General features: G+C 34.9%; 1 long non-coding RNA gene across 2 annotated transcripts; it reads left to right on the top strand.

The window, feature by feature from the left end:
- The first annotated feature begins 35237 nt into the window (after nucleotides 1-35237).
- Nucleotides 35238-98952, top strand: LOC110596964 (uncharacterized). Of its 2 annotated transcripts, none has more exons than XR_013424073.1 (3): nucleotides 35238-35559; nucleotides 92289-92463; nucleotides 93256-98952. It is a non-coding gene; the product is annotated as an uncharacterized LOC110596964 (long non-coding RNA). The 2 variants fall into 2 exon arrangements; XR_002482818.3 differs by having other exon boundaries at nucleotides 35240-35559; nucleotides 98406-98952.
- The last annotated feature ends 45227 nt before the right edge of the window (nucleotides 98953-144179 follow it).

The raw sequence follows: 144179 nt of genomic DNA, 5'->3' as shown, positions 1-144179 counted from the left end.
TTCCTCTGCATCAATAATGATTCTAAGTGTCCTTAAGAATTCACTAAAACTACCATCTTTTGTTCATCTCTGCTACTTGCTCTATCTTATCCTATTTCTCTTCTCTATGGGATTAATTTCTTTGCTCATCAACTGTGAACCTTGATGTTCCTAAATTCAACAGTCAGGCTTTGCAACCTAGGAGAAATTTTCCACAGTATAACCATGTCTGGTTATTGCCACCTGGGCCTACCAGTAGATGATTCCAACTGTACCCCTACTTTGCATGGTTGCTTTTGTGTTGGCTTCTTTATAAGCCCAGCACTGAGGTTTATACCCAGACTCTGAAGAATGCCTGTAGGGGGATAGTCACCAAAGAACAACTTGAACAAACAGCTTGCTGCAGCTCAAATGGTGAGGCATATAAAATGCATCATACATTAAATTTAATGTTGCCTCATTAGTCTTAATTAGATTCCTACATTACACCAAGATTATGGTTTCTCCCTGTTTATGTTTCTACTAATATCAAGTCTAACCCCAGATAATACTTCAGTGTACTTTTAAAATCCTTGAATAAAAATGTCCAGTAATCTTTTAATATCAATAATATTCTTGATCCTAGAAAAAAACAATAATCCCAAAAGGAAGACAAACTAAATTGTCAGATTTCTGAGGAGTTTCATGTCATTTATAAACCTTCTAAAAGAAGTCCTAGAATTTTACCTTTTTTTAAAATCTGGAATAAACTTTAAAATGCAACCATTTGTTTGCTAAGAAAAAGTAATTTGCCTATTATTTTCTTTATTTCCCTTTCTATTATTATGCATGATGTGTAATTTATTTCAATAAAGTAATGGTTGATTCCTTCTTCTTCCCATTTCATAGTTTATTTTAATCCTTTTATTGGTATCTACCATAAAAACATATCACATTCAGTATCATCTTGCTTAACCACAGAATGCAAATACTTTTGGATAGTAAATAGATGGAGGCCTGGAGGATTTATATACTTGTGAGGATCCTACAGGTAAAATGGGTCTGTGACCAAAAGCCAGGCTTGTTTACCCACAGTTCAGCACAGATCTAATGACTCCACAGTGTGTGTGAGAAAATATTTTGCTGTCATGGTCCAGATGCACCTTGAAATGCCAACTCCCCAACCCCGATCCTGAGTTCACATCGTCGTGCAAATGCCATATTGGAATAGACCCTATTGCTTGGCTGCATTTTTAGGAGGAATCTTACACTCATAAAAAGAGAAACCAATCAATTTCAATAGCAATCATATCTGTTAAGAAGCATTCTCATTCTTAGTCACTTTGTGTTGTGAAAGTCCTGAGAGGCTACACTCATTCCTATCTGTGTACTAGTAATTCATGGATTTTAGTGATTATTGAACAATGGATTGAAAGGAATTCAATCTTGCTGTAGATTTAAAACTAACTGCTTTTTCTTTTTGTTAAAAAAAAAAAAGACAAAATAATTCTTCTCTTGTTTTCCTCCTTGTATTCCCATGTTCTCCACGACTCCCAGGCGATTGCTGAGATGTGGCTAATGGCACTCCATGATGAAGTCTCATCTAGAAGGAAAACATCAAAATTTGTGGCCTAAAGAATGAAGTACTGAGACAGCAAAGAGAGAAGAACTTGTAACCAAACTATATTCTTGTGCAATTTGAAAACATTAATGTAGAATGTAAAAAGTTTAAAATCTGCCAGCTCCTTGAAACTGAGTGTGAGGAGCAGACAGTCATGGTGAAAGCTGGGAGGCTTTGGAAGGGGCAGCATCAGATCACAGCACATCTTAAGCCAAAAAGCTCATAGACAATATATAGTCAGTTCTGTAATCTATGTATTTTGGAGATGAAGATTTCTGCAAAACTAGCAGGGAGACCTTTATGTTCATCCAGGAATTACACCTTATTATCATGAGTCATTTTCCAACATCTTGTGCTAACTAGTTGTTAATTTAATGGTCCCTCATAACAGCCCCCTGGATACATATTCAAACCCTGCAGTTTCTAAAAAAAAAAAAAAATTAAAACTACTTTCAAATCAATTTCAATATTTGCCAGTCAGAGAAACAAATAATATTTTTTTGTGGAGAAAAGTTCTGATTGCACAGTGAATATTTTGGTAAAATAATATCTGAATTTTTTTTTTGAATAGAGACGGAAATGTATAGAAGATGAAGACATATGCGATGTAATTGCTCATGAATTTAAAAAATTCTGTAATTCATGATATAACCATGGAATTTTTATCGTGCATATTCTAGAAGAATACATGCTGTAAAAGGTTGAGCATTAACAATAAAGAGATACCTCTGCACCTATTAAAGTGGCCATAATCCAACACTGACAATACCAAACATTGTGAGGATGTGGAACAACAGGGACTCTCATTCATGCGGTGGAAATGCAAAACCTTTCAGATACTTTGGTACACAACTCAGCAGTTTCTTATAAAAACTAAACATACTCTTACTATATGACCCAGCAATAGCATTGCTTGGTATTTAACCAAAGGAGTTGAAAACCTATGTACCCGTCAAATAAAACAAAAAACAAACAACAAAATTGAACATGATTGTTTATAGCAGTTTTATTCATAGTTGACAAAACTTAGAAGCAACCAAGATGTCCTTCTGTAGGTTAATGAGTAAATAAACTGTCACATCCAGACAATAGAATATTGCTCTGTTCTAAAAAGAAATAAACTATCAAGTCATAAAAAGACATAGCGGAAACAAAAATGCATGCCACTAAGCAAAAGAAGCCAATCTGAAAATGTTGTATGAATTCAATTTTATGATGTTCTGGAACAGGTAAAACTATGAACATAATAAAAATATCAGTGGTTTCCAAGGAGTGGGAAGAGGGAGGAAAGGAATAGGCAAAGGATAGACTTAGAACAGTGGAAAAACTGTGATACTATAATGATGAATATGTATAATTACACATTTGTCCAAACCCAAAGAATGTACAACATTGAGTGAAACCTAATGTAAATTATGAAGTTTGGGTGATAATGATGTGTCAGTGTAGGTTCATAAATCGTAACAAATGTACCGCTGGTGGGGGAATGTTGGTAATTGAGAAGGCTATGCATGTGTAGGGGGAGAGAGTATGCAGGAAATCTGCTCAATTTTGCTGTGATTTTAAACTGATCTAAAAAAAATGAAGGCTTAAGAAAGGTTAAGCATTAAATACAAAAAGAAAAAAAATCCCATGAAGTTTTAACAAATTTATACTGAAAAACCCAATTCTGCAGTCATGCAACAAAATGGACAGTAGCTTCTACTATTAAACTTTTGAGTTAGTAACAAGCTATCAAACCACCCACAAAATGTCAAAATATTCTGTACACCTCAGAGTTAAAGATGTATAACTCTTTGTGATTTATGGAAACATTATTTATAATGTATTTTCAGTTCATTTCTGTCCAGGGCTGCACCTTTTATAAACCTACTGATTAATATCAAACGGTGAACAAATCTGACAAGCAGGATTACCAATCTAACAAAACTGTTTATAGTGTGAATGAAAAAAAGCACACCATTTCCAGGCAGTGTACTTAATAATAAAATCCTGTTGTACTTAAGTGGTGAAGGGATTACTTAACTGTCAAAGTTCCTTTAACCGTTAAGAGGAACCATATTAAAGACACACTATTCATAAGCACCAGCAGAATATTTTATGCTAGCTTATTCATCATTATTATATTTCTATATTTAAGTATAGCATCACTGATGTGCAAAATAGTAAATTAAAGTATTCAAAATTAATTTCCCCAAAGGCATTTTTATAGGGGAAAATAAACAGAAAGACTTAACGTTTTTCATATACAGATTTAAATTCACCTTATGAATATTATATATATATATATTAGAGATATCTGCAGCAGCAGGTTCATTGTAGCATCATTCACTAATAACCAAGCTATGGAAGCATAAGTGCCCATTGATGGATGCATAAAGAAAATGTAGTGTATATATGCAATGGAATATCATTCAGCCTTAAAAAGACGGATACCCTGCCATTTGTGACAACACAGATGAACCTGGAAGACATTAAACTGTATGAAATTAGCCAGACACACAAGAACAAGTACTGCATGATGTCACTTATATGTGGAATTTTAAAAAGTGTATTTTATAAAGCCATAGAGTAGATTGATTATTAGGCTAGAAATAAGGAGATGTTGGCCAAAGAGTCTGAATGTCCAGGTAGGTGGGATAAATAAGTTCTGGAGGTCTAATGACTATAGTCAATGATACTGTGTTAATACACTTGAAATTTTCTATGAGAATTTATCTTAAATATTCTCAGCACACCATCATAGCTATGTGAAGTTAGAAATATGTTAATTAGGTTGATTATGGTAATGATTTCACTAGATATACATATGCCAAAACATCATGTTACATGACTTAAATATATATAAGTTCTGTTAAGTATACTTCAATGAATCTGGAAGAAAAGAAATGCATAAAATATATGTTCCTTACTTTGATTTTGAATATCTTAAATATTTTGTTCTTATCTTTGTTTAAAAATGTTTGTCATCAACTTTTATACACTAAGAATAAAGACAATTTAATTCCACAAAAATTAAGTCTAATAAAACATCAACAATAAATGAAATAATTTATGTTACTGAAATCATTTCTTGCATAAAGACTACTTTGATAGATGAATTAAAAATATAATTAGACAATCCCCAAATTTTAAAACTATAAATTTCCCAAAACAGTAAGCAGAAACAATTCAACCAAAGATCTATCCCTGTGATGATTCTAAATTGTGTTTTTATTAGTGTAAGAAGGAACATCTCTAGCCTTAATATTAGGATGATAATTTCCTTAAAATTATTTCTAACAGAATTGAATATTTCATGTTTAGAAGAAATAACAACTTTACAAAATCCAAATTATTTCCTATTTCAAATCTGCACAGTGATATCAAACCTGTTTATAGAAAGTATAAAAGAGAAAGTTTCTGAAGACTAATATAGTAAGAAACCAAAAAATAGGACTAAAATAAAAATCCCAAGACAAAATTTATTTCCCTCCAAAGTCAATAAAAATAACTATTGGCAATGAGTATAGACCTGTCCTGCTGAAGCAACCATTAAGCAGACATAAATTGTCATTATCAATACTTTGAAACTGGAAACCATTCAAAACACTAGAAGAATATACAAGGAAAAAGGGGTCTGCTAAATTTTGATACTTAGGAAAAAATCTGTCAGGTTGCTGGTTGGCCACTACAAGAACAAAGGAGAGACTTTAAGAATCACACATGACAAGAAATTCAGCCATTGCAAGAGTAGTTCGGAAAAGACCCAAACAAATGGACAAGCATAGTTCACAAAAAAGTGGCAACAGCAAACTCTGGAGGAGGAGGTGTATCTGATTTCCAGAGTTACTACACCATAAAAATCAAAATGTTCACTTTTCAAGAAAAAAAAAATATTCGACATGCAAAGAAACAGGACATTGTGCTTTATTTGTAGAAGAATACTTGACAGAAACCATACCAGAAGAAGCCAAGACATTAGACATACTAGATAAACATTTAAGTCAATTTTATTAAGTACATACAAATAATTAAAGGAATTCATAGGGAAAAAAAACAAGAAAATCTGAAGAAAAATTTCTCAACAAATAGAGGTATCAAGACAGAACTGAAGATGATAAAATAGATTCAAATAAAAATTCTAGAGCTGAAAATTGGGATAAACAAAATGAAAAAAAAATCACTAGGAGAAGTCAACAAAGGTTAATGCAGGAACTGAAATTGAAAATTTTAAAGTTGAAATCATCCAAACTTAGGAAAAGCAAGAAAAAAATAATGAAGAAAAATTATCTGATTCTTGATGATGGGGTATTATCCAGCATACCCAATATGAGATTATGAAAAGGAGAAGAAAGGAAAGGGACAGAAATAAACTTTTTTTTTAAGAAATAAAGATTGATATAGACTAATATAGTAAGAAACCAAAAATTTGAATTTCAGATTTGAAACAGGTTTGATATCACTGTGCAGATTTGAAATAGGAAATAATTTGGATTTTGTAAAGTTGTTATTTCTTCTAAACATGAAATATTCAATTCTGTTAGAAATAATTTTAAGGAAATTATCATCCTAATATTAAGGCTAGAGATGTTCCTTCTTACACTAATAAAAACACAATTTAGAATCATCACAGGGATAGATCTTTATTTCTTAAAAAAATTAATAAAAATTGAAGATTGAAAACATCCTCAAACATTTACCTTACTACAAGTAAGAGAAGCTCAAAGAGATCCACACACTGTGGTATATTATATTCACACTAGTTAAAGACAAAGAGAAATCCTCCAAAGCAGCAACACATCTAGCTGTAACACATCATGTACAAAGGATGTGTTAATAAGATCAACAGCTAATTTTTCCTTTAGAATGATGGATGCCAGAAAGCAGGGAGCTGCCACATTCAAAGTGCTGAAAGAAAAAAATCTGTCAATGCAAAATTTTATGTCTAGCAAAACAAATGAAGGAAAAAGACATTCTTAGATACACAGAAACCAAGAGAGTTCATCATTAGCAGCTATTTCCTACAACAAATGCTTAAGGGAGCTTTTCTTTCTTTTTTTTTTTTTTGTTATATGACAGTAGAATGTATTTTGACATGTTATACATATATGGAGTACAACTTCCCGTTTTTCTGGTAGTACATAATGTGGAATTACATAGGTCATGTATTCATATGTGAACATACATAAACAGAAAAGTAATGCCCAATTTATTCTACTAACTCCACCCTTTCCTTCATTCCTTCTTGTCTAATCCAAAGTATTTCTATTTTTCCCTACCCACCTCAGTTTATTGTGACTTAGCATCCACATATCAGAGAGAACATTTGGCCTTTGGGTTTGGGGGTTTGGCTTATTTAATTTAGCATGATAGTCTTCTCCATCCATTTACCATCAAATGCCATAATTTCATTTCTCTTTATGGCTGAATAATATTCCATTGTGTATATATACCACATTTTCTTTATCCATTTATCTGTTGAAGGGTACCTGGGGTAGCTCTTATGAATTGAGCTGCTATAAACATTGATGTGCCAGTGTCATTATAGTATGTTGATTTTAAGTCCTTTGGGTACATACCAAGGATTGGGTTAACTGGGTCAAATGGTGGTTCCATTCCAAGTTTTAGGAGGAATTTTCATACTGCTTTCCAGAGTAGTTGCAGCAATTTGCAGTCCCACCAGTAATGTATTAGTGAACCTTTTTCCCCACATCCTTTCCAGCATTTATTGTTACTTATATTCTTGATAAATGCCATTCTGATTAGAGTGATATGAAATCTCAGTGTAGTTTAATTTGAATTTCCCTAACCACTAGGGAGCTTTTCAAGCTGAAATTAAAGGACACTATACAGAAAGACAAAGACAAATAAATAAAAATACCAGTAAATGTAACCACATAAGTAAATACACATCCAATATTATATGTTTTTATAGGTAGTGTCTCTTCTTTTCAAATATGACTTTTATATATATATATACATAATATACAAAAGAATAATTCTAGATCCATATTAATGGTCACACCATGTATAAAACTGTGATGACAGTGTAATTTGTGACAACATAGCAGGGTGGGAAATAAAATTGTACAGGGAGATTTTGTATAATATAGAAGCTAAATTGTTACCATGTCAAACAGGTTGTTACCAGCCCCTGATGAGGTTAACTGAGGAAAGTAACAGACAGTAGGTAGGGTGTGGCTGGAGGAGGTAGGTCATGGGGGTGTATCTTTGGAGTATACATTTGGTATCTGGTAAGTGCAGTCTCTCTGTCTCTGCTTTCTAATCATCCTGTGAGCTGTTTCTCTCTGCCACCTCTTCTGCCATGATGTTCTGCTTCATCTTGAGCCCTGAGGAATGGAGCAGGCTGTCGGTGTACTGAGACCTCTGAAACTGTGAGTCCCCTGATAACTTTTCCTTCTCTAAAATTGTTCTCAGGTCTTTCAGTCATAGCAGTGACAAAGCTGACTAAAACAGCTAGTGTGTCTATACTAATAGTAGAAAAAAAAAAAATAGACCCGAAGTCAGATAGTGTTATAAGAGACAAAGAAAGACTACTTCTCCATAGGGATGTCAATATATCAAGAAGATAAAACAATTGTGGGCATTTTTACAATACAAGAGAATTCATGAGACACAAATTTCTTTTTTAAAAAGACTTTAGCTATGACTTTCCTAAGGATGTCTCCTACTCTACCAACCTAAAGAAAAATTTGAAATGTTTTGTTTGCATAGTTCTGCAAAGGGAAGACCATTTGTAATAGCAGAATCCTTGATTTTTTTATTGGCGTATAATTACATACAATAGTGGGATTTACTGTGTCATATTCATTCATGCACATAACATTACTTAATCAATTTCATTCCACAGTACCTCTACTTTCCTTGTCCTCCTCCCTCCCTCTGATATATTTCCTCCACATTGTTGGTCTCCCTTCCAGTTTCATGAGTTTTTTGTTTTGTTTTCGTTTGGTTTGGTTTTTACTCTTTTTCTCTTGTTTCTCCATGAGAGAAAACACATGACCCTTGACTACTTCCTGAGTCTTGCTTATTTCACTCAACTTAATGCTTTCAGTTCCATCCATTTTCCTGAAATTAACATACTTCTGATGTTCTTTGTGGCTAAATAAAATTTGTCTTAATTTCATTTTTGAACAACTAAGTAGTATTGACTATACATGAAATTTTATCTTGTGTATTAGAATTAGAGTGGAGAGAGGAGCATCTTGCATGCATCTTCATTTTGGTAGTTCCCAATTCTAATTAAATTATCAACTGCTTCTTCAGAGCTGAAGGGCCACAGGGCCCAGCATGCCTGTCACTTCTGTGGGTATAAGAGATCAGTGGACTCCAGAGAGAAAAAGTGGCTACTGAAAGCTGTTTTTCCACTAAGAAAACTATAAAATTGTTCCCCCCACCTCTGAGATTCAAACACCAACTTTTTGCTGTAAAGAAGATAAGCAGCGAAAAGGTTTGCATTTGTTGCACTAAAGGAGACCAGCATGCACCAGCAAAACACCACAACTGGCAGATGTGGACCATGTAGCCTTCCACAGGAGAGAGATTTCCACTGTAGAAAGCAGCAAGAAATTAAGCTGGGACCAAAGCATGAGGAACAAAATAAACTGGAAAATACATGCTCCTCAGAAATAAACAGGTAGAAGGAGAAAGTGAGTTGAACACCTTCAATAAGCATCTCCTTGGAAAACAGAATTGCATATGGAGAATGTCAACACAAAACAAAGCGTCAGGGCACATAAAATTATCAAATTCCAACGTTAACTAAAAAATAGTAGAAAACTTTGTTATAGAATTTTTAAATTCAATCCATGATTTGAAATTGAGAATATTATTAATAAACTTGAAGAAATATTGTGAGATATTAAATAGAGGGAATATCTCAAAAGACAGAGCAAAACGTAAAGACTCTGAAATCATAAAGAAAAAGTTGACAACTTTAAAGCACGGCTGCCGAAGGTATAAATGCAAATAAATTTCTATTAAACAAATTTCATGTGAATTAAGGAATTCAGGAAAAAAACATAAAGCAATAAAAATCATGAAAAATTTAGAAAATAAAAATTTATTTTCACCTGCTGTTAGGCTGAAATGCTTAAATAGAAAATATTTGTGAAAAAACATTTTTAATTAGATAGTAATAAATAATATGAAGAAAAACATTATTTACTTCTAGGGTTGGAAAAAATATCTCTACAAAATATAAAAAGATAGTAGATATGTATAATAACCATCATTTGGAAGTCATAAACTGGTAAGAAAAGTCTATGAATTCTATATGTAGTATTTATGTATTGCTGCATAACAAGGCAGTTTTGCTCCCTAAATTTAGAATTTTAAAATAAGTGGCATTTTCCTACAAATTCCGTATCAGGCATCCAGTAGTGCGTTAGTCAAGTTCCTCTTGCTCTAGGTCTCTCCTGAAGTTGCAAGAACACTGTATCCTCTATGGACTCATGAAGTCTCAGTGAGATAGGAAAGATTCATTTTCAAGCCTTCTAAGTTTTGGGTAGGCTTCATTCCCCATGATAGGGGCAACTTACTTTCCATAGGGTAAACAATACAAATGAGCAAGAGAGAACATCCAAGAAAGTCTGCAGACTCTTTGTAACCTAGCTCAGAAGAGATATCCATCACTTATGTATTCTGTTTGTTAAAACATAGTAACTAAATCTAACCTGCATATAAAGACAGAAGTTTATGTGAAGACACACACACACACACACATTTTATATATGTTGTAGGAATGCAAATTAAGATATTTAATGATTAAATACCACTTTGCAAACATTGGAAGGGTCAAATTTTTTAAAGTATAATTCCTACTAGATATCTCTATTTTGTAATTAAAATATTACATATGCCTCAACTAAAATGATTTACATTGTATCATATACAAATAAAACTAACTTATTTAGATTACATACATAAGAAATTATTTGTAATAGCTCAAAACTGAAGTTGATTGGGAACAGAATGAAAAACTACTAAAATAAGTGATAGCTAAATGAATTATGGTTCATTTTCATTTACTGTGGAATATTACATAACCTTTAAAGTGATTAGATCAGTACCAGTTGTCCTAGAGGAACTTTAAACTTATATGAAAAGAAGTAAACATAATGTGATTTCATTATTACAACCACAACAATATCTACCAACCAACGGATTAAATAATCATGTATATATGTGTGTGCTTATATAATCATATGAGAAAGAGTAAATATAGACAGGAAAAGAGAAATATCTGCAATGATAAATACCAGATTGTTCACATTAGTTTCTTATGGCAGGGGAAGGACTGGTTTGTAAAAGAGAATAGAAAAAGAAGCCATCAAAATTTACCTACATATAATATGTATTTGCATTGTATACATTTATATAGTGTATTCATTATATAAATTCTTAAAAGCCAAGAAAAATTTTAAGGTATGCCTGTGGTCACATTTATGTAAAAATATAGAGAAGTCAATATCAATGTTGACATACAGGCACCCATCTATGCATACATATATTTGTGTATGTGCATGCATATATACCTATAGAAATACATGAAAGCAATGACCAAAATAAAACAAGAATGTGTCATTTTTATAAGCCTTCTAGAACCTAAAGTAAAAAAACAAAAATGATACAATCTCTGCCACACTCATGGCTCTTTCTGGTGAGTAACTATCTTAGCAGCAGGGTACAAGCCATAAATCCCATGCGTGGGAGCCATTAGGGGCTAATATTTACTGAGCAAGAGAATCATCTCCAAGCACTATGGGTGAGAGACCTGCAGTGCTGATCTCAGTGTATTACACTTTCACAGAGACTCGTTCCCCACAATTTCATGCATTCATTTATGCTAAATCACTGCAATGTGTTTTGGCTTATGAACTGATAGCCCCTGTCATTTTATGTCTATACAATTTTTAGAGTAAACCACACTTGATATACAGGAAAATTGTTAGAGCTTGAAAATGTACTACTTTGTTAGGCGAGCAAGAAACGATAACACAAAATGAAGGTCTTTCAAATCTGTGATTGTTGCTTTGTCTCTGGAAATGTGAAGTATTTTTAAATCACAGGTGAGAAGAACCAAATTATCTACCCTATAGAGCTTAGTGGTTCACATTCAAGCCATAAGTTAAAAAGCAGTAAAGTACTATGTTTCCATAGAGAGTGTCTGTTAGTAAATAAATTCCAAGGCACTTAAGGTATAATTCCAAAAGTTTATTTACAAAGCTTGTGAAAGATTTAAAAAAATAAAGCTGAAAGGCTATTTCTAAATAGCAATCTAACCTCAGAAAACTTTCCCTAACCACAGTCAAATTCAGATCATCTTAGCTATCTTTAGAGAGAGGCTTTTAAAACCACTAACTCCCACAATGCTGTAAGACTCCAAGAAACAAATGATATTATGGTATCCAACTTGCTATTAAAAAGGAAGATTTCTGTCTTAACATATTTCAAAGTCCCATTGACTCAAATGAAAAGGGCCTTTTTACATGTGCTATTGTGGAAGCAATCCCTCAGCCTCAATTCATTCTTGAGCAGTCTGTTCTTAAATGCTTTTGCATTATGCTATTTTCTTTCAATATGGCCTATTTACTATAGTAACAGAGCATGGTAACCAATTCTTGCATCTTTTAAGTCACAAAACATTCCCTTCACAGAGCTTCCCCTACTCTTGACACTGCATCATACAGCCTTCATTAATGACTGGCACACCTAGCGCTTTCCCATTGCCTGCAATTTCACTGTAATTACGGTTAAACTTTACACCACCACTGAATGGAGCAACTACAATTTATATGCATACTAGACACCTCCTCCTACACATCCATTCATCAGAAAGGTTTTCAGAGTGAGTAAGCAAGAGTAAACTGAATAAGTATTGACCATGTAAAAAACTCCATTATGGAGATTACTAATCAGAAAAAAGTTCTAGGAGATAAATGTAACCAAAGAGAAACATTTCCTCAGTGACCGGAAAGACAAGTAGTTCATAAAGACCTTGTAAGTTCAGAAAAATACCAATCCGTGATTAGGATGTATAGAAACAATGGTTGGGTAACTCATGGAGGTAGAAAAACTGAAACTTCCAAATTAAAAAAAAAAAAAATGTATGGATAAGCATAAAATACTAGGGGGGAATGATTTGTGGCACTTTAAAATGGAAGATGAATTTCTAAACAATACTTTATTTATAAAATTAATGAGGTTTTAAAATATAATAATAGAAAATCAAGATATAAGTTTCTTAAATATACAGAGAAAAAGTTTTCTTGTGTAGAAAAGCATGATGTAATGTTAATTGTAGGTTTGAAGATTTACTGGGAAGTACCAAAAACTGAACCTTGGAAGTGATTAAAATATTGAAAATGGAACATGCCTAGCAAATGACAGAATGACAATTCAAGCCCACCTCTGTATTCTGCACAATCTAACGTGATACTCTGACTCTTGGGTCTGGCCAACAAATATCTTACAACACAGTACCAAGATGTTGCTAACCTATTTAGATATATAAATATAAGAGGAATAATATTTTAAGATGGTTTTAAGGTTTTGAGCCTGGATGACAGGAAGAGTTGTAATTCCATTAAGAAATAAAAGAGAAAGAGGTGACTTGACTAAAATGATAAGCTGCTTTAGAGTGGTGTCTCTGCTCCTCTAAATGCTGAAAGTGACGGCTAGAGCCTCCAGAAAGGAGAACAGAAGTAATCTGTGTGGTATATATTTTATACCAAGCCCAGAAAAGAAGACCTAAAGATTATGACATGAAATATTCTCCAATTAAGTGTCCCAGCCAGATGCCTTACAGAAAGGCCCATCTTCAAAAAACCCTATTCACATGCTCAGTGCCTCAGAGAAACCTTTTAATTAAGAGTACCTGGCTCTTAATTAAAGAACTGGTCATCCCCAGCACTGCAAATAAATAAACAAATGGTCTAACATGAGACATAATGACAGTCACCAAAAAGGAAGTAGGTGAAAACACATGAGATTTTATATAAGAGGGAAAAAGGCTTAAAAGGCTTTAATTTTTAGCTTTTAAAAGATGAAAGTAAATACTACATTCATTAAGCAAAAATAACTGCTACAAAGAAAGATTCAGAGAAAAAAGTTTTCTCAAAAATTAAAGAAGCCTCTCAGAAAATGGAAGAAAAGAATAGAAAATAGAGAAGAAAATCGAGAGAATAAGAGGGTAAGTCCAGGAGGACCAGCATCCAAATAACTAGAGTTTTAAGGAATAAATGAAATATAAGGAAATAAAAAGTCCATAAAATAAGCCAAGAAATTTTTCAGAAATGGAAGACATAAACTTTCAAGCTGACAAAACCTACGAAGCGCCCACCAAAATGACAAAATGAACATCACTAAATGCACAGTAAGGCGGAAGGATGGTATTAAAATATCAAAGAAAAAGGACTTTTCAATGTAGAATTTTATATAAAAATACTACTTAAATAAATATACATTCTCACACATGAGTAGCCTCAAACCCCATTTCTCTTCTGTGCATTTTTTTCTCAAGCTCTTAGTGATGTGCTCAAAACAAACAAACAAACAAAAAATACACACACACACACACACACACACACACACACACACACACACACACTGGCAGAGAAGGCATGAAGACTGGGAATAGAAAATCAGTACAATATTATTAGGAAAGAGAAGCACCTTTGCTCCAGGCACAGAGGGCAACTGGCCCAGACTGGAGGAAATCAAAGCCTCTTGGAGGGAGATGTGATACTAATGACAATGCATGACACTTTCAACATACCAGAGAGAGGTTTTGTCAACTGAAGGTGAGTCTAGATTTGAAAAAATGAAAACATCTGGTAGAAAACTTAGCAGAATAAAAAGGGAGGAAAATACAAATTTGTGCAAGAAAGGAAAATACAAATTTGTGCTCGCGCATGCGCTCACACACACACACACACACACATACACACATGCTGTCCAATGAACAGCATTATTGCAAGACAGCAATTAGAAGAAATGAAAATATTATAAAGGTAAAAAAGAAATGCAATCTCTTAATATTTCTCTTAATACCCTCTTCAACTCTTACTGAGCTTTGAAGTGGTCTTCTGATAGAAGACGCAAGGCTGGCATTCTTCTATACATTTAGTGATGGGTCCCCAGCTTGCAGAGGCTTTGGGCTGGACATGGGAGTCTGAAGAAGAGCTATTCATCTGGATGCAGTCCATATTGATCCAAAGGATCAAAGAGGTGTCTTTTTATAAATCGCCTTTCTTTATTCTCAAAATTGTGCTACAAATTTAGAAAACAGGAATATAATGTGCTTAGGGAGGTACCTATTTATTTTATGAAAAAGTATTCTAATGTTAATAGAATAGTATAAATATTTAATAAAAATCTATATGAAATGGAAATTTATAAATAACTTGTATTGAGTAATTTGATTCTGAGCAATAACATGAAGGTACAAAGAGGAAAAAAGATTAAGTGGGTCCTATATTTAAATTTATTTATTTATTAAAGTTGTAAGTGTTTAAATATGTCCAAACTAGATTTCTCCAATTTTATAAATATTGAGTCACCAAATGATTTATTTATTTTTTGGGTAATAAATCATTTTAGTTAGAACTACATTACTTTAAAGAAAGTTAGAATTGTTTAAAGAAAGAAAACCATAAACAAAAGTGTATAAGTCACTGAATTAAGCGTATTTGTATCTTTCAGGGAAACTCTGATTCATGATAAATTTCTTTAAGTCATAGCAGTTTAATAGTCTTTACCTTAGCACATGCTTTTGAAATAAATAATAAGAAAGCATAAGAAAAATAGATTGATATGATTAAGTATTTCGAAAGTAATAGCATTGATCTTTTCAGCAATTAATATCCTGCTTTACAACTTACACTGTCATATTTTGATTTACAAAACAACTAAGGCTTTAAATATTTAGAATAGGAAAGATATTTAGGGATTAAACTATAATACCAAACAGAAAATGTTTCAAGAATCTATTCAAAGTGCATTTAAAGGAACTGAGAAAAGTAACATGGCTAATTCTCCGTATTTTGAATTGCCCCCTATATACACGCATACACCTATTCATCTTTGAATAGTCTTTCAGCATGATTATTGCACAAGAGAAATTGTAAAAAAAAAATCATAATATCAATGAAATCGAACTTCATGGAAAATTCTGGTTACCTTTGATATAGTTTAAAAACTGGCTTTGAGTTAGTCTCTACTTACAGAAATGCTTGGAGAAAGAATGTCCTTGGGAACAATCATAAACAGAAAACTCTATAGACTGGCTTTACAAAGAAATAAATATATACATAGTCTATAAAGGCAATGTCTTGAGCGCTATGCTGGCAATTTTCCAGGAGCCCTGGGAACATGCCTAATTTCCATCTAAATTTGCACACATCTTTATTGCAATCTCATAGCCTGTGAAGATATACTCACTTTCATGTCCTTTGGCACAGGGGGAAAATGAGATGTTCTTGTCTCTCTCTCTCTCTCTCTCTCTCTCTCTCTCTCTCTCTCTCTCTCTCTCTCTCTCTCTCTGTGAAATCAGTGAAGTCCCTGCAATATCCATCAGGAATCTAAATCACATTCCTTGAGATCAATCTCAGCATCACTAATATTTAAAGAATAGAAAAACTATAGTCACAGCTTTAGTTGTAGAGCTTACTCCCAAATAATTTCCACAACGGGAATTGAGTTGTACAAATGAATCACTGAATGAGACTACACCCCAGTGTAATCCCTGGTACAACTCATCCCACCTGTGCATGAAGAACACATATTCTCAGATAACTTCATTATGATGTTGCTAAAATGAATTCTGCTTCAGAAGACCATTTTCTGCATTTCTATTTGCAAGCATAGTCCTATACCAGTTGTTCTTACCTTCTCCCTTTCTGCTGCCTCCTTTCTCTCAAATTAAAAAAAAAAAACATATTCAATCCCATTAAAATTCTTTCTAGAATAATCTGCATTGAGTTACTGCTTCTACCTTCACATTTAGTATAAATCTCTTTGAAAAATAGTTTAAGATTTCTTTCCCTACTTCTTTGACTCCTTTTACCCTCTTGTGATCTGATTCTGCCCCACAAATGTGCAATACAAATCCATAATGATAAAAAAAAACTTCTGATAACTGACCTGATTGAATATGAACAATATGCCTCTTGCTGAGATAGGTGATTTACATGTGCTAGTTAGATATTCATCTTCACAATAATCTTTCCCTTATCAACAGTTTTTTAACAGCACCTCAAGCAATTGTGCCTTTAAGAAAATGACTTACTTTCTTGAGGCTGCCCATCTAATATGCACTTGGCACCTTGCAATGTTACATTTTCTATTTTCATTGACAGTCTATCATTTCTTTATTTATAGCCTCTAACTCTTGACCTGTCCTATCTGCCTCTCCTCCTAGTTCTAGGAGGTTTTGACTCTTTCTTCTCTTTATTCCCTTTCTACTTGTATCCTTCTCTTGTAATCTCATCCTCTCCATTACATTCTTTACTTCAACCATAGCCATCATCTCCTCCTAAAGATGAACTCCAGGTCTAGGTTTCTGGACAAGATGCTCCTCCTGGTTTAAGAACCATGTGGCAATGGGACTCTACTTTTTTCCTTCTCTTGTCCAGAGACCTCTCTCTTTCTCGCCTTTCTCATCTCATCAATTTTGCAAACCCATAGAAGCTTTTACAGTATTTTAAAAATCTTCCTGCCTAATCTCTACACTTGCAGTTGTGCAAGTGAAGTATTAAATTCTACTTCTGTCTGATGAGCTGCAATTCCCTTGTAGTTAAGAAAAATTAAAAACAAAGTTTACAGTCAGAAAGCCCTAAATACAACACAACTCAGATAATCACTGTGAGTTCTTGAGCAAATTTTTTTATCTTTTTAAGTCTCAGTTTTCTCCCTCAGGAATGTGGACATAAAATGGTGCTGCGAAGATTAAAAGAAATGACAGGTGTAGCTCAATAACATCATAACTCAACAATCATATCCATCATATTATATGTCATATTACATACCATATCCATCATAGTATTAAACAGAATTTTTGACTCTGGGTTCATTGCAATCCACTTGGCACAAACCAGTCCCTGTTTAAAAACTTTTCATACTTCTGCTCATGACCCCATTTCCTTTAGCATCTATGCCACCCAAAACCTTGTTTTTTCAGAGCTATGTTCCAATACACCCTCTCTCATTTCTCCATCCTACCAACTGCACTTCAATGTCTCTACAGTACCCCTAACATGACCCCTTCCCCACTGCCCTGCCTTTTCTCTCTTCAACAGTTCCCTTAATAACTTTCAACCCTAATATTCACAAATAAAAGTTCAATTCACCCTACAGAATGAAGATATGATTTCATACAATCAAAATCATTATTACCAGGAATCACCCAATTAAAATTAATTTTCCCTCTTTTATGTCCACATACTAGCCCCAAGCTCTGTTAATGTATTTAATGAAATCTGACCCTTTGTTAGTGTTATTTAATTATGTGTCTATCTCTCTACAGACAGGACACAGATATGTTGATCCTATTTCTGTCCTCTCACTTCCAGTGCTTTCTCAAATGCTCAGTAAACATTACATAAATTGAAATAAATTAAAAATTTCAGATTTAATATACTGTTTAAGTAATGACATGGAGGAAATTTCAGTTTGTTGATGTCATAATCCCCTCCCAAGAGCCAGGTCTTTGCAGAAGGAGTATTCTGTGTTAACTGGGATAAGGCATCCTCAAGAGAAGTGTGAGACCCTCAAAGGGGTGTCTTTGCAGAAACAACAGATAATCTATAAATTGCTTTCTAAGGGGATAGTAAGTTCAGACATTGTAAGTGATTGGAGCATATGAGCTTGAAGCTGGATCTTCCATGACAAGAAAGTAGATTTGAGAGTGAAGAGGCTCAGTACTGACAAGAGTCAAGGAAACTACCTTTCTGGGAAAAACAGAGATGTCCAATGGGCACTTTTATTTCATATGTTGCTTAGTGTTGTCAGATATAAATAATCTTTTCAACCTCCCAATGAGGTTGTTCTACATTCAGTTCTACATGATTATGGGGGTAGGTTTGGACTGAAGCCTCCATCAAACAGGGCACAGAACAGGAACTGAATGACTCAGACATAAATGAGTAATATTTATATGGAATTCTGTAAATGACCTGTACTTTTAGGACATGGGGTACAAAATGATTTTATGTAATGATGACAATGGTCCATTTCTCATTTCATATCCCAAATGTCATATTTATTCCAATAAGCATCATAAAAAATCATCTAAATATTTATGGAGTGCCAGCAGAAGATAGACTTCTACTAGGTGGGAAAATAATAACTGTTGAGAGCCACAGCCGAAGGGGCCCCAGCAAACTTCCAGCTGCCAGCAAACTTCCAGCTGCCAGCTGATGATTGGCTAACAGCAGCCCCAGCAAACTTCTAGCTGCCAACTGATTGGCTCCTCTAGAGTGATGCTCATTGGGTTGTTTCCCCGCCCTTTCAGACCACGGAGCCGTTCATTGGGGGACTTTTTTTGGCTTCGCCCATGCAACCCAGCCAATCACCTCAAGAGCAGGAAGAGTGGGGGATGTTGAGAGGCTTGTGGGAAGCTGGTGGTGGCAGTTGGGCTCTGAGGGTTTTTCCTGAGGAGCTATGTGGCTCCTGAATTGTGCCCAGCCAGACTTCGGCAAATAACAATAACAACAACATACTCTGACATACTACAACACTTGCTATTTATAAAACTTATAGGCCCTGCTATAAGTTTATTATCTCATTTAATATTATCTTCACATAAATACTACTCATGTTCCCATTTTGCAGACGTAAAGCCTTAGAAAGGTTGAAGAATTTGCCCATAGTTCCACAGTTAATAAGAGAAAGGGCTAGGTCTATTTTAGTTAGGTCTATTTTCATCTATTTCAATACAGATGTTTTTAAGGAAAGTATTTATTTCTATTAAGGATCCAAAAGAGTGTGTCAATCCTACTACCAAAAAATGGTCACAATTTACTTGTTCAGATTAAACAAATTCTTCTTTAAAAATAACTCACAGAACATGTCTAGGATTTGAATTTCTAATTTTGTTTCCCAGAATAAAAATGAAAAAGTCATTTAAAACAAAAATTCTGATGGCCTCATAGTTTCCATGGAGCATATATTTTAACCAGTCACAGTGATACTGGCTGCCTTTAGACAAGAGAAACATCAGATTGACCATTGTGTGGAATGGCACTGATCAAGTCAAATAGATTGGTTACTTTGGTAAACCACATCTATGCAATCAATAAAGGTGTCCTTAAATATTCTAAAGGACACTCTTTGAATCTTAAAAAAAAAAAAAGTCCACTTTAGGTTCTATGGATTCTAATAGGCTTTAACAATCATTTCACTAGATTCAGAATCCCTTTCTCCCCTAATACCCTCAAGTAAACACTATGGGTAGTCTAATATAATTTTAACTACTTCTGCTATTCTGGGATAAGTAGCTATTATATTTTCAGAATTTCATTTTGAGGTATTCCTAACTTGTAAACCAGTAAATTGTTGTTTGTATGTTATGAATTTCCTGAGAAAACATCACAATTGAATTCCTTCACTATTAAGAAGCATCACATATCCTTGTAAACCATTTTGATGAGAAAATAAATCCCTAGGAATTATGCAGAAGTGAATTTAAAATTGATGTTCAAACACGAGGAAACCAGAAATTTTAACTGGGAATTAGAACAAAATTAATCTCTGAACAGAAGCACTTTAAATTATGTAAATAAAATTAATTTAATTAAGACCAGATTCTCATAAGAATATAAAACAAGAAATTTGAAGTTAATATAAACGTTAAATATTACTTCAGTAATAAGATAAAAATAGGATGACCTGATAAAGGAATGCCAGCTGTATGTTGAATTTAAAAATAATGTCCTCTTATTCGATCTTTACCAATGCTAATTTTTCACGGGATTTAAACTTATGTGACAAACATAAGTGAATTTACATTTCCTTGTTTTTGTTTTGTGGTACCAGGGATTGAACCCAGGAGCAATTAAACCACTGAACCACAGTGAATTTACATTTTTATACCTTCTCTTTCCATCCCCAAATTATATATGGCTTTTACCTGACAGAAAAAGAGGTGCTAGCATTTAATATAGGAGGACAAAACCCTGTAAATGAGAAAAATAAGTGGTTTATATATAGTAAGTTCCAAATATGTTGGGTTTGATAGATAATTATATGATTAGGTATTTTTTTAATCCTTTCTTATGTGCCCAATAGACCAGAATACCTTCTTTGGAGTTAGGATGCAAATTATTTAATTAAGTCATACAATTTGTTTAATAAAATCACATATATGAAATCTATGTGGCACACTAATAATTACCCTAAACAACATTCCATTGCTTTATTTTAAAAAGGAACAATAAAGATACACTTGAACAGTAAAATTTATCAAATTTCCTGTCTTAACATTTATCTAACATACTTTAAAAGTCTACTTTTATATGGAAGACATGCAAAAATGTGAGGGGAGTGTATATGGTTGTGTAGGATGAGAATGTATGTATGGGTATGAAGAATTGAGAACAAGTTATTTGCTTCATGTTCACATGAAAACTTTCTTTCCTCACATGTGTGACATTATCACAGAAGTAAATATTTTCTAAAAGTAAATTTTTGTTTGACTCTGCTTTACTGCTTTACTCTATCACCCTACTCTTACCATCATATTGTCTCCCTTTATTTCCTGTTTCAAATCTGAATCAATTAGATTTAAATTGTAACTTTGAGCCAGTCTTATCCACATTATTCTTCTTGATGAGGTACTTCATGACCACAATTCTGCCACTAAATAATCACTTGGACCCCAAATGATCACTATGTGGTTATTAATTTCACAAATAAATATATACCTGCTATACATCAGGTTCTTTTCTGGGTTCTGGAGACACAACAGTGTACCAAAAATCTAAAAAAAAAAAAAAATGCCATTCTGTTTCCATATTTCCAATTGACAATGTTTTCATCTGAATTCATAAAACACACAAACCAAATTTAAATTATTCCCAGTTACCATGTCAGTTGTAAGTGTGTCACCACAAAATGGATTTTAAGTTTTTCAAGGTCATTTGAAGGGCTTCATCTGAAAACAGATGAAAAGGGTATAAGAAAATGTTTCATGTCTTGAGTGTCTTAAATTCGAGGGATTCCTGGTATAGGAGTAGAGTGGATTGACACAGTGGTCCAGGACTCTTCTGACTAGGAGAACTTGACTGATGTTAGTAAAGACTCAAAGCTAAAGAAATTTGGCAGGGAGAATAAGGTGGCCAGAATCAAAGTTTGCAGACAGAAAATAATGCCAGTAAATACAATGGCAACATTACCAGGAGCAAATTAGGGAAGGCTTCCAGGGTTATGAGAAAAACTGATTCTGATGGATCACCAAAAGCTCTTGGTATTCCATCCCTTTATATTATGGAGTTTTGTACTGAAAAACAATGGCTGATATATGCATGTGAAGTAAGGTACTAATCGCATTGAACTTCAGCATGCAGCCTGGCATGCAGGACCCTGGACAAACAGGGGCCTTCCCCCATGGCAGGATGAGAACTTAAAACTTTCAATTCTCTCCACAACAATTTTTGGGAAGCAAGATATCTAAAGTATACCACTTTCATATGAACCAAGCCCCTGGGATTCTTGAGCAATTCAGGAGTAGGAAAAAGTCTCTTTCTACTTTAGACATCCTGCTAATAAGCACGAGGGGGCCAGAGTGATGCACTGAGAAAAGGAAATTATTACCAGACTAGAAGTCTGGGATATTGAAAAAGTACATTCAGGTTGAATTAAACCAACATTAAACCAACATTTAATTAGTATTTTTTTTGACAGTCTTTATATTTTCCATAATATTTGGGATGAGAAAGTTTTTTCTTTCTTTTTTTTTTTTTGAAGATGCTTAAGCATGGGATTTATAAGGACCCAGCTGATTCTTCTGATAAAAACATCCAATTTTAAATGGAAGAAGGTTTGCAACAACTCTTCTCCCTGACCCTATAAATATAAGCCAAGACAGCAAAGAAACCATGAGCTGCTTCCAGGCTGTACTCAACTTTCTGCTGCATTTTAAAACTACTCCCCACTGTGCTATCCTCAGAGGCGATAAAGAAGAGCTGTTTATTACCAGACTTTCTCCAACCTCCATCTTCTTATTCCCTTGGGTCCTTATACTTGAAGACTGTGATTGCATCTTAACTGAAATAAATCTTCTATGGAATGTCTCTGAGTTCTGTAAGAAGCTAAAGCACAACCATACCACATTAGCACAATCCTTGCGTAGAGTAGACAAAATAACTTTTGCCTCTGAGGACCCCTAAATACCAGAGAGCTAAGAGAGTCCAAGACACAAGCTCACTAGCTTGGGCTTTGTAGCCTTACCTGCTGCCCACCACCTCATCCTATTCCCATGCACCTCTTTGACTTTTGACACTTTGATCTTCTTTCAGGTCCTAAATACATCATGGTACTTTATGACCCAAGGACTTTGTTTTCCACTCCATCATAAATATGTGATGAAAATTCTTCTTTCATTTTTCCTCAAATTATTTTTCGGCTTTCAACTTGTCATTTCTAGAAAGACAGATCAAATTTCCTATTACGTGTCCTGATGATAGGAGACCCTCCTGTCACAGTTTCTGTTGTGCATCATGCTTATATGTTAATGTCTACTTGTCCTTCAGGACTGCAGATCACAAGAGAGCTGTTATCTCCCTTGTCTTCTCATTCATCATTGAGGACCATGGGTATTGACTGGTAGATACTCAACTAATCCGCTCAATGACTGAATAAATGGGAAGGTGAGGATCTCAACCACCTGGGGGTAGTTGTCAAAAATAACAAAATCAAATGTGAAATGAATAAATGGAAATTCTAAATTTTATGTCTATAAAACAAACTATATAACAATGACACAAGTATAGAATAGGGAACAGGCAATGTAAGGGTGGCTCATATAGAAGTGTATCTCAGTGTTTCAGTTAATTATAATTTTCATGTGCAGCAAAGGCAAAACTTGACTGCCTTGTCAGAATTACTGAGAGTACAGGGCCTGACATCATTATACTGCTTCTGTCTTCATACTCTAAATTGATCAAGAAAACTGGAATACTAGTTTTGTAGGAATACTAAGAAGTTTGAAATAATTCAGAGAATAGAATTTGGAATGAGGAGAGTTCAAAACTATAACAATCACTGAAAAGAGTTATCTTGTATTATTTTATTAATTTATTCATTATTCACCCATTACATTTATCAATGAGTACTATGGAAAATATTGTACGAGACACAAACCTGGGCACTTGGATATAGCAGCAAATAAAATAGACAGTGGTCTCTGCTTCAGGTACCCTGTATTCTTTAAGGAACAACAGACACTAAATATAATAAGCAAGTAAATCATCCAGTTTATTAGGTGACTATAAGCCCTGTAGGTAAATTTGAATGATTAAAGGGGCTTAAAGTATGGGCTGGAAAGAGAATGGGGTGATAGGATGCAGTGTGAATACCATTAATAAAGGTTGACCTTAAGTAAAAGTAATATTTGATCAAAAATGGAAGGAAATAAGGGAGTCAACTAACTGGATACTTTGAGAAGAATGCACTGGCTAGTGGGACAGAGATTGCCTGGTACACTGGAGGGACAACAAGAGGACTAATGTGCTGAGGCAGTCAGAGAGGAAGGTACAAGAAAGGCTGTCTGAACAGCAAGAATCCAGATTGTGGGAGACCTTGCACACCACTGTCATCTCCCCTTAGATGAGTAAATAAGTAGGACTGAAGGAAAACCGATATGCTACAATTATGCAAGGAATGAAAATTATAAAGTGACAAAATTTGACACTATTTTAATATTAAGAATTAACAGCAGTTAAAAAATAGAATGGACTATTTTATCAGGAATAAATCAGTTTTTAATTTATATCTAGGAAAAAAACTTGAATATTCATTCCTTAAATCATGTCGATTTTCTTTACAAAAAAATGGAGGCAGAAAACAAGAAATACCAATGAGATTTCAAGACCTCATAAATCCTTTTCATCTTTCCCTTTTATTGTATTCAAATGCATATTTTTGTTTTATTTTATTTATTGTTTATTTTTGGTTGAGGGATCAGAGATTGAACTCAGGAATGTTTTACATTCCCAGCCCTTTTACTTTTTTTTAATTTTGAGTCAAGTTCTCAGTAAATTGCTAGGGTCTCATTAAGTTGCTGAGACTGACATTGAACTTGCAATACTCCTGCCTCAGTCTCCCAGTAGCTAGGATTATAGGCATGTGCCACCACGCATGGCCTAATGCAGAATTTTAATGGTGGACCTCATGAGTTATCATAACTTAAGAGGAAAGGCCCCAAATAACAGAATTTAAAGTAATGTTATAAGTACTACATAACAAAGAATAAAAATAAAAATATATCATGTGCAAATATTATGCTAAAATGTACAGTATACTTATAAGTCAAAAGAATAACATGTATAGACTATATAAATATTCAGCACTAAACTTATTAATGAATATAATGTTTAAAACATTAAATGACAAACATTGTGGGAGTATATCATCAAAACTAAGCATGATATGCTTTGTGTCATTTTTAATTATCCAGCAGAATTTCCTGTTAAATATGAAAACTAATATTCTCAGGTTATATATTAATTCCTCTTTCAGTAAATTTGTAAAAATAGTATTTTTTAGGTTCATCTTTTGAAAACATTAAACATTATTTTAAGTGCCATATAGTTTCTATTAGTTTTCTTGTTCAAAATAACTAAGAGAATTTTAGGGGACAAAAATACAACTTGAATACACTCTCTTAATTTTTTTTTTAAGAAATAAAGCAACTTCTTATATTTAAGCAGTGTATCCATTCTTCAAATTCTTTACAAGGGAAAAAAAAACATGCAGAAACACACACACACACACACACACACACACACAATTTTCTTAAAAATGTTTCCATTACCCCACAGAAGTCACCAAACTGCAAACCTAAATGATTAGACTAACTCACCCAGCTCACTAGTCAATTTAGAAAGAGAAGGAGGTCTTCAGAGTGAAGTAAGTGGACAGATTGAAGAACGAGGAGGGGGGTAATGTTTTCTGGAAGTAGCTCGTAGAAATCCTGTTCACAGCCTGGAACTGCATAAATTTTCTCTGCATATGTTATTGCTACCTTGGGGGCCATGATAGCATATGCATTTTGGGTCTTTCAAAAAATAGATATATGTACATGAATATGTGTGTTTAATGCATAAATATTATGATGACTTTCCTTTCATGGGACTCTGTAGTCCCTTCAGACTTTACTATAGTACATATAATAAATAAACAGTATTATTTGAGAATGCATATATTTTTTGAGAAAACACAAAATAGGGTTTAATGGGGCTGAATATTATTGCCCAATTTAGAATATCTCAGAAGTGAAAAATTATTAAGCTAAATAAACTCAGCAAGACAATACAGACATTTGGTGGCAACACTGAATCCAGCACAAAAATGAATATGAATGTATAAACTGGAACACAGAATCTGGAAGAAGAAAGAAAATCACACTTTTGCATTAGTGTAACAGCTAGAAAATTTTAAAAAAGCAAACTAACATATTGTTAGAGTGCATTATGTAATATGATTAGAAGAAAATATACTTCTGATCAGTTCACTTTAATGAAACCAATAAATTCAGTTTCTTGAACACCTATAGGTTACTGTTGTTGAAAGAAATGTTTTTATTTCTGAACTATATATTCAGTCCTTGATGTACTTTGTTTTTTTTTCAAAGATATATGTTCAATGTACTTAGTCTTACTGTGCTTTGTATACATGATAAAACAGTATGATAAAAAGCAAATGATTGTAATATATTTTGTTTCCTAGTAAGTTCTCTCAAACACAGACTGACAAATTTAATATGAACCCCCAGAAATTCAGTTGCTTCTAAGCTTCAGTACTCTGGAATACATAAAATAAATACATGATCAATGAAATGAAATATGACAAAATATTTCATACTGATGTTTTCTTCTTTCAAATGTGTCTTTTTGGTAATGCCCTAAGTCACTTTTTCCATACATTTTCTTATTCACAATGTATAGATTTCCTAGTTCTGATTTCAAGTTCAGGAGAGCCTGGGGAGAAGTGGGAGATTTCTTCAAACCAGGGCTGTTCCTCAGCCTTTCACATGAGAAAATTGTTAGGAGTATTAAAGTATTCCTGACTAGGCTGCATTCCTTTGTTCAGAGTGAGTTTTGGGAACACATCCTTTTCTCATTATATTTCCATAAAATATATTTGATCTATTCTATTCTTAGAATACCTCTGATGTGGTCTGCGAGTGGAGCACAGTATAAAAATATTTCTTTTTTATATGAGACAAAATGTTTCCATTTCTTAGACACATAAAAAAATCACTGTATAGCACTCTAAGAAAGTAAAACTTGTCCAATACACTTTGGTAGGGCTCGAAACAGACCACAAATGCCCCCCTCCTCTTCCATTGTAGTTCAATACCTCACCCAAAGCTGGAGTCTTCTGCAGAACAAAAAGAGATCAGGAAGAGAGAAGCCCAGGCAGGAGGACTGGGAAAGATCCTGAATAACAGGACTAGGAAAGCAACTGTATATTTAGAAGAAATGAAAGAAGTTAACCCTCTTCCTCTAAGACTAAATGAGTTCTGCTAAATTCATATTGAGAATTTAAACATGGTCAAAAATTTTAATAGCTTAATGTAAAATAGTTAATGTTTCCAACTGGTGGTGAATAGCTGAAATGTCTGCTTGGTTAAATCAATTTAGAAACCACTGGAAGCCAAGCCTGCCCTTCTTGCAGCTTTTCACCACATGACCCAGAACTCAGCACCAAGCCCCATAAGCTACAGCCTGGCCTGGTGCAGGTTTCTGACTGTCTAGAAGAAAGAAATCCTTTTGAAGAACACATTCTATAGAATACTTGTCTTTGGCATTCCCTTCTCAGAGAAAAACTTCCTATTCTTATTTGTCAGAGTCCATCCAAATGAAAATAAAAATTAGTCCCGAAAGATTACCCCCACAAACTCATGCCAAAGCCAAAAGTATAGAAGGAAATGACCCTTAACTCTCTTTGATAATTCAGATGATTGCTTTTTTTTTTTTTTTTTTTTTGTATCAGAGATTGAATTCAGGGATATTCGACCACTGAGCCACATCCACAGCACTTTTTTGTGTTTTATTTAGAGACAGGGTCTCACTGAGTTGCTTAGTGACTCACTGTTGCTGAGGCTGGCTTTGCACCTCGATTATCCTGTCTCAGTCTCCTGAGCAGCTGGAACTACAGCAGCATGTGCCACTACACCCGGCTGCATATTTATCATTTTAATGACAAATATATACTCTATGAGAGCAAAGATTTGATCTATCTTATTCACCATAATATCCACCTTATCTAGAATATAGTAGTCACCCAATAGATGTTTGCTAAAACCACAAATAAATGAATGAATTGGAAAATTGGACTTCATTCAGTATTTTCTGTGTTGCTGAAAGAAAAACTGAAGTGGCAGTAATTGCTCTTGGAAACTAAGAACTTGCTGATTACCCAAGAACTTTTCTTATCAGATGACATAGTTGCTTCTTCATTTGGGAAACAATTGCTCTTTCCAACAGGTACTATCAGAGTTCTAGACATGTCTGAATACTTTTTATGAGATAAGTGCAATGTTCCAAAATTCCAGATATTTCTGAACAAGTTTAAAATGGTGCAGTAGTCTTAAGCTTCCAAATGTCCCTCTTAGTCTTACTGTTGGTATCACTACCAGTATTATTAAACCCAAATAAGCAGGTGTATGTACAATCAGTTCTGCTGTAATGAGATATATGTAAAACAATGCAATCAAAATCAGGGCTTATGGGAAAATTATGTTGGGATACCACATTCAAAAATTTTATCAGTGACTCATTAAAAAGAGACCAATTAACATGGTCTCATAGTTTTGACCATGGGAATGATACAGAGAATGATAAATGTTTAAGAAATGCATAGTTGAGGTAAGCTTCACTTTACTTTGAGAGAGACCTGAAGTTTGCTTAAGGAAGTGAGCTTCAGAAAGGTAAAAGCTTGTGAATGGGTAGGTAGAAGATTAGCATGAATTTAGACTAGAATCTATATTACCAGATGAGGACAGGTGTGGCTCATAACACATGCAGTGAGCAAGGTGGCTCATGGATATTTAAGAAACATGCATATGTGTGTATTGTGTATTTCTAAGCAGTGTGGTTCTGCTGTGTGCAGTTTTGATGTTCACCTTGCATTTCTTGTGAATAAAGATGTGCATAAGCTGGTGCAAATTTTTCATTATGCAAATTGTTTCCTCATATATCAGTCACATTGGAACAATTCATGTTTTCAAAAGGAGCCTGAGAGCAGAACTTCCGCTATCATCTGCCAACAGAATGAAAGAGAAACTACAACATAAATCTCAGGCTGATCAATACAGAATCATCTTTGTACAATTTGCATTTGACTCTTCCTTAAATACAATATATTTTATTAGATTTCAAATTTCTTAAGAGCACCTGGTATTCAGTAGAATATTCTAAATCCTTCCTCCAGTCACATGTAATATAATAGTTTTCAAGAAATACGGTTTGTTGAAAAGGCCAAAAGAACCATTGCAATATCCCACTTCATTTACATAGCTTTTTATTGCTAAGGTAGAATGGGGTAAAGTGTAGAACAGTATAAAACAAAGACGCTATATGGACATTGTGGTTTTAAATGGAGTTTGGCCCTAGAGACTCAAAATTGAAATGCACACATATGTATCTAATAAATTATATGACAACTATATGAGTAACAAAAAATAGAAAATAAATAATATTAAATTTTCATGATGCTACATAACTTTAAATTTTGAGGTTCTGTGTAAAGCAGTTTAATGTAGTGCAATATTTTTAATTATCAAATTGCTATAAGCTAAATGAAATATCTGTTCAAATCTATTCCGAGCACCTTGTTTTAAAACTTGTTCCTCTTTTTACCAATTTTTCTTAATTATGCCTTCTTCACTGTTACTCAAGAAACATAATCACCTTTTCTCTTCTTTCTCCTTACCACTGTTTGCTCCACTTTTTATACTAATTTAAATAAAAAACACTTACCTGGAAAAAAAAAGACAATAAAAAATAAAACCTTTACCTGCTCCTAATCCTGACCAAGCCAACAAAGAGAAAGATGCTATCTAATTGAGACAAACAAAGTCTATCTTCATGCATACTGAATAAATGTCAACTAAGGATAATATTTACAGACAAAAAAACTATGGAAAAAGCAATAAGAAAAGAAAATACTTTTGAAATCAATTTATACAAGCACTGTTTAAATTCCATCTAGCACCCAAGGAAGGCTCAAAGCCTGAGTCCCGCTCTCTTGTTATATTTTGCAAGAAAAGGACATTCAAAATAGTTAGAAGCAAACTGAAAACACACAATTGGTTCACTGTGCATGATGCCAGGACCATCCTGCTCTCCATCTAGAGGCTACTGAGAGAACCCAACATTGACAACCTTTTGAAAACACATGCTTCTGACAGATGAAAAAACTTACAGTTGTAAGTTTAAGAAGTACCTGCAAGAAACCGACTCCAAGCAGGTCTCCAGCCAAAAGCCCTGATGGGTATCTCCAGACTCTATTTACATCTTTGTATTTTTTCCTTAGTCCTTTTCTTGATTTTTGCAGGAGGAGGAGGAAGGGAAGGAACGGAAGGGAAAGGGAAAGGGAAAGGGAAAGGAAAGGAGATGAAGGCACTATTATAGATTTATAACATAAAAGAGAGAATTTTCCCTTTATTAATATGTAGAAATGAAGATAATTGGAAAGAAATTATCTTTTTCTTCCTGTGATTCATTATTAAGATAATATTTACATTATAACTAAAATCACATCATGTTCTCTGTTGGTACACACCCCAACTCTGAAGAGCACTTGTGTAAGGGAAAAAATACACTATCCCAGACAGCAGATGTTGATTCTGGAATTGATTCTGCCATCTTGCTGGCAATCACAGTGGAGTGCTGTGACTTCTCTAGGCCTTAGTTGACTCAATGGCAAAATGTGAAATTTGGACTTTATATCAAACAGAATGGTCCAGATTATGCTGTGCTAACAACCAACCACTAAATCTCACTGGCTATATGTGTATTTTTTATAACATTTATAGTTGATGTTTGAACAAAAACTTGGTATCTCCTTTCTTCTAGATGTTGTGTAGGTCAACTGGAGTCATTTTTCTGCTTGGTCATCATCCTTACTTCAAGATAATACAACTACTACTAGTGTGAAATATGACTGATCACAAGGACACGGGAAAATCACCCACTGCTTCTTAAAATTTTGTCCATACTCATGTTTCATTAATTAAAGCAGTTCATGTGGCTACACCTAGTTTTAGCTGGTAGAGATGTGTAAATTCTGCCACAGGACCAGAAGGTGAAGGTGACAAAATATTTGTGTGTAGTCATAGTAACCTCCATCAACTCAATAGTCTCTACATTCTTCATATTTACTAAATTCTGTCACTATAAGATCAAAAGTCACTGTAAGATCAAATGAATGTGAGTTTTTATAACCTGTATTATTTGGTTTGAAAATTTTTTACATAAGAGAAAGATACAGAAATGTATCATACTCATATCCTTCATATTTCCATTATTAATATCAGTGAAAATTTCATATGAGAATTTGGTATGAGCCATTTCACCAGCATTTTAACAGTTAAAAGCAAAGGTTGTCTTTTTGGGGTTTTTTGTTGTGTGTGTGTCTTTGAATGTTATTAGATAACACAAAAACATAAAATGACTTAAATCATTTCATTACTAGTGGAGAATTTGCAGAATAAAAGAAAATAAATGTGTTTAGAAACTCGTAAATGTTAGGAAAGTTTTATAATTGTTAAATAGTTGAGGTCTGAAGTTAGTGGAAAAACATGGTTTGATCTCCATTAATGTGCCCTCATTCTAAATGCACCAGCTCACATGTCAGCCATAGACTCTCCATGCCTGGTTAGATTTGTCTTCTTCAGTTACCACTGGGTTACTAACGTAACCAGGCTCAGCGCCTTCTCTCCAGCATGGCTTGGCTGTCACATGTAAAAGTGATCTGGCTTGTTTAAACAGAATATTTTCTTACTGTTCTCTTTGTTATTGAATATCATAGCAGAAAGCTTTGAGTTAATAAACAGCATTTCACCACTGCCTACATGTCAAAATAGGTCATAGAACCTTCAAGAGAACATCAAATCAGGAGCTCAATAACATAACCATAGCTTGTGCCATACAATTTGGAATGTGACCACTCTGCCTTTTAGTCTCTTGCCAATATATTCTGTCTTCCATTAGTCTCTCATGTTCTTTGAGTATTGATCTCTTTTCTCAAATTTGATTTAAACCTTCACTAGTGCAGAAGCCAAGCTGTGCATTTCTTTTAGGTAAACTGCAATACCTCAAAGTTGAAAACATAGTGGATGCCCTGAAACTTTCTTTATGATGATAACTATTTAAAACACAAAGAAGAGAGAGCAATTTTATTTACTAATTTGAAAAAAAAGAAGTACTTTTGAGTACTGTTACCATTTAGATATGAGTTGTCCCCTAAAAACTCATGTGTAAGCAGTGCAAAAAATTTAGAGGTGAAATGATTGGGTTATGGAGTCTTAACCTAATTAGTGCATTAATTCCCTGATAGGAATTAACTGGGTGGTAAATGTAGGCAGGTAGGATATGACTAGAAAGGTCACAGGGGTGTGCTTTGGGGTATAAATTTTGTCCCTTGTGAGCTAGGGCTCTCTCTGCTTCCCTGTGTCATGTGCTAATCTACTTTCCTCCTTTACACTATATTCTGCTCTGATGTCCTCTCTTCCCTCCTGCAGTCAGCTGTGTCTGAACTGAAACCTCTGAAATTTTTCCTCCCTTATGTTGTTCTTGTCAGGTCTTTTGATCGCAGTGATGAAAAAGCTGATTAAAACAACTACCTACCTCATAGCCTCTACTATATGAAGTTGGTGTCAACAAGAATGAAGCTATAACTTTAAAGCATTCTTCTCAACCAATGATGATTTGCCTCTTAGGAAACAGTGGGCAATGTCTGGACACAAATTGATCACCCCAGTGGAATGGGAAGTGCTGCTGGTACGTTGTAGATGGAAGAAAACGATTGTAATAGTGAGGGCCATCTCCATAAAAAGAATTATTCAACTCCAAATGTCAATCATAGCCAGGTTGAGAGACCTGGTCTTATATAGTGAGGGAATCTTTGAGTAAAGAGCAATTTTAATACAAACTTCTTAATAGTGATTTCTTCTTTTCCCACTGTTCTGAAAGACAATAATTTCAATATGTGTACTTTGTTAAACAATGTAACAGAAATAATGACAACTTCAGATGCAGACATAAGACAAAAACTATAAAAAGAAGTTGAGAAGATTTTATTACTGAAAAGAATTTCCTAAATGGAAACAAACTCTTTTTATTTCCTAATTTCCTTAGAATAGAATTAGTATCTTCCTGACTAAAAGAAATAAAGAAGATAATAACAGGTGAGGTTAAGTTTAGAAAAGCTATATTTATACTACCATTGTATTTCTGAAATCCTGGTAAATATCAGGGCCACTCCACAGCTTGAGATTGGCTAAGACCCAAGTTCTCTTTGCTCAATAATCCTTAGTAGAAAAATAATATCCAATAATTTCATATGTGATAAAACAAGATATGATACAATATTTGTATTTCAAATAAATACACAATATTTAGTTCACTTACAGGAAAGTTTTAACCAGATAAAGATGAATAATAATATGGCAGGATTCTTGGAATTTTACAACCTGACCTTCTTGCCAGTCTTACAAAGTTTAGTTTGAAAAACCATGCTCAGTTGTTTGGTGCAAATTAGAGTTTGTTTAACAGTAAGATCTCCTGTATTGATGGGGAAGTTGTGTACAACCTAATTCTACATGATGGTGAAAATGTCAAAAAACAGCACCTTATTTATGTCTATGGTTGCAAAACTTCAATACATTGTTAATTCTTCACACCCATCAGACATTCAGAATCTTACATTAACAAAATGTAAGGATATTCAGTCACCTTCTTTTTTACACAAGAGCTGCTAAGTCTAAGAAACCAAGTTATCTTTGTGGATTGGTTGGTCTCTCTCTCTCTCTCTCTCGGAGAATACAAGTGAAGGGCACATCCTTTCTCTCTTTCTACTTTACCTCAAGTAGATTTAGCAAAGTCCTCATTCTATTGTCTTTATATTTTTTTAATGCCTTTTCCATTTTTATTCTGGGTGACTTTTTTGCTATTGTTGTTTAATTATCTATATATTTCTCTCAATTGACTAGTCCCAAGAATGAATAGATATTTACCAGTTTCAGTACTTAAATTATTTTACATTTTATTTTGAAGGTTTATGAATTCAATCAATTATTTCACATGTAATTATTGAACACTTACTATATTTCTAGCTCACATAAGGTACTAGAAATATGATAATTAACAAAACATACTGTCCCTACCCTTAAGTGTCTTATACTCTTTGGAGAAGATAGACAAGGAAATTGACAACTCAGAGTAATAAGCCCTTTTGATGGAAGAAGTGGTGTCAAAAAAGAGAGGAGACACCAATGTTGAGTTTTAAGGAAGAAACGGAGGTTTTGACATATGGGCTTGAATATAGAGAGTTAGGTCTTAGGCTACCAGTCAATGAAGAATGGTTATTCCACCTAGTGGGAATTGTACTCCAAAGTGACACAATGGGATGTGTATTTTCCAAATGTCACTTCCATGTCCATGTGATACTATAGAAAAGAAGAATTGGAAACAGGGAGGCCAACCAAAAAGGCAGTGGTAGTTGCAATAGAAGAGAGAAGAATCAAAGTAGATAAACAGAACTGTTATTAGTTGAGAACCAGGGCAGGAAAAGTAAAGCTAATGTAAAGTCTCTTACTTGGACCGTTAGTAGATGGTGCTACCTTTTCCCGAGCTGGAGAGCACCAAAGGGGCAAAAAGTTGAGGCCAGGAGCCAGAGAAAGAATAGGATGAGTTCAGTATTAGTCTCCTCTGTTGCAGTTACTGGGTGGGCATCCACATGTGGGGCCTGAGGTGGGCAGTGTGGTCTTCTTGGTCTGAATCATAAGTCATCAGCAGATGGATTTGAAAATGATATTTTTTTCCCTCAATGGAATGAATCTATTATACAGAGATTAAGCTAATCTTTCAAACATAGATCCAAAAGTAAAGGGTCTCTAGCCTAGTTCTTCATGTGTATCATCAAAAGACTTGGACATCTTTCCCCTTATCGTACAATCACATTCCTGACCACTGCCTTTGCCAGAAGATTGACTGGAAATAATATTCATGTCCTGCACTTGTATAGTCCTTCACAGTTTACTAAAATTCTTTCCCATGTAGCTCTGGACCAAGTCTCAAGTCTGTGAGCTGGCATTAGAAAAGCAGCCTAGGGCCAGGAAACCAGGATAGAACCACAGACCAGGAGTTCTAATGAGGTTGTTGCAAGTATTTATTCTGGGGTCACAGCCAGTGTTCAGAACCAGAAGTCAGAGAGTTAACCAAGCCAAGGCCCAAGATCCAAGCCAGGAGTCGGAGCCAAGGCTATGGGCAAAGCCAAGAAGCAGTCACAGGATTAGCACATCAGAACAAGCCCCAGAACGGCTGCTGAACCCATGGTCCTCCCTAAGGCCCTGTGTCCTTTGGAGGCATTCTGTGTCCACGGACTGGCATTCCCCAAAGAATGCAATCTAGGAGGTGAGAATGGGACAACTGAGAATAACCTCTGCCTTTGCAAGAACTTTTGCCTTGAAGAACACACCAAGAGTCTTATGGAGAGTGTCTTAAATCCCTTCTGCACATTCTTTAAAACAGGTAAATTTTTTTTTTTGTAAAAAAAACTAACTCTGAATATTATTTATGAATGCATTAAAATATCTGGCAGTCAAGGAAGCCTTATTTTACAACAAATTAAAGTCAATGGAAAAATATGATTTCAAATTTAATTGGATTTCTCTCCAAGAATTTTAAAAATAGAAAATGCCAAATTCTATTTTGAGTAATTTCCTATGATATCATATAACTGGTCTTCCTTTATTCACCTGATTCTAGGGAACTTCCTTTATTCACCCAGATTTCCTTCTATTTATTTTAGATTTGATGTAGCAAAAAAGAAAAAAAGAAAAAGACTAAAATCACCTAAGTAAGAAACCAGTTTAGGTGATTTTTCTCTAATTAAGAACCAGTTTACTGACCTAGTTTTCTCCAAAATAAATGTTGCAAAATAGACTTGTCTTTTTAAATATAATTTTGAGTAGATGATATATTCAAAAATAGCTCAAAAAACTTTAAAATTCCATTTAATAAGTATACTAGGAATAAGATCCCTTGGAATATGATAATTAACAAAAAATACTGCCCCCACCCTTACATGTCTTATAGTCTCTGGAGAAGATAGACAAGCAACTTAGTAATACAGAGTAATGAGGCCTTTCTTTGCTGGCAGAAGTGTTTAGTTTTGTGCCCCCGTGGTTTAGTTCCATACCACCACACATGAAAATAAACACTGTCATTGATTCCTTGCTAATTCTTCAGAATTTTACAATTTATAATCACATATAAAACTATGTTCTCATTTCTTCCTTTTCTAAGCAAAACATAGCACATTGCTTACTCTGAACCTTTCTCTTTTTTTGGTATAAGTAGAGATTGTTCACATTCTTTAGAGTTGCATAGTATTCCATTGTTGAGATGTACGTAATAATTTAACCAATCATTTAATAGAGACAATTAACATAGACATTTATGTTGTTTCCAGGTGTTTATAGCTACAAACAATATAGTCATGTCATACTTGTCTATACACCATATTGTACTTATGCAATTATATCTCAAAAATGTAAGAAATAAATTTGATGAATTAGGATGTTTTGCATTTTTAATTATAATATAGATAAAGGCCCTTCACAGTATCACATCAATTCCTATTTCCCCATGGCCTCACCAACAAACACTTTAAACAAACTTTTGACTTTTGCTACTCAGTAAGTGAATAACTCTGGTATCGTGACACTGTTTAAGTGGTATAGCTTTTATTATATAGAGCATCTGTTCATATATAAGAGACAATGGTATGTTTCCTATGCACAAACTTTGTATTTCTCTTAAATTTTTTGTTTATTTTAAATTATTGATTTCTAAAAGACCTTTATGATATCAGCCCCTTTTCTACAGCATGAATACCCAGAACGAGCTTTGTTTATCTTTAGAATTTCAAATAATTTTGGCTAGGCACAAGTTTTTGTTTTCATTTTCATTTGTCAAATTTATCAATCTGGTTTGGCTTTTATAAAACAATAAAATGAAAAATACATTAATAAGATAATCAAAATACATCTTTCTTCCAATATAGCATTACACTTAAAATCTGGATTTCACTAGATACAGGAAAAAAAAAAAAAAAAAAAAAAACACTATCCAATATCACCACACTGATTAGCATGGAATGAAAGGTGCTGACCAAAAGACACTGAAGAAAAGAAATGAAAATAGAAGTCAAAAAACATAATGAGGCATAACCAAAAAATGTTCAGAAATTATGTTAATGCCACTGCAGGATGAAAGAAGAGTGAGGTGAATGGAAAACGCAACTTTCCCTAGTCACAACCTTATAAAAATGTCAATTTATCTGAAGTTAATGTATACATTTTTTTTTTACAATTTTTTTTCCTGTTTTAAGAACTCATTATCATTTGGAAGTGTCCCCCAAGGGCGCATGTGTTAATGTCTTGGTCTTCACCATGTGGTGTTGTCTGGTGGCAGTAGGACCTTTAAAAAAATGGAGCTTCTGTAAACACTGGTGTGGCTACATCTCTATAGTATGCTGATTTCAGATGTTTTGCATACATATTGAGGAGTGGGATAGCTGGATCATATGGTGGTCCCATTTCTAGTTTTTTTGAGGACTCTCCATATGTGGAAGTTAGTCCAAAATAAAGAAGAAAAAAAGGGGGGGGGTGAGGGGGTATTCCATTGAAATTGAAAAAATATCAGTGGAATAGAAGAAGAGGGTAAAGAGGAGGAAGGCAGAATGAGTCTGACCTAACTTTCCTATGTACACACATGAATAGACCACAATAAGTCTCACTCTTATGTACAACCCCAAGACACTAACTTAAAAAAAAAAATCTTAAATAAGTAGCAGACACATCAATAGGATGGAAGGAAGGGAACAGGGGCAGGAAGAAGGGGAGGGAAAGGGAAGTACTGGGGACTGAATGAGAGCAAATTATATTTCATGCTTTTATAATTATGTCAAAATGAATTCTAATGTTATGTATAAGTAAAAAGAATCAATACAATTTTTTTTTTATGGAGTCTCATGCAAGGAAGTTAGGTCATTGGAGTTATCTCCAGAGATATTGGGATCCCAGACACTCTCTCGCGCTTTTGGCCACCTAGCTGTCATTAGGTAAGTGGTTCTCCTCTGTCACACGCTATTGCCATGACATGCCACAGGACCAAAACAATAGGGCCAAGTAACAATGATCTGAACCATTCACCAAAATAAACCTTTCCTTCTTATAAGTCATGCATTCATCTCAGGTGTTTTGCCACGGTGCAGAAAACTAACACAGAACTAGCCAAAATAATTATAAAATCTACATGAGAAAAAAAGGACACAAGAATATCCATGAAAATCTAATACAGAAAAAGCCCTAATGTAAATGAGTTCTACAATGTTAGAACATATTATAAATCCTCAATAATTTAAACCGTATTCAATTATCACATAACTATCAACAAACTTTGTTATAAGAAATACAAAAACAAGTCTAATAAATATAGAAATTGAGTTTACAATAAAAACATCACCTCAAAGCAGTGAAGAAAATCCAACTATTCTATAAATTTGCTGGTCACATGGATACCCCTCCAAAATAAAATATTGGATTCATACTTCATGCACTCCAAGTACCATTTCATCAATACATCATTATTCCTAAAAAAATGGAAGGAGGAGGGAAGGAGAGGAAAGGGAAGAGCAGAGAAGGTGGGGAAGATAGGGAAGAAGAAAGGGAAAGAGAGAGGGAGGAGAGAAAGAAGGAAGAAAATGCATTGTAGATGAGCTCTTTCATAACTTTGAAACAGTGAAGACTTCTAACTATGAAGCAAATATACATTTTAGTATTTTTTTAAAATTGTTCTACACTATTCTAAAACTTTAAGATTTTTTTTCCTGGAATAAAATACCAGTCTGTGCCAAATCTTAAGAAGCTACTTTTCAGAAATAAATGTACAATCTATTTTCTTTCAAGTAGAGTGATATATACAAAAATATCAGAGCAACATAAACACAGAAAAGGAACCTGATTTTAAAGGGCCTCTGGTTGAGATACTGAAATAAAAATTCTGAGAGATCTTTCAAGTTAAGTATGCTAATCCCTTGTATATTTTAGAAGGAACATGGATTATAAAGATTTACAGTCAGAAGATACAGGTTCAAGTTCTCATTCTCTCCCTTACCAACCACATAACCTTAGGAAAATGACTTAATCTTTCTGAAATTTAATTTTCTAATCAACTAATGGGATTAATGAGATAATTCCTATCAATGTCACAGGGTTAGTATTGTGATCAAATAATCTAATACATCTCAATTAGACTTCATAATCTTTAAAAACTACACAAATATTCATTGCTATTTAATAAGTTATATATTTAAGCACAATAAAAATGTAACTTTTTTGGGCTGGGTTTCTGGCTCAGTGGTAGAGTGTTCGCCTAGCATGCTTGAGGCACTGGGTTTGATCCTGGGCACCACATAAAAATAAAACGAAGGTTATTGTGTCCACCTGCAACTGGAGAACAAATATTTTAAAAATATATCTAACTTTTAAATATTTTTAATTGTAGATGGACACAGTGCCTTCATTTGTTTGTTTGTTTGTTTTTTGGGTGGTGCAGAGAATCAAACCCAGTGCCTCACACTGGTAGGCAATCGCTCTACCACTGAGCCACAACCTCAGCCTCATATTTATGTTTTAATATAAGAAATCCAGATTATCAAGTTTATGGGGACACTCTATGGAGCATGATAGCAGTCTTGGAATTTATAGAGCCGAAGTTAGAACTTATTTGCTGCTTTCTATGAAACTACATTTTACTGATTTGAACTTTATTATATAAAATAAATTGGATCACTATGCAAAAAAAATAATTATCTCAAATGGCAAATTATCATCTGCTAGGAGTCAATGTATAGAAGCAGCAGAAGGTGCTGTGAGAAGTTGAGGCAGAGACAAGTCCCTGCCACCTTTAGTGAAGCCAGTCCAAAGAATAGACTTCGCAGAGGGACGTTAGCTAAGGAAGAAACAAAGAAAGTGGCCGTCCCTGTTCTCATGTGGGACCATTACTGCTGTGCCCCAACCTCTCTATCCACAGAGACACACCAGTGGCAAGATGAAAAATGATGGCCTCTTTGCCCCTCTGGGTTTTAATAACTCAGAGAAAGGAATTTTCAGATATAACGGGTGACATACCCTGATAACAACAACAACAACAACAAAATATTTGAAATAAAGACACCAGGAGAGGAGAGGATCTTCGGTTTTGCTTTGTAATCTTAAATATACTATGCAGGCGGGTAGGTTCAAGCCAACTAGCTCCTTATAACAATATTCACATGGACTCTATATACCTAGACTAGGAAGTGACTCTCTAGAAATGACTAGGCTCACTTCTGGGCTGAAAAAGTGTACAGTTTACAATATATAGTTATATACTTTACAGCACACAGAATGTATTCTAATCCCGTTTCTGTTCACAAGAATGGAACAAACCAAATTAAAAAATCAACAACCTTTCTCCTGCCTCCACCCAAAAGAAAGAATAAAAGTCTTTTTGGGCTGGGGTTGTGGCTCAGCAATAGAGTACTCGCCTAGCATGTGCAAGGCCCTGGGTCTGATCCTCAGCACCACAGAAAAATAAATAAATAAAATAAAGATATTGTGTCCAACTAAAAACTAAACAATTTTTTTTAAAGTCTCTTGTGTTCAGGAAAAAAATATTGACCATATTAGTATGAATCCTTTCACAACATTGCTCAGTTTTCTTGTCTCATAGTTTCTCCTTTCTTTAAGGTTTGCATTGCTAATATTAGACAATTTTTTCTGTGCTTGTTAATTTGCCCAAACAATGGTTTTTATCAGTTGCATTATTGGAGTGGTCATCAGCAGAATTCAATGTGACTGAACTGCTCTGCCTATGTTCTGAAGAGCATTGGTGTCTGTGTTGACGCTCAGATTGATAAGGTGTAGCTTGAACTTGTGGGCTATGCATCTTAGTTCCACTCACTACCAATGGTAAGCTGGAATTGGTTTCTACCACTTGCCAGAGCTGGTTATATACATCTCTTTCCAAATCTGACATCAGTGACACTATGGCAGTGGCTTAAAATTGGCCACGGTAGGAGTGTTTACACCATGGAAAATGGCAAAAGCTAAAACTACTCTGCTCCCCAAGAAAACCACTTTTATTTTCCAGCACACACTATCTTATTTTCTCTCCATAGGACCACTGCTTTCTGACCAGTTGTGATAAAAGGGGGACCTTAAATACAATTTGACAGATTTGCATTCACTCATAATACAAACTGAAAACAAGTGCCTCCTTACACCAAAACAGGAACCATGCTGTGCCAGGTATAATACCATTTGACATCTTCCAGAAGCAGGGCCTTGAGCTGTTAACTCTATAATCACTTTATGGCACTGTTGGGGACCCATTCTTGAAAGGCAGTCATATTTCTAGCTGGCACAAATTGAGTCCAATCTTTTTTGTAGTGAGTGATTTGGTTTGCTTGGTTTTAAACTGTCCCCAATGCACTAAGGTCATCAAAATTTAATGGTAGCTTGCTAAAGTTGAATTCAATTGGCTGAACGAGAACAGACAGATATGAGAAGATATCGTAGTGTAACTGTTTGCACACGAGTGCGCCATTATTTGCAGAAGAAATGCAAAAAAAAAATCAAAAGTTGAAATAATCAGTTACACAAAGCTTAGTGTGTGGAGAGTGGGAGGAAGGGCTGCATTGCTGCTGTTCAGTGATCCATTAATGAACTAGGCTCCATTGTTCTTGGGCAACAGTGTAGGGATAATGTTGATGCCCAGTGGATTCTGTTTTCCCTATCCAATCTCCTTTCCCTGACTCTACCTTTCAGCAAATATGTTGCCGAGATAACCACAAACACTTTACCCTCTTAAATGCCAGATTATTCAAAATCTTCCTTCAATGGATGTCCTGTATGGTATTTATCATTTGCTTATGTGCCTCCAAAACTTAGAGGTTGAAGACATAATACCCCTTCTCCCATATCTCAGAATGTGAATTTGGAGATAGAACCTTTAAAGAAATAAGATAAAAAATGGTATCTTTAAGGAGGGTCCTACTTCACTATGATTTAGGCTCTTATAAGAACAGGAGATTTGGATACAGGTGACACCACACACAGGCACCATATAAAGACACTGGAAGAAAACAGTTATTTTCACGTTTCAAAGAAACAACCCTGTCAACACCTTGATCTTGAACTTCCAACCTTTAGGTACTTGAGAAAATAAACCTGTGTTATTTAAGGAACCCAATCTGGCATTTTGTTACGACATTGTCTAGTTACAGATAGCTAGCCCTAGCCCTAATTAAGACTGTACTCTCTATTGTAGACTGAATTGTGTCCACCCCAAATTCTTATGTTGAAGCTGTATCAATGGGTGACTGCCTAGAAACCAGGGAAAAAAGTCTTACCATACACCAATCCTGACAGCCTCTTGACTGTGGAACTCTAGTCCTCAGAAATTTTGAGAAAATTAATTTCTACTGTTTATGCCACCTAGTCTGTGTGATTGGCTATGGCAGCTAAGCAGACTGTAACACTTTTCCTTTGTATACTGTGCTGCAAAGTCAGTATTGGAAAATCATTAGACAAATGCAGTTACCTATGAGGCAATATCAAAAATAGAATCTAAGAATAAAATAATTCCATTTTGATTTTCTAAAACTTCAAGTTTATTTCAAACAAGAAATAAATAAGTTACACTTCACTATCATGCTTTTTTTCAGCTTCTGAAGGCTCAATTCTCAAAATAGGAAATGTAAAAATTAACCACATTAAGTTACTGGTAGAGAGTAGCCTTAGAGGGCTGGGAATGTGGCTCAAGCAGTAGTGCACTCGCGTGGCATGCGTGCGGCCCAGGTTGGATCCTCAGCACCACATACAAAGATGTTGTGTCCGCTGAGAACTAAAAATAAATAAATAAACATTTTTTTTTTTTTTAAAAAGAGAGAGTAACCTTAGAGACTACGTATTTTGCTGTTGGGGCATAATTCTTCACTGAAATTATTCATCAGTATGGTTACCTAGGAAGAAACATGAACATTGCCTGACCACTAGGCTATCATGTGTTCTACCAATGTCAGAGTCATCCAAATATATGGTGAATTACTGTGATGCCCATTAGCCTCTGCACCTTGGAAGATGCCCCACTGAATCAGTGATTAGCACTATAGAAGAAATTCAAAACAGACCAACTGAATGTTTTTCCTGGTTCTGTCATTCCAACTCTGAATCATTTTCAATCTTCTCTTTGCCTTTTAAAGTAACCAGGGTGGTTGGTATCAACAAATCCCCTTGAGTCTCCAGCTTCTAGCTTCCAGTTGACTTTATCAATAGAGTAGATCAAGAACTAGAGGAGAGTGAGGCTAAGGTATTTATTACAGATGACTGAGGAGTGATTGAAGTTGTCTTTTGCAGATTACCACTGCATTCATCAGCCCTCTTCATTAGATCCCCTCTCTGAGATCCTGTAACCTATTCTTCTTTTATACCTTTATATTTAGATTAGTAAAACCTCCCTCCTCTTCCAAATGACTGGCTACTGCACCTAACCTTCTTAACATGGGTATTGCCTATAGCTTTGTAAACAATCTCTTTATTAAACTTTACTGATGTATAAGTCAGGGTTTTGTTTTGTTTTGTTTTGTTTTTGTTGTTTTTTTTTTACACTGTTGTAATGAAAAGATCTAACCCAGAACAACTGTAGAGGAGGAAAAGTTTATTTGAGAGCTCACAGTTTCAGAGCTTTTAGTACATAAGGAGACTGGCTCCATTCTTCAGGGTTCAAGGTGAGGCAGAACATCATAGTGGAAGAGCAAGGCAGAGGGAAGTAGCTCATATTATGATCAGAAAGCCAAGAGAGTGATCTCCATTTGACAGACACAAATATACATCTCAAAGCCAGGCCTCCAATGCCTCACCTCCCTTCAGTTACCACTCAATTAATCCCACCAGGTGATCACTTCACTGATTGGGTTAAGGCTCTTGCAACACAATCATTTACCCTCTGAATCCTCTCATATGGTTGTATATGTGAACTTTTGGGGAACACCTCACATCCAAACCATAACATTCCATCCCCTGGCCTCCAAAAGCTCATGCTTATTTGACAATGCAAAATACATTTAGTTCATTCCCAAGAGTCCCTATAGTCTCAATAGTTCTGAGATATTCAAAGTTCAAGTCCAAAATCTTCTCTGAGGCTCAAAGCCATCTTGCATTGTGAGCTCCTATAAAATTAAAAGCAATTTACAAATATCCAATATAAAAAGGTACACAGTAAACATTTCCATTAACAAAAGTAGGAGCATAGGAAGAAGAGATGGGACAAAAGCAAGACAGAAATCCAGCTCGGCCAAAAAGTCCTATAGTTCTGTGTGTGGCATCTAGAGCACATGGTATGATATCATCTCCAAAAGACTTCTGTAACTCTGCCCCTGCACCTTGTTGGTTATAGCCCAAGTGGCCTTTCTACTGACTTATCTAGTTCAATCTCTATAGCTTTCCTAGGACAGTGTCCCACATTACTGGAATTTCTTAATCTCGGAGGTCTCCACTGTAGCTTCGTCTTCCTCTGCACATCTCCATGCTTTGCCCTCTGGGGGCTGCCTGCAGGGACTCTGACCTGTTGCACGTTGCTTGGCCTTCCAGGCCTTCCTTTGAAATCTTCCACCAGATTAAGAAATCTATCACTTTTAAAATCAGTCTCGAAGAAACTCTTACCACATGGGCAAAATGCAGACAACTTCTTAGCAAGAACATAACAGTAATGGCCTTTAGCCCAATTACCAATAGTGTCCTCTGAACCCTCTTGAGCCCTGTTTTCATTGTCTGTGGTTCTACTGGCATTCTGGTCTTCTGTGATTCCTCCAGAATTGACCATTAAGCTCTGCTTACAACAATCTAAAGCATTTCCTGCGTGCACTGCTAAGCATCTTGAAATTCCCCCAACCAAGTCCAGAATGTTCCCAAAGCTTCTGAACCACATGGTCAGGTTAAATCACAGCAATGGCCCCACTCTGGGTACCAATTTCTGTATTAGTCAGTATTCTCTAGAGGAACAGAAACAATAGGAATTATGATAATAAGAAGGGGATTTATTTGATTAGCTTACATGACCAGCAGCCAGAGAGCCTACAATGGCTGTCTGCAGGCTGGAGAACTGGACCAAGCAGCAGCTATGCAGTCTAAGAGGCTGAAGCCTCAGAAGAAGAGGGATCAATGATGCTATCCAATCCAAGACCAAAGACTTCTATAAACTTCCTGGAGAATTACTGGCAGAGCTCACTTTGGAAGACTGAAGGAGTAAGAGTCTGATATCCTCTGGTGATTACAGCAACAAACAAGAACCAGTTCAAGAAGAATTGAGCTTGCATATGCTGCTGCTTCCTTATTCTTCCATTTTTTTTTTAATTCCACCCAAGCCACCATCCTATTGGATGGTGTTGTCCATGCTTAGGGAGGGTCTCCACTTCAGTTCCTACCCTACATGCCAATTATTCCTAGAACATACCTTCATTGACATGCCCCAAAGCCTCTTAATCTTTGGCATCTCTTAATCCAATCAAGTTGACAATCCAAATTTACCATTACAACTAAATTGGCCACTTTTGCAAGAGAACTTATACCAAACACACCAGTCTTCTTCATATCCCCAACCCAAGTAACTGTGGAGAAATATGTTCCCACATAAAGATCTTTCTGTTTTTGTAATTTCTCCTCTGAAGCTCTCTTTTCATTTTTCATCTGACTGACTCTCTTTCATCATTTCAGAGTTCTATTTACAGTCATTTTTTTAAAACTTTCAGAAGTCCCTCCCTCTTCTTGTCATTGTTCCATTTCATGTCTTAGCATTTATCAGAATCAAAGTATATATTTATTCATTCAGTATCTATCACTCACCTTTTACTATGGGCTCCATAGGATTAGAAATCATGGCTATATTACCATGTATTCAGTGGTCACAATCATGCATGGGAATAGTAGGCTATCAATAATTATACACATCTACTTATCACCCATCCATATTCCCCCTGCTTTCTTCACGCAAATGCATGCACCCACACAGACCATATTCACAATGCACATACACATTTAAGATATCTATAACATTTTAATAGCTAATTTCTACAGGCTGCCTTATATGCTGTTTTAACTGAGTAACATATATAAAAAATTTCGGAAGAGAAATGGGCATAATGTCTGACTGCCCTATTACCTATGTGTTTCAGGTTCCTAGAAATATACATATACTAATGAATTGAATCCATAAATTGTTACTAATCTGGTACATCATTCCCAAGGAAGGAATTGGACTTTGGGGAAAATGGTCTCAATCATTAATTAGGCCCCCATTCCTATTTTTAAATAAAAAGTAGCACATCAATAGCAAGTTAAAGTATAATGATGGAACACTTAATATTAAGTGAAAGAAAAACCAAGGAGTTATGGATGAGGTTTGAAACACTTTGGAGTCTGCACAAGAAGGGATTTGGGCTTTTTCTTTCCACCTATAATTCATAATTGAGATGACATTGGCTCCTCTAGTGTACATAGAGATTGTGGAAAGATTGAACATTTAAAAGATTTTGAACATGTCTAGAGATGTCTCTCTCCTTAATTGCATAAGGGCAAAGCTTTTATTTCAACTCTGGCCAAGGAAACCCTCGTCTTAAAACTGTTTTCATTTGACAAAATGTTTACTCTCCGAGGAAAGAGGCAGGACTGTGCCCAGTTGGTGAGCCAGCTCTGAAGTGGTTATGTATGAAAAAAGGAGAGATCCAAGGAATGGGCAAAGAAAACTTGCCAAAATTATCATGACATCAGGGTGATAGATCAAATCCATGACCTTGCAAATCTTGGGAAATTTGTGTATACAAAACGCATGGCACAATCATGAAACTTCTAAAGACATTCTCCAAACAGTCATATATTACAAACTGCTAAATTGTATATCACATTGAATAAGATGTTAATGTTTCAGAGACTTTGAAAGCAAACATGCTTATATATGCAGATTTCAGTTATAGAGAAATCCTTGTCTTAATTCAACTGTGCATACCTTTTTCTTTCCACAAATGTAGCCCAACTGCCAGGCAGCTGAAAGATAAAGACAAACACTGAGAACAAAGCCCAGCACCAGAACTAAGAGATTTGATTCATGCTCTGAGGTTCCATGCCACTTCTGGCTGCCATGAGATGTTTACTACATATAAAGGACAGAGGGAGTGAACATTGATTATGAGCTCACTTGAAAGTCTCTCACACCCAATAACTGTGTTTCATTTAGGAGGTCTGGTTGGGATCAGCTGAGACTATCCTATCAGTGTGATTGCTCAGGAAGTTCTGAGATAATCCTGCATGGTCACAATATTATTACTTGATCAATAAAAACCTCATTTTGCAATGCTAGAATGATGAAGATAAATAATACATACACAATTAATGACTATGGCAGGGGTTTGGAGTTAAATAGCCTTGTCTCAGTACTTCCACTGTTTTACTATGAAACTCAGTTTATTGTGCTCCTTCCTCAGTTCCCAGACTCAATTTTATCTACCTATGTCATGCAAGCTACTTTGCTAGAAAATGAGGAGATACCAAGATGACTAAGAAATTTAACATCTAATAAAAAGTGTAGCCTAGTCATGGTAATGTACATTAATGCCTACAGCAGGGGAAACATTAGGATTAACCACATCAGGAGTCACTAAGTCTTACAGCTGAGGGAAAGCAAAAAAATTCATATAGCCAAAGTCCCTGAGTTGAGCTGACAAGCTAGATATTCATTTTCACTCTCGATTTGTATTTACTAATTACACTTAAGATTTTAATGAAGGCAGTTTTTATCCTTAAACAAATATCTTTCTGATGAGGATCCACCTTGGATTTTGATGAGAAATAAACTGTACCATTTCTGGAGGAAAAAGTGGCTCAGAGATGAAAAGTACAATTGAAATTGTACAGCAAATAACACACCTACAATCTTGTAGGCTGCCACTGTGGCATAGCATTTAGAATTTATTTGAGTTATATAACCTGTGTTTAAAAAAAAAGTTCTTAGAATATAAAAGTTTAAGATCTACACATAAGTGCCTACCATTGGAAATCAAACATATCTGACACCTTTTCAACAGTTTTGAGTATTTGTGTGAACCAATCTCCACCAGTGTAGTCTTTGGTGAAGGAAGAGGAGGCAAAAAAAAGTGTTAAAGGATGTCTAAGGAAGTTTAATAGCCATGGAAGAGGAAATTGTTTAGAAACTAAGAAATGAAAAGATAACGAATTCTGAACTACGTCTCACTGTGCTCACTGAGTCTTCGGCCCCTAGATCATCAGCACACATGGTACCCTTTAAATATTTGTTTTAAAGTATAATGAATTAATTTCTAGTTTTCATGGACAAAATGATGAGCACAAAAGACTATAAATTTCAGGTAGTTCGACCATGGCATGCACCATGTGAAGAACAGCATGACCAAAGCAGTATGAAGTGACTCTCCCGTCTTCACTTATCTAGAACAAAGTGTGCATGATGCAGAGGAAGCACATGGGAGGAAGAATAAAATTCAGGAGGTTCCATCATGCATTAAATATGTTGATAGGTCCTGTACATAAAATATTTATTTAATCCTCAAAACCCTATAAATTAGATATTACTCTTCATCCTACAGTTAAGAAAACTAGATTTCAAGTGTAAACAGTGGACATGTTCAAAAGAAATAAGGAAAAGAGAAAGCGTCTTCAGGTCAAAGACACAAAGCACCCCAAATTAAGTTCTCCTTCTAAACATTGACATATTAATTTATCCCTTTTACTAAAAATAACAATAGGCAAATTGTATACATAAGAAATGTTTCTGTGGGATTGCACATGTATGCCCATTTACATTGGCTGATAAAACTAAATCCCCTTTTGGAAAAATGTAATGAACAAATCCAGAAAACAGCTTCACCAAAACCTCCTATAAATGATCTCAGTTCTGTTTTGGAAGAAACTACTCTCTAAGGAGAAATGAAGTAAGTTTTAGTTTCAACATTCACTCTCTTTTTGTACCATTCATGAATAAATTGGGCTAATTGTTGAATGTGAGAAGTGATGGTTTTATGATACATATGTTACTGACCCCAAACTATTGGTGGCTACATTCAACATCTTTAATAAAGAAGTTAGGTTGAGTCTAGAAAAAAGAGCTGTGATTCCCAAGTTCAGTCTTGTATGCTCTTTGCAGCCCACATATATGTTCGATAGGTAACTCCAGATAACAAGTCCACAAACCTGAAGCACTGAGGAGTTTCAAATATCACATAACATTTCAATATTTAATATGTATTTGAAGCATATCAATTTCTGCATATAAAGAGTGACTAGCACATCATGCATTACAATGTCATACTAGTTCTGAGGAACAACGGCTTTCAATTTAAAGAATAAAACACCCTCCAGCTGAAGAAAATTCTCACATTACAATATGTTTAAAAGAATCTATTCCAGTTGTGGTTGGTTGTCTATGAGAAATCTTTTTTCATAGGGAAAAAAAAATGAACATTCCCATGTGAAAGTCTTTCTTGCAAGAGAAAAAAACTGCACATTGCATTTTATACAAACTAGGTGAATTCAAAATGATGGATCATTTCAAAAATATTCATTATACTATTTACTTACATAAATGTGGTTGTATAAAAAGTAAAAAAGGAATGCATTCACAATTGGTTTAAGTAATTTTCTCTTGGCAAACCACCATATAAAACAGGGGCGTCATGGCGCCACAGAATTCTGAATTGTGGTGGAGCATCATCAGTACACATGGCATTAATCTTTGTCTCGTTGCAGGAGACACCCTTGCTTGCATTAGCAGGCTGCCTCTTAAATGTAAGATGGTGTAATGTAACTCAGGTTTAAATAACACAATAAATAAGATCTATTTCTCTTTGGTCTTTCTCACCAATTTTTTCCAATCCCTTTTTGTTAAAGTGTTTCTTTTTCTTTCTTTTTTTTTTTTTTTTTTTTACAAATTTTAATGTAAATAACAACATATTTATGGGGCAGGGGTGGGGGATTTCCAAAGTGTATGGTAAAAGAAGAAGCTCAAGGGATTAACATCAATTTTTTAATATGTTAAGCAATTGAAAGATTTTTTTTAACTGTCTTACATATGTGAACATAGCATAATGACTTACCCCACTTTCTTACTTGTCTTTTAGCAAACTGACAGTCTCAATATTTTGGAAGTCTCACTGTTTTATATCACTTCATGGTCCCCATGACAAGGGAACATTTAGTTGCCTTTAATGTCTTCTAATTAAATACTCAAAACATTCTTAAATTCTTCTTTGTCCAAATATAGATATATTTTAAAATAACATACTTTTCCAAATGCATTTTTCTATTGAACTGAGAAGCTTTCAGAAACTGTCCCCACTGAACATAATGACTATTTAAGGAAACAAGCTATTTATGTGGAAATATTAAGAGGGATGATTTTGATAACCCACACTCAAGGCCAAAATAAGGATCATTGGGACTTTTACTGAGGAAGTTAATGGAGGCCAGGCCATTGGCAAATGACCTTGAAATCCCTCGATGTAGCCTCAAATTGGCTTCAGCACAAGCTTATTATTAATGCAGACAGCTAGTTTATACCATGAAAAGCACATGGTATCTCTCTGTGAAACCATAGCTGTCACTCAGGGTCCCCCAGATGCAAATAAAAGCATCAATGGGACTGCATCTTTACACTTTTTCATGTATTTAATAAATATACAAGTTTATTAAATAGCATTTTGTTTCTTATGAAAATTAGAATTCATCTGCTCAGTAGAACCTTTATTTACACATACACACACACACACACACACACACACACACACACATGAATTATTATATAAAGGTATTAAAATGAAACATATTATCTTACAAAACTTGACTCAGAATTTAAATTGTTCTTTCCTCTGATTAGTAATACCCTGGAGACACATATCAAAAACCTTTGTTTTTAGGTAACACAACACCTAAAAACCATTTTCCCTAGTATTTTTGAAAGTTGATATATTTTAGATTTTGCACACATACACACACACACACACACATTCACTTAGTCACCCAGGCAGAAAGGGGTTGTTTGCTCAGTTTGCAGATAATCATTAGGGGATGGGTTTCACTATGGGAAATTTGAGTACCATATATTCTGAGTGTAAAATAAGGAAATAAAGCCTGGAAAGTTAGAATAATAATAATAATGTTGTTTTGTTATTATTATTATTATTATTATTATTATTATTATTATTATTATTAGAAATTCATGTTTAGAACTTTAAAAAGAGAGAGAAAGGAAAGAGGAAAAAAATCTCCTAATGGAAAAGCATTAACAAATACTTTTTCATATGAATAAAATCTGTAATCAGTTAGATAAGAGCAATGTGCCTTTTTTTGGCATTTAATCAAACAATGAAATCATATACACATTTCCTGACACAAAAGACAAATGATGTAATAATCTGAAGGAGTTTCTCTATCTCCTTGGAACTTTGCATACTTGACTTGTTTTCCATATTTTGTGACTTTAAATGGTGGGAAAATTATATTAAAATGCTTGTAGCAGTTCCTCTAAACTAGCATCCTTTTTGTTTTATTGTATTTAATATAAAAGCAGCAATTATTTGATTTCAAAGTTATGAAAATATGTACCTTATGAGAAAACAAGCAATTTAAGCTTTAATTGGTGTCATTTTTCACAGAACTGGCAAGATTCTTGCATCCCTGGCACGTTGTTTTTCTATAAAACTGCAGAGCTGCCTTCAATGAATGTTTTACGAACGCAAAAGTTGTTATATGAAGGTATATGCATAGATGCCTGGAAATATAAGATTTCTGGTGGGAGTTATTTACAAAAGATGTATTTCATTTGTTACTGTGCGTGTAACAACTCCTATTATTCTAAATGTTTCTCTCTTCTCAATAAGACTCTTCTTAGCTCATGTCTATGAAACATTGAGGCTTATGACTAAAGCAGAATAAAAGCAGACTCTTTGATGAGGGAAAAAAGAACACTTGTGAAAAAAAAAAGTAAAATGAACTTACAATTTTAACTGAAAGGAAGCACTATTGTAGTATGTTGAAAGGCTAATTCTGGTTTTAATTAGAAGAAAGACAGTATAGAATATACATTGGGAGACTTGCCTTATATAAATTTCGTATATGAACCACAAAACTTTCTATTTTCTGAAATGTTGGCTTACCACGAATACCTTCACTTACTCTGTTCAGATTATGTATTTCCCGAAATTAGGTTTTGTTGTAAGGGACAGCAGTTTTATATATTTGTTGAGAGATTACACAATCTTAGCATCTCTAAGGATTTTAGGGGTTTCCATATCTGGGGAGATGTTTGTTGTTGTTTTTAATAAAAATTCCTGGAGCCATTGTCAAAGTTTCTTAGTCCCAAAATTGGAAGACAGTAATAGAATCTGTATTTTTAAAATATGTCTGGATGGTTTCTGAGATCAGTCAGATTTAAAGAAAATTGAAGATTAGTAGATTTTATGCAGGAAGTTCTTGTTGGGGAACTGGGGGTTGGGAAAAACAAGAATTCCTTATATTGTATTTCTTTGGTTGCCCTTTTTCATGTTGGCCGTTTTTGTTAGTATCAATGATAAATATATACTGAGTATTACACCAAATGCCACACATGATTCTGATAACTCTTCTATACTAGGAGATTCAAACAAAAAGAACTCTGCATATTTTGAAAAACTGTCCACGTTGGCTGCCCACTTACCACCACTAAAGATGAAATGACCTCAATGATTGATGTCCCTCTCATTATTATCATTATTGGTTTGATTCAATTTTGATTCAATATGAAATATCTGATTTGCATCAGAATTTTTCATTGTTGCCATATTCCATGATTGTCTATATTAAAAGGTTTTACAAAGTAGCTCAGTGAGAAAAAATAATGTACTTAATATGTTCAATTCCTATATGACTACCACCTTTTCACTCACTGATTCATAACTACATTAAAAAATCTATGCCAATGCTGAATGTTTTCTTTGATATAAGGAGGCTGATACATGGTGGGATAGGGAGAGGGAGCATGGGAGGAATAGAAAACTCTAGATAGGGCAGAGGGGTATAAATGAGGTGGAATGTGATGGCCATTATTATCCAAAGCACATGTATGAAGTCACAAATTGGTGTGAATATATTTTATATACAACCAGAGATATGAAAAATTGTGCTCTATATGTGTAATAAGAATTGTAATGCATTCCACTGTCATATATAAATAAAAAAAACTCTACCAAAATATGTCCAAAGATACTGGCAGGAAAGTTCCAAAAAAAATTTTTTTTCCTGAAAAGCTAGTGAATGCACTTCCAAGTGGATATCAAAGCACTGTGCATCTTTCAGAGATGTCCTTTGATCCTAAAAGCATGGCAGAGTCTTGCAGTTTGGCTTATGGACCTTTTCTTGGTGTCCCCCAGTACCTTGGGCCTACCCCATTCAGAACATAAGACTGGGAGCCCCCAAGATGTAGGCTTCTGTGATTTTTCTCCCTATCCCAATATGCAATTCTATTTTTCTGGACATATTCCAGGCCATGGTCTACAATTTATTTCTGTAAAAGACTAGATGGTAAATACTTTAGATTTGTGTAGGTTATACAATTTGTGTGGCAATTACTCAATTTCTGCTTAATATAATGCAAATACTGTTACAAATAAATAGGTGTGGCTGGTTTCAATAAAGCTTTACTTATGGACACAAAAACCTAAAAGCAATTTTTATGTTCCACAAAATATTTTTTTTCTATTTCTTCCAACTATTTAAAAAACAATTAACACACATCTTGATTCACAGGCCATACAAAAATTCAGCAGATCAGGTTTGGCCAGTGGGCCGTATTTTGCTGACCTCTGCTTTAAGCAATCAATACACATTTGTTGACTGGTTGACTGGCTAGATAATTGTAAGAAATTAGCCTCTGTTTAGACTGAACACATGATGAGGCTACGCATATGATAAATGAAAGCCTGTGTTGTGACATTCAATCTCCAATTTAGAAATAATTATAAAGGACAGAAAAAGTACTTCTGAAGTAGTAATTAGTAGGCAAAGCCAAAATGACGCAGGAATACATAATTAATATCAAACTCAAGATCTAGACAAATCAGAGTGCATGTAGACTCATGCAACATGAAACTAGATCATTCCATCCTTGCTAGTAGGCAGGCTATGATGTCCTTCTAGCTGCTTCTATGATGGTTTACTCTCCAGCCTGTTTGATCTGCTTCTGGAGATTAGGGAGTGTCTATTCCCACATTTGGCTCTCTGTGCTGTCCAGTCAGACTCACATTATTTATTTAATTATTTGAGCACACTGTCTGCTGTTCTAACCTGCCATAGTGTGACTCTGAGCAAATCCAATGACTTTTGCGAATAATTGGATTGTTGTGCTCTGGTATTCATCATGTTACTGTTTTAGGGTTTAAAGTCCTTTTTATCTGGTGATGAGGAATCATCTGCAGGATATAAAGCTTCCATTCAGGTGGGTTGAGGACGATGACTGCAGAGCTGTGCTGGTGTCTAAGGTGAGAGGAAGGAACAGGGCAATGGTAGAAGTTGGCATACTGCATCCTTGACTCCCTCTTGAAATTTCCAACTTAGAGTGAACAATTAATCCCTCAGATTTATTAATTCCAACTAAGAAAATTGAGCCATCCGACATTAATATATTTCTAAAATGAATTTCTTAAAATGGCTAGTCCCAAAAGGCACAATACACTTGTCCTCTTCTAACATCACTCTCATGCATAGACTTCCAGGAGACAGTGGAGTCCTTGGTCCTCTTCCAATTTGCAGACAAGGCTGCCATGTATACTAATACATCACTTGTCTTTCAAACCTGAATCACTCAAAACCAAGAAAACACAGGAAGACTTATTTTGTTTACTAATTAGGGAAAGCCATGTACCTTATTTTAGAAGGTATTTTTTGAACCTTATGAATTGGTACGTGATGCTGTTTACAAAATTGAACATGTAATCTCCTCTCTAGTCTCAAAATACTTGAGAAAATGGTTGGTAGAACTATGAAATAGGGAAAGTCAAAACAAGTGCTTAGAGCAGTTGCCATATATGTGATCAAATATGTGTTCCCCACTTCATGGTCACCTCTATTAGGCTGTGTGCCACACAGGAACGAGGACTCTGTCTGTTTTTACAATAGTGTGAAACAGGGCCTCATATGTTAAAGATACTCCATTAAAATGTACTGAAAAACCAAATGCATAAAAAGTTCCAAAGCAAACTGGTAAATGATCTTAGTTGTTTTAATAATAAAAAGAGATAAAAAGATAATTCCTACCCTATACATACCACAGTGAAAAGTAAAATACTCAGTACGTCTCCCTGCCTCAGTCTGATAGCTCCTTTTTTCAAGCATCTATGTGTCAGCTTCTGCCCACATAGTGTTTCTTACCTTCTGCTCTGTGCATCTCACACCGTCTTCTTTACCAGAATCCATACAACCTCACTGATTTCCCCCCTACCTCTGTTTTCACATACGTCCATACCCCTTCTAGGCCTGAATAACATCTCCAGTTCCCTGAGGTAACTCCTCCATGGTGTGTTCCAGTCATGAGGCTATTAGTGACTATTTTGGGAATAAAATAAATTGAGAGGATGACATTTATGTATACATGGATATCTTCCTCGCTTTAACACTAAAATAATGCTGTAACCTCAAATGTATCTTACATCCATCTGCTTTAGAATGTTGGTCACAAAGTCTGACTCCTGTAATTGTCAGAAGACCAGGAACATGGAGGAGTGGTAACCAGATTCTTCAGGAGCTCCTTGTGTATCTACATGGAGAAAGCTATCATAGAGTATGAGGATATGAGTAACGGGCATATTGTATGTGAAAAATAGTATAATTTTTCAACCAATGCATTAAGTTAGACAAAGACAAAACAAATTATTTGGGTCAAAAGTTAGCGATCCCACTTTAGCTAACTTGTGCAAACACACAATATATTATAAAGATAACTAGACAATCTTATGAAATCCAAGACTACTCATGTGTTTGGGCTCTCAGAGACAAGAAGCTCACAGATACTAGGAACTCAAAAATTCACAGATACTAGGAATTCAAGAACTTGCATATATTATGTCTACTTCTCTTTCCCTGTCTCATTCCTTCTTTCCTCTTTACATGTGATCAGTTACCTTTTTCTCTGTTTTCCTTGGTTTCTCTGACAAGATGGTCTACTTTTATTATAGTGGAAAAAAAATGTAATATAGTTTTCTAACCACTTAGAAACCCAAATCTCTGGGATTTCTTAATTTGGGTGATATGCCTGGACTAGTTCTATATGAAGCTGCAGTCATCCATGTGGAAGATTGTAGGTGAATGGAGGAATTTTTCTGGAAAATATGCTAGTTGAGAGGTACTTCAACATAGTCTCATGAAGAATAGGATATATATGCCTCACAAACCCCTGATTCTTAGATAGGAGAGAACCCTCCCTGAGAATTGAGAAGACAAGAACATGGGAAAGATCACAGAGGACAGGTGAGTAATTCTTTTTGACCCAGGTCAAAGTGAAAGGAAGTTCTGACTGTTAATTTGCTCTGAGACATCAATAATTGTTATTGGGTGAGGCACTGAACTCTCAGGTGCTATGGCCTCATTTTCTATTCTATTTTAAATGAAGCTCAGATGTGAGGTAGAAACAAATACTAGTTGAGACTAAATGAACTGGACATTGCATCATAAGATCGAACTAGACAATCAGCAGATCTCATTTATTGGTTTCACATTTATATGCCATGTTCAGGTACTGTGTTAATGATTACAGGTATTAAATTAAATAATATACAATATCTTCCCAGTGAATCTCAGATTCAAGTAAAAATCTATAAAACAGGATTAAGAGAATCATGAGTTCATGGTGGAGGACATAGTAAATTATGCTGAAAGAACAAGGAAGAGGTCATAGAGGAAATGACATTTCACTGGAGACCTAGCAAAGAAGTAGGAGTTCATCAAGTAGGAAAAGTGGAAGAACACATTTTGTACCAATAAGGCAGCACAAACAATTTTAGAGATATCATGTTTTCTAGATTTGTTTCTCTGAGGATGAGCAACTTGGCGAAAAATAAATAAATCTGTCCCATATTAAGGGCAGATATCAGTCCAAAGGAATTTTTGAGGATTTATAAAGACAAAGGAATAGATGAATTTGACTACAGCCAACTTCATGAAACCAGGAAAACATACGATTCTCTAAATTCTAACTCTCTCCAGGAAACTGTGAGTCCATGTATTGAGACTCAAAGCCATTCTCATTCCTGCCTAGACATCTTGACGTCTACATGTTCCATTGCTGAGGATTCTTTTTATGAACCCCTTCTATTCCTTTTTTATTTTGTTATTGGGGGGGTAGGTTACCGGGGATTGCATTTGGGGGCACTTGACCCCTGAGCCACATCCCCAGCCCTAATTTGTATTTTATTTAGAGACAGGGTCTCACTGAGTTGCTTAGTAAGCCTCATGTTTCCTGAGGCTAGCTTTGAACTCACAATCTTCCTGCCTTAGCCTCTCAAGCTGCTAGGATTACAGGAGTGTGCCATGGTACCCTGCTAGCCCCTTCTATTCTTGATCTTCACCAATTTGCACAGATTTTTAGTGTCGTCTGTTGTTATATATAGGAAATCCTTATTCTCTGTAATGTCACTTTCTGTAATGTCACTTTCACTAAATGCCAAATCTGCTGTGATATATTTATCTTGAGAATTATTTGGCTTGGACAGCCTGACTCCTCACCTGAGTCTGTGTGTACTATCAACCTACTCAGGCTAACATTCTGTGTTCCATCTTAAGAGATCTTCTTTATTTTCTTTTTCTCATCTACATTTTGTTCCTTTCTGCTTTTTGTAGCACAAACTGAATAGAAAACAAAACTTTGATTAGGGAGAAATAAGACTACCACCACATTTCTGTTTAAACACTATTAAAAATCATACCTGTTACAACATCTTGGAAGTATATTTTGCTATTTCACTTTTATAAATCCTATGTGCTATTTAAAGATATAGAAAAGAGACACATAAATGCAAGTTATGGGAAAGTTAATAATTGTAATAATTATCTCTGAGTGTTTGTGAATGGCAGAGGAAATGGGATATTCCAGAAAAGATGAGAGAAAAAGATATAAATGCTGATTTTTTTCAACTTATAGACAGAGGAGTGGCAATATTTATCTTCAGATCATCTTTAACATGCTTAGTAAATATACAACTAGAGCTGACTAGAGCTAAAATTAGGTAAGAAAAAATGTAAATATACTCTTGTTTGTGGGAATGCTTAAGTTCACAGAGAAAATAAATTTTTAAAAACAGCAATTTTTCAAACAAATTTTATGGAAGTAAAAGTTCTCATTAGATTACAATAGGATAAAAGAAATAAGTTTTACTTTTAAAATTAAAACTGTAAAACAATTCAATAGAAAAACAACTAACTGCAAAGCATTGCACTGAGATTTGAAAAAGTAGTAAAAGATTTAGACTGAATTGTTCAGTTTTTATAGTCTTTCCTGCTCCATAATCACTCCCATGAATCTGTAAGTATCAAGAAGAAAAGTGCTGTATATTTTCTAAGCTCCAAAAATTCCTCAAAATAGTTCCAGTGGTTCAGAATATGCATAATGATCAAAATATCCATCTATAAATACTGTTGGTCTAGCATGTGACAAATAAACACTATCAAGTATTTGTACATTTACATATGTATGTACACACACATGTATGGAGCAAAGACAAGAGGAGGCAGAAAGAATATATCTATTAATGCTTGCAACTAGTTGGCAAATACATACCCCACAATATGACTGCACTGCATGGAACTTAGGGGAATATGTCTTTCTGTATTGTATACATACACTTAAACATAGAAGTTGGAATGATTGCATGTACACATGCATTCATATTTTAAATAACATTTTCAATGCAGTTTGAAAATACATATGTATATACATACTCACACACATTCCAAAATGCCATCATTCAACAAAATTTATGATGTTTATTGAAATGTATCAAAGCAGAAATACATTCCAAAAGGAAATACTCACTGGTACAATTAAATCATAAAGGAGTTTAATTTGTTCGCTTAGCAGCTAAATGTTTATTTCAACATTTTGGCCAGCCATTTCTTTAATGAGAATGTACCTGGAATGAATTAAATTTGGTTATTATTTAAGCTCATGATTGAAAGTGTTTCTTCAGGGAGTACACTTATGCTTTGATGCATTTCAATGAATACTGTTCTTAAAAGTGCTTGTTTTGACTATTTTGAAAACTGAAAATACTTATGATAGTCTGGTTTAGGAAACTGATTGTAATACCTACGGACATGCAAGATGGGAAACTCAATTTTTTACATAACAGCTTCATTGAGATATAATTCACTTATACAATTTTTCCACTTAAAGTGTACAAGTCAATGTTTCTAAATGTATTCATAGAGTTGTACAACTGGTGGTATAATCTGTTTTAGAATATTTTCATCACCCCCAAAGAAATTCTATACTCATGACCAAAACTTCATTCTTTATTCCCTCCCACTCTACCCCATCTCATCCCTAGGGATCCTCTGCTCTAGTTCTGCCTCTATGAATCTGTCCTATATTGAACATTTTATATAAATGAAACTGTAGATCCTACCATCCCTTGTGACTGGATTCTTTTACTTGGAATAATGTTTTTCAGGTATAGTAGTAGATATTACTATTTCATTTCTTTTTATTGCTGAGTAATGTTCTACTTTATGGATACATCATGTTTTATGTATTCATCCATCAGATAATAGACATTGTGTTGCTTTTACTTTTTGACTATCAGGAATAACATTGGTATGAATTTTTCGGAACAACTTTTTAAAAAGAGTATGTTTTCAATTCTCTTGGATATATATACTTAGGGGTGTTAAATACACAATTGCATATGTCAAATCCACATGTATTCTTTATTTTAAATATTTTTTTAGTTGTAGATGGACACAATATCTATATTTATTTATATGTGGTGCTGGGGATCAAACCTAGTGCCTCACACATGCCAGGTGAGCACTCTACTGCTGAGCCACAACCCCAGCTCCCACATTTACTCTTTTGAGAAACTGCCAATTTTCCAAAGTGGCTGTCCCATTGTGTATTCCCACCAACAGAGTATAAGGATTCCAAATTCTGTGGTCACCATTCTCAATTCATCATATCAATGTGTTTCCTAAATGCCAAACACTGCCCTCATATGGGTATTTGCATAGCTTTATCAGAAAAAAAATCTGAGCTTCCTTGATGTACTCCTCTTGGATGCCTGGCAAAAGCATAGACCCAGAAATGCAACACCTGCTTCAAGCATGCTATTAAAGTTTTCCCAAGGACACTATCTACATTGAGTTTTATCAAATGTAAAATGAAGGGCACTGTTTTGAAGTGAACTAGGCCACTTCTACAATCATTTATAGAACAAATTTTTTTTCATTTTGATTCCTAAATGGCACATCTGGCTTCATGAGCTAGCATGTCATGTAAGGAAGCACAGATACTATTTTAGACCAATTTATGTACATTAAAAATAAAAACTGTATAAACAGATGAATTTGAGAAGTATATCAATTCAGTGAGGGAAATAATACTATAGGTTGCTTAGTATCTTTTAAATATGATATTCAATGTTTTGAGGAGAGACTTCAGTCATTTACTAATAGATTAATTTTAGATGCAATACTATTCTTTCCTAAAATTAGCAGATGAAACAGCTTAAAATGCTAAATGAATTATAATTTACTGGATTACGTGTTCTCACTTATTTTTCTATATACAAAACAAACTTGAAGATTACATAAGAGAAACACTGAAAGTGTCACTTTAGTTAACTAAGTTGTGAACTTTTGCATGTTCTTAGCATACCACGGTCATATAATCTCAGTGAATAACTAGTATGTATATTAACTGTTATCATAGTGGAATACTACTGTTACACTAGAATTTAGGTTCTGACTAGCATAAGAATATCAATAATAATAAAAACAATAATGATAATATCCCTAAATGCATGATGTGCCAAGAGTTACATAAATTATATGTATAGCATATATATACTGTATATACTAATATATATATGATATATATGCATATAATAATAATATATATAATGTAATTTAACCCTCACAACTCCCTGAAGTAGATGTCATTATATCCCCAATTTACAGAGGAGAACACTGAGATATACAATAGTTAAATTATCTGTCCTTTATTATAAAGTAAATGTTAAGCCAAGACCAGAAACCAGGTTTGTCTAATATCAATGTACCCTCCCCTGTAAGCTGAATTCATTCAAAGGAGCTTTAAATGAGACAGTTCTGAAATACATTTCCCACAGGAGTAATGCTCAGCATATTTATCCCCATGAAAAAGCTTTTAATTTTAGTGGTTCACTAGGAAAGGAACACTATCTGCAGACTATGAAATGGTCTCTCTCTCACACGTTTACTATTTTTCAAATAACTAAATTACAAATCACCTTACTATTACTGTATAATATTTCAATAAGGAGATAAAGAAATCATAGCTATGAGCGTGTTAGGATCTACACTGGAAAGAGTTCCGTACTTGAAAATGCTAACACCTATAAAACTTAAGAGTTTCTTAATGAATGGAATATAGTTTAAGAATAGCAAAAAATTGCTATAAATGCCTATTAACAGAAAAGGTATTTTTATATGAGATAGCACCTGTAAAATATACCATGTGCTTGAAAGTGACCTACTCACTTTCATTTTGTAAATATGGGATCTAAAGTACTGAAAGACAATTTTACTTGGTGTTAAGAGCATATGGAATCATGATCACAACTGGCTATTCGCTCAGAGTCCAGCTCCTGAAGCATGCTAGAAATGTAATCAATATTTGTAAATAAATGTTCACCTCATCATTTGTGCTCTATGCTACCCCCAGAGAGCTTTTTATTTTACTAAAACCCAAATGTCTTCCCAGTTTGCTAAATTTAGAGCAGCAGTATCTTAACAATGTTCATAATTAAAATTCAATAAATCCTCTTGATTTAAAAGTTATCATGGTCAAAACTGAGCATAAGCTATAGAATCTAGTGATCAATTCTGTTAAAATAGATTAAACTACCTGTGAATTATAATAATCATGCTGAAATAAATAGCCTGGAGAATTTTTATTTCTTTTTTTAAAATAAAATGTATACAAAAAGAGTAAACATTCAGAAAAGACTACTAACAAATTATCACACAATTGACAGCAAATAAGTCATTTATTAATCCAATATTACCCAACATCCTAAAATAAATTCAAAATTATCTCTAAAAATTCATGAACTTATCAATCACATGTCATAAAAATTTCACCCATTGTCTCTATTGAGACATATTCTCAAAGTTAGAACTGAAAAGATCAAGAGAGATTCACAAAAAGGAACGGGTATCTGAGTTATTCAAAGGTATGTCATATATAGCACAGGATTTGGTTGGAGATAAACTCACATGCAATTCTATATTTTGAGAATCACAGTCTAGACAATTATAATGTAAATTTAATGAAATTCATGCATCAAATGCAACTTTGTGCTGAATACTCCCATGTCTTAAAAGATTATCCTCAGTCTTGAAAAATATCCAGTGATTCACAAATATTTATTGAGTTTATACAATATGCTGCATGAAATGGTATTTTGAAAAATGCTAATCCAGAATTCAAAGTTACATCTTTGCACCCCCAGCTCATTCAAAGTAATCTAAACTAATTCAAATTTGATTTTCTCATGTAAAATAATTTAATTTCACTCATCTCATAGGACTATTTTAAATAGCTAAATACATAAAAATATTTTGTAAACTGTGAAATAACACAAAATCAGCCAAACCAGTTGTTTTCCATTTATATACATGAAAGACATTGCTCAATTTAAAAAAATATTTTTTTGAGTTGTTGAAGGACCTTTTATTTATTTACTTATTATTTATTTATTTATTTATTTTTATGTGGTGCTGAGAATCAAACCCAGTGTTTCACACATGCTAGCCAAGCACACTACCACTGAGCTACAACCCCAGCCTCATTGCTCAATTTTTAAAAGTGATTTTTTTCCAAACATCCACTTTGGGAAGTATAGACTCAAATATATTTTCAAGGGAACAAGACTAAGAGATTTTGAGCTATCTAACTCAAAAAAATATTTTTAGTCCAAAAATGTGTTTTAGGACCTTTTACATTTAAATGTCTTTGATGTTCATATGATTATTTTCTTTATCCACTTTTTATTTTGGTATACATGAGATCAAAATCAACAGCTGTTTTTTTGTAATATTAAAATGTACTGTTGAATACAACTTGAAATAACAAATTATTTTTAACTCTTTTAACTAATGGCATACTTTATATAAGAATACAGTTAGGAAATCTTTAAAACTCTTCTAGTCACTTATTTTCTAGGAAAAAAAAACTTTCCTATAGATTGTTAAGATATAACTAAGCTGACTCAACTTTGTGAACCTTTAAAACACAGAACTTCCAAGTGACTTATCAGATATGGCCTTTGAAATGGATGTGAAGATGACCAAAAGCTATGGGCAAGTGACAGTGTTTACCAAAACAAGAATGAGCAGCTCAAAGCCACTGGGAAGCTGCTACCAATGTACTCAAGATACACATATGGTAAATTCTAAACATATGTATCAATCCACTCAACAGATTTAAGAGTTAAACAATATGCTAGAGGCGATAGATACATAAAGGTGAATCTAACCCAGACCATCTCTTAAGGATCATACATTGAATAATGGAGCTTAGAAAGACACATTAGATATAGGTACAAATAAAAATGCAGATATAGGTTCAGATATTGCTCTATATGAGAACTACACTATAAGATAGTTATGTGCCAAAAAATATGTATACAAATTTAAATTTTTCAGGGGTAACTTTCAGGCCTATCTTGGTCCTTAAATAAAAGGACCAAGGAAAACTTCCTGGAATATAGAGGATTGGGACAATATGACCCCATATTTGTCATCCTTGTAACTAAATACAGTCCTCCTTAACTTCTTCCTTGCCATTTCTCTTTCTGCTATCATGGTCCCTGTTCTTCCCTTTTTTAGCCTCTTCTCATTTTAATTCACTTTATGAATACTTTTCAAGTTTATATTCCCATGACATTTATCCTACAATCTCCAACATCATGCCTCTTCTCCAAAATTTCAGAAAATGATTGGCAAGGCATAGTAACCAGTTGGATTTATATCTTCCCCCTTGGCAATTTTACCTGGCATTTATCCTGTAAATTTCCATGTCTGTTAAAGCTATTGGGGTAGTGCTGTAGGGAGGGGCGGGGAGAAAGAGGGGATGGCGATTTACCTATTCTCCCTTTCTAAGAGGAGTATTTGGCAAGGTGACCAATCCAAAAGTATCATGGACTCACCCGAATTTTGTTTTCCTCTATTCTCTGACTATTTTCTCTGTAGCCCAATCTTTCTCAATTTTAAAACATTTCTGCTGATGAGCCTGTGTTCTGGAATCCCCTGGAAATGAATAGGGTTGGGGTGACCATATCGGAGGTGAAAACACAGGCATTTATTGTAGCACCAATAAGGAGTTAAATAATAAACTTTTAATACCATATTGGACTGAAATGTTCACATTTTAAGCTGAATAATAAACTGAAGACAATAAAAGGCTAATCAAACAAAAAATCATCACACCAATAAGAAAAATTAACGTGAAACCCCCATGAGTCAATAAATTTGAGCAAGCTTCAAATTAACTTCATTACATCAGTGCATTTTTATCCAGAGTGTGCAATCTGCCATTTATTCTCCATTTTTTTTAACATTTTGCTTCCTTCTTTCTCTTGATACTCAGTCTAATTCCTTTCTATGCACTAATTCTTATTACTCATTTTCTATTCTGCACCTAATGATTTCCCAGACTGTGATTGAGCCGTCATTTCCATTTTTTGTGCTAATTCCCATTTCCCTTTCAAATGACTCATTGCACATAGGCCTACAAACACCTGAACACAAATAGCACCATAGGTTTTAAACAGTGATGTAAGTGATTCAGGTACCAAATGCATGGTTAGTATCTGTTTGGGTCCAATAGCCTTGAAGTCTTCCAGTCTCCTATATTCTTTCAAGTCCTGTGTCAGAATAATTCATTTTTTTTCCTTGGAAAATATTTCAAGTTCATGATATATAAAGATATCCATAGGTTCAGAAAAGCCTAGTAAAGTCTGAAAGACTCTACCATAACACACTAGGAAAAATTAGTCATTCAAATGAAAAATAAACTTTTATGTAAAGAATAAGAGGAGAAAATGTGAAGGGGTAGGAAGGATAGGAATAAAGTTGGTAGACTTAAAGAAAACAGTTCTTTATCAAATCTTCCCCCAAAAGCGTGTCCTTGGATCATGCAACATGAGCAGAATATGGGGGGCAGTTTTTGTTCTACTCTCTCCCATTTTTAGAATCGGTTTGCCCAGCATTATGACACACATGTTCCCAGTTACCATAATAGACTACATATGTAACATTAACTACATCATTTCAGAGCTCCATTTGCAGATTCTACATTTTATTCGACTCCTACTCCCCCCACCCCAAAGGAGACAGGCTGTTAATCCCCATCCTCTGTGGGAAGCTTATGCTATGGCTGGCAAAATGTGAGAAAAAAAAGGCTTTGTATTCCAGTTGCCATGTTAGCTGTGATACACACACATATACATTTCATCTCCAGTGTTGTTCTTCATTAATTCATTTTGGAATTTGTAATGCAACATTTCAGCATCGTCTTAGGAAAGCTCAGAGCAGATTTTTCTGGATGTTCAATGCACTCATTTTATAATGGAGTTTACAGTTCTAGTGAATAGGGGCATCTAAATTCGTACTCTTTAGGCTGAATCTTAAACTTTTAGTAAGTCCAGCATGAAAATATAAGCTCAGAACTTGTCATAGAGAATCTGTGTCATGTACTACTGAGGAGCACAATTAAAAGAGATTGGCTTTTTCCTTCTACATATCTGATATGAAATCTAAATGTATTAAGAAAATGGGAAAGTTCTAAAAGGCTTGAATGAAAAGAGGAAGGGGCTCAGTCATTGAAAACACATTTTGATTTCATATCAATACTCTTCAGCTATGTTAAGCTTAGGTATACCTTTCTTGGGAACAGTGGAGAATTTGTGAGAACTTGAAGTTGTTCCTGTGTAAAAAAAAAAAAAAATAGAAACTGTGGTTAAAAAGACATGTAGGAAGGAACTGGAACATAATAACTAAAGGGTTATTGAAGGATTTGCCTCTCACTAAAATATCAGCATTTTAAATTTTGACACAGATTTAATTCACAAAATAAGCTTTAACTCAGTCTGTTAGACCTTTGTTCCAGAAATGATTGCTTCATTTATGAGTTTTTAAATATATATATAAAGATGGAGAATGGTAAAAATTATTCAAAATAATTTGTCCCTCCAACTATAGGAAAACTTTATATCTATATTAACATTGACATATGGCAATCATTTTTGCAGATTTAACTGAAATTTTCAAGACAAAGCTTAGAAGGGAAGAATGTGCATTTTTTCCTCTACAAATAAATAAACAGAGCATTAATTATTTCCACTTTCTTTCATAACTTCCTCCATGAACATCTTTAAAAATACTTTAAATGGACAAAAATGATAGTTTTGAATTAAAAATATTATGATTTCTAAATTAAGAATAATCTATTGGTATGCAATTGTAATTTGCTATATTAAGTACAAGATAGACCATAGTGAAAAATCTTATACTCTTTACCTAATTTTTTCTTAATTATTAGAGAGTTCAACAATTAAATTATTGTATTAAATTGATTCTTTAAACCTCAGGAAGCACAAAACCATTTTTCTTTCTTATTTTAAAATTGTGTCTGTGTCACAATAACAGACATACAAAGAATACTTTTTATTTAAAAGTGATAATAAACAATATGTAAAAAATACTGAGTCAGCCTCTAAAACTTGTAAACATGAGCAAAGTTAAATAGTTTTACAAAGGAAAATAAAAACTGAAAGGCATAATTGTAAAATATTAAATTTTGAAACAACTAGCTAGAGTACTAAAACATTATTTGAAGTTTTTTATACTGAATTGCTTTTACTTTCAGAATGTATTTAATTTTCATATAAATAAGAAAAAATGATTTGTCTATATACAAAAGTTAGTTTTATTAGTCAACTTTTCCCTCTGAAGATGTACATTACCCATTTACAGTATCTTATCAAGATCAGAAAGACACTCTATAATTTAAATCCATACTATACTTTTTCTTTTGAAATGCCATTTGCAGATTGACAGAATTCCATGCTGTGCTTGTATATACCTTGGATCTATCACTCTGAATTTCATATCAAATTTATTTTGACACATCACATTTGAATAAAACAGTGGTAGAACATGCATACTCATTTACACTTTGATATTGTTACACTTTTTATGCACTAAATAAATGTACGTAATTGGTAAAATGCATGGGAATGAGGTCAAATTAGCCAAATATGCATTGTTAAAAAATAAAAAGTATTTCTTTATCTTATGCATTACTTTATATCTAGATTTATAGTGCGATGTATGCTATGTATGTATCATTAAAAACAATTTCTCTATGTAAAGTAATTTAAATTAAATATTTTTCATAATCAAGTAAAATGGAAAAAACTTTCAATAATTTATACTAAAGTTCAGAAAATATGACTTCCCTTTATTTTATAATCAAAGGAGATGATCTCCAAAGTCAAGCACCATTAGGTGAATAGGTCAGAACATGGACACTTTAAGTTCAGGCAGGCACAAACCTTATGCCATGAAAATTCCTTTTAGGGCCAGTAGAGGAGAGGGAAGGGAACAGATAGGCAGTAGTGTTGGGGGAAATATAGAGGGTTGAATTAGAGCCAATTATATTCAGTTTTTAAAATTATGTACAAACAAATCCTAATATTATGTATAATGAAGAAGAAACAATTAAAAAATTTCTTTCATGGTCAGTGTCCTCTAACTATTAGAAAACTAATGAGAAGGGCTGAAGAAGAAGGAGATTATAGTCAACCAATTGACTTTCAGTAAAATCTTCCTCAAAAAAAAAAAAAAGCTATCTACAATTTTGTTTGTCAAAACTCACATTCCCCCCAATAATCCAGTTTTTTAAAGTAGGGAGGAGTCACTTGCTTGTCCACCAATTTTCTCAAAACAAATGGCAGCAGGAAAAAAATAAAAACTGTCCTATGACTTGAACAATTAAGTTGCTATTAGCATTAAAGTGGTCTTAAAAAGAGTTTGAAAATCCCTTAGAAAATTACTATATGCACAGTGTTTGTACCAGAATGACAGTTTTTTAATTTTAATTGTAATATATGACAACAGAGTGCATTACAATTCATATTACACATATAGAGCACAATTTTTCATTTCTGGTTGTACACAAAGTAGAATCATATCCTTAGCATCTTCATACATGTACTTAGGGTAATGATGACCATTGCATTGCACCATCTTTTCTAACCCATCTCCCCTCTCTTCCCCTCTCTCCCCTCTTCCCCTTTTCCCTCTCTAGAGTTCATTTAATCCTCCCATTAACCAGATACACTGCATGTGTTAGAAGAAAAAGTAGGCTCAAATTTCCGTCATGTTGGATTAGGCCCCAACTTCCTTAATAAGACACTTATAGTGCAAGAATTAATATCAAGAATCAAAAATGGGATAGATTCAAACTAAAAAGCTTCTTCTCAGCAAAAGAAACAATCAATGAGGTGAATAGAAAGCCTACAGCTTGGGAGCAAATTTTTACCACTTACACATCAGATAGAGCACTAATCTCTAGGGTATATAAAGAACTCAAAAAGCTAAACACCAAAATACAAATAACCCAATCAAAAAATGGGCCAACGAACTGAACAGACACTTTTCAGAAGAAGATATATAATCAACACATATATGAAAAAATGTTCAACATTTTTAGCAATTAGAGAAATGCAAATCAAAACTACTCTAAGGTTTCATCTCATTCCAGTCAGAATTGCAGCTATTAAGAATACAAACAACAATAAGTGTTGGAGAGGATGTAGGGGAAAAGGCACACTCATTCGTTGATGGTTGGACTGCAAATTGGTGCAGCCAATATGGAAAGCAGTATGGAGATTCCTTGGAAAACTGGGAATGGAACACCACCATTTGACCCAGCTATCCCACTCCTTGGTCTATACCCAAAGGACTTAAAATCAGCATACTTCATGGACACAGCCACATCAATCTGTATAGCAACACAATTCACAATAGCTAAACTGTGGAACCAATCTAGATTCCCTTAAGTACATGAATGAATTAAGAAAATGGTGTGTATATATTCACAATGGAATAGTATTCAGCATTAAAAGAGAATAAAAATCATGGCATTTTCAGGTAAATGGATGGAGCTGGAGAATATAATGCTAAGTGAAATTAACCAATCCCCAATACCCAAATGCCAAAGGATTTCTCTGATTTAAGGATGCTGATCCACAATATGCTGTGGGGGGTGGGGAGGGGATAGGAAGATTAAATGAACTCCAGAATTACAGCTTTTAATGTAGCAATACATTTGAGCCAAATACCTACAGAAGAGTAAAATAATTAAAAGGAGAATCATTGGCATGTGCACACCAAGTGTTGAGTCCATTAAATTTAGGACAACTTGCAAGAACTCCCTCACCTGAATGAATGTCAAAGTACTTCAATGCATGAGAACATTTGGCCCTTTACCTTACCAGTGACCATGGAGAATTATACACTTGTTTTTTTTTTTTTCCTAGCATTAAACAAACCTCCTGGATCTTCCCCTAGTACCTATTCACTTTTCCAGAATTTTAGAACAATATTACTCAAAATGGACACTACTGACACTTCAAATTGGGTATTTCTGTTGTGGAGGTCTGTCTGTACATGGTAAGAGGCTTGGCAGCATCCATGATTTCTACCCACTAAATGACAATAGCACCCTCAACCCAAATTGTGACAATGAAAAATGCCATCATATATCTTAGTGTTCCATGGGGTTTAAATTTGCTGCTGCCGAGAACTGCTATTCTAGAGGAAGACAAATAACTTTGTTACAGGTGGGCTTACTTGAAGGAAAGCAAGAAGCATGAGTTGACAACTCCACAGAGTTGACAAGTCTCAATGAGAAAAAAAAAAAGAGTGAGAATTGAGACAGAGCCATTAAAACAACTTGTGCATAGCACTTGGAGGTCTTTGGTATAGGGAATGCAATTACTATACTAAATAGTAATTGAATAATAATAGTAATAGTAGTGAATGACCCTACAATAAATATTAACAGAAAATACCTTATTCTGCATTAACATAGAGCCGTATAGGGAGAACATACTTGAGTTTATGCCAAGTGAGATAATTAATGTTCACTGGGGTGATCCTGAGTTATCAAGAAATTATTAAACACTTAAAAAGAATCAACAAAATAAAAAAGAAAGCAAGTTAAGAGTTTGTTTAATGTATCCTATCAAAAATGATAGAAAGATTATAACACATTTTAGGAAGATATTCATCAAAATATTAAACTTTTCAAATTTGGCCAACTAATGTTTTTTTTTTAATTGTTGGTTGTTTAAAACATTACATCTTTCTTGATATATCATATTTCACAGTTTGATTCAAAAAGGTTATGAACTCCCATTTTTATTTGAAAAAATTCTTCTGTACTAATGTATATGTTAGATTTTTTTTTTTTAGAAAGAGTGAGAGAGAGAGCGAGAGAAAGAGAGAATTTTTTTTTTATTGGTTGTTCAAAACATTACAAAGCTCATGAGAGAGAATTTTTTAATATTTATTTTTTAGTTCTCGGCAGACATAACATCTTTGTTTGTATGTGGTGCTGAGGATCGAACCCGGGCCGCACGCATGCCAGGTGAGCACGCTACCGCTTAAGCCACAACCCCAGCCTTATATGTTAGATTTTTCAAGACAATATTGATTTGGAATTTTTTTTCATTGTTACCTATTTAATTTATACTCAAGAAGAGAGAGACCCTCCATAAAGAGGATGCCCCAGTGATCCCCTTATAATATCTACATTTTTGTATGTGCTTAGCTTGGCATATAGGTCTTGCCGAAGATGAATTTTGCCATATCTTGCCTATTTGGGGATGCCTTAAGAAAGCAGAAGACAGGGCTGGGGATGTGGCTCAAGTGGTCGCGCGCTCGCCTGGCATGCATGCGGCCCGGGTTCGATCCTCAGCACCACATACCAACAAAGATGTTGTGTCCGCCGAGAACTAAAAAAATAAATATTAAAAAAAAAAATTTTAAAAAAAAGAATGCAGGAGACAGGCAATCATTTCTGCAGAGAAGGGTTTCTCGGACCCGTTTCTGGAGCCCAAGTTAAAGAAACTCAACATGGACAGAGCCTGTCTAGCAAAGTCAGAGAGGGAAAGGGAGACAGAAGACCTCAAACTTAACAGGAAACATAGCAAGATTCAGAATGAAGGCATCCAGAGAAGAGATGGGTGTGTAGAAAAGTCAGTCTTGTCTTTTAAGAAGTTTAAGAAATTTGACCCCCCAGGAAATCAAATAAATGAGCAAGTTCAGTTTTACAGTTTGCCAGTCTGAAGCAAGATGATGGGAGTAAGGAAAAAGCCATGAGGTTTTAACTTTTTCATCATGTCTCTAGGCTTTAGGCATCCCCAATGCCATGAGGGCGGCCCTGGGATAAGGGGAATTACAGAGGGAGCAGCAAAAGGGATTGGAATGAAGTCAGTAATTATGTTCCCTGTTCACTTGTGTTCTAGACATTAAAACCAATCAACAAACACATATAGAAACAGTTTGGACAACAAATACCTATTCCAGTTTGGAATCCAAGTCTTATTGCTTACTAGCGATGTCATTTTGACAAATTAGTGAACTTCTCTGATCTTGGGTTCTCATATATAAAATAAACACACATACTATATAAAACCTAGTAAAACAAATATTGACATTTGATCACACTACTGAAGGTTAGCTGTCAGTCTTCACCCAGTCCCATTTCTCAAATGAAAGTGGGCTGAACAAGATTTGCGCATCATAAATCAGTGCTAGTATCACCTGAGACCCTCCCAGGTCAGTCTCTTTTCACTGCGTCACAGTATATATATTTTTAGATTTGTGCTATTTTGATAGAACAGACCAACTGAAAATTACCATTTTCATTAAGTTTTCAATAATATAACCTTTGGTTTTTGTGATTAAATTTTCTGGATGCACTTCTTCTCTTATGGGGATGTTGAACAGTACCTATCTCATAGCACCAGGCAAAGCAGATCTAGTTTTGTGGGGCCTGAGGGTTGAACAATTCTGAACACTTTCTTAAAGAAAAAAGTTATTAATATGAAATTTGGTATGAAAGAGAATATTTATTTAGAACTAAAAGAATTATGCATTTTTAAATGAGAAATTTTAAAACAGGGCATTAGAAAGAGCCCTTTTAAATGAATAACCCTGATATTTAAACTTCATTAGTTTCATAGTTCCTCTGCCTCTAGGACTGGATGAAGATTAAAGAAGATTACATAGAAAAACTCAATAAACTGTTATTAAGAACTTATCTTCAGTAAATATTAGCATTAGTTATTGTCAAAATAATAATAACGATTATCTTGTATGTACCAAGTCACATGACACTGGAGGTCTTGAAAGATTTGAAGAAAGAGAGAGATAATGGACCATAGCCATTCTATATTCTGCTCCTGGTCTTTTCTTTGACATAATTGTACTCATCAATCTGGTATTCTGTATGAAAGGACATCCTTTACAGAATCCTCCAGTAAAGGAAAGGACCCCATCATAACTGGCCTGACAAGAGAGATAAAATGTCCAAGCCAAATTGTCTTGGGAGGTAAGATGTCCAAGCCAAATTGTTTTCTGGAGCTATAAAACTAAGAACCAAAGATAGATCTATTTTATAGGTCAAGTAGCCACAAATAAAATTATAGTACAGTTACATAGATAGATTGATAGATAGATAGATAGATAGATAGATAGATAGATAGATAGATAGATAGATAAGTAGTTAGAGGCAGGGAGAGAGGAGAAACAGACAGCTATACAGAAGTTCAGAAAGATAGGTAAATGATGGATGGAATAAGAAAGCACCAAGAAAATAGTAGTTGGCAATTGATTTCTTCCAAAAACATGAGAGAAGGCTTGCAGAGGAAGAGAGAAAGGAGTAAAATTCCAGAGAGAAGGAGATGTGTATAAGTAGACATGGACCAGGTGAGACAAGCAGTACTTGGATAGGGTAAACAGAAGATAAAAGTGCAGAGGTGGTTTGGACCAGAATTGCCTGCTTTCTTAAGACATTTGGCCTAAGCAAGTTGAGGTACTAAGTAAGCATTTTTTTTTTTAATTTTTGTAATGACGACTTTGTGGAAGTTGTACAGGGAGTCATCAGAAGGGGCAAAGCAGATCCTTAGGGGGAGTGCCCTCGTGTAATACAGTTATGCTGTACACATGGTGCTGTTCAGGCTGAGCACTGCACAACTCCACAGGAGTGCCACTGTCATGTACTCCAGTGATAACAACACTTCCTGGAGTTCTACATCCTTTACAAGGACATTATCCCAGATGAGGGACCATGATGAACCTAACCCAGCTAATGCAAAGAGAATGAAGATCAGATATCAGCACTAAGAGAGATTTCTAAGAAGCAACTAGCAAGTGTGGGAGAGCATACTTCTCTTCAGTTTCCCAGAGAGTGGTTGCTACTTTAAGGAAATACAATTGAGATTGGAGTCAACATGAAAATAGAAGTCAATTAAATTTTAAAAGCATTTCAGGGGGAAAAAATTGTTTCTCCTTAGGACTTCATCTTGACCAGCCCACCATTCCATTATTGGTATTCCATTATTATGTTCAGAGTTAAATATGACAGCAGATGAGAAGCTGGAAATCCAGCTTATTTCACACTAAATGCTCAGGGCTCTTATGTGTACTCCCACACCCAGACATTTTTTTTTTTAATTTGGAGGAAAAAAAAGACAAAATACACAGACAAATAAAAACATCATTTGTTTCTATTTACAGAGAATTCAGAAAAATCTTTTTCTCGCCCGTTCTATTTACTATGGATTTATAGAATTGACATTCACATTACTTGTAGGATCCAAAGCAAACCAGAAGTATAACACAAGAGGAAAACATTGAGTATATGCAGATACCAACCATGCAAAAAACCATTCTGCCCATTCAGTTAAGACCAGAATCTTCCCCTTCACTCCATCTGTTTCCAGTCAGTATTTACCTGGTCTAAATTTTAACCCATAACAAAGCTCCTAAACAATAATATATCATTGGCTTGAAACTTCCTTGTGACTGTATCAAAAAGGAATTCTCTCATCTTCAACCAATATCACCCAGACCCCAAATAACACTAATCTGCTTATCTATAATTCTACAGAAAGTTCGGGGTTCATGTTCTGTCATTTCTTCCTTATCAGATTGATTATACACAACCAGAAACATTATTTTTTTCACTTCTGCTCTGTTCCTATCCTATAGTCTTTATAGTCCTATCATTACCTAGCTCCTTGATACTTAAAAGATCCAACAGGTTTAGACATTTATATTGTCATCACTGGGAACTTTTGAGAAATGCAGAACTCCAGGCTTCACCCCAGACCTCCTGAAACTGAGTCTGCAAATTAACAAGATCCCAGACAACTTGTGCACAGTGACGTTGAGAAAGTACTGCTCTACTCTGCATTGTGGTAAATGAAGCTACCCAGGTATCAGGCTGATGAGCTACTTAAACAAAACCACTTTAAATACACACACGTAACTAATAAACCAAAAGCAGTGCACAAGTTTTCCAAACAGAAATAATTTGGCCAGAGGAAATTTAAATAAAAGGATGAGACGATGAAACACTCAGAAAAGGAAAAAGACCACCAAGAATTTGGGAAAGCGTAGACTCCAATTAGAAGCATTTAAGTTTCCAAGTTTTCAGGCTGATTCCAATAATTCAGCTCCTAAAGACTGCCCATATAATACAGAGAATTCAGTATTCTTCCTTGTTTGCATGAGAAAATACATCCCAATGAGGGCAATACTCACCTCATATCATATTTTAAGGTGATTATAGCCAACCTCCGGTGGTTAAAGTAATTTAGCCTTCAGCCTTGCATCTCATACCCCACCTGAGGCAGGTTGAGCTCCTCAGAAATGGGCTGCCTATTGTGTCTTACTGCTTAATTATTATATTAACATGTTGAAACTTCCTTTGAATTACCACTTCACTGTGAGTGTTTTTTCTATAGAAAAGCCCTTCAGTGATATGCAATGAAGGTAATTTTTCTTGTCAGCTTACTTCAAAAATCCAATAAGTATAAATTCAATGCAATTTGAGTTTTGCCAACATTTTGCTTCCATTTCATTTTGTTTTGTTTTCTTAGCATCTTTTTCCCCCAAGTGCAAAGCTTCATTTTCCGAATGCAAAGCAGGCTGCAACCTTTCCCATAATGCACACTGCTGTTTTGTGGTTCTGGTTTCTGAGATGCAGGGTACCTTTGCCCATGGTGGGCAGAATCTAGTCTGCCTAGGAACACCACGTCAGAGCACACGGTGAACTTTGGCCCACTTGGCAGAGGTTTACACGTTGACTAATTGAAAACTGATGAATGTGCATATCCGAAAGCATAAAGCAAGTGAATAAAAGCTTTTTTGGAACATTGTACATATAAAACTGCCATCCCCAAATCCACAGTCATCTTTCTACCTGCTTACGAAGTCTAAACCTGTGGGGTGCTGGCAAGAGAATCCTGCTCCATAAAGGAGGAAAAAAAAAGGAAAGGAATATTCTGTAGCATTCCATATTAGCAATCACTTCTTCTCTGGTGAGAGTTCTTGTAAGAATTAAGTCCTGTTTCTAATTATTTAGCCACACCCCCACACTGTGTCCTCCTCTTGAAAATTTTAGCATATGGTAAGAACTGAAGTTAAAAAATAGATTTTATTTGAGCTACATGTATGCACCCTGGATTGTTACTTAAGATTCAGGGCAAGAACTGCTCCCCCAACAGGCTTCAAGTTTAGCCAAAGCAAGAACCTTATTTTATTCATGTTCATAGCCCTCCCTCACTAGCTCTTGGATGAGAGGTTGGTACCTAGTTCCTGCTCAGATTCTGCTGATTTGTGAACCTATTCTCAACTTTGCAGCAGGATGCTCAAATTTCTTTTTATCTCTATCTGATTTGAAAGCTACGAGGAAAAAAAAAAAAAGACAATTGACAAAAGCAAAGACTTGTACCTCATCACCAAATTCAGGGTAGGGAATAGATGAGGTATTTTAGTTCATTACCCTATGCCTGCCAGGACCACTCCCCTCACTAAAAAAAAAAAGAAAAAGAAAAAGAAAACACTTTTTTTCTTACTAACTTTAAAACTTTTCTAGAATTCACTCTGTAAAAATGTCTCATAAATGAACTATAATCTTAAGAAAATTTATTTTGTGAATTTTTTCTTATTCCGTGTTACAAAGCTAGCTCAGTGCTCATCTAAGTGGGGCAGCTCTTTAGATGCACAATGTCATTTTTGTGACTAAGAGTTAATGTCAAGTTAAATGAGTTTTATAAGGCAAGATCTCATGGGAGGAAAGTAGAAGACAAATGAGCAGTGGCTACGGAACCACATTGTAACCTCATTTTAATCTCAAATTTTCACCCCTCAATGTGCATAGCTGATAGGTTGCTAAGTAGACTTAGAATAGGTCAGTTTCACCCAAATTCAAGTCAAGTGGTGGCAGCTAGTGATATGAGGGTGAAGTCCAGTGGTTACAAACACTGACTTTGAACTCAGACAAGGCTGTGGTCCCTGGATTATCTTGTGTGGCACTTCAGAAGAAACCGAGAATAAGGACAAAGTACTCCAGGAGGATCATTTCAACAAGGGGCAATGTAAGAAGTTGCACTGGAGATCATCAACAACAGGATTCATTGTTGACATTGATCTTCAAGCTACAGGCTTCAATTCTTAGTGATTTTTACTTCTTTTTCAGTGCAATTGAACATTTATTGTTTTACTTAAACAGTTTTCATCACCTTAATAAAGGAGTCAAAATTCCTTTGCATTTCCTACAAGATCTTCAACCCATCCTTAATTCTTTGTTTTTGTCTTCATTCTCCCTTGGTTCTGAATATAGCAAGACATTGTGACTCATTACTCTAGATAAAATAACTGTGTTGGGAGAATTATATGTTATTTTATTGAGAGAGAGAGAGAGAGAGAGAGAGAGAGAGAGAGAGAGAGAGAGAGAGAGAGAATTTTTTAATATTTATTTTTCAGTTTTCCACGGACACAACATCTTTGTTTGTATGTGGTGCTGAGGATCAAAGCCGGGCCGCACGCATGCCAGGCGAGCGTGCTACTGCTTGAGCCACATCCCCAGCCCAACACAGTCATTTTAAATACTCAAAGTATTTTTCCCTTCATTTACCTATTCACATTGTTATAATTGTAGTATAGTTATTGGTTGAGTATCTTGATGACAGGGACTATTTTTCCCATAATTATACCTTCCACTAACTTACAACAACGCATTTAACAAATAATACCAATTTCATTAAATTCTAGTATAACTTCTGTTCATACATAATATTAGATATCTCTTGCTATATTTAAAAAAACCACCCCAGAACTCAGAGGCTTAAAACCACAAAAGTTATCTCAGAATTTCTGAGGATCTGAATTGTGAGAACAACTGAACTAGTGGTTCTGACTCTGTCTTTCAAGAGAACTATTAGCAAGACTACAGTCATTTGAAGATATTTGACAACAGGAATACCTGCTTCCAAGTTCACTCACACAGTGGCTGGTGAAGGCCTGAGTTTCTTTCTGGCTTTCAATTGGAGGCCTCACTTACTTGCTCTGTGGGCTTCTCTTTAGGGCGACTCATGACATAGAACATTACTTCCCCCCACACTGAGTCACTCATAAGAGAAAAGAGCATGAGAGAAACAACTATATATTTTATAAGTAAATCTCAAAAGTCAAATGCTGGAGCATGGGAGGGATGGAAGAACTTTAGATAGGGCAAAGGGGAGGGAGGGGAAGGGAGGGGACATGGAGGTAGGAAAGATGGTGGAATGAGATGGACATCATTACCCTAAAGCATGTATGAAGACATGAATGGTGTGACTCTACTTTGTGAACAACCAGAGACATGAAAAATTGTGCTCCATATGTGTACTGTGAATTGAAATGCATTCTGCTCTCATGTATAACAAGTTAGAGTAAATAAACAATTTTTTTAAAAAAAAGTCAGATGCTATTTATCAGACCAATATCGGTACAGATTGAGAAGGAAACTTGCACAGGGATGAAACTAAGGTAAGGAATAACTGGGGGCCATACTGAAAACTGACTTCCATAGACACCTTCACGTTACATAGCAGAAAATAGGGAAAACAATCTCTGACAGGATGGGAGACTAGCACTAGCGCTATCTTGATATCCTTCATGTTTGCCAGATCAGAATAGTCACGATGAGTTTAAAAAATAATTTTAACAGAATGAATTAATAACTAGATAATATCATTATTTAACAAGACTCAACAGATGTGTGATAAATGGCTCAATAATCAATTTTACTAATATGCAGAGTGAAATCTTTTTACATCTCACCCCCTCCCCAAAAAAAAAATTCTTAATTTTTAAGTTAACATCAAGTTTTGGGGTTAATGCCATCTAATAGAACTTTCTGCACTGATGGAAATTTTCGATAGCTGTATTATCTAAAAGAGTAGCCATTAGCTATATGTGGCTATTCAGAACTTCAAATATGACTAGTGTGACTGGAGAAATAAATCTTAAATTTTATTTCATTTAAATTTATTCAAACTTAATCTTAACTTCATGTGGCCAGGTCCATTATTGGACAGTGCAGGCCTAGACTAACATTTATTCTTTCATTTTCTTTTGATATAGACATTAAACAAATGTATCTTTAATGTTGTCTTATGACAAACAATAAAGCTGTAGGGTCTGATCACTTAGGTTCTGATCTGGTTCTTCATTCACAAGTACTTTGACCTTCGTAATTGCTCTTCCCTTTTCTTTGCCTCAGTTTCCCCACTAGCAGAATAGAAGTACTTTTCCTCCCCCCACAAGACTGTAATGGGGATTTATGTCTGACACAAATAAATATGAAAAATATTAGCTGTAGTTATTATTTGTGAACATACAATCTTTAATACCATGTTACTTTCAATATATAGCCTCTAATACCAGGTATCATTTAGTTTAAAATGAATAACTATAAAGCTGTTTCATTACAACAAATAATATAGTCTAAGTAACCAGTAAATATCCCACATAGCCAAATCAGAACATTTTTCTTTGAAAACAGACAAGCCATTAGCTGGAACATCTTTTTCTTCCTTCAGTTTTACATCAAATTTTTTTGTGTGTGCTTTAATGGTTTTGTGGGATTTTTTACTTCTTTATTAGTTTTGGTGATATTTCTGTCATAACTGTGATGATCGTTATTATGAAAAAGACCAGGAGAGTGGCATTAACCAAATTCATAAAGTTGCAAATATTCATTTGAAGATATTATTATTTGAAAGGTGAGAATAATGTGGTCCTTTTTCCCCCCAAGGAAAATGAGTGTTTCAATTCCCTACCTGTGAATATGCAGATATTTTATTTTCATAGGCAACACCATAAAGCATTCTCTAGGGGAATAAGTTTAGTGTAGTAGGTGGCATTAAAATTAAAGCAGTGTCTTCATTTAATATAGACTGAGATAAATCCAGATTAAGTGTATGTTGTACTAAAAATGGTTACAAAATTTATTATAAAACTCTACAAAGGACTGTGAGATTCTGATATTTTATCATCACACACACACACACACCCCACACAGGCTTTTAAATTCGGGGCTGGACTGAGTAGTACAGAGTATATTTGAGTCATACACTTTCTGTTCACCATGTATTATTGATTCTCTATCACTATTGTTTATTTTCTTCCTCAAGGGAAACCAAGAACTTCTTCATCAATTTAGTCCAAACTTTAACAACTATCCTTTGCCTGATGTATCATATAATACATTCTAACACAACAATCCACAGTGTTGTGCCTATCTTTGTTCTAAATATCATGCCTCTTCATACTAAGATTCAGTTTATAGAATCTTTCAAAAGATCCATCTAAATAAATAACAAGTTAGCTTTCAGGCAAACAAATAAATTTGCATTGTTTTATATTCATCATAAATATTTCACTTAATTACTGAGGTACCTTGTTCAGAGAGAGAGAGAGAGAGAGAGAGAGAGAGAGAGAGAGAGAGAACATTATAAATTAATTAGCACTGTCCCTGCCGAATTTTTAGAAGTTCTGTAGAATATAAAAGCCAAAAGTAAAAACAGGCTGTAAAGCCCAACCAGAGAATACATCATATGCAATTGCTAAAGTACACAAGCATATCACAGTATAATTTGTGGGATACATTTTGAAGCAGCAACATTTTGTTTTTTATTAGTTGTTGCCCTATTTATTCTCAAATTCAAGGTCAAAGGAACCCTGTCTCCCCTTTTAGTCTCTTGCTGTGTATGATCCAAAGAGGCAAAAAAAATCATATTATCTTGAAAGTGATTAAAGGAGGTGTTTTTCTCTCATTGCAGAGTAACAAAATTGTTAGTTACTAAAACATTACAACATAGTTTCAAAGATGTGGAAGATCATGGGTGTAAAAAATGTAATTTCAATGTACAAATATTACAAAATTCAGCACTTAATATTAAAAATTTAAGTTCATTTGATATTATTCAAAAGCAAAGGTAATGCATTTTTACTTTAACTAATTAAATAATACATTTTCTTAAATTATTGCTTCCAAATAATTGATAATTTATAGTATTTCTATGTGGCAGTAATAGAACCTCAGAGGAAAGAGGAAAAGTTCATAATTTCTGAGCATCAATTAAAACAGCAACATGTCTATATTTTATTAAAGTATAGTCATAATATCTTGTGAAAAATGAATTTATATGTAATTCCTACAGAATATGTGATATACATATCAAATTAGTTCTTTATTCTTAATGCTTTAAAATTTTTAAATGTATCATTATATAAGTACTACTTTTTTCAAATGATTTTAATTGTATGTCATTAGAAAATATTTGAGCTTTTTCATTATCAGACATTAAAATACCTAATTCTTTACTGAAATCTCTTTTAAAGCAAGCTATTTGCCTTTTAACTGAACTGACAACAACCTGAAGGAACTAAAATTTAGAAGAAAAAGTCAAGAAAAACAAAAATATTTTGCTTGAGCAAGTAAAAAGTACAGAAAATGGTTTGGTTTCAATGTTGTACTAATTCATAAACTAGGTATGATTCTCCCTGGCTTAAACAGCTGTTTTTGTTTGTTTGTTTGTTTGTTTGTTTCCTGTGTAGCTAGGGAATCAACTTAAATCCCTCTAACGCATTTATCTTATCTTCAACATGCCTTTTTTGGCAATACTGGTAAATGTTTTATAAAAACTCATGCTAATAAAAAAAATTAAAATATGGATGTTTTGTATAATCTGCGTACATGTGTTACAAGTGTGTCTATGTGCAACATTCCAACAAAACTAAGAAACAAAATAGAACTTTTGTGCTGAATCAAGGACTGCAAATAATATCACAGCACACACAGCCCTTTGGCTATTCTGTTTCTCGACAGTCTACTGCAAATAAGGGTCAATGGGTAGATTTCTCAACTGTAGTTTCTTGCTAGTCTATTCCATTGACCACTGGGTTGTCATCATGCTGATGGTCTGAGAACCATCTTTCCTAGGCAAACACTGAGTGAGGAAATTGAATAAGTGTCTAAGTCATTTAATTAACCCCTTCCCAGAGCTTTTAAAGTAGACATTATGTTCTTCTCTCAAACAATGTCAAAAAACATTCTCAGTGTCTGTACCATCTGACCTCTAATTCCTTTTGCTGACATTCTGGGTCTTTGGGTATGTGCCTTCTGATGTATCAGTGGTCCATAAACCCAACTCATTTTTCCCTCACCATTCCTAATTTGAGGTTGCTATTACACTTCCAGTTGTTTGTGGCCCATAAAGTCCAACCCAGACAAGCAAACTGAAATTATAAGAGACAGAAAAACAGAAAGAGAGGGAATGAAAAGATTGAATAAGAAGCTAGATTTATATTCATTCTAATGATTTTGAAATAACAGGCACTTTAGACTATCGCTACAATAAAATGTAAATTGATACTAGTAAAATTTTATACTAGTACTTAGTTGTTAATCAGACACTAGAAAGGCAATATGTCAATCAATGGAAGGGTAACTGATGTGATACAGCAATCTGTATATGGGGAAAAGTTGGGAGTTCATAACCCGCTTGAATCAAACTGTGAAATATGATGTATTAAGAACTATGTAATGTTTTGAACGACCAACAATTAAAAAAAAGTTTTCCATGTTACTGAACTATAATCTAAATAACCAAAAGTAATGTCTGACAGACAAGATAAGGAATATCTTATCGAAAACCAACTAGCTAATAATTGAGTTAAATATTCACTCCAGGGAGACATTATGGATTATTTTTTCTTGAAAATGATGAACAATGAAAATATGTGTGATATAATATTATATGTATTATATATAATATACATAAGCATATAATGCTTAGTAATATAGGATTTTAAAATAATATTTAATTAGTCAGATTTTTCCATCTCTTTCTAAAAAATAAATAAATAAATATCCAGGACTTCAAATGAGACCAAGCAAAAGCTCTCAGAAGCAGGGATATTTAAGACAGGCACTCTGCATTTTATGATATTCTTATCCTTCAGCATCTTTTAGCCTTTGCTTAGCATATCGGTCTCCACGGGATTCTTAGGTCAGTAACAAAGCACTACCAACCCAATTCACAGGCTGAACAAAGCTCTGAAACCTCACCTAGGCATCAGAGCTGCTCATAAACCTTATCATTCAACTTTCTATCATGAGAGCAGTCTCCTAGTGGCTGTACACGCCATCCCCCAACTCATCACCTTGCAATCCTTCTTCAGTTTTGTTCATTCCCTACACTAACTCCATTTCTTTTCATTACTAAGAAGAATAAGGCCATGTAATATATGTTCTTAAATTCCATTTCCTGAATCCCCAAACTGCCACTGTATTATGTCTCTGTGCTCCATGCCTACATTCTTAGGGGAAAAGTACACAGTATTTTGCAAAGTTCACTTCTGTTTCTTGCTGCTTATCTTATTCATTCCATGTCATTTATTCACTCATTAATCCAGTCAGTCACTCACCTGGTCAGTCCACAAATACTTCTTGTGCATACATGTAGTTTGAAGGCAGAGTTGGGTTCTGATACCTAATCTTTCATTTTTCAGCTACACAAGCACAGGCAAATTTCTTAATCTCTTTGGCACACAGTTTGGTCAACTGTGAAATGATATCCCATTATAAAGATGAAATGAGAAATTGAAGATTTTGCAATTAATGTTGTATTTGGTACACAATAGTCTTTGTAACCAGCAAAGTGTTAGGTTCTAGGAGTATATATTTGAATGGTATTTTCCTCAAGGATATGATATATATATATATGTATATACATTCCCATAAAATATATGGTGTATATGTGTTTGTGTATGTATCTGCATACAGAAACATATGCATATATAATACATAAACATACACATACAAATTTGAACAATGCAATAAACATGGAATTAGATAAGTGTCAGGAGTTTTGTAATTGAAGGGCAATATTTACCCCCATATACTTATTTTATGATTATATGCCTGGAAAATCTAGAAGAATCTATTTAAAATTAAAATTAATGAGAACCAAGTTGACAGCCTAAAGGTAAATACATTTTTAAAAAATTCTATAATGTTTCTATATTGTTAGATTACTATTTACAGATTTCAAAGTTTTCATTCAAAATCACTACAAAAAGATAAAATATAGAGATAACAACTTCACATGACAAATAGAGACATAGGTAAAGAAAAAAAAATCAAGATTTGCCAAAGAATTTTACAGTTGGGAAAAAATTAAAGATAAGTCCCTTTTCTGAATACTGTTAGAACCAGAATATTCAAAAAAAAAAATAAAAAAGAACAAAATCCCAATGGTTTTTTATGTAGTTTTTTTTTAATTCAAAAATAAATCTGAAAGAATAAAAATGAGAATATGCATGGAAATTTTAAGAATGTAAAGAGGCAACATAGTAGTACAATAATTAACATGGCATGGAAATATCTTCTAAGTCAGCAAAAAAAACCAATACAATAATAGCTTAGGAGGAACTCATAATTCAAGTAAAAGTATAGAATGCAACAAGTGTAGCCTAATATATCTGTGAGAAAAATACTATTTAATATTCAATTCATTATTTGGAATTTTTAAGATTCCATAGATTAAAAGGACTGATATATATATATATATATATAAATTCTTATACCAAATAGCTCCCATTAAGCTGGTTACAATGGCACACACCTGTAATCCCAGCAATTTGGAAGACCCAGACAGGAGGATCACAATTTCACGGCCAGTCACAGCAACTTAGTGACTTTTTGTCTTAAAATAAACAATTAAAAGGATGTGGGTCAAGGATGATGTAGCTCAGTGGTAGAATTCCCCAATACCTTTAAAAAAGAGGAGGAGGAGAAGGTGAGGAGGAGGAGGAAAAGAAAAAAATTCTTGCAGCAAATAACACAGCTAAAATGTAACATGCTGTGAAAATATTTTATACAGATCTACTACAGTCTTGCTATTCCCTGATAAAAACCAATAAGTAAAACCTAAAATCATAATTAGATTAACCAAAATGTCACAAAATAAGTATGAATTCTAAGAAGATAAACAGTGTACAACGTTACTAACCACAAAAGGAACTATAAGATACACTAAAACCCCAACAATAAACATTGATGTCTCCATACAGTTCTGTGCACACTCTTTAGGTAAAAATCAAAATTTTTCAAAAATTTTAAGAACCTGTGTATAGTTAAAAGGACTAAACATCATATGTAGTATGAACAACATGATTTTGTGGTACAAACACACATACACACACAGAGACCAAGGATTAAGAGATGCTATCACTATATAGACAATTATTTTTATTTCTTTGTCAATACTACTATGTAATTTTTTTATTTTATTGGTTCTTCTTAGTTGTACATAACCATAGAATCCATTTTGATAAAATTATACAAGCATGGCATATATTTAACTCTAGGACTCAATTCATGTGGGTGGGCACAATGGTGGGATTCACTTAGGTGTTTCCATATGTGTACATAGGCATAATTATGTTAGATACATCTTTGCTATCTTTCCTTTTCCTATCCCCCCTCCCATCATTTGTTCCCCTTTGTCTAATCTGCTAATCTTCTCTTCTTTCCCTTCCACCCCTTTGTTGTGGTTTAGCTTCCACATATCAGCAAAAAACATTCCACCTTTGGGTTTTGGGGGGCATTGGCTTATTTCACTTAGCATGACATTCTCCAGATCCATCCATATACTGGTAAATATCATAAAGACATTCTTCGTTATAGCTGAGTAATATTCCATTGTGTATATATATATACACCACATTTTCTCTATCCATTCATCTGTTCAAGGACACCTAGTTGGTTCCATAGCTTAGCTGTTATGAATTGTGCTGCTATAAACATTGATATGGCTATGTCAATATAATATACTAATTTAAATCCTGCAGTATGCAAAGGAGTGGGATAACTGGGTCAAATGGGGGTTCCATTCCTGTTTTTTTTAAGGAATCTCCATACTGCTTTCCAGAAAGGTTACACCAATTTGCAGTCCCACCAACAATGCATGAGTGTTCCCTTTTCCCCATATCCTTTCCAACATATGTTATTACTTGTACTTTTGATAATTGTCATCTGACTGGAGTGAGATGGAATCTCTTTATAGTTTTAATTTACATTTCTCTAACTACTTGAGATGGTGAACATTTTTTCATATATTTGTTGATCACATTTCTTCTTTTGAATAGGGTCTGTTCAGTTCCTTTGCCCGTTTGTTTGTTAATTTGATTATTTGATTTTTTGGTGTTAAGCTTTTTGAGTTCTTTGTATATCCTGGAAATAAAAGCCTTATCTAAGGCGAGGAAGATTTTCTCCTATTCTGTGTGTTCTCTCTTCATACTCTTGTTTCTTTTGCCATTAAGAAGGTTTTAGTTTGCTGCCATCCCATTTATTGATTTTTTTAATTTTGTTTCTTATGCTCTAGGATTCTCATTCAGGAAATCAGTTCCTTTGCCAACTTGTTGAAGTGTTGTAATCGCTTTTAATAACTTTATCATTTTTATCAGCAAAAGAAATTTATTCATTTTAACATTTGATGGAATTGGAGGGGGAGACATTACTCCTCTGAAGATAATGACAGGTTTCAAAGGCAGCATTTGGAGGTTGGTCTATCTTTGTCTTGTTTTTTTTTTTTTTTTTTTTTTTTTTGGACTTTTTTCTTTCCTCTGCCCACAAAGGAATTTAGTTCTTTCCAATTTAAATTTTACTTCCTCTGTTCATTGGAACTAGCCTATATTTTCCCCCACCTGTTATTGTCAAATTTTTTGAAAGAACACTCTTATTTTCCTTTTCCTTTTCACCATCCCTGTATCCCTGTAAAGCAGCCTCCCACACCACCACATGTAAAGGTGTCAATTTACTAACAGATCTGTTCAGGATTCACTGTTCTCTATCCTTGATATGCTCCTTGTATTATCTGCATTGCCTAACTGTGATTGTCTTTGGATCGTTTTCAAAAATATACCTTTCCAGTTCTTTCTCCTCCAACTCTGAAATATATCTTTGTCTCTGTGTTTTATCCTGAGACTTCTCTTCTGACTTTCTACACTCTTCCTTGAGGATATCAACTACTTTCAAATATTCAATTATCAATCCCTGCATGTAACTCACGATTCCCATTACTATTCTGATTCACTTTTGGACCATATGTCACACTCTTTTTCAGTTTTATGCTACAGGTCATCCCCTGGGAATGATCTGCACATCTCAAAGTCAACTTATCTAAAACCAAAATATTTACTTTACCATTTCTTTCCTCAGAGTCTTTATTTCCCTGGTTCTATTTGTTTTCCCCAAATTTTGATGCATGCCAATTTGAAAATCTTAGACTGTGTCATTGTCTTATTTCTCTTCACCCAGTTGAGTGAAGGTCTATCACTTTTTTTTATATAGATAGATTTTTCATTTCCTTTCTTGTTCTTTCCAACTGCCATATAACCACCCTTACTTTACTTGGTAGGATTCCTTGGAGTAAAGTTCTGATCTAAATTCTCCCATACTCTTCTGATTCTCAAACTATAACACTTGCTCATCCAACAGTTCCCACTGTCCCTCAAATTAAGTGAATGTTCTGTCCTAGGCATTCAAAATCTTGTTCAGGCCAATCTGTCCCTTTTTATTTTTTATTTTTCACTACCACTGCACAAATGTCCTGTGCTCTAAGATGGACTGCTTTCTCTGTGTGGGTCACCTCTTCTGAAACAGAAAACTTCCTAAACTTGTTCCTTTTTTTCATCACTCTTAAGATAATTAATCAATCCTATTTGCTATTATTGGTGAAATGCCTTTCTCCTAATCTATACTGTAGGGTCCTTGAGGATACAGATTGTATGAAATAAGCTTAGAATATGTCACAACACCTGGCACAATATTTTGCATAGACTGAGGAATGCTCAAATATTGAAGAATGAATCAATCAATAAATATGCAGACAGCAAACTAACACATTTTGACTGTTGTTGTATTTATGTGTTTTTGTTAATAAAATGGTTTGTCTCCTGTGTTAAGATTGTTAAATCCTTGGGAATGTGACTCATGTTACTCCTTTAATAAAAATAATTATTTTCTTTAAGATGGTCTGGGAAACTTTGCTACAGACAAAGGAATTTTACCAGGTGTCATACTCCTGGAGGGTTTTTTGTTTGTTTTTGTTTTAGGAAAAAAGAATAAAGAATAAAAAAGTTGTTTTTTTCCCCCTATGATTTATCAGTGCTTGATCCATAATGAAATCCTGATGATTAGGGTGATCATTAGGTTAAAGCTATTTCTTTATCCAATTAAATCTTTGCAGAAAAACATAGGTGATACATAATTTCTTAAAAATAGTCACAATTAGTTATCCCAGTGGCATATGTATCAGGTAACTTTTTTTATTTGGCAGATTTCTGATGGGGAAAAAAAAAAAGCATCAAATGACCAGCCATTTCCCTGAACGCCTCTCTTATTTTAATAGTTATTACTCTCATTCCATACTCATCTCCCCTGAGATAATGTGTTGGATTCTTTTCCCGACTAAGTCTTTCAAAAATTAAAGATAAATACAAGTCTCAGAATACCAACAACATTTCTCTTTGAGACATTTTGTATCCGTTAAACTAAAACAGGGTGACATTGGAGCCCAGTCTTCCTTGGATCAGGTGAAGCTTTCCCTGGGTAAATCTGTTACACAAGACCATTCCCTCACCCCTGAGCCAAAAGAAACAAGAGTAAAAGCACAATAATATGGTAATATCATTCCAAGATCCCAAATGTATCTGTAAAACCTCAGCTGGAAGTTGATTTAACCTCTCTGGTATTGTCATGTGACCCTGGGGTGGCACCTTCCTTCCCTAAGTGAGCAGAGCGATTACCATTACCCGTGGAAGCCAGGGCTCCCCAGTGACTCGGAAGAGTCTTGAGAAGGGATAAAGTTTCATAGCTTATTGCAATTCTTCCAGCACTGAAATCTCCTGGAGCTGAAACTCATTCAGAAATGATGAGGCATTTGAAGCTGCCTGAAATAAGGGCTCTCTACTAAAGTGACTAGCTAGTCCATAGCCCACCTGAGAAAATGAAAAATCAAGTTCAGGGGAACAACAACAACAAAAAGCCACGCTTACAATGGAGCAAAGACAGTGGCTATTAAGCTGATTTGACTCAGGCTCTTTGAACTCTTTAGATTTCTAACAGCCTATCTGCACTAGAGGTGCTGCCCTGATCATTTTAATTTCTCCCATTTGATTCCTTTGATAACTCCTGCACCCCAGATAACTAGACAAATGAGAAAACAAATCACCCCCCTTCCAATATCGAGATAAATGTGTTACTGGATATTTATCAAGCCTTGAGAAATCCTCCTCTCCCTAGTGCAGTCTCTCCATGGAATCTCTCTGGGCAGCTTCCCACATTATGGAGTGAAGGGGGAGAAGTCAACTTGCAGCAACGTGACAGAGGCTAACCCAGAATTTGGCTGTCATCCCACAAAGAAGCAAAGCAAAAATGACAGGTTTCCTTTGCATTCACAAAATACTTGTTGCCATGTCTGGGTGGGTTTTCAGGTGCAATGGTGATCATTGGCTCACGAGCCTCCTTTCCCCCGGCCTCCTGGGTTACATACTGTGCGTGTTTTAAAGTGGGCATCCTTCTATCAGGCTGGTGATAATGGCATCTTATGGAGCACACTTAAGAGTTCAGTACAAACTGCACAGACTGGGGGAGGCTCCCAGCAGAGGCCATGTGTGCAGGAGGATACACAGAGCCAGGGAGAGTTGCAGCCACAACAACAAAAAAGAAAATGGGCACGTTCACAGAAGAGGAAAATGAACAATTTACACAAAAATGGTAAGTGAAAAAAGCTAACCATCTCAAAGACCATTTAAAAAGTGATTTCAGACAGCTGACGTGGAGCAAGGTGGCACAACTGCTGAAGGAACTGCTTATTCTCCAAGAATGCATCTGATTGCGTATGTGGACTTAGTCTGGCTCCAAAGAGAGGTGCTTTTATATTAATTTGCTTACTGGAGGTGAAAAAAGAAAAGGAAAGCAGAAACAGAAAACTGGATGTCTAGGGCAACTTGTAAGCCCCTATACGAAGCTGCTGTCCCACTGTGGTAGTCCTGCTGCCTTCAAGGGGTGACCCTCAGTGGGCACTGCCATTGTGGACACAAACAGCAAGCTGCCCCCCAGATAGAGAAAAAAAAATTTAAAGAAAAAGCAATCTGGTGATTTTTTTTTTTAAGAACATAAATGCAAAGGACAAAATTAATGGGATAGAGAAGCACATTCAACTTTTTCAGAACTGTGAAATGAGGAGCAGGGGGAGAGAGAGCAGGAAAGAGAAAGGGAGGAAGAGCTATAGAGAAAGAGGAGAGCCTACTAAAGAAACGAGCCCCCCTGTACAGACAGCCTGACGCCAGATGGCTTCTTCTAATAAATATTCAACCTTAACTCTGTTCCCATGTAACTTTGTTGTAAAGCTGCCAGCACACCCACACAGATCTGGGCCGGCAAAATGATTACAGTAGTACAAACAAAATAGTGCAATAGAGGAAACAGACAGACAGGGTCCTGTCCACAGACAGGCAGGGCTGTAAGATGCAAGTCGATGGGCCTTGAGATTTAATGCCTCGGAACTCATAATCATAAGTCGCATCAGAGGGGAGGGCACCTCAAAAGACAACAAGCGTTTAACTCTTCGCTTTGCTTCAGGTTGCAACAGTGAAAACATGTACACGTTTTTCTTTGCAGATTACAAATGAGATACTATATCTCAAATATTATTTTCTAACATAACCTCTATGTTTCACTACAGGTAATAATAACCACACTAAATCCCTCCACACACACACACACACACTTTTTTTTTTTAAATTGTAGCAATTTAGGAGATTGTATTTTAATAATACTTCAGTAATTGGATAAAAATAGATGATTCGCATATTTTTTTTCTTTATAGAACAGAGAAGTAGTTGTTCACAATGATTTCTGTTTCTTTTTCTCTTCACTACCTCCCAACAATTATTTTGTACTTAAATTCTCTTTAAACATAGATACCTCTTGATTCTGTAGGGGAAGTAGGAATTTCAGGGATTTTTTTTTTAAGAGAGAAATTGAAACTACTGATGAGACCAGAAAGTACCATATTAATGAAGAAATATATGAAGTTTTTAAACCAAATTATGGCAAAACTCAGCTTGACAAAAATGATAAAGTAAAATATTATTTCACAAATGTATTCGTTGGAGTATATTAAAATGTGATGTTAATAACAAGTATTAGAGAAGGAAATCGAACTTTTGCAATTTTAATTTTCCAGCGATAATGGAATGGACTAAGCCAACTTAGTAAAAAAATACAGCAATTTGAAAAAAATCATCTAAAATGCTTGGTGTAAAAGCAAGATTTTAACTTTATTTTCTATTTCTTGATCTGATATCTAAAATTGTCTAGGAAAAAAAAATCCCTAAAAGAGTTCATCATAAGCCAAGGTTTCTTTTACCTCAAAATCAAAGATATATTTCATGGGGTTATCTGTGAGCACTGATAACTCTGAGGGAATGGAGATGTAAGAAAAACCAACAAAACAAAAATTAAACACTTACCAAGAGCCAGATAAGTTTTGTTAAGTGCATACTGTTGTTTTGACAGTTTGAGAATCTGCACAGATTTTACATTTTATTACACTGACATCAAAAGCTGTATTGATAGGAAAGGACCACATTTCTAACAAAGAAAGACAGATAAAAATTAGCATTTATCTTCTGGTGATATCAAGCTTTCTAATGGTAAGTCATAGTATTTTCCTCTGCTTGCAGAGGAACTCTCTCAGGGGACTGAAAATGCATGGGAAGGTTAAGACTTCCCAATTAGGGATATGATGGAGAGCAATCCTTGAAAAGATTTGTATAAATTGCACACACGAAATACAAACAATGCAAACATATCTGTATACAAAATATGCAGTTGTGCATTCATAAAGGGTAATGGCATGCAATAATGGGAAATTATTTGAACATCTGTTTGCACATTAATCTGCATATTTTTGCACATGCAATCATCCATTTGCATCAGCATATTTTGCATGTCGCATGCACACGTTAGACACCTGTTATTAAAAACCAGGTCCATAATGTGCTGCTGATTCATTTGAATATAATTCCATTTTCATGAGATTTATCATAGAGACCAAAGGGTAGTACTTGTTTAGGAAAGTAGACAATTTACACAGAATCATACAAGTGAAATAACTGTGTGCTTCTCCCTCATCTATCTAGGTTTACAGATCAGAGAGAGAACCAAATTGGTAATGAGTGAAAACAGAACAACGTGGCCCAGATGATGGCTGCTATACTCCAGCTACTTGTTTCTGATGGAAGAGGCTGTCAAAACTCTGGGGAGCATGCTCATCATGTGTGCTAAGAACTAAGTGTACCTAGCACATAGTACAAGGTCAGTAAGTATTTGATGACTCCTTGGTTAAGAAGGGAATGTATAATTTAATTAAATGTTACATTTAGCTAATAGTTGCTGAAATTAGATAATCTATCAGGCCCTATTATGACTGCTTTTGCAGACCTATCTCAGTTAACCCATTTGGAAATCACTTTGGGGGAATATTTAGAGGCTGAACTAAAAAAGACTGGGTTCTCCTACTAACAAGGAATATGATCTTAGAGTGGTTTTTCTAATTTTATAAAGTGGGAGACTGCACCGAGTCGGCAAGTACATTCTACATATGGTGCCACTCTCCCCTTCTTTAACCGTGGTAGACATGAAAAAAAATTTATCCAGGCACTTTCCCCACTGAGTCTGGACTTTGCCATAAATTCCTTCTTAACACAGCTCTCCAGGCAACCACCACCAACTGATCAAATTTGGCACACAAGATGAATCTATTTTCTATCTCTGGACTATATTATCTCTGAGGCCTCATCCAAAAATCCTATCAAGAACTCTTACAGACCACTAAAATCCCATGTTTCTAAAAAAAAAAAAAAAAAAAAAAAAACCAAACAAACAAAAAAAAACTACCCTTAAGGTCTGTGTGTTTTCTAGTTACAATGTATCTTACATGCTCTGAAACTAGATGACCACTGTTAGGATTTGAGAAATGCTTGCTCTCTGTAGCAATTCACTGTAATAGCATTTTAAATGTATTTAACCCATGAAATATGCCCAAGAAAAAAATGATGTTCAATATATTTCCCTCTTTCGGATTATCCAAAAAGCACTTTTTTCCAGGCAGCTTTGCAAAGTGGATCAGGAAAGCAGCATGAAGCAGTACTATGCACAGCACAGACCTTCAGTATGGAAGAAAGACAGCAGCCGCGGTCCCAGCTTCTGCCAGACAGAGCGTTGGTGGTGTGAGAGAAAGCACAGAAACCTGGAGGCACGTTAAAAGGACATATTCAGACTCTTCAAGTCATATGGAAAGATAGGAAACAAATGCCACTCTCAGTGAGGATAGGTTTAAAAAAACTCCCTGAGAAATCCTTCAGTGTGATAAGCATGACCAACAGCTGAAATAAATCCATCAGAAGTACGTACTTAGACTTTGCTTTGAATCCAGCCCTATGTTATGTTCTTAGAGAAGTTCAGTAAGATACTGGAAGACAGTGCCTGCTTTGGGAGAAACTACTTTCATGTTGGAAGAAACAGAACTTGCAGATAACATTACAAAACTACTCATAAGCCAAGGATGCTCTTTTCCCATCCGGCTTTATCTAGACCCACCTAGCAACATTTCCATCAAAGACCTCATTTTGAATAAGGTGACCTCAACAAAGAATTCCCCGAGTACTCTTTATGTGAAGCAAAATGCCCCCTCTTATCATTTTATAACTGGAATTCCTCTTCCTATTTATTATTACAATACGTGTTTTCAATTCATCATGGTGATGGGGACATGTTCTTCTTGCCTGCACGTGTTGCCCCTGCTTCTGCAACCAGCAGGCTGCATTACCTTCAGGAACTCCATTCTCCCACTCTTAGTGCTAATGTTTTGGGTGAGACTGACTGATGCTCAGACTCCAGCTCTAAGGGCGAGCACATGATCCAAGACCAGCAGCCCTAGAATTTGCAGGAAATGTTGAGGAAGAGAAATTCAATGTATGGCTGCACTAGCTGATGACCAGACAGAAGATGACTAACAATAAAGCCAAACAAAGAAAACCAGAGCTGAGCAATGGAAGCTGACCGATTGCTACAGGCATAATGCGAACACCAGAATATAGCAATGTCTGATGCTAACTACATTCCTGGACTTTTCATTTGTCCAAACTTGATTTATTTTCCTTCCCATCCACTACCCATCTCTAACCTAACACAAGAAAGCAAACCAATCTGGTGAATTCTCCACACAGTCTTACTTTTGTGGGACTACTAACCAGATCCCATTTTCTTCACATTACACAGAACCCTCCTAAGATAAACTTCTGGGAATATCTAGAAAGAAGATAACCACAATAATTGTCCTTGACTGTAGTCTTCTCTTGAGTGGGGATTCCTTGGAGTTACTAGTAGATAATTTTTATGAAACAGGGTATCTAATTATTGAGAAGAATTATCAGAATTCCAAGTCCCTGTCTATTTGTGGAATTAACAGTATTAATTCTCATTTATAGCCTCTTTCCTCCTGCTTCATTCCCTGAATAGTTCAACCAGTCTCACTGAGACCCTGAGGGGGAAATGCCCAAATAATATAAATCCCACCTCAGAGCTGAATTCAGGGTGTCCCATAAGAACAACAACCAGGGATGGCTTTGAAGGTCATCTCAGAGTACTGGCAGGTAACAGGATGTTTGCCTGTCTGCAGAAAGCCATTTATACAATGGAATGATCTCGCTGGTAAAAATAAGAAATAAAGAAACAAACAAGATGAAGAGGGGTGAAGTTCTCATGCATAATATCAAAGCAAATCTGTAATAGCTACCTAACTAAACCTCCAAGCCCTTAGCTCATCGCCTGACCTAAAAAGTCACCCTGCTGCTTTAATGAAAGTTAGCTGTGGGAACATCTCCATCACAGCATCCCAACCACCAATATCACTTTTAAACTAAGCATTTGTTCTTTTTAATCTACTTCCTGTTTAGAAATCGCTTCTATTTTGAGCAGCACGTTTACTTTTTCACCTTTTTCTAAGAGGAATTGCATTTTATTAGCTGGAATTCAAATACAGCTAAATGAGGAAAACTCAATAAAGGGACTGAAAAAAAATTTCACCCAATAAATTTGCTGAGAAATGCCAAGTTTGCGGCTGTGCCTACAGCCATTTTAGTTATAAGACACATAGTAGGAAACAGTTTTGGGGTTTTCAACCATTAGTTTATAAATTGGATAAGATAGATGTGTTCATTCATATGAAGTAATGTAATTTTTCTTGGGAAAGTTTAATATTATACAAATCCATTAGCATATTTACAAATTAATCTTCCCTTAGGAAAAAAAGATTGAAGATTTACAGAAGGAAGAGCTTTATTACTTTTAAAACTGCATTTTTAAAGAAAATAAAAGAAAAAGAAGGAAAATTATATTGAACTATAAATGCCTTTTTATGACTAAAAGTTTTGCAACACCAAAATTTATGAAAGCAAAGAATAGAGCAGAGCATAGAGTTTTCAAGGAGCTCAGAGAAATTGCAACTCCTATATCACAAACTGCAAACTCCTATAAAACTAAACCTGTTTATGTGAATGCAAGCTAAATGGCATTAAATTAATTAGACACTCACGGCTATTAATGTGAACTTCCCCTGGAAATGTCTTGGTGTTTTTTTTCTTCCAAATTCTCAAGCTACTTGTTCTAATTTTGACAAGAAGGGATTTTTGAACCTTCACACCAATGACAACAAAAACCTGTGTTCATTTGATTTCTTTCTCAAACTCCCAATGACATCTTAATGTTGAACAAATAACTGATGACATAATTAATTCCTGACACTCCGTTGTTATAAAATGGAATTTTCTGTCATCACAGAGAAAACTTGGATTGCCAGGTAAAGGAAGTCTCAATTTATGAACAAATGCCCAACATATTTTAAAAATTAAGCTATTTGACTTTCTTCAAATAGTCTCCTTTTTGCTCATTCCTAGCACTTACTTGGTGAATGTCTTTTTTTGTTGTTGTTTATTAAAGGAAGGGTTAAATGGACATTCTACATAAACACAGGATGCAGCATAATGTTAAGAGCAATTCTTAAATAACATGCAGATTTAGTGATGTATTAATAACTGCTTTTTCAACATTTCAAACTACTAAAAATATCAAAGTACTATTTTTTCCATAGAAGATATCTGTTGCAATGTATTCAGCATATTATCATATACAATTTTTCAGGTTAAAAGACATCAAGCTGGGTATGGTAGCACATGCCTGTAATCCTAACAGCTCAGGAGGTGGAGGCAGGAAGATTGGGAGTTCAAACCAGCCTCAGCAAAAGGGAGGTGCTAAGCACCTCAGTGAGACCCCATCTCTAAATAAAATACAAAATAGGGCTGGGGATGTGGCTCAGTGGTCGAATGGCCCTGAGTTCAATCCCTGGTACTCCTGTGCCCCCCCAAAAAATTATATATATATAATGCCCAACATATTTTAAAAATTAAGCTATTTGACTTTCTTCAAATAGTCTCCTTTTTGCTCATTCCTAGCACTTATATATATATATATATATATTAATAATTTTGTATTTTTCATTTATTGATCACTTTCTGTATTCCAGTAAATACTTTAATGCATTATCTTATTTAACAATCACAGCAACCCTATCAAGAAAATATTGTGTTCATTTGTATTTTAGATGAGAAAATAAAGTTTCAAGATAATAAATATCAAAAGCATACAATAATAAGTGAGGGAATCCAGAATAAAATTCCAACCTCTCTGATTCCCAAGTCTACACACTTAACCTTAAAGTTCCAGTTATTTTTTTCTAACATTTTCACTTGGTCCATAATGCAGATTCACAGGTACAGCCTAATCACTGAGGAGGGGTCCTGGAAGGGTTTATCTTGTCCCTGGACTCCTTGTTCTCTTTCTCTCTGCTTCCTACCTGCCATAAGGTGAGCAGCTTTCCTCCACCACACCCTTTTGCCATGATATTCTGCTTTGCTTCAGGCCCAGAGCAGTAGAGTCAATTCATTATGGACTGAGACCTCTGACACTGAGCCAAAATAAATATTTCCTCCTCTAAGTTGTTTTTCTCAGGTATTTTGTCCCAGGGATAGAAAACTGACTAACATAACTATAAGTGTGCCACCATAGCTCCCATAAAGCATCTCATTTTCAGGCTACACATCCTCATGTGCAGCAGCTGTCCCACAAGGGGTAATTGTCAAGGTTTCTCACTATTACTCTTTTCTTGTGCCCTTAGGTCCACTGAACATCCAAGCATCTCTTTAAAAAGGATGGCTCAGCTGGGCACAGGCCTTCCCCAGGAACAATAAGCCTCCTGATTCTGAGCTCCGATCCTTTTCACCTTAGAGTTCTGACATAATGTATAAAGATGTCAATTTATTTCTAAGTTTTGCTAGAAGATGTATTATTAGCCAGATAGTATAGAGACAGTACCCCTGAAAACACGGGCACTATTTTCCATTTTGGATGATTTATTGGACCCATTGATTCAGTAATAACTTTGGATTTGGATGAAACTTCTGGGGTAAGAGCCAAGTCTGCAGAACCTTCCCCTAAAATCCTTCTGTGATGAGCTTGATATCAACCAGACAAGTTTAATCACATTGATAGAAACCCTTCCTAGTCCTGTGTATGTGAAAAAAAAACTGGACTCAACAAGAGTGTCATTTGAAAGACTTGAAGATCAGTCTGGAAAAAATACCCAGAGCACCTTTTTACCTAGATTGAAATATCCAGCTCCTGTGACAGTTGCTTTATTCGGGGTTGAGTCACTGTGACCAAAATACCCAACAAGAACAACTTAGAGAAAGAGAAGTTTATCTTGGCTCATGGTTCAGAGGTTTCGTCCATGGTGGGCAGATTCCACTGCTCTAGGCCCAAGATGAGGCAGGACATCCTGGCGGAAGGGCGTGATGGAGAAACACTGCTCCAGATAGGAAGCAAAGAGGGGGAGACGGAAGGGGCTGCAAGGAAGATGAACCCTCCCAGGGCACTGCCCTCCCAGGGATCCACCTCCTACAGTTACGGCCCACCACTTATAGTTGCCACCAAAACTAGGATGGACTGATTAGCTTACAACACTCACAATCCAATCATTTCACCTCCAGACCTTGCTGCATGAACTCAGGAGCTTTTGGGGGACACGTCCTATTCAAGTGATGATGGCAATCAAAATCTCATGGGAGACAAGTATTGAGCAAATAGTGTAACATACGTGCATATAGCATTTCTGCCTTTAATATATTGCTTCATATTTATAGGTAAGAGACAAAAGAACTGGACGTGCTCAAGAAGTTTTTTTATTTTACATCTCACCAAGTAAGTGGCAACAGAACTGAAGAAAACAAGGTTAGCCTTCCAGATTCGCATACTCTTCAAACTTCCTCTCCTGAAATATGCTGCAGTCCATCACACTTAACCTACTCTTTCCACACCTCCAGAAGGAGATACCCACAGATGCACCTATTTACTTTGGCATGAACTCAAAGAAACAAGCTTGCAAAGCTGGCCCTTTCTTTGTGCATTAACTTCAATTTCTCCTTTCCACACACACACTGAAAGAACATCAGGTAAATCCATTTACTTCCGCCCCCTCATCCCACTGCTGCTCCTAAAGTGACATATTAATTATGGCTCGTTTGAAATTTTCTCTTACAAATGTAGGCTCAGACTTCAACACCTAAATGAATTATATATACGCTATGCAAGACTGTTTGTTTCAGGTTTCTTAAAGGAAGAAAATGAATGCAGTGTATTAATCATCAAACCGATGTCCCTGATGGAAAAATAAATTATTTAAATGAGTAACACTCTCAGTTTTTTTTCCAATCTGCTACTTTCTCAAATTCTTTTTTCAACATTTGAAAGGTTTTCAAGCAAATTAAAGTTTGAAAAAATAATATGACAATTTACTACCAAGATGGTACAAGTTGACCAGATTAAAGCTGTGTATAGACTACACAGAGTTAATCCAAATTGTTGGGTCTCATCATCAATCGGTTCTGCAGTTATCAAATGTATGGGATGGTAATCTAAAATGGCTGTTAAGATGATCTAAAAGTGCAGATTGTCTGCTAAGGACCTAAATATATTTTATCCCCTTTACAGACAAAAATACATTAAAATCCTAGCATAAGATTTGTTTTTAATCTTAACTTCCTAGTGTACAGACTGAAGAAGACAAGTGGAATAGCCGTAACATGGGTTTATCCAGTCTTTATTCAGCCTATTTAAACTTCCTAGAGAGCAAATTCTTCAAGTTCCCCATTTTATTTAAAACCATATTACAGTTGTATCACATATACAACTAAAAATTACAGGGATGAAACTACCAATAAGATCAAATACAAGGAGAAGGATATAAAACTCAACAGGGAGAAACCAGGAAACCACCTTGTCTAGAAAGTAAGCTGTCAGAGAAGTCATCGAAACCACCACCTAGGATGTGCAGGACCTGTGTATGGGAAAGAAACGAGTACCCAGGAATACCCAGGGAGAACAATTTACTAAACTCAGCAGGTACAGGGAAGAAATTCAGTGATGAGAGTTATATTTGTTAGGGGAGACTAATTACTTTTTAAGAAGAGGCAGATTGAAAATATATAATAATATAATAATGAAAATTCAAGAGAATTTTTAGTATTTAAATAATGGTCGGAGAGGATGGATTTTTTTTTTTTTTTTTGTATCAGGGATTGAGCTCAGGGGCACTCAACCACTGAGCCACATCCCCATTCCTATTTTTTTTAATATTTAATTGACTTTATTTTGGATGAATAAGTTGATGGAACCTTCTTCCACGCTCTCACTGGAGAGCCTGGGCTTGTGGGTGCTATAACACACTGAACAAGACTTCCAAGGTCACCCTGGAAGTCGTCTGCCTCCTAGCCAGCAGATCAGGGACAAAAGAGTGGATAAGTGTGTGTGGCAATGTTTAATGGGCCAGGATGTGAAGCCCACCACTTCTATTCAAATTCATTTGGGTAAAATTTGTCACATGGTCACAGTAAATGTTCAACTGTGAAAGGTAGTTGTGTAATGGTGAAGAGAAGACTAAACATTGTTTTTAATAGGTAGCAGTCCCTGCCACTCTATGTCCCTGTGCGAATTATAGTCATATTTACTCTTCTTCCCGCACGTAGAACTCATGCAATAATATCCTGCAAAGACACACAGCAGTCTGTGGGCTGCTGACTTACTAGGTTTTTCTCTGCAACTTTAGGTGGTTTCTGGTCCCATGACCTATGAACTAAGAGAAGCTTTTCCCCCTCTCCCATGTATACCTCTACATCAAGAATTGTGCCCAAACAAGGAAACTTTGATAGATTCTATGTAAAGGGGGAAATGGAAGATACACAGTAATGGCAGATCCATTTCAATGATGAACCCCCTGCTAGGCAGTATGTGAAGCCCCAATTCATGAGAACTGGGCAAGGTCTACCTCCCTGCTTCAACTCTCCAAGGAGAATCTGTAGTGTGCCTAGTTCTCCAGGAACCCTTGACTTCACCTCCCGGGATACTTTTCCCCATTCACCATCCTGAGTGGCTCTGTCTGAAGTGAGCATGGAAAAATGTGCTCATGTTTAGAGGTCACAACCATCATTGTAAATTGTCTGCTAGTTTTGAGAATCAAGGGTTATTTTATGAAAATTAAGAGGTTTTTTTTTTTTTTTTTTTTTTTTAGGACCATAATCATTGCTCTATTGGCAACATGTTTCCCTCAAAATCTTTGGGAGAATCTGAAGTATCTGTTTCCACTCAGTGCCTAAGTAATCATCCTCTAAATTCTTTTTTCAGATTAAAGACTTGGGCCTCTTACTTTCATTTAATTTTTTTTCTTTTGTTTACTATCTTGTTTTGCTTTCTAGTGTCCATGCCTTGCTCTCAATCAGGAAGTAGTTAGTGGGGGTCATCTAAAACACTAGGATTGGGTGAAAAGATAATCCACTTTTTTCTATTGGAATAAAACTAGCATAACATACAGTTTGCCCTGTTAAAGTATGTATTGCAGTGGCTTTTAGTACATTTGTAGAGTTTTGCAAGTATCACCAGAGACAATTTTAGTACATTTTCATCACAGCAGAGAAATACCATGTTCTTTCACTACCATATCCCTACTCTTCCACTCCACCTCTGGTCAATCTATTACTTTCAGTCTATAGATTTGCCTATTCCAGACATTTTATAAAAATGTGGTCATACATTATATGGTCTCTCATGACACATTTCTTTTACTGATGAAAATGTCTTCAAGTCTTATTTGTGTTTAAACATATCACCCTTTCATTTATTCCTTTTTCTGGCAGAATAATATTCCATTGCACGAAAATACCACATTTTGCTTATTCACTCATCAATTGATAGATATTTGAGGTTTTTTTTTCTACTTTGGGAACATTATGAATGCTACTATAAATATTTACACACAATTTTTTGGTGTATATGTTCTCATTTCTCTTGGATTTATACCTAGAAGTGGAATTACTGGTAACACTGTAATTAACCATCTGAGGAATCAGCAGAATGTTTCCTGTAGTGTCCACACTAATTTACATCCTCAACAGTATATGAAGATTCCAATCTCGTCACATCCTCACCAGATATTATCTGATTTTTTAATATCCATCCTAGTGTTGAGCACTTCTCATGTGCTTATTGTTCATTTGAATATCATCTTTAGAGAAATGTCTATTCCACTCATTTAGCCATTTCTCAATAAGACTTCTTTATTTTTTTAGTTGTAAGTGTTCTTACATATATTCTAGCTATAATTCCCTTATCAGAAATATCACCTATAAAGTTTTCCTCCATTCTGTGGTTTGTCTTTTCACTTTCTTGAAAGGTAATTTTGATAAGAGTTCAACTAATCCATTATTTTGTGTTTGCTTGTGCTTTTGATGTCATATTTGAAAATTCATTGCCAAATGCAACATCCTAATAATTTAGCCCTATGCTTTCTTCTAAGAGTTTTATGATTCAAGCACTTTTGTTCAGATCATTTATGAATTTTGAGTCAATTTTTGGAAAACATGTGACATCAATGCCCAATTTCATTTTTTTTGTATATAGTGATCCAACTTCCATTGTTTGAAAAAAAATTCCTTTCTCTACTGAATTGTCTTGACAGCCCTATCAGAATCAGTCAACCATTGAAATGTGCTTATTATTTGGATACTCAGTTTTATTTGTAAATCTGTGTCTATCCTAATGCCAGTATCACAACATCTTCATTACTCTTCCTTTGTGGTATGTAATATTTCACAATTGGGAAGTATGAGTCTCTCAACTCTTGTTCTGCCTTTTCAAGATTGTTTTGAATGTGGCACTTTAATGTAATATATATATATATATATATTATAATTAGTTTGTCAGTTTCTACAAAGAAGCCAGCTGCTATTCTGACCAAGATTACATTGAATCTGTACATTAATTTGAAGCATATTCACTTCTTAATAATATTGAAACTTCAATGCCAGAACATGGGTATTTTTCTATTTACTTTTAAAAATCTGCTCAATGTTTTATAGATTTAAGAGTATGCTTTTTTATATACTTTATTAGATTTTTTCCTAAATATTTTAATTTTTGCTATTATAAGTTAAATTGTTTTTTTTTAATTTTAATGCCATACCATTTATGGTAAGTACATAGATATACAGCTATGTTTTTTTGAAGGGGGCAATGCCAGGCATTGAACTTGGGGACACTTGACCACTGAGCCACATCCCCAGCCCTATTTTGTGTTTTATTTAGAGATAGGGACTTACTGAATTGCTTAGCACCTCGTCATTGCTGAGGCTGGCTTTGAACTTTTGATCCTCCTGCCTCAGCTCCCAAGCCACTGACATTACCGGCATTTGCCACCAAACCCAGCCTATATATAGCTCATTTTTCAATATTGAATTTATGTCCTCCAAGTTTGTCAAACACATTTCTTAGCTCTAATAGTGTTCTGGTGGATTACTGGAAATGTCCTACATATAAAGTAATGTAATCTGTGAATAGTTTTGCTTCCTCATTCCAGTTACAATGCTTCTATTTCTCGACTCACTGCCCTGGTCACAATCTGTCATGCAGCAGCAGTGAGAGCAGGTGTTCTTGTCTTACTCTTGGAGGGAAAACTCCTATCTTATCACTGAGCACCATGTCACCAGTGAGCCTTCATGGATACCCTTTTCAGATTAAAAACATCCTATTCTGTAACAAGTAGATTGGATGTTTTTATAATGAAAAAGACATTGGATTTGTCAGATTTTTCTTTCTGAATATATTAAGACAAATGTGTGGGGTTTTCTTGTGTTTTATTCTATTGATAAGGTGTATTACATTAATGGATTTTCAGATATTAAACCAACTTAAAACCCTGAGGTAAGCCTCACTTGGTCATAGTATAATTATTTTACATACGACTTGATTTGATTTGTTAGTATTTTGTGGATGATTTTTTGCATCCATGTTCATAAAAATTGGTCAATAGCTTCTTTCCTTTTCTTGCGATATCTTTGTCTAGTTTGGGTATCAAAGGAATACTGGCTTCACAGAATACCTTGGAAATGTTCTCTTTTCTAATTTTTGGAAGAGTTTGTGAAGATTTTAATTCTTTTGTAAATATTTGACAGAAATCACCAGTGAATTAATCTGGTCCTGGCCTTTTTTTTTAGTGGATAGTTCTTTTTTTTTTAATGAAAAATTCAATCCCTATACTTGTTATAGATCTTTTCAGATTGTATCTTTCTTCTTGAGTCAGTTTGGTAGTTTGATAGAATTAACAAATTTCCAGAAAAACACAAAGTTACATAATACATTGACATACAACTGAGCATAGCATTTCTTTATAATTCTTTTTATTTCTCTAGAGTTAGAAGTAATGTCCTTCTTTGGATATTTGATTCCTGTAACTTGGCTTCTCTGTGAAATTTTTCTCAATTTGGTAATTTTTTCCAAGAACCTGGCTTTGGTTTCATTGATTTTCTTTATTGATTTTTCTATTCTCTATTTCATTAATTTCCACTTGATTCTTTATTTTATTCTTCATTCTGTTGGCTCTTGGTATAGTTATTTTTTATTCTTCCAGTACCTTAAGAGTGAGTCAAGGTTAGATTGTTGATCTGAAGTCTCACTTCTTTTTAAATAATAGGCATTTATACCAATAAACTCTTCTCTATGCCCTGTACTAGCTGTATTGCACAAATTTTTGTATTTCTATATTTGAATTTTTTAATTTTAATTTTTCTCTGAATCATTAGTTTAGAAGTATGTTGGTAATTTCCATGTATTTTCTAATTTCTAAAATTTCTTTTGATTAATTTCCAATTGTATTTAATCATGATCAGAGAAAAATCTTTTAATACTTTCATCCTTTTAGATTTATTGTTTCATTTTTATGTCCCAGTATGATATATTATGGAGCATGTTCCATGTGTACTTAAGAAAAATGTGCATTTTTCATATCTGAGCAGCACAGTCCAAAGATGTCTGTTCTAGTATACAGTGGTGGATTTTTTTTCTTTTTTTCTTTTTTCTTTTTTTTTGATCTTCTGCTGGTTATTCTATTCACTTTGAAAGAAAGTGAAGTCTCCAACTATTATTCCTAAATTGTCTATTTCTCTCCTTTCTGAAAACTAATTTCCTCTATTTTAGTATTCTCTTATGTGTATACATATTTATGATTTTTTTATATTTTCACTCCAGTTTAACCCTTCACCATTGTAAGTTGTCTCCAACTCTAATAACATTTTTGATGTAAAGTTTATTTTGCCTGATACTACTACAGCTGCTTTAGTTTCCATTATGGTTGCTGTTTGAATGATAATCCTTTTTTTCATCTTCTTACTATTTGTATGTTTGAATCTAAAGTGAATCTCCTATAAACAACAATTATCTGGGTCATGTTTTTTGGTTTTTGTTTGTTGGTTTATTGTTTACCTAGTCTGACAGTCTTTGCTTTTTTACATTAGTTTTTTTTACTATTTTTTTCTACTATTATGATATGGTTTGCTATTTCATTTCAATTTTTATTTGTCATGTTTTGTTCCTGTTTCTCCTTTACTGCTTTCTTTAGCACTAAGTGAATATATTTTTTCACAATCTAAGAATTATTGAAGACACTAAAATGCTATGTGTTTTAGTAATTTCTTTAATGGTTGACTAAGAGTTTACTATTTGCCTCTTAAAGTTAGTATAATTTAAAGCTGTTTTTGAGAAGTTATCTCCAATGAGAGAAATGTTAGTCCTACACGTCTTTGTTCTCTTTTTCACTCTTTTTTGGGGTATTATTGTTCCACAATAATATAATTATGTTAATAATTATACTAATTTATATAATTACATATATAATTTGACATCAAAAAGTATTAAAATTTAACAAGGCATTGCATTTTCTATCATTTTATATCCTTTAAAGAAGCTGACAGTGGGAAAAGAACAAGCATATTTTATCACTTGGGTTGTTAATCTTGTTTATCATTTCTGGTTCACCAATAAACATTAATCTGCATTTATCAAAACTGATACTCACTTTAGAGTGTATTTAGCCTTGAATTTCTCCATGCCCTGTTGCAAATAATGCCCACTACTTGGGGAAAATTTAAAAATACCTCTATGGTCTGCTTCTTCTCCCTTCTCCATCCCCTACCTCTTGGAAAATCTCCTGAGAAATGGTTGGGATGGCAGAGAAAGGGCATGTGTCTCCTAGTGGTAGCCTCATCTTCAGGAACCTGGCACTCAGTAGAGTGGGGTGGGGTGTGGAATCGGCTGCAATCTCTCAGCTTGCCTCTCTGGGCATGAAGCACTCTACCCTTTGAGCAAGGGTAAGGTTGGCTGAAACTCCAGTGCTCTTGGGAGAACCACACCCCAGGTGGAGCTCCTTCCCATCAGAGTGAGCCAGGTAGAGAAGATTTGGCCATGCTTGACCAGAATTTAGCTTCGCCACAGTTAGCTGGGATAGGATGATAAATGCTGATGCCCTGTCCCTCCCAGGAAGAAAGTCCACGAACTGGGCACCCATACCTAGGAGTGGGGGGAGCCTTGTGTTCTTGCCTATACCAGCCTGGAATTGAGTTTTTGCCTTTCTGAAAGGAGAGGGAGGAGGCCAACTCTTTACTCCTTGCCTAATTTAAATTTTTGGAATTAGTATTTCTCCATTTGCTATATGTCCATAGGGTCATTTCCAGGGATCTTACTCTTCTTACTTTTTACCTGTTTACGTGGAGAGGAAGTCTGCAGCACTCTGCATACTGCCATTCCAAGTGTGGAACTCCCAACCCCTTTGATTTTATCTTTGATATTGTGTTGAGTCTATTTCTTTAATGAGAAGTGTTACTGGGACTTGGAAAAAGTTTTCTTTTCTTGTCCTTGTTACTTACTCTCTGGAGTGCAGAAGCAGTCGTTTTTACAATCCTGGGAAGCAATTTATAATTACAAATCAACCTAGTCTTTCTTGAGGTCATCTTCTTATATCTTGCTAAATGCAACAAAGAAAAACAAAAACATTCTGGCTCTTACAACTTTCCCTAGACTGGCATATTCAGTACATCTTCTTTCTGGGTTGCTGTTTATAATATTTTACCAAATGCTTATAATCTCTAGTATCTTTCTTTCTGCTTCCTGATATTTGTCTCCTTGCTATCTACTGACCAAATGTTCTTGAGTCAATGCCCTGTTTTGCAAAATTTGATATGGCATTAATATACTTCTAGATATTAATTTCTGCATTAATAAATTGAGGCATATACTCAAACCAAATTGAAGTTTATTTCTTGCTTAAATAATAGTACTTGGCCAGTGAACAAATCGTAGGGTAGTACTCTTACCCAAATTAATACAAAAATAAAAAATGAAGAGACTCCTTTATGAATGAGATGCAAAGTATCTTTCAAGCAACAATCAAGAATATGTATTTCTTTTTCTTAAAATTAGGAAAGCCATGAAACTACCACATAACCCAGCTCTCACACTCCTCAGTATATATATCCAAAAGATTTTAAATCATTATACTACAATGACATAGCCACATCAATGATTACAGCCACTCAATTTGCAATATCTAAGCTATGGAACCAACCTAGGTTCCCATTAACAGATGAATGGTAAAGAAAATGTGCATATCTACACAATGAAATATGACTCAGTCATAAAGAAGAGTGGCATTATAATATTTACTGGTAAGTGGACAGAACTGGGGAGTACTGTGCTAAGTGAAATAAGCCAATCCCAAAAAGTCAAAGGCCAAATGTTTTCTCTGATAGGTGGAAGTCAACCCAAAATAAGAGAGGGTGGGGGTCAAAAAGAGAGAGGTAAAAAGGGGGAAAAATGGAGACGGAATTTCATCAAAATAGAAGAAAGATCAGTAGATAAAGGACATTGAAGAGAAAGAGGGAAAAATGATGGGGAAGGGGGACAACAGTGGAATGAATCTGCCTGAACTTTCCTAGGAGCATCATGGCTGTGACATGGTGGGGTGGGTCCCGGCATCAGGTGTATCCACAGGAAACCAATTTAAAAAAAAATAAAGTAAACTACATAGATTGAAGAATGATTGGTGAAGTGGAGGGAGGGGAGCAGGGTTCTGTGGAAGTTCTGGGTAATGAATTGGAGCTGGTTTTGTTCCATGCTTTGTGATTATGTCAGGGTGAATCCTGACATTGTATATAACTGAAAAGAATAAATTAGAAAAACTTATGAAACCTCTCTCCAACATGGATACAGAGAATTTTATAGACATGTGTGGGCACAGTGCATCATTAGGCTGAAATCTTTTTTATATGTATGTTGAGAGGCATATTATAGGACATGGTCATGTTAAGAGGGAGTTGAACGCCTAAAGTGTCAGGAAGAATTTTCATTTCATATTTTTGTGGAGGAGGACATTGAAAGAGAAATACTATTCCTCTGTTGGCTCTGCTCCCTAGAAGAGAAAGTTAATGAAAGAGGGAGCATTTTTAGCGTCCTTTTGCTGGGCACTCCCTCTTATGGTGTTATGGGTTGCATTGTGATCCCTTAGAATTTATATTAAAAAAAAAAATCCCAGGATCCCAGAATATGACTGTATTTGGATATAACACCTGTAAATAAGCAATTAAGGTAAAATTGCGTCATGTGGTGGAGGGCAGTATGCAGAAAACAGGCCTAGGGCTCATCACATGCACACACACACACAGCGAGAAGTAGAGTCACCCAGAACCTAAGGAGTGAGGCTTCAGAAGAAACCAGCCTGCTGGCCCCTTGATCTCAACTTTTACCCTCTAGAGCTAAGAGAATGAACTTCTGTTGTTTAAGCCATCCAGACTGTGGGTGTTATGGGTCCAAGGAAACAAATACATAAGGGAGAAAGGGAAATACACAATTGGTTGGTTGGATTATGAGGAGTCGTAGGTCAAGTGCATAGCTTCCATCCCTCAGCAGTGGGTAGTGAATGCAGTCTCTCTTGGCTGCTCCAGAACATAGTAGATAAGCGAGCACTGAAGACGGAGTACCGTGACAGATGCCATCAGTGAATGACAGACAGCTCAGATGGGGATCACGTCTCAGGGGATATCTAGAGACTAGGGAGACGGAAAATGTAGAAACGGTGTACACCAGAGATCCCAGAACACAGAAAAGAGCTGTGTATCTAGGATTCTTCCCAGGGGAGTCTGGGGAGCTGACACCCACATTGACCCCACACTGAGTAGTGGGAACCTGAGGTGCAGAATGTGGTTCTTAGCAGCTGGCCAGAATAATCCGTATCTGCTGACCAGATTCTTTAGTTCCTACCAGGCTAAGGGGCAGCTGACACTTGGATGGCAGTATACTCTGCACAGATGGAATAGGGCTTGGATATGAGCCACGTGGACAATTATTGGCTAAGGATTTCACCAATTTTCTTATGAGGACTGTCTTATGACTACCATCAACACCATATTGGTTAACTACAGTATACTTCAGGGCTGGGGCTGGGGCTCAGTGGTGGAGCACTTGCCTAGCATGTGGGAGGCACCGGGTTCAATCCTCAGCACCACATAAAAATAAATAAAATAAAGGTCTGTGTTCATCTACAACAACAACAAAAAAACGTATGCTACAAACATAGAGAGACAACTGTATGTGATGCACAGTCAAAGCTAACACAACTCAATCCCTGCAATGAGTTTAGTTCACAGTATGGATAGTATGACAATAGTGAGGAAAGTGCAGACTTGCAGGCAGATTCAATATCAAATAAAACATATGCCTTATGAGCACTCATGGAGCATTGGTTCCTGCACTGAGGAGAGAGGCAGAGAGACAGAGAGGGAAAGAGAGGGAGAGAGAAATGTGTTCCTGCCACTGCGAACTTGGGCAGGTTACTTTTATCTCCGAGTCTGTTTTCTTATATGATTAATGGAGGTCATAATAGCTATTTTTGATAGTCCTTGTAAAGATTAATTTTTTTAAGAAAAAAAAAGAGAATGTGTTTAAAAATACTTAGGACAGTGCCCAGTAAATGACTATATCCTAAATTTATTTATCACTTTGTCCACCTTTGCTCTCTGTAAAGAGCAACAAGTTAAAAGAGCCCCCTTAGGTATTGTTCAAAGGAGTTAAACAAATTATTACCATAGTCAAATTCTGAGACCCAAAGAAAGATCACGGAACAAGGCCAGCTTTTGCTTCAATAAACCAGCTCTTACATTATGATGAATAAAACTCACAGGATCTTAGGTTTATTCTTCCAGAAGGTATAAATATGTGTATGGTTTTTTTTTCTATTTTTGCCACCTCTTTCATCTTTATAGGATTGATCTCAGGATTTAAGAAAAAAAAAATCATCTGTTGAAATAGAATAGAAAAAATAGAACAGTGTGTCATGAAGAATAATGACAATTTGCAATAGCCAAACTATGAAACCAACCTAGATGTCCTTCAACAAAAGACAGGATAAAGAAAATGTGCTACATATACACAATAAACTATTACTCAGCCATAAAGAAGAATTAAACTATAGCATTTGCAGGCAAATGGATGGAGTTGGAGAGTATCATGCTAAGCAAAATAAGCCAATCCCCCCAAAACAATGGCTGAATATTTTCTCTGATATGCAAGTGCTATTAACAGTGCAGGAGGGGAGAGGGAAAAATAGAGGTACATTGGATTGGACAGAGGGGGAATGAAGAGAGGGGAAGGAGTATGGGGGTAGGGAGGAGAGTAGAATGAATCAGACATCATTTACCTGTGTACACATATGATTATACAACTGATGTGATTCCACATCATGTACAACCAGATTCCAATCATTTATGTATGATACATCAAAATGCATTCTGTCATGTATAAATAATTAGAACAAATGTAAAAATGAAAAAATAAAGAATCAATAAATGGGATGGTATCCAATTAAAAAGATTCCTCATAGCAAAGGAAACAATCAAAACCATGAAGAGGGAGTCGACAGAATGGGATAAAAATCTTTGTCATCTGCATTTAAGATAGAGCACTAATCTCCAGGATGTATAAAGAACTCAAAAAATTTAACACCAAAAAAAAAACCCCACAAATAACTCAATCAATAAATGGGAAAAGGAACTGAACAGGCACTTCACAGAAGAAGAAATACAATTGGTCAACAAATATAGGAAAAAATGTTCAACATCACTAGCAATCTCACTCCAGTCAGTCTGGTAATTATCAACAATACAAGTAACAATAAATGTTGGTAAGGATGTGGGGATAAAAGCACACTCATACATTACTGTGGGACTGCAAATTGGTGCAAGCGCAATGGAAAGCAGTATGGAGATTCCTCAGAATACTTGAAATGGAACCACCATTTGAAACAATTATCCTACTTCTTGGCATATACCCTCAAAGACTTAAAAATCAGCATACTATAGTGATGCAGCCACATCAGTGTTTATAGCAGCTCAATTCACAATAGCTAAGCTATGGAACCAACCTGGGTGCTCTTCAACAGATGAGTGAATAAAGAAAATGTGGAATATATACATGATGAAATATTACTCAGCTATAAAGAAGAATAAAATTAAGCCATTTGCCAGTAAATGGATGGAACTGGAGAGTATTATGCTAAGTGAAATTAAGCCAATCCCTGCTCACCTCACTGATTGTTTCTTTTGTTTTGACTGTTCCTTTTGCTTTTTAGTCTGAATCCACCCCATTAATTGATTCTTGATTTTACTTCTTGTCTTATTAAGGAAATTGGGGCCAAATCCAACATGATGAAGATTTGGGCCTACATTTTTTTTTTCTATTAGGTGCAGGGTCTCTGGTTTAATTCCCAGGTCCTTGATCCAGTTTAAGTTGAGTTTTGTGCATGGTGAGAGATAGGGGCTTAATTTCATTTTTTTTTTTTTTTTGCATATGGTTTTCAGTTTTCCCAGCACCATTTGTTGAAGAGGCTATCTTTTCTCCAATGCATGTTCTTGGTGTCTTTGTCTAATATGAGATCACTATGTTTATGTCGGTTAGCCTCTGGGTCCTCTATTGGGTACCATTGGTCTACAAGTCTATTTTGGTGCCAATACCATGCCAATTTTGTTACTATTGCTCTGTAGTATAGTTTAAGGTCTGGTATAGTGATGTCACCTGCTTCACTCTTCTTGCTAAGGATTGTGCTTTGTGTACAACCAGAGACATGAAAAATGTGCTGTATATGTGAACTATGAATTGAAATGCATTCTGCTGTCATGTATAACAAATCAGAATACATAAATAAGAAATTAAGCCAACCCCCCAAAACCCAAAGGTCGAATGTTCTGATATGCAGACACTGACTCACAATAAGCAGGGGCTAGGGGCAGAGGAGTGGAGGTTCACCAGATTGGATAGGGGGAGTGGGGGAAGAAGGGGATGGGAATGGGAAAGAATAGAATGACTCAGGCATAACTTTTCTATGTTCATATGTGAATATACAACCAGTGCAACTCCACATCATGTACAATCACAAAAAAAAAGAAATTTATGCTCCTCGTATGTATTATACATTAAAACAGATTCGACTGTCATATATAACTAAAAAAATAACTAAAAATATTTAAGAATGATGTTCTACTTTCACATGCAGTATATACTAACACATATCTAGTAATATATGGCTAACTCATTTTTGAGAATATGATAAAAGCAGTCTAAGAAGGTGAATCAATCTCTATAACCCTCAATAACTGTACTGAAAATGGTAGGGAACATATAGTTCAGACAGCATCATCTGTGTATTATCTGTGCTGCATTAAGCCAGGTTCTCAACATGTCAAAGCAGTTGCCAGTTTGGCTAAGGATTCAAGGAAGAAATATTCATTTCTTTTCAGGGAGTGGCTGCAAATACTCACAGAATCCAGCCTACATATTCATAATCTCCAAAGTTTTGATTAGGTGCAAATTGCTCTCCAAAATACTTTTAAATCCTATCTAAGGCAATGAGCTGCAGACTTTATAGGCAACGTGTTCCTTTCTCTTATTTCTGTTATCCTTTTCCTTTAGCTAGTCCACTTTCCATAGATCAGAAGAATTTGGTGGGATGATGGGGGTGTGAATAAAATGTTAACTTTCTTAATTGAGTCGGTTTTTTTTTTTTTTTTTTTTGGTACCAGGGATTGAATTCCATGGCACTCGACCACCAAGCCACATCCCCAGCCCTATTTTATTTAGAGACAGGGTCTCACCGAGTTACTTAGCGCATTGCTTTTGCCCAGTCTGTATTTAAACTTGTGATCCTCCAGTCTCAGCCTCCCAAGTCACTGAGATTACAAGCATGTACCACCATGCCTGGCCTCTGCTTTTATTCTAATTCCAAATTCTCCCCAAACAATTTTCCTGAATCTACTCCCTTTAATTTTTGTACTTGAAACAGGTTTAGGATGTAATCAGATTTAACCCATGCTGTCATATCAGTTATTTTATTAGGAAAATATCGAATCTATACTATACAGGGTACAGGGTTAATCCCTTGAGAAGTCACCAAGAAATAAGGGACTGGGCTGACATACTCAAATACAAAACCACATGATAACCATACTTTCACTTCTTTTCTCTTTCACAATTTTACTCAAGCTTATAGTCCTTTCATTAAATAGTAATGATCTATAATCAAATAATGTTGAAAAGTTTGTTTTATGCATTTGGCTTCACATACAATATTCATAGCTGTGACATGCGATGAAACGACCCACTGTTTAGAGATCCCTGCTAAATCTACATGCAGCGTTCATTTACAACAGAACAATCACACAATTTGAACACAGTGTAAACAATATAATAAGCATAGAACAATCTTGTGGGTGATACCAAAGTTTACTTAAACAGATTGATAACGTCCTCACCAAAAAATAGCAGGCATAGTTTGCACAGTTTGTTCTAAGCAGGATGATATAATTACTAACTCTGTTGTAAATGCCCGGACCCCCTGAAGTGCTCTCATAGCAAGTCATTCTCCAATACAATGACGTTTCTCTCCACATCACATAGTTTATATGGTTTGTCAGAAAATACATAAACTACATTAAAATCAAGAAGTGACGGTGGCTCATGAGCAGAAAACAAGGTTCTTAAAGGGACAAGCAAGTGATTGCTTTCTCTACACTTAATTATGCTCCCCTTACCCACAAATATTATTACATATTCTTCACCTAATGCTCATGGATGAAAGTGACCAAAAGAAATATTTCAGCTGAAGTAACAGGTCCTTCCAAACCCTATGTGATTCCAGAGCACCAGCCCTGACCTTTCAGGCTTTTTTTTTTTTTTTTCTTCCAAAGCTGACTTAGTCTTATTGAAATCATGAAAGTGTTAAGTGGGAGTAGTCATAAATCAGTATTTTAAAGTCTGCTGCCAGCATGAATTCTCTACATTTAAAAGGGGAGAGGGTGATTTAAAACTCAACAGGACTTCACAGTTGTTAAATGCAGTTTTCTAGTGATCTGGTAACTGAAATATGACAATCTTTTTTTTTAATCAGGCTTTCCAAATACAAAAGCACATACAGATATTTCTAACATTCTTGAGTATCTGTGTATAACAAAGTGAAGTGAGAAATAGCCTAAAATACAAACCATTTAAATTTAAAGTACATTTAAGTACAGTATTTTATTTGAAATAAAAATTTTCTTTATATAAAATTATATGAAAATGCCTTTGCTTCTCTCTTTACTGATATTAGAAATAACAAAATTTAGAGGAAAGGTACCAAATACAGTTGTAACTTGATCCATAAAGTGAAACTCATTAATAACTTTCTTTGACGAATGCAATGTTTTTAAGAGTGTGAATTCTGTGAAGATCTGATGTTTGTATACAAAGTTTGAATTACATTATTTTAAGGTAAAGATAATATTGCATCTCCACACAAATAAATTTGAAAATTTTTTTTATAAAGTAAATCTGAAAAAAATGGATAGTGTAATAATTGGGCACTTCCAAAACAACTGGTTATTTAAATGATGTCTACTTTTGTGGAGGATATCTTTTATAGCATGTCCTAGTCAGTAGAAATAAAAAGCCAGATTATGGTGTCTGTCACATCTCCAGACATACGCAGTTGAATATAATATGGTTTAAAAAAAAAAAAAAAAAAAAAAACCTCTAAAACAGGTCTGGTCAGATATTTAGTACAAAAGGAAGCCATCTACATGGTGTGAATTGAGAAATGTTGGAGACCATCTCTGCCAAAATGATCTGTTCCAGCCCCCGTGTTCTTGTCACCATTTTCCTGTAAGCATTTAGAATTCTAATCACTAGTCATTATTTTTTCGCATCATTAAAAATCTTTACCAGAAAGCAAACATATTATCCAAGAAGTCATTAATAAGTCATTAACACCTTATCTTGAATTAAATCAATCAGACCATACAGATAGTTTACTTAAAGGCTAGAGGGAGTATAATATCAAACAGGTAATTTTGATGAGGGTGCAGAGTTTAAAAACACAACTATTGGGCCATTTTCCAGGAAGGGATCCTAAAATACTGAGTTGTTTGTCAGAGGAAGAATTGCAGTGTCATCAACGCAAAGGTGGAGAAGATACAAAAGGAGAAAACCTATGACATCATTTTCCTCCATGCCAATGAACATAAAATCTGAGTATGATTGACAACTTCAAAACACAGTACCAACAACAACAACAACAAAAAAAAAAACATGGTAACAGTATATTATTTATACTCCTAGCCTAAGAATATACACTTCAGTGACTTCTCTCAACTTTATATTACTGTTAACAATTCTGAGTGTTATAGAGTTCTCAGCACTAGCAGGTACCTGATCATAGACTGAACCAAAGTGTCAGACACAGCAAACACACATGAGCATTTTATAATGAGACATATCATAACCTTAATACTTGCATACAGTGCCATCAATCATATTATTCATAAAAATCAGATAACCATGATCAAATTATTAAAATTGCATCCAGATAATTCTGAGAAAAGTGATTAATGTCAGTTGCAGAGAGTATGTTTGGGGGCACAGAGAGGGATGCAGCATAAAGGTGTGATGGATGTTCCTAATTCAGGCAGGTGGTCTGACAATTCTACCAGGTTCTGTTCTGACACACAGCCATACCCCCACCTACCACTGAGTGTTCAGGATCTTCAAGTTCTTTAGACTATTGGCCTATAGTCACAAACGTTGCTCTGCTAGTCAATAAAGGAAAAGTCAAAATAAGATATTGTTACTGAAAATTACACAAGTGGAAATTCTCTGAAGTAAATTAAAAATGAAAGAATAAAGCTGTTAAGTGAATATATTTTCATGCTCTGGGGCTATGTGTTTAACAGTTTTCTAACTGTTCACTCATTTATTTAAAAAAAAATACATCAGTTATTATCTCCTAGAATTGGAATTAGATATTTAATTGAATGGAGGGAATGAAAGTCACTCACTTTTAAGTAAGGTAGCTACTTAAAAATATTTCGATAAAATGTTTCCTACAATCATAATCAGCCCAAATTCTTGGCAAACTTTCTTTTGTGTATATATAGTTGTTTTTAATAAGTGTCATGCTGTAAGAACTAACTCCTTCCGAAACATGTTTATCTTAATTAGGAAAGTCAACAGACTTCTAATGGGAAGAAATGGGTATTTTTCTCTGTGGTATCGAAGGCATCAAAGGCCCAGTTGTCCTGCCAAACCAATCTTCCTTCCTGCCTGCTTTTTAAAGCCAGGTGATTGCAGACAGCTAAGCAGGCAAAGCCTCTGCGGACCTGGCTCCCATTCCCATCTCTGCTCTGTCCTCTCATCTCTTGGGCAAGCCCCCGCCTCCTTTTTTTTTTTTTTTTTTTTTTTTTTTTGCCTCAGGAAACCTAGGGATATTCATGGCACTGAGGCAAATAATGTGGAATTAAAAACTAAATTCTTGAGGCCTTATCCTAGCAACAAGACCATCACCATCTGTTCAGAGGACAAGCCTGCCATTATTTGCTGCATTCTTTATACAAACTCCATCACCTGTGAGGGGAAAAACACTGCCCCTTTCCTGGGTTCTCTTTGTCACGAGAGTGTGGCCTGTTTCCCTCAGATCCTGCAAATTTAAAGAAAGCAAATATGACGAAGGCTACTTTGAGCAAATTTAAAGCAATATATCAGAAGGCCCTAAATGGCCATGCCAAAGTAATCTGATAATTATCATCTGCATATCATAAACCTGACAAAAAATATATGCTTGATGTCTTGATAGCCATTATGTTATTTAAATTAGAAAAGAGCAAATGGAGTAACTATGTCTGTAGTTTCAGTGTTCAGACTCTCTCGGTCCTTTAGACATTGGCCTATAATCACATACTTTGCTCTCAAATGATTGTCCTAGTCATTCATTTATTTACAGCTTCAAAAATTTTATTTACTTTACCTTTCAAAACCACATAGAAATTTATATTTTGAAAATGGCATTAAAATGTTATTTCAGTGACTTCAGGGTGAGAATCGATTCATTTAAACATCTAGTGTAATCCAGGAGGAAAATGTTGCCCTTTGAAAATGTTTAAAACAGTAAAGACAGTAACTCGGTTATATTTTATGCAGTAAAATTTATATTATTAGGAATAAATAAGGTTTGTTTCCTCTCCTTAAAGCAAGTCCATAGAAAAGAAGTGAATATCCATAGAGCATTTGAAAACCCCTACCTAAGTCTAAGGAGCAGATAAGAATCTCCACCATTTTCTTCCTAGAAAGAAACATACAGAGAAATGTCTGATACAATAAATTCAGGAAAAAAAATGTGGATTTCTAATATGTATCAATTATTATATAATGCACTGTTTGGTATTTTTAAAATTTTTTCATGTTTCTTATGAGGAAGACATCAACAAATAAAAAGTACCTCTTGAAGCCTAGAAAACATTAGACCGAGTTGTGTCTGGTAGTGGCACACAACTGTAATCACAGCAACTCTGGGGCTGAGGCAGGAGAATTGCAAATTTGAACCAGCCTTGGCAATTTAGCCAGATTCAGTCTTAAAAGAAAAATAAAAAAGGCTGGGGATGTAGCTCAATGATAGAGCACCCCTGTACTCAATCCCCAGTACTAGGAAAAAGAGAGAGACAGGGAAAGAAAGAGAAAATATTAGCTCTATAATAATAACTAGTATTTATCTGATGTTTATTATTTTACAGTACTTTTTTCTAGATTATCCCCTTTTATACTCCTAAAGAATCTACCATGAAGACCAAGAGGCCCTCACCATCATTCATGTGAAAATGAGGAAACCTAAGTTCAGAAAGGTATATTGGTTTTTCCATGGCTCCCCATGCTAAGATTCTAATATCCTCCTTGTTCAGATTGGAAGCAACTATGATATATGTATGTATGTATATATATATATATATAGTTTAATTTACATCCAAAACATCAAGAGGAAATACATATGAACACACAGACTCAAGCTAAGGTAGCAAGAGGTCTCTTGGCAGATAACTGACATAATGGTTGACCAATGTTCAAAGTGTCCTACACAGGCTCCATTTTCATGAGTATCCCCAAATTTGTTTGTAAATTATGAACCAAACTCAATCCTGTGGCTCTTTTTACTCTTCCATTTTAGATTACACTTCATATTTCTATCATCTATATATTGGGCAGTGACAGTTTCCTACTTGAGTCCCAGATGGCTTTTGCTAAAGTTGTCCTAGTCCCAGTCAGAGTTGAAAGTCTCTGCCGATAAGGTAGAGATTTTGAGAAGCCGCTGAATCATTCTCTTCATCTGCTATCTGTGAATATGTTTGATGTGAAGGAGAAAGTGCTTTTAAATTTAGCTTTGAATTCCACATCATTTGCACCACTGCCATGAATATCCATAGGTTTCCTGAGGGGAGAAAATAATTTTAATTACACAGAGAGATGGGGAAAAATGAACAAGAGGTGAACAGCTGATGCATACTACCACACACCTGCAGTGCAATTTGGATACTGGATGTCCCCCTAAGGTCCATGTGTTGAAGGCTTGTTCCTAAGCCATAGTACTCTTGAGAGGTTGTGGAAACTTTGGAACATGAGGCCCCATGGGAGGCACCTAGGTCATTGGGGATGTGCCTTTGAAGGGGACATTGGGACCCCAACACCTTGCTTTTTCTCTTTGCTTCCTGGCTGCCATAAAGACAGCATTTTCCTCTATTATGTGCTGAAACCTCTGATCTGTTAAAATAAACCTTTTCTACTTTAACATTGCTTATCTCAGGAATTTTGTCACAATGATGAAAAGCTGACTCACCCAATCTATCTGGTTGTACCATATCAGAGTATAACCAAAACACACTCGAAAATAGTTACTATATAAGATGTATTATGAGATCACAGAAGGGAACTTTGATCCCAGAAATAGGTATTCAGAGGGTAAAGAAAAACTCTTATATATCAGGATAATTGACTTTAGTGCTACTGAATTATATGAAAGTATTACAGAGTAAAATATTTATGAAAATATAGTGCAAAAATTGTTGCAGGATCTTGGACTCCACAGAAATGCAAAGTAGGATAAGAACTAGTAGTGTATTCTCACAGGCAGTCAATACAATCCAAGACTAAAAGAAAACAATTTTTTAGTTTACTTTGGCCCATGCAAGATGTAACTGACAAAAATACAAAAACAGTTATGCAGAAATCATTATTTCTGATCCTTGTTTTATATTAATTTCAAATTGGGTTAGTGAAGTTAACAGAAATGTTTTGACCTCTATGTGGCCTGGGGGACCTCACTTTCTCTGTTCTTAGAATAGAGAATACAGCATTTCCTTCAAAGTCCCTTATAAACGTGGTCACAAAGGGAAATAAAATGAGGGAATGATTGGAAGGGCCACCAAATGAAGGCAATCACATTTATATTTCTCACTAGTAAAACTGAAGATTGTGTCTAAGGTTTAAGTAAAAATATTTCTAGGGCTAGTGTGTCCAAATACTAGATTTACCTGGGACTTCAAGGGGTTCTCAGAATATGAAACTTTCAGGGCTAAACTGAGAAAATCCCAGGCAAACCATCATGAGTTGGTCACCCATACCTACTAGCTGCGGGATAACTTGGCTTACAATTTAATTTGCCACCAATGCTCATAGCCTTTTCCATTTATTTATAAAAAATTTTGTGATCCTCAGAAAACTTAAAATGGAACCACCTTTTGACCCAGTTATCCCACTCCTCAGCATATACCCAAAAGACTTAAAAATCAACATACTATAGAGATGCAGCCATACCAATGTTTATAGCAGCACAATTCATAACAGCTAAGCTATGGAACCAACCTAGGTGCCCTACATCAGATGAACGGATAAAGAAACTGTGGTGTATATACACAATGGAATATTACTCAAAGAATAACTTTATGAAATTTTCTGGTAAATAGTTGGATCAGGAGAATATTATGCTAAGTTTAATAAGCCAATTGCAAAAAAAAAAAAAAAAAAACAAAGGTCAAATGTTCTCTGATATGTGGATGCTAACACACAACAGGGGGCAGAATAGGTGTTCGTTGGATTAGTCTAAGAGGAATGAAGGGAAGGGAGGGGATATAGGAAATAGGAAAGGCTGTGGAGTGAATCTGACTAAATATGTCAAAGTAGACTCTCCTAACATGTATAACTGTCATGTATAACTAAAAAGAAAAAAAACAATTATGAAAATAGGACTGCTTAGGGTCCAGTTTTCTATTATGAGAATTAAGAACCCCCAAATGTTCCTTAGTATCACCAACCTGGGGTGTCCAACTTCTTAGTTTATGCAAGCAACTCAGGTTTTGCCCATCCAAGATGCTGACCTTCCTTACCCCTCATATTCATCTTGTGTTACTATGAGAAGCTCCCTTTCGCCTTATCTCCTTCCTGCTGCTGAATTATCAATTTACCTTATTATACCCACATTCCCCTGTACTAGGCCTGACGACCTGATCATTTGCTAGTAAGGTGAAACAACTAATAATCCCCAGCCCACCACTTGTTAACAGCAGGAAGGATGGCCTCCTGTTCAAGGGAAGGAGTAGGATTCCATGGATTGCATTGGAGGTCATCACCATACCAACTGTTTACTCAGAAAACTGATTTTTAAGAAGAGTATGGGGAAAATGTATCAACAATTTGTCAGGTCTTTCCCACATAAACTACATGTAAAATAACTAAACAATTAATGAAGAAAATTGTCTTCTTTTAGAAGAATTCCAACCAATAAATACAGAAAGAATGGCGGGATTAGAAAGTCACCACTTTGCAACCCTGAAAGATATAATATATATTTTGTTATAATATCAGTAAATGTAAATTCAGTACTTGAAAAGCTGTTAAGGAATTTTAAAAGGTCAACACATCACTATTCAGGCTTAGAATCCTATACAATGAAACAATCATTTGATATATGCCTCATACAAAAGGATACATGGAATCACCTATGAAATGTTCTAGCCAGGGGAAAAACTAAACAAAACACACCTGAAACTAATCACAGCAGATGTCTCTGGTGCTCACTTCTCACCCCTTGGCTGACCTCTGATCTCAGCTGCAGCCTGGGAAATGGATCTGTCTCACTGCATGCAAGCATCCAAAGGAAAATGGGAGGCAGTGGGCAAATTTGGGATGCTTCTCAACAGAGCCCTGTTGTCTATAACAGACACCTGGGTACCCCAACCTACATGGACCTTCTCTTTTCCTGTCTTATCTTCTCACTCCCATCTTGCAAAACCAAATAAACTATAAGCACCTGCACTTGAAGTCCTTGTTGCAAGCTTCACTTTGGTAAAAGCTTTAGCTAAGTCATTAATGGAACTGAGACCTAATCAGCCATTTTCAGGAAAAACAAGAGGTAGAGGAATTAATGTTTGCTCAAGGAATGGGCAATCTCAGGACAAATAGCTGCTATTCCCAACAAATCAATCATGAAAAGAAAGGAGGGAAGAAGGGAAGAAGGGGAGTAGGGAGAAAAGTTAAAAAGTGGTAAGAAAAGGAGGGATGGAGGAAGTGTTTACAGAATGAGAAAGACCTAAAACACAGCAACCAACTGCAATCTGTGAATCTTATTTGAATCCTGATTTGAGTTAAACAGCAACAACAACAGCAAAAAAGTCATCTTGGAAAAAGTGCAAGAGTTTGACTATAAACTGAGTATTAGGTGATATTAATACATTCCAGTGTCCCATATATAGGACACCTATAAAACTAAATTGAGCAACAAATATAACATTTATGGTAACTTTGTTGCTCAATTTAGATTTTATAGGTGTCCTAAATATGGGATGCCAAGACATAATGGGTTTTAAGAAAAGTTTTGTTAATTTTGTTAGGTGTGATAATGGCAAGGTGGAAGTGGTTATATAAAAAGAAAAGCTTTATCAGATAAGATACATATGGAAGCATTAACAATCGGAAAGGGTTTTTTTTAATCTGAAATTGTTTTAAAATATTCAAGCAAAACAAAAAGTCAAAAGTAGGGAATAGATGACATCAGACTGTTAAAAATCATTGTTGAAGGTGGTGATAAGAAAAGGGAAATCATTATCATTATTATTGTATTATTGAAATAATATTGATATTATTCCCTCTACTTTTGCGTTTGAAATTATACACACACACACACACACACACACACACACAGGTTTTTTTTTAATGTGATGGCTTAAAAAAACCCTGAATTCAAATACATAAAATGAAATCAACCCTTTTTTTTTTTTTTTTTTTTTTTGGTACCTAGTGGTGCTTAACCCGTCAACGACATTCCCAGCCTTCATTTTTACATTTTATTTAGAGACAAAGTCTTGCCAAGTTGCTTTAGGACCTCACAAAGTTGCTGAGGCTGACTTTGAATTTGTGATCCTCCTGCCTTAGCCTCCTGAGCCTCTGGGATTACAGGTGTAATCCAGTCTATTGACAGCAGGCTCCATTCCTAGGCACGTTGAGAGAGGCAGAAAAACATCATGGCAGTAGAGTATGGCATAGAGATAACAGCTCACATGACGATCGGAAAGCAAAGAGAGACTCCACTCTCCAGATACAAAATATATACACCATAGCCATGCCCCCAGTGAACCACTTCCTCCAACCACACCCCACCTGCCTCCAGTTTTCGATCAGTTAATCCCATAAGGGATCAATTAACTAGTTTGGTAAAGGTTACAACCCAATCATTTCTCCTCCAAACTTTTTTTACGTTGTCTCACATGTATGAGCTTTTGGGGGACACCTCACACCCAAACTATAATGACCTATTAGTATTAAAAATATTTTCAAATCCATTATTTCTGTTGATTCTTGAAAGAATTCCTAAGAATAAAAAGTCAGATACTGCACGCCATGGTCAGTGATGACATGAATAGGAATCATCTGACGTTGACATTTTGCCTTACTCTTCCCTTACATGAAAGCCTAGTTGACCATACTCAGAAATGCCATACTAGAAGGAAAAAAAAAATGTTTTTAACGTATTCATTTTGTATCCATAACACTTAAGGGAATATTTGAAACATTATAGAAAATTGATAAATATTGATTCTTAAATTCATTCATGTCCCCTTTTGAAGTAGTAATTGGGTCATCTGTCTTCTCTCATTGTCATTGTCATTACCTTTCTCGAGACTGACTCTGCTGGCTTCTCTGGCTTCCTCACACTTGCTATTGGCAAAGCCAAGTTCGTTGTACATGGAGTTCTTCAAAATTGTAAATATGTAAAACATCACACACATTGAAAGCCATTGGACTGTCATCCATGGCTCTAGGGCTATTATAATTATTATTTAAATATGTCAATATGTTTATTGTGTGACTATTTGATTAAAGTAATTCTTCCCTCACAGGCTTAAACCCCATTCTTAGAGCAGGAACTGAGCTTGTTTGGGTTCCTATCTCTATTTCAAGGGCCCTCTCTACAAAATGCCTAAATATAACATATCGTCCATAACTTTGTCAAAAGTGTGCATTCAGTAGCTGAATTTAACTTATTTTGAGTTACATTAGCATGTTATTTTCATTAAACAGGTAAAACAACATTGTGGAGGAAGATTAGAGTCAAATCGCCATAGTCCCTCCTTATCTCCAGAGGATTTGTTTAAAGTCCTTTTTCTAAAGATGTCTGAAACTGAGGATATCCCACAAATGTATAAATATTGCTTTTCCTTTAATACAATCTTACACTAAAGCTTAATTCACGAACCGGGCACAGTAAGAGGTTAACAATAACTACTAAAATAACTACTAATAACTAATAAAAATAACAAAGTCATTTAAAACTTATGAATTGTTTGTTTATGGTTATTATTTCATACTTTCTGTTGTTCATTGTGAATGATCAAAACCATGGAAAGGGAAATGGTGAAAAAGGAGTGAACTGCAACATAAGAATTTTTCCTGTTTGTTTGCTAACAAATCATTATAACATGTAGAAGATCTTAACTTACTATTAGGAAAAAAAAAAAAAGACAAAAGACAAAAAATAACTTCATCTTCTTGCCAAAGAGTGACCCTGCTTATCAATTCATGCCAAAGAGTGACCCTGCTTCATGGAAGGTACTGAAAATATAATCCATAATTCTGCCTCTTCCTCTAATGGTTATAGAAATATTGAGAGTATCTTGTGCAGTTTTCAGGAGCACAGACTTGGGCAGCAGTAAGTCAGTGGAAGCAATAACCAATTGTTACAATATTTTTTAAAAAGAATCATTAGGTTTTTAGCTTCTTGGCAAAAATCCATTACATGGAGAAGAAAAGTTCATACATGGGAAACTCAAACTTACAGTAGATAAATCTCAGTGTATATTACTTGAAACCAAAAGGCCTTTGAAGAGCATCCACAACCTGCTTCCTTCTGTTGTTGAGCCCTAGAGCTTCACTCCTACATGATTCCATGCTTGTCTCTAAAGGAAGGCTTCTTTTATAACTCTTGGTGGTTCTGTCTCATCATCATCCATATTCTTGAGTTTTTCTTAAAGGATTATGTATCTCTGAAGTCAAGATCTGTCTCTACCCAGACAGCCTGGAACACAGGGTGTGTTGCATTATGGTAACTCCTAGTGGAATTAATGATCTCATCTACAAAACCTCCATTTACACTGAAGATTTTGTAATAATAACCATTGTGTCTAGAAGATGGAATCAAAGCACAAGAGCCAAAAGTAGTTAGGAAAAAATAGTGCTATAAGGATTGGTCCACACAACCTCATGTTACTAGTAAATGAGGTTGAGTTTGACTTTGAACTGCCTCTCCCAGTTTAGTAGTTCTGACTCCATGTTGGACCTTCAGCTTGTCACTTTCATTCCTGTAATAAGATGCAATGGGTTATAACTCTATGTATTGATGCAATAAAGGACTTAAATCATCTGATTTTTTTTTTTTACCATTTTAAAGTGAACTTTTACTTATAGGAAATGACATCAAATTATAGCAATCTAAGACATTATGACAAATAACGTCTTAAAAGACTTCACTATCTGCAAAAAGATGCCTGCTTCAATTTCATAGAATGTTACAAGAGAGGTCTTCAGATGATTTCTGGATTAATGTCTTCCAACTCAGAAAGGTGAAGGGAGTTTATTAATTAGCTAATATTGGAAAATAAGTGCCTCCTATAATCTGCACTGGGCAGGACACTTGGAACACAGAGTTAAGTAAAACTGAGAATGTTCACAGTGAGTACCCAGCACAGTAAGGCACAGGACCTCTGAGTCCAAGAGAATTATGGCCAGGTCTTCTACGTGTACAAGAGATATTTGTAGAGAGAATATGACTTAGCAACAATCATCCTGATGAGCACATTAGTATTCATGAGGTCCTCATGTCTCTCCATAGGTACCATTGTTGTGGAACATATTTCATCTGAAAAGAAATTACCCCCTGAAGGGCACACATTTTAAATATAAATAGTACCCTTTCTTTTTGAAATTTTAATTTTTGGAACTCAATACTGAGTCTACTGTTACCAGAACAACCACAACCACCAAAAATCATATTAAAGTAGCTATAGGCTCCCAAAAGGATAATGAGTTCTTACAGAGTTTCCCTAGTTATAGAGAGGAAATCATTAGTAACTTAAGACAGAAATAAAGAAATCATCTAATTAATGTATTCAGAGATGAATCTTAATGTCCAATTATTCTCTTGATTTGACACAACCTAGTAACAACATAACATAGTCAGCAACATTGTATTAATGTTGGAAGAATTAGGGGGTAGGTAGCCAAGCGAGGGGGAGGGAGAGGCTTTTAAAAAAAAAATTCATTTCTTTTGTATTTCTAACATACAATAAGAAAATCCCCTGCTTAACTTTATTATATTTTTTCAAGTAAATTCACAGAATTAATCAGAAAGATGTATTGTCCTGAAAAGTATAAATTCTGTTGTAATTAAAGTTTGTAAATATGATTTAACAAAGGTCATTAAATATTAATTATTTTTCTGTTTTTCAATGTAGTCTCTTAGTTCAGCTTTATTGATTGATTTAACCAATGTCTATTTGAGTATGCATAATTTCCATATTGTGTAATTGGTCCAATATTAAATGATACTCACACAGACAAAATGTTAAATTGTCGATATCATCATGTTCCATATTGATGCTGCATTTCTTGAAAGGCCAAAAATATAGAAGGAAGTATTTCAATATTTCAGTGATTTTATTAAATAATATATAGTAGCAGTTTTAAAAAAGATATTATAGTGAAAATCTGCACTCATTTCTAGTCCCCAGTTTTTCACTTCTCCTCTACAAAAAAATAAAAATTAAATAAACCTTTTAGCAGTTATTTCTAATTCTTCAAAATTTTAAAGGCCATATTTCTTAAAAGTTAATAATTTATGAAATATTGGTTATATTTTATGATCATTTAAATATATCTCTTTTACCTTCATCAAAACATTATGAAATCAAATAAATAAATTTTAGAATGGGAATATCAGTTTCCATTTGTATTTCCAGTTCTTTTTATATCCACAAAGTTTTATTATTCTAGAAGATATACTTGATTTTTTTTATTAAGCAGTCCTTTTTATGATCTCTCTTTTTGAACACTTCAAACTAATTCTCTCCCATTTGTAAAATTATAAGCCTATCTTCATCTCCTTCACCACTTGTTGGTCAAGTCACTGGTATTGCACATAATAATATGCAGTTCTACTTTATCTGGAATCCCAAGTATGATTGGAAAGACTAATATGTAAGAAAATGTCTTTTTCATGAAGAAACAGCATTGAGTTTGCAAGGTATATAAGAATTCACTTACAAACATGAAGTCTCATCCCAGAATATGTGTGAGACAGGAACCTGACCTCAAGAACATAAAGTCTATTTGAAGAGATAGAGTTCATGCACATGACAAACTCATAATACTGTCATTAGTAATCCTTGGACAAAAATAAATAAATGCAAAAATTCAAATGAGAAAGAATGACCATTCAGGCTCAGTCAGAGGTGTACTTTTTTCTTTTTGGGAAAAGAGTTTTTAAATTATATCTAAAATTTATGTAAGAATCAGATACATATTTTAAAATCCAGAATAGTTTGACCCAAAGATATGAAGATGGAGCTCTAAAAGGCTATATAAGGGACAATGAGTGGTATAGTAGCAGTGAAAAATTAATAACTAGGGGTAATGAGCAATCAGGATAGAACACCAGTAAGAATACTAGTTGGTTAGAATACCATTATCTACATTCAAGATATTCTGGAAAGCCAAGTTAAAGGATTTAACTACTATGTATCAAAAGGGTAGAATTAGTGATAATTTTTTAAAGAAGAGATAACATAAAAATAACACTTTAAAATAAGTAATATGAGAGCTTTCTTCTATTTATTTATGTCCTCATTCATTCAACAAACACTGATTCAAGTTTTGGAATACTGTAGTATATTCTTGTGCTAAACATCTAAGCATGGTCAAGCATTTCCTACCCTCAAGGCGCTTTTTCTCTAGGGACAGAAATAAGGTGATAAGAGCCATTTATTCTAATATGTGATGGCACAGAAAAAAAGACTTCCAGATAAAGCTCATGATCATAAAAATCCTTGGCAGAAGGATCACCATGAGTTAATAACATGACCTTGGGTCTAAAGAAGAAAGGAAGACATTTTAGGCACGTGGGAATAATTCATGCCAAGGCTCAGAAGCATAAGCACAGTGGAGCCATCTCTTTGATGTTCAATGTCATGTTCCCATGTGATTTCCACCCAGAATTAAGAGCTAGCCCCACTGAAGCATTTCCCACTTCATGGCACATATATATATATTTATTTATTTACCTGGGAATGGGGATTACTGGGGGTGAAGTCCAGGAATGCTTCACCAATAAACTACATCTTTCATACTTTTTTCTTTTGTTATTTTGGGGGAAATTTGCACTAAATTGATGAGGCTAGCTTCAAACTTACAATCCTCCTGCCTCAGCCTCCTGAGTTGCTGGGGTTATAGGCATGTACCATTGTGCCAAGCACTACATGGACTTTTCTGAAGTTCTAGAAGCCCAGCTAGTTCCTGCACAAATACAACATAGAAGTGTTAAAACATCACACTAAAATTTATCCTACAGTCAGTGAAACACAGGAGATTGTGCATAAAGGACTCAGTCTTCTGGCCTTCCAACAATTCTTATAGTATTATAGGCTGCCAGAGGTCTCAAGGAATGAAGCTCTATTGACTATTTTAGGGACTGCAATAATAAGGCCTATCAAAATCACACCCTAATTCTCCATTATATAAGCACCCAAATATTCTCCCTGCTACCGAGTTCTTGCCTCAGGCTTTATTTTAGAGGAATCTAAATCAAGATGAAAAATAATTTATTAAGGATGACTGAAGAAAAATGTGCGGTCAAGGTATCTGGGGTAGGATAGTTATTCTGGAAACTACAAAGAGCTTTGTGTATCATGCAAACAAGTTTGAATTTTATGCAAAAATGTTATCAGATACCACTGAATGATTTCAAACAGGAGAATACCATGATCAAAATTTTTATTTTAAAGTTTCTCCCTGGTAGTAGTGTAAGGAATAAAAGTCAACATCTTAGACCACGTACCAGGATGCTGACTTAGTGTAATATGACCTAAGCAAGATATTTTAAGTCCTAATTAATGATACAAATGGTAAAAACTATCTGATATTAGTGCTCAGTTGAATGTAAAAGTGAAAGAGAGAGAGAGGAATTTATGATATGGGACAGCATCTGTGTAGAAATGTTATTCACTCAATGATAAAATAAAAGAAATATAAGAGGTGGAGTTTGATGGGGGAATGAGTTCATATTTTAGCTTGGGAATAAAATTCCCATGGAGAGAGAGGTTTTCTTGTTTTTGTTTTGTTTGATTTTTTTTTCTTTTCTTGGTAGTGGTTTGAATTGCAGCTACAGATGTATATTTAAATGACATATGTTGGGCTCTATGATATGTATTCCAAATATTCACCATATCACTTAACCTTCAGAGCAATCCTAAAACATGAAGGTTGTTTTTACAATCATGCATTTAGAAAAATAGATTCAGAGGGGACATTTAATTTGTTTAGGATCACACAGAAAGTGAATAGCAGTGAAGGAATATGAACCCAGGTCTGATTGCATGAAGAATGTTCTTTACTCTGCATCCAACACACTATCCGTATCTTCATGTTGAAATGGTGAATTAGGGTAGAGCTACAATTTTCATCCGTAACAAATAATATGGTAACTGGTCCCACAGGGATCACACCTGAACCACAAATAGCTTCACATTATCCTCACAAATAAGCTAGTCTATCCACCTACCTGCAAAGCAATTCACTTTTTAAATTAGTGTCACATTGTTATAAATTATTCTACTTAACATATTGGATGCCCTTGTGTGAAACATAATTTGGGGGAATTTATAAAGCATGCCACCAGTTACAATTCAAAATCAAAGAGAATAGTGTTCTTCTCAAGTAATACTGTTAAAGTTAACTGATGGGAAATGGGGATGATAACTGTATAACAGCACAAAGGGGTTGGTAGTTATTGTCATTGGAACATGTCACAGGACAGATTGCCTCCCAAGTGCCAAGGTAAAGTACCTTATGGTATGTTCAGGAAAAAAACAGTCCTGGGTATAGACTGGTGGTTTGGAAAAACATGCATGCAGTTACTAGTGGGCAGAGATCCATGGCTGTAGTGAGAAACTGAGATATAATTGCACAAAGAATCAAGGTTTAATAAGCAATAGAGAGAACACATAATACATGTAGTAAACTACATGTGTATATGAGAGAAAGAGAGAAAAAATTGGAGAATTTAGAATTTGTAAACTTTTAAAAATAGAATAATAAAATATTGAGATTGAGAGAGAACTGAGAAAACATCCTACTCTCCAACCACTATTTCCACCTTCAATTTGTAAAATAAAACCACATGGAAAAGTGAAGTAATTCTTTGATGATTTAAATCCATGAATAGGCTGGACATTTATTGAAAGTTCATCTGTCTATTGTTGTGGTAGATGTAGAACTTTGAAATAAATTACTGATTATTTCTGCAAGAATCGTATAACGTACAATTGTATTTTAAGGGTGGTCATTTATAATATTCATGAAGCAATGGGTTAACCAAGGAGATGTAGCAATAACCATGAAATGTGTCAGGTTTTCATAAGGAAATTTTCATTTCCATTAAGTTTTCAATAAATTATGTATAGTTGGCTAGTCCATGGTTTACATTTCTTGGCCATAAATCTAAAAGAATAACTATTTATGAATTTTCTGAAGTTTCACCTGGTGACAACTCTCTTAAAGTATCCTCTTATTTTTGTCTTTCATTTAAATATAAAATAAAGTATTAGTTGGAAAATGTTTAATTTCTCCGCTTAACTGGTTGTTCTTGAATTTTAGGGAACCCCAGAATCACTTACTGGGCATGTTAGGATGCAGAGCAGTAGGCCTCATCCCCATGCGGCTGACTGAGTTGCTCTGGGATGTGATGCTCAGACCATGACCAAGTTGTAGGCAGGAACCGGATCTCACTCATTTCTGTGAGATTATGGTCTACCAAGTAGTAGAACCTCAGGAAATGTTTATAGGAATGCATGAATGATCAACTGATTTCATATATGGTGTAGCTAAAAATTTAAATTTAGATTAGTAAATGCCATGTTCAAGAGTCTCTTTGTTACTCCCACTTATAAGGAAATTAATAAATCAAGAAAATATTAAGTAATTGCTGTCCCATTTGCTGAAAATGGAAAAGCTGAACTCTGTGTTGTCATGGATACAGTATTCTATTTTCAGTGCTAGTCGTGTCCTACTTGTTAATGACTGTTACAGTAACCAATAAGAAAATAGCACTTCACTCACCACATTTCATTAAATTTAACACCTCATATTAAGCTTAATGGGACAATAAGAACAAAGTTCTGCTTGCCAATTGTTTACAGAATTCCACCATTTCCCAGCGGTTAGTGACATATACAGCATCAATCTGTATGACCAGCTTCCAGAATAAAAAGAAGATAGGAAAATAAAAGCTTTCTATTTGACTTAATAATAATGACCTCTGAGCTGGACATTTCCTGACATTTAACCAATCGCTGAATTAAAAGACTCTACTGTCTTTGATTCAGGGTGTCTGCTTCTCCCATAGATTATTGCCTTGCAAAAAGACCCTTGCTATCCAACATTACAAATTTAATGGAAGAGAAAACGAATAATAGGAATCCGGAGCACTAGAACCTTCAAATGCTTACATTTTATAGTGGTGAATGTAAAATATGGGTGGAGAGTAGAAAAATCATTGAACGTGAGTAAAATTCTTCAGGGTGATCATGATGTCAATCCCAATGAAACAATCGTCTTCATCATTGGAACCTAGAATTGTGTTCCTTTATTTCCAAGGCAAGTTTAACTGCAAGGGTAATGAGCTTAATTACACATAAAATGCATAAGGATAAAGTACAAGGATAGGAGAGAATATAAACAAACAGTTCAGACTCCAGAAGGAAAGAAAAATAATTAAATAAATTTAATGATGCCCACATCTGAGCCAAGGATCAAGGAAGTATTGGAAAACATAACATCATTTCAAAGTCAAGGGAAAGAAATAGGGAAGGAGAAAAGGATAGATAACTCAGAGGGACTGAATAAATCTCAGATAGGATATAAAAGACTGGAAACAGATGTTTATATTAAACTGCCAATGGAGTGATGAAACCATACAGATCGTGGTACCAATTTAGCTGGAAAAAGCTATGGCGAACAGACAGAGACTGAAGTTGGAGCTCTGTTTTCCACCAGTCAACTAAAAGAGGTGGCTGCTGCCGCTACTGCTAATGATGAATACCATATGCTAGCAAGAGACATAGCCAGTGTGCTCTGCTGTGTTGGTTTGGGAAGATATGTGTAATTTTCTTTATCTGATACAAAATTAGTGCAACTTTGAAATAACTGCATGCAGAATGCCTGAAGTGAAGACCATATTGCTTCTCATTGAAAAAGTCAAGAGTGAGTCATTAATTTTTTTTTCATTTCAATTCAATAATTCAGTTAAAGTAATTTTACCCTGAGTTAGCCATGGTATTGCTCTAGTTGTCTATTTTATTTTTATACTGGAGAGGAAGCCAACAGCAGAATAACCATGTAGTCAAATAGTAAATGTGATATTTCAAAAAACAAAAACAAAATTTGCTGCTTATAGTCCTGTTTAAATGAACATATACAGCTCTGTGTACATATATTAAATACTTCAGTTACTGTCTCAGGAAAGAAAGGAGCCAAACCTTGTGTTCTAACTATAAATTTAGTCTTATACTTAAAAACATCAATTACTAAGTTTAAGAAAATAACCTTTCAAAAAAAATTCCAGAATTGTCAATTTGGTTTTTTTTGTTTGCTTGCTGTTTTCTTTAGGGGAATCTTGGTGTCCAAATGCAAGGTCAAAATAAACAAATGGTCAAGCTAGAAGAAAAGGAAAGGGTAACTAAGAAACATAGTGTAAATTATTTTGTTTTCTTTTTGAAACCAGCTGTAATTGCCTTGATTCTGTTAATCTGATAAATGCATCAGAAAGAAAAGAACAGGAAAAAAATAAACCTTGATTTTTGTTTCATATGCAGACAAACAAAATAATTGTTTATCTGAATTTTTATGTTCCCATCATTATATCAATGCTATATAGTAGACATGGTTGAAATTCCCTCTCTCTTCTCTCTCCCCCTCTCCCTCTAAAACTCATTAAAATATGGAGAGGACAAAGAGAGAGTCAGAGCATAAAAATATTTTGGTAGTCCTCATTAAAAGGAGTTTAAGTACCTTGGATTTTATTTTATTGCATGGTAATAAAATTCAGCCAGAGGAGAGATATTCAATCTGGAACTTAAAGGCCAAAATCTAAGTGCTGCTAACTCTTCACCAAAGAGCCTTTGACCCAGTAGACTTGCAGCTGAGGAAGCATGTTGCCCCAGAAAAACCATCTGCACTATATAATATACTACTACTAAAAAATAAAAATAAAATAAGAAAGAACTCTGCTTTAATAGCTCAAGTTTCTTGTACACCCATGGAAAAAAGAATTCTGACAGAATGTGAACCTCCTAAATATTATCAGATAAACTTTAATATGATATGCTACTGGTCTGGTTTTGTTTGAAAAATGAAAGAAATAAAAGAAAGAGGCAAACACAATATGCACTAGAAAACTGAGAGGAAGTAAAAATAACTGCCAGCAGAGACACATTGTGCTGCTTCACAAACTCCTGTCATTTCATGCTTCTCTATAGGCTCGGGACTGATTTTTACTAGTGACATAGTCTTTTAGTTCTCTGATATGAAAGACAAATATATACTACTTGACACCTTTCCAAACCTGTCTGTTGGGGAAGACACCTGTTCTGTCTCTTGTTCCTGGTCTAACGCGGTGGCACGTCAAGGGTCTAAACATGTAACTACTCCACGAGGTTGTACAGGATCAGTCCTAGTGTCCTGGTGACAGTTGCTCACCTTCAGACCCCTCCTGAGTCATGAATCTTGTTGAAATTCATAGCCAAGGTTTGCATTCCTAGCTAAGAAGACCAAATGCTCTTGATGAAAACTTTTGCAAATGTTCCTTGAGCTGACAGGAGATCTCAGGTTTGCTTGGGAAGGCTGACAAGTCTGATCTCTATTCCACCCGCCTCTATCCTGCTTAGGTTCCAAGAATCAACAATGAATTGGAGTGTAGGATGAAATTAGAATTGTAGAAGTGCCAAAGGTATCCCTTGGAGCAGTGTGTATGTTGTGTTGTCATGTAAAAGAGTCCTTGAAAGATAAAGGAGCTAAGTCCAATTTGATTACTGGTTCCGAGTTCATCTGAATCACTGTCTAACTTTAGACTCCCAAAGATATCACAGTGCCTGCAATAATTAATTCACCTCTTACTTCCAAAAACACGATGGAAAATTAATTCCCAATGCTAAAATGAATTTGGCAGCAAAACACGTTACAATTTTGCAGGTTACCTGGCAATCCTTTTGAAATGTTATCTTGGGTAAAATGTACTCTGGTATCTTCCCCGCAGATGTAGTCTGTCTGATTCCTGAGCTTTATTTCTCATTACATTAAAGAAAATATACGCCTTTTGATGCTTTTATAAAAGAATACAAGTTATCTTTCATAAACATTTATACAGATGCCAAAATATGTTTAACTATAAGAAAAAAATCATGCTAAATTATAACTACAAACAAGAATGAACAGTATGCTTATATGAAAGGCAATTAAAATTTAACCTTATAAATAAAATGGAGATAAATTCTGTTTTATTTCATGACTGTTGTCATTTATCATGGGAGATACCAAATAATAATTGAATCTCAGTTTAAGGGCAACCAGAACTGCAGTCATTTGATATGCTTTGACCAAAAGATAAATTTCTGGATTTATATATCACAATAGTGACCATGTAGACTCTACCAAAACATAAGTCTATAATTTACAGGTCTGTCAACAACTGAGAAAAATCACTTAAACAGAAAGATAGTTATGAAGGCTGAAATTCTAGGGTCAATTAAGTAGAAATATTTTCTTTCTTTCTTTGTGTTTTTTTTTTTTTTTAACTGATAACTGGGGTTTCAGAACGCACAAACTCAGAGGGAATTCAGATACTCTTTGATCGGCTGTCTTTGGGCTACACCAATCCGAAGAATAGACTATTTATATGAATATTGCAGTAGGGGGGAAAAAAAAGCCGGACACAGCTGTCTACTCTTTCCTTTGGCAAGAAACAGCAACGGCCTTACCATCCTTCTGTTTATGGCAACGCGGGCTACTTTATTTGAAAAGTCACTCATTTCTATGATTGCAGTGGACATGTTTTCATCAACAGAGCAGTTCAGGAGGAAAAAATTATTTTATTAGCTAATTTTCCTTTCATGAATTAGGGATTTTTTCTCTGCACAGAGAGAAATTTCAAACCCCTCCAGAAATGGAAGCATGCCCATGGATTGACTACCACAGATCAAGTTTCCAGTGCTCTAATAACCTGCTCCAGTGAAAACATATTTTTAATTTGCTTTTAGGGTTATTTATTTTTTTATTATTATGCTAAGGGTTCATAATTTAATGTCAAACATAATTTTGCACGAATTATGTGACTGTACTATGATGCAGTAGATAAGCTCAGTGTGCCTGGTTGGCATGGTCTCAAACGATGTTTTTGAGAAAATGGATCACCATTTGGCAGGTTGCCATTCCATAAACGGCTCAGTAGAACTTGAAAAGGAAAAAGTTGCAAAGAATTTTCATGTTTTGAAAAAAAACTAAAAATATTACTAGTAATATTAGAAGCAGAAAAAATAATTACCCTCTTATTGCTTTCTACTAGATTAACATAAATTGTATGAAGCTAATTAAGAAATTAAAAGGTTTCCAATTAGAAATCGCAAAGTCATATTTATTATAAAGTGTCACCTAGCCAAGTGGAATAATATTTTTTAAATGGGAATTATTGTTTAAAAATATAGTAGTCACCATAGTGTCTCTAAGCTTTATGATCAGTTTGGTGCAGTTAGAAGCATCTACAATGTGCCAAGCATTATGTTGAGAATGACAGATGCAAAAATTAAAGCGATTGCCACTCTTCTCAAGGAGCTCTCTGCCTAAAGGAGGAGACAGGCAGAGATGCATCCCATCAGTGTGATGTGGCAAATGCTGTAATGCAGTTATGCAGGGAATTCTCTGGAACATAGATAAAAGAGCATTTGGTCAAGATTTGGGCATGGGGTGTAAGGTGAGAGTAGGTCTCCAAGAGGAGACTGGGGAATTAGGTTGGTGTTCCAAGTTGGAAGACAGAGAACCAAGGGGACTGAGTTGGCCAAATAAATGAGTGTGGTGTGTGTGTGTGTGTGTGTGTGTGTGTGTGTGTGTGTGTCCTTAAATTTTAAAAAATATGACATTTGTATGTTACTAAGTCATTTTCATTTTTAGCTAAAAATCTATCCTATCCCAACTCTTGGAGTTGAAGCATGAAGAAATTTTGGTACCTTCAATCTACAGGTGAGGACAGTAAAGCCCAGATAGCTCTGTGACCAATCCAGTGTCACTCAAGTAAAAATGCATCAGTAATAAAGCTACCAGCTTCTGACTTCCAGCTCTACCATCATCTGCTACAATGCATTCTGCCATTATCCTGTTCATCACATCCTCACTAAAAAGGCAGGGGAGCTCAAGACTAAAGAATAGTGGGGCATATCATTTTGGCCTATCCATTAGAAGAAGAACTTCATAATCTTAACATAAGCAATAAGAATACCATGCCGATTTTAAGTGTTCATGCACCATGACAATCAAATCACATAGAACATGAAACTCAAACTTCACATCTGGGTCTCCAAACTACCAGATTACAAATATTTTGGTACAGAAGTAAATGAGGGGCCTGGAAATAAAGGCATTTCAGTTCACAATTGACCCATCGACACAATAGCCATTCAATTTATCTAAGCAGTTATAGAATAATACTTTGAGGTTGATTGAATTGTTGTATCATTGATATGATTTTGTCATTATGGTAAGCAAAATAATTGAATTGTGAAACTTCCATAAATCTTTTTATTAAAATTCAATTGTCTTTGTACAGGAATTGTCCATGCAGTAAACTGTTCTATTCTTAATTTTTCACTCTGTTTCAAAGTATTTATTTTTAATAATGTAAGAGGTGTTAATTCCAGATTGAACAGAGAATTAATCTAACCAGATATGACATGATTACTTGCATTTTTTGTTTTGTTTACATTGAAGAGTCTTATACTGACCATGGGCTTGTCTAGATAAATCTCTAATTCAACAAGAAATATTGAGTGTGACAAATACTTGTTTTGAAAGTCGTTTTAAAAAGTCATTTTCTCCTTATGATGGAACCATAAAACTAGTGATTAGTAAAAAAGTTTTTTCCAATTAAATGTCTACTTGAATTATTGAAGTAATTGGTTGCAACACTTCCTAACCTATTTTCATTCCCTGTATCCTTATCATGTAAAAAACAGACTTTTCCCTTGGTAACATATAATAGTCAAGTTAGGTTAAGCTCTAGCATAATAACAAACACACCCCCAAAGAATTATAGCATAGTCATGAAAGTAAAGTAATTTTCATGCAAGGTCCTCTTTAGGTCTGCTATCTTCCAACTGAAATCACATGGATTCAGGCTACTTACGTCTTGTTACTATGTTAACAGAGACATTCAACTTGTAAGTTACTACATTAGAAAAGAAGAGTCGAAGGCCCACATTCCTTCTCAAAATGCTTCTGTCTGGGATAGCCCATATGTCTTTCCCTTTCAGCCCACTGGCTAGAAATAGCTGAATGGCATTGCCTAACTTATGATAGTATGGGAAATAGAGTGTACTTGAATTTTCTCCAAACAGAACATTTTGGAGCAAACTAGTCATTATCATTCTAAATGGTACTTGCATTTCGAATACCCTCAGAAACTCTAAAAAAAACTGCTTGGTTTTAATATACCACAACCTAGATCATGCATTTAGAGATAGAATTTATATCAAATATTAAATAACAAAAGAAAAATATTCTTCAATAGTGATGACAATGGAATTACACAATTGCTTAAAACCAAGCACCTAGGAAAAATAACATTTCTGAGTGTGTGTTCTTATAGCTTCCTTCAGTAAATCTTTATGAGTCCCACAATCTGAGAAAGGATGGTGCAGAGAAATGACAGCTTTCCTAAGGTGAGGATGGTGCAAATTCTAGACCAGGATTTCAATCTTCTGGATCTCACTTTAGTACCTTGCTACTTGGTCATACTGATTAACCAAATATAAATAGACCAGAAAAAGTGATCAATATCCCTGCCCCACCCAATCACTACAAAACACTCCATATGTAGAAGGCACCACCATCCAGGTCCCTAAATTTTCAAAGAGCAAACAACATCAGAGTGGGCTCAGAGGTAAGAAATCAGCTTGCTGATTCAAGAAAGCTAAATAAATAATGAAAGTTTATCCCAAATGTCCATGTGAGAATAAAGGAAGCCAATGAGATAGGAGGATTTTAAATGCAGCAGGAGTTAAGTCTTGACAACTGTTAGCATACACTATATAGTTGATTCATTAAGGACAGTTTCTGACCTCAGATTGACCTAGGCTGCTTCTTCTCACACCACTTAGAAAGTATGTGATCTTGTACAGTTTGCTTAACCTTTAATGCTTGGATTTCCTATTTTCTGTAAAAGAGTCCTAATGTATACCTGGTTAGATTTTTATGATGATTATATTAAAGAAATTAAAGTTTGAAGTTTTGATGACGACAATGCCTTTTCCTTGAAATACAAAGATCTTGAAGGGCCTCAAAAATAACTCTTAGAATTATGAATAACATCTAAGCCATATGAAACTTGCATGGCACTGAAAACCCATTCTAAAGAACAAAACTAATATGAATTAATACAAACCCACTCTACAAAATACATAAACACTAGAAAGTTATTGACATAAATTCAACAGGGCTAAAACAATTTATCTCATTTCCTACCATCTAAGAAATGTCCCCATTATATGATCATAGTTGCTGATAACCTTGTAGATCATTATGATGAGCAAAGTAATTCATGCTCCCAATATGTGACTAAAAATATGGCTTGAGGATATTAATCCAACTTAAATCATTTATATGATTTCAATAGTTAGTTTTACATAACACCACTCAACTCATTAATCACGGTTCTATTCTCACAGTATAAATAGCCAGGTACAGTGATTTATATTGTCTACTTATTCTTTTGGATATCATGTCAATATAAAAAAGTAACCAGTATAAAAGTAACCAAAATTTGTTACATAAACCATAGTAAAGATCTCAGAAATGTGTGTCTATTTTAAGTATAGACCTCTGTTTTCAATTCTATAAGGAAAGAAATGTTTGTGCTAATTCATGTTAGTCACTAAACAGACAACAACCAAAACAGGTTGACAATTTTTCCCAGGATGATAGAACCAAGGTAATGATGTCATGACAATTTTTAGTTATCTGAGGTTTGGGGCCACCTCCAGATAAGGATGGAACCATACTTGAATGGTTCCATCAAGACATTTAGCATCCTCTAAGTCCTGAGTAACCAACTGTGACTTAAAATGTAAGTTGAAATGAGACAAATAAGTCATGAGTAAGCCAGATAACACCATCAGGGCTGTGAAAAAGATTCTTCATTACTAAGCATTAAACCCCATTTTTATATGAATTCATAGAGGCTAGCATTTATTTCTCATAACTGTGAATATTATCCAAAGTGTCTTAACTGAGATGAGTATGCATATCATTTGCCTTTTGAAAATAACATTCAGTATAAAAAAATTTTATATTGGTCACATTTAAATAGATGGATTATAAATTCCTCACTTAAATAATTATAAAGGGAAACAATATATCATGGGATTAGAAGTTGGGAGCCCTGAATTTTAGTTACACGTCTAAAGCCATTTCACAAAACCATTTTACTCCTCGGAACCTTGATTATATCATTGACTAAATAAGATAAAAGTTATATCATGTATTAAATCATCATATACAAAAGTATCCTATGTGCCCCAAATGAAAGCATCCAGTCTTCACCTATGTTCAGTCTTGTGCTTTCTACTACACATAAAATACTTCCCAAAATACAGAATACAATGACCACAAAATTTAATAAGTTCTGACCACAAAAAGCCTATTAAAAAATATAGAGGAATAGATCTTATGAAAAATGGAAAGCAGTATGGAGATACCTCAGAAAACTGGGAATGAAACCACCATTTGACCCAGCTATCCCACTCCTTGGTTTACACCCAAAGGACTTAAAATTAGCAACTACAGTAATGCAGCCACATCAATGTTTATAGCAGTTCAATTCACAGTAGCTAGACTATGGAATCAACCTAGGTGTCCTTCGATAAATGAATGGATAAAGAAAATGTGGTATATATACTCAATGGAATATTACTCAGCTTTAAAGAAGAGTGAAATCATGGCATTTGCCAGTAAATGGTTGGAGTTGAAGAATATCATGCTAAGTGAAATAAGCCAATCTCACAAAACCAAAGGCTGAATGTTTTTTCTAATATGCAGATACTAATTCACAATAAGGTGGGAGGCACTAGGGAAGAATAGTGTTACCTTAGATTAGGTAGAGGGAAGTGATGAGAGGGGAGGGGATGTGGGCATAGAAAAGATAGTAGAATGAAACAGACATTATTACTTTATGTATATATTTGACTACATGACCTACATGTTTCTGCAACATGTACACTCAGAAAAATAAGAAATTATATTCCATCTATGTATGATATATCAAAGTGCATAAATGTATTCTACTGTGATGTATAACTAATTAAAACAAATAAAAAATTAAAAATAAAAGCAGAATTATATAATATAAATTAATAACTAATAATTAGGGCACAATTATAACCATTTTAGTCCTATTATATACTAGAAAGAGTCACATTAAATTCAACCACTCACTTCAAATAGAGGTATCCCAGATTACCTTGACCTTTCTCAGTGGCAAGCATGTATTTAAAAAATAGAAATGTGTGTGAGCCATAGGGAGCCAGGATAATTCAAGAGAAGTCTAATCATAATAGCTATTATTTCTTGAATCCTTACTAAATGTCAGGTAGTTTGTTAAGAAATTTGTAGGCATTATCATCTGTAATCCACTGCACAATCCTAGGTATTAGATAATGTTATTCATATTTTTCATGGGAAAATGACTACATATCTTTTTCCTAGACCCTCATTATTTGAATTCACTTCTGTCCAGTTCAAAAGCCTCTAAATATTGCCCTGTAAGTCTCCTTCCTGTTGAAATCACACATGGAGTTCTCTTAGTAGAGTCTAAAAAGACCATTTTAGGACCATAAGGTAGGGAAGACTATATATAATTCTGGGCTTAGACATGGGTTATTTTAATAGTCATCACCATTAAGCCAGGATTCTATCTGTCATTTTGAAAGTAAGAGTTTTATTATTTAATAAAAGGGGACTAATTCACTCAAAGACACTAAAAGGAAGATGAATAAAAGCGATAATATCTCTCTCTGAGAATTAACATAACTAATCCAAACTTAGATTTGCATATAATTCAAATTTCAGATTATTGTCATAATCTTTAGAAATGCCTTGAATGGTGGTGGATTTAAACACAAGAAGCCTGACAGATGCTTCTGCCATGTTACATTCTGCCAGCAGAAAAGCACATCTACATCCAGCCCCAAAGCAAAAGCTTTTGGAGCAAATGTTTTTTTTTCTTCTGTTTTTTCACAGTATCCCTCGTCACCCATTCCCATATATAACCCACAAATCTAATTAAGAATGTTTGATCCAGTAAGAGGACTGTGTAAGGTTCTCTATCCCAGTTTCCTCTCGTAAATATAGACACTATTGCACTTACTATGCACTTAGATAATTTTTCTCCTTAAAAAAGTTTACAGTTCTAGAAATTTTCACAAACTAATTATGCCCAAGCTTTCAATGAGCTCAACAAAGATTTCATCATCACAGGAAACACAATTGTACCTCTTGTGGCTCGTAATGGTAATGGTAGGCTTCTGCATCATTGCTTTGACAATCTGCCACTGATTCTTGTGGTCTTCATCCTGGTCTCTAAACACTTAAAAACAGCTGGCAATCTTGATAGAGAATTACATTCTCACTTGTTGGTCCTTGAGCTTCTTAACAACTTAAACTATTGTCATAATGATGTGGGCCATGCCCAAGGGCTTCAATCTGACACATCCACCCACCACAGTCAATGGTTAAAGGATCCTTGCAATGGCCTTGAAATATTTCTTAGAATTCTAATCACCTCTAAAAAGAAATGCTTCATTTTAAGATATTTTTTTTTCACCTAGCAACAGACACTTATAAACAACAAGAGTAAGGAAAATTAGTACCAGCCACCAACACAATAGTAGACATGAGATTCTTTTATGGGTATTCTCTTGAATCTACACCTTGAGAATTGTCCTGCTTATTGAGACTGCATACATGGGTGGCATTATCACAGAAAGAGTGACAGAAAATAAGATTGCATTAAAAAACACAATATGAGCAAACAGGGGCGAGGGGAATAGTAAAAGAGTTTTAAAAGGAGGTGATTTTGAGAAGATTGTGAAAAAACTAAAAAGAAGGAAGAAAATCCCCTGACATAGACAAACACTGAAACCAAGACGAAGGGAATGAAGAAAAGAAAGCTCTCATACATGGTGTAAGATTATAGATTATTTTAGCACTCTGTTGACTTGAACTACAGTATTATAATGTTAAGGGAAAATGTGAGGAGACTACAGTTGAGTGATTCAGTGAAAAAGGCAAAACTCATTATGTGAATTTCAAAACATAGATATAACTTGTGGAGTGTGGGTCTCTTTGGTCTGGGATAAGGGGTCTAACCCTTTAAGTAGCAAAGGTTAAAAAGCATATGTTTTCAAAAAATTATCATTGCTATTTTTGGAATTTACTATCAGAATATTGTTGTTTTAAAATTCAGTGGTGGCCTCTCAATCTCTCTTTTATTTTTTTCCTATGTGTATGGAAGCAAGTACATATACAACTTGGTTGGTGGCAATAGGAAAGTCAGTAGAATGAATCAGACATAACTTTCCCATGTTCATATATGAATACATGACCAGTGAAACTCCACATCATCTACAACCACAAGAATGAAATCCTAATTATAATAAGTTAAACTCCATGTATAATATGTCAAAATACTCTCTTCTGTCATGTATATCTTAAAAAGAACAAAAATAAATAAATAAACAAATGCAAGAAAAGGAAAGATGATGGCACCAATTACCAAACACTGACTCTTCATAAAATACCTGGGTTAACAAAGATAATGTTATATTTTCTACAAAATAAAAGAATTTTCTCTTAATGCCTGATTGACAGATGCTTGTCACCTTAAACTTTTGTGGGGATCTTCACAGAGGTCCAGCAGTGCAAATTCCAACTGAACATCTAAAATAGGTTTATAAAAGCTTACTCTTTTTACCACCATCAAAAACAAAGTCATCATCATTTCTAGTAAATTGACAAACCTGTGATTATTGGCATTGCAGCCTACAGGACAAACGCTGTATAATTAAAATATGAGCTCAATGTATTTTTGCATCTTTGCTAGGGTTAAAGTCATTTTTAAAAATTTATACCAATGAGGATAAATGATATAGTTAATATTTGGTATGTTAGAAATTAGCAGATTTTTCTGTTTGAGCATCTTTTTATTAATACCAGTGTATCATTTTATTTTCTCACTTACCTTTTCATTTTAAGCACCTATCGGTATGTATGCACTAACAAAACACACTATTGAATCGTGTTTTCAAAAGCAGAGAAGCTAAAAAGAAATGGTAAAGTATTGAAACTAAAAACAAGAGAGACATAGTGGTAGAGGGGTAAAGGGTGGATGTCATCATAGATGTTAGCCTAAACAGGAAAGGGTAACTATTCAGGTGAACAGGGGAAGTGCCATGCAGCTTGGGAAGAAGATTTGGCCACAAGATTTTTTATCATTTTCATTATCCTTAAATAATGAGAGATAAACTTATCATATAATAAAAGCTATTCTAAGACAAGAATACAAAATTTACTTTCCTTCTTAGAAATTGCTGATGAGGAAGATAAACACTGTTTTTGCACACAGCTTTTGTAGCCTCTAACTAGAGAATTGGAATGAAGTGTACTGAAATTATTTACCCTTTAATATTAGAACAGTAATGACTAAACAAAATGAATTTTTGTGTACAACATATGTATGTGGTTGGTTGTCTTCTGTATGAAAATTTTGAAACTCGTGTACCCAAGTTCATATTGTCTGTTTGCTCTGGATGTGGTTTTCAATCTCCATTTCTTATGTGCAGCCATGTGAACAAGACTGGCTCGGCCTTGGTCTCCACTGTCCAGTGTATACGCCCTCTACAGGCACAGAGTCATGAGCAACCAAAGGTGAGAGGACAGCTTAATGAACAATGTTGATCACACATAAAATATTAACTTAACATTCTCAGGTCCATTTCTTTTCCATAAGCTATACACAAGATAATGATGGGCATTGGTTACCTTTAGCCATGGACATTATCAGATTATCCTCCTTATTTTTCCTTCAACATTATTATATCCATACATTCTTATGTACTTGGTCC

This window comes from Ictidomys tridecemlineatus, chromosome 7 (genome assembly GCF_052094955.1).
Source record: "Ictidomys tridecemlineatus isolate mIctTri1 chromosome 7, mIctTri1.hap1, whole genome shotgun sequence".
Lineage (NCBI taxonomy): Eukaryota > Metazoa > Chordata > Mammalia > Rodentia > Sciuridae > Ictidomys > Ictidomys tridecemlineatus.
Note: the sequence above shows the minus strand (reverse complement) of the source record. Positions and strands in the feature narration are given on the sequence as shown.